Source organism: Macaca nemestrina, chromosome 11 (genome assembly GCF_043159975.1).
Source record: "Macaca nemestrina isolate mMacNem1 chromosome 11, mMacNem.hap1, whole genome shotgun sequence".
Classification (NCBI taxonomy): domain Eukaryota; kingdom Metazoa; phylum Chordata; class Mammalia; order Primates; family Cercopithecidae; genus Macaca; species Macaca nemestrina.
Window position 1 is genome coordinate 55,351,684 of NC_092135.1, and position 144,179 is coordinate 55,495,862.

The 144,179-nt window shown below is 36.9% G+C and overlaps 1 protein-coding gene across 8 annotated transcripts; it reads right to left on the reverse strand.

Annotated features, from left to right (window-relative positions):
• Window positions 1-13,634: 13,634 nt before the first annotated feature.
• LOC105493212 (activin A receptor type 1C) lies at window positions 13,635-108,887 on the reverse strand. 8 transcript variants are annotated; one of them, XM_011760735.3, is made up of 10 exons: window positions 70,122-70,296; window positions 66,999-67,118; window positions 59,936-60,166; window positions 34,763-35,002; window positions 29,178-29,408; window positions 25,805-25,972; window positions 24,075-24,231; window positions 22,482-22,606; window positions 19,989-20,119; window positions 13,635-15,713 (listed from the first exon to the last, which is right to left on the reverse strand). In XM_011760735.3, the coding sequence occupies exons 3-10, from the start codon at window positions 60,087-60,089 to the stop codon at window positions 15,588-15,590; spliced, it is 1,332 nt and encodes a 443-aa protein (XP_011759037.1). In that variant the 5' UTR covers window positions 60,090-60,166; window positions 66,999-67,118; window positions 70,122-70,296; the 3' UTR covers window positions 13,635-15,587. The 8 variants fall into 8 exon arrangements, with proteins under 8 accessions (XP_011759037.1, XP_011759036.1, XP_024652174.1 ...); XM_011760734.3 differs by lacking the exons at window positions 66,999-67,118; window positions 70,122-70,296 and adding an exon at window positions 108,594-108,887; XM_024796406.2 differs by lacking the exons at window positions 66,999-67,118; window positions 70,122-70,296 and adding an exon at window positions 108,389-108,405.
• Between the last annotated feature and the right edge of the window lie 35,292 nt (window positions 108,888-144,179).

Below are 144,179 nucleotides of genomic sequence, written 5' to 3' on the forward strand. Positions count from 1 at the left end.
AAACCATTCAGATTTCTGTGCTTATGACTACCACTACTACCATACATTGCAAGTTATTTAATATCTGTGTCTCAGTTTTCTCACCTGTAAATGAAAAGCTGTTATTGATTTACTTATTCCGTAGTGTGTCAAAAAAGTCACCTTAGGATTATTATTATTATTATTTGAGATGGCGTCTCACTCTGTTGCCCAGGCTGGAGTGCAGTAGCATGATCTCGGCTTACTGCAACCTCCACCTCCCAGGTTCAAGCTATTCTTCTGCCTCAGCCTCCCCAGTAGAGTAGCTGGGACTTAAGGTGTGCACCACCATGCCAGGCTAATTTTTGTATTTTTAGTAGAGACTGGATTTCACCATGTTGGCCAGGCTGGTCTCAAACTCCTGACCTCAAGTGATCCGCCTGCCTCAGCCTCCCAAAGTGCTGGGATTATAGGCGTGAGCCACCATGCCCGGCCACAAGATTTTTAAACTTTACGAAGAATATATGGCATCTCTATTTTTCTGGGGACTAAAACTTTAATGCTTCACTGATTGAACTTAGACTTTGAGCTAAAATAATTCTCAAGCATAAATTCATTACATTAAACATATATTTACCAATTGCTTTGTATGTCTAAGCCACAGTTCTCAGTACTGTGGATAAATGAAAAGTCGTTAAGGTGAAGCCTAAGCCCTGGGGGAACTGATCTAGTAACATCGATTGTGTTTCCAAACATTACCACAGTGGAAAAATTGAAAAAGGAAAATTTTAAAAACACCTTTAACAATATTATCTTAAAAGCAGGCAATACTCAGCGAGAAATTAAGCAAAATAAGTGCAATACAAATAGATGGGGAGAAAATCTTCAAAACATTGCTTAAATAAATTAAAGAAGACATAAACACATGGAGAAATATATAATGTTTATGGATTGGAAGGCTCAATATTTTTTAAGGAAATCATTCTCTCCAGATTGATCTATGACATCAATGCAATCCCAATAAAAAAATCTCTCAGGGTTTTTTTTGTTTGTTTTTTGTTTTTTGTTTTGTTTTGTTTTGTTTTTGGTCAAAAATGACAATCTGGCTCCAAAATTTATATGGAAATTAACAGAATTAGGATAGCACAAAACAATTTCAAAACAGAACAACAAAGTTGGAGGACTTATAACTGCTTCATTTCAAGACTTACTATAAAGTGGCCGGGCGTGGTGGCTCATGCCTGTAATCCCAGCACTTTGGGAGGCCAAGGCGGGTGGATCACGAGGTCAGGAGATCGAGACCATCCTGGCTAACACGGTGAAACCCCATCTCTACTAAAAATATAGAAAATTAGCCGGACGTGGTGGCAGGCGCCTGTGGTCCCAGCTACTCGGGAGGCTGAGGCAGGAGAATGGCATGAACCCAGGAGGCGGAGCTTGCAGTGAGCCGAGGTCGTGCTGCTGCCCTCCAGTCTGGGTGACAGAGCGAGACTCCGTCTCAAAAAAAAAAAAAAAGACTTACTATAAAGTGAGAATAATCCAGTGTACAACTGACACAGCAAAGACATACAGATAAAAGAAACAGATAGGAAATATAGAAACAGATCCACAAATACATGACCAACCGAACTTTGACAAAAGTGCCAATATATTTAAATATGAATTTTTTTCAACAAAAAATACTGGAACAATGAGACATCCATATGGATGTGACCTCTGTCTCACACCTTATACAAAACTTAAATCAAAATGTATCAGGGATAAAAAGTTAAAGCTAAAACTGTAAAACTTCTAGAAAAAAACATGGGCTAAGATTCTTCACATTTTTGAAGTAGGCAAAGATTTTTGGATAGAGCACAAAACAAAACCACAAAGAAAAAAATTAGTAAACTGGTCTTCATCAAATTTTAAATTTTCTCCTGGGGAGTGAGGGATAAAAGACTACGAATTGGGGTTCACTGTATACTGCTTGGGTGATGGATGCACCAAAATCTCACAAATCACCACTAAAGAACTTACTTATGTAGCCAAATACCATCTGCTCTGCAAAATCCTATGGAAATAAAAAAATAATAAAATAAAAATAAATAAAATAACATTTCTACACTTATTAAATGAAAAGACAAGTTACCAACTGCAAGAAAATATTTGCAATGCATACACTTGAGTACATACTGTATAATTCCATTCGTATTAAATTGATTTTTGCATATCAGTCTTATATCTTGTGGCCTCACTAAATTAAAGTATTAATTCTAGTAGCTTTGTGTTAGATTCATTAGGACTTTTTAATATACACCATCATGTCACCTAGCCCCATTTACTTCTTATTTTTCAACCTCTATTTTTTTTTTCTTTTTTAGAAACAGGATCTCACTCTGTTGCCTAGGCTGGAGTGCAGTGATGTGATTATAGCTCACTGTGGCCTTGAATTCGTGGGCTCAAGCGATCCTCTCATCTCAGCCTCCCAAGTAGCTGGGACTACAGGTGCATGCCACCATGCCTGGCTATTTTGTAAAAGCTTTTTGTAGAGACAGGGTCTCACTATGGTGCCCAGGTTGGTCTCTAACTCCTGACCTCAAGTGATCCTCCTGCCTCAACCTCCCAAAGTTCTGGGATTACAGGCGTGAGCCACCACACCCAGCCCCAATCTGTATTTCTTTTCTTCCTTTCTCTTACCTTATTTCACAAACTAGATCTCTAATACAATGTTGCATAGAAGTTGTGAAAATTAATATTAATTTATTTCTGGACTTAGGAGAAAGTATAGTCTTTAACCATTAGGTATAACTGTAGGTTTTTCATAGATTTGCTGTGATTTACAGAAAACAATGTAAGATTCAAATATACACATGCTTATTTATTTATCCCAATTATTCATCTGAATTTAAGGGAAATAATCAAAGTGAAGGTCCTCATTTTGTCTGCACTAGCTTTGCACCTCCCAAGAAAACCATCAACACCTAGACCCTTCCTCGGACTCTCTTTCTAGAAAACTCTGATTAAGACAGGTGCCTCCATCAAGAATGAATGAGTGAGATAATATTCAAAAGAAGATCATGTTTAAACTGAGCCTGATCAGAAATAAAAGTGAATCATGTGAGTTAGACAGAGACAGGGAAATTCCAGAAAGGTGGAAAAATAATTACATGAAATCCTAGAATCATAGATACACATGCAGTGTTTATACCATTGCTAGTAGTTTTAGTTGACAGGTATATTAGAGAAAGAGGTGAGAGATTAGCTGAGGGAGGAGGAAAGGAAGGAAATTGAGTTGCTGTGAAATTCTAATTTTGTCCAGAAATAAACAGTTTCAAATTGAGATTTAAAAATATTTTAAAGAGGAAAATAAGCTGATTATACTTCTAATTTAGAACAATCACTAGTAGTTATCTGAAAGAGAGTAAATTAATAGGAGTGGAAATGGAGACACAATATGAGAAAAGACCATGGCAGACACCAAAGTAACAACTGGTAGGGGCCTGAAGTGAGACAGTGGTATGGTGGTATACAGATGAAGAGGAAGGATAGCTATATTAAGGAAGAAGGGACAATAGGACTGGGTTGTTGGGTTGAACAAGAGGGATCACAGGCAGGGAAACAAGTTTGTCATGAAAAAAAGACTTGATATTTGTCAAATATTTGTATCCAGAATCCATAAAGTCTACTTACAACTCAATAATAAGAAAACAAACAACCAGTAAAAAAAAAAGGGGCAAAATATTTTGATGTACTCCAAATATACAAAGTCAGTATTTATAGGAAAAGAAGCTAAATATTATTAGTGATCACAGAAGTGCAATTTAAAATAACAATGAGATATTACTGCACTTCACCACAAAAGCTACAATGAAAAACTCTGGAGCAACTATTACTCTCATACACTGATAGTGAGTATAAAATGGTACAAACACTTTGCACCCCTCAGTATTTACCTAATTCTACTTGTAAGTATTCACACTCCAGCAATTATAGTGTTAGGTATTTACTCAAGAGAATTGAAAACACATACCCATAAGCACCTTAAACATCAGTGTTCACAGCAGATTTATTCACAACAGCCCCAACCCGGAAACAACCCAAATGTTCAACAAGTGAATGCGTAAACAAATTGTGGTATGTTAATAGAATAGAACCGTACCCAGCAATATAAAAGAACAAGCTGCTGATACATCTAACAACATGACTGAATGTCAAAAACAGTATGCTAAGCAAAAAGTCAGACACAAAAAATTACATTTTGACATTGGAATCAGAAGTGACTATGTTATAACCAAGTGGATACATAAAGAAGAGGCTGGACATTAGGGCCTGGATCTTAGAAGAGAAATCTGGAACAAATATGCAGGTTTGAACATCACCAGCCTTATTAGAGACAAAAGAGTAGATGAGATCACCAAGGAGGAGTGTTTAGGACAGCCAAAGCTAGACATAGGGAAATATTAGCATTGTAGGGACACAAAGAGAAGAAAATACCGTCCAGGCGCGGTGGCTCACACCTGTGATCCCAGGACTTTGGGAGGCCGAGGCAGGCAGGCGGATCGTTTGAGCCCAGGAGTTTGAGACCAGCCTGGGCAACACGGTGAAACCTTGTCTCTACAAATAATAGAAAAATTAGCCAGGTTTACTGGCACACGCCTGGTCCCAGCTACTGGGAAGGCTGAGGTGGGAGGATCACTTGAGCCTGGAAAAGTCGATGCTACAATGTTTGCCAGTTTGGATAACAGAGTGAGACCGTCTAAAAAAAAAAAGAAGAAGAAGAAGAAGTGCAGAATGCAGACAAAAAGAAGAAGTAGGGGGAGGATAATCAAGCAAAGGAAAATAATTGTGGGAGAGGACAGTCTGTTGCAAAGGCCAGAGAGGGACAAAGGAAGAAAAGGGTAAATATCCTTGCACTAGACTGCTACAAAATACTTAGCACAGAGGAGGCCATTTTACAGGAAGAGTCAAAAATTCTATTGTAGTGGGTGGAGGAGTGAATGGGCAGAGAAGATGGGGACAGAGAAAATACCCTACACCTACAAAAGTGTTTTGGAAAGGAAAGAACTACAAAGTCTATGTCTTTGCGAATGTCATATTTCTACCCAATTGTAAATTTTTGGTTATTTCACAAATACCTCACAGTGACTACATTCTCAGTAAGATGTTTACGGTATCACCCATGTATTTCTGATAAAGGAAAAGCTGACATAGAGAAAAGTGCATTTTATGAACTAGTTCATATATTATATAAAAGTAAAGAGCCAGATTGCAGTATAGAATTGAAATGTGTTTTGCAAATTCTTGCTTTTGCTCTATACAGAAATCCTAGGCTGTATTTCCCCTGTTCCGCTTCACTTATATCTTATGTGATTGTCACCTTGTGTTTCTCCATTTAAAAATAAAAGGCAAACTCAGCAGTTCCTTTTTCTTAAACTGCTTCAGTAACCAGCAGTTGCCACATTAAAAGCTTTAGCTGCAGGACTATAAAAATAGTCTAATGCTCCCTAGCAAGTAGCTACATTTCAGCCAGTTCTCTTTTCAGGGATGTAGCAAGGTCAAATCTAATGGCCAGGGAAGGACAGGCTATGAGAGAGAAGGGAAAGCCAGTCGACATTCACAGAGCAAAAGTGCATTGTGCTTGGAATTTTTTGTGTAAGTGTTAAACAGTGCCCACAGTTAACCACCTGCTTGTTGTTTAGAAGGGTTCAAATGAACAATTTCAAGCACAATTGAATAACACTCAAAAGAAAATCAAGTGTAATTTCCTAAGTTGCTGAAGCAAGGATTCTTCTATGAAACACCATTAGTATTTCTAAACCTGATTTGATTATGTTTGAAATTTAATGCACACAGTTTAGTGGCACTTAGAAATTTCTTTGTGCAAAGATGGAATTACAAGGTAGACCTTTATAAATGATTGTTTCTTTCTGTGTATGTATTTTTTTAATTCTTTGTGTCATGATTGTAATAAAACTAAATGATTAAAGATTAAATGTCATTTCTTTTTTGTCTTCCTTATGACAATATTTTGTTTTGCATTTAAGATACATTAAAAAGTAAGGAAAATATACCACATAAAAACACTCACATCACACCGCTTGTATAGCTCGTCTTGAAATTCTTCACCTGCGTACTATCTCTAAATATTTATCGTTAGAAAAGAAAGGGTATGTTGGAATCTTCTGGTTACTTTGATAAATCTCTTAAGAGGGTAATTCTTTTACTGCCTTTATTAAATGCCAACTTCACATATCACTGCTGCTTTAAAACCTTTTTCCCTCAATGACAGGATCAAGTTAATGCTGTAATCTAATCCTTACAGAATCCCTCAATCCCAGCTCTGTAGGTTACTCACTGCCATGAGCATCAGCCCTTGTTTTAGACACGTTTCCAACCAGGGACAACCTCTTCCTTGTATTCTACTTAAACGAATCTTTCCCATCCCACAAGCCTCAACACGTCAATTTTCTTGACTATTTCAACAGAATCAATATCTGATTTCTATGTCTCCATTCACATTTAATATTTGTACCCACACTAGGCCTTAATAATTTTCTTTCTTACAACCTCTCTTATATCACTATCTTCTAACCTTAGATAGCTTTCCATGTGCATCGTCTTCCTAAATAGATTATCTTCTTGAGTGCAAGAACTTAGTGTTTTCTTAACACTTAAATGACTGCTAAGATACTATACACTTAGCAGCAATGTTTGATAAGGATTTGTTAACTAATATTTGAAGGAAAAAAAGAATATTAACCTCTTTTAAATATAAAAGTGATTGTAATTACAATTTTGTTACATACATCATTAAAAAGACAAACAAAAGAACGCACTCTGTGGGAAAGTATTTCTAATAAATAGATTTTAAAGAAACTATTCAAATCAATGTTTTAATAACTCTCTACCAAAATATGTATATTTCTTCTAAAAGTCACAGAGCATTTCTTGAAAATCACTTCCAGAACACCTCATAAAACAGCCTGGATTCAGTAATCCCCTAATCTCCAGGAATTTATCCTGAGGCAAAAAAGTAACTATCCAATTTTATGTTCACACTGTAGGTTAACTATTGCATTGATGTGAACATTCACCAAAGTTTGCACATATGAATGTTTTAAAATTAAGATGCTGAAATTGCAGAATTACAACTGAGGGAAGAAAATGCTATGGCTAATGCCACTGAAACTAAAGCATTCGTTTTATTTCATGCATAGGCTTTACAATCTACATTGATATAAATATTTTGCCTTTCTCTGCAACTCCAAGCAGCAGCTAATAATGAAGCAGTTGAGAACCTGACTTAATTATTGCTAACCAATAGTATTTGGCTGGTGAAGCTGGTTAGCACTGACTTAATGCAAAATATTCAGGACACTTAACAAAACTGCCCCCAAAATGGAAAAAAAATAGATAAGCAAAAGAAGTTAAGAATCTATACCAAAAGTAAAACCAATTCAGTGTTGTGCCTCTCTTCTGCTAAGTCTCAGAAAACATCAACTTTGTAGGGTTCAGAATATAAAGCAAACAGCTAATCTTCTCATAATGTCATTCTGAAACAGCCATCATGAATTAGAAATCAAGCTGAACTATTCTTGATTGGGTAAGAAACCCAATCCGAAGGTTTATTGCAGATATTGGGGTGTGAATAATGAGTTTCATAGAGTATTTTTTTACGTCCCAAACAATACATTACTCTTAATATTTTAAAACTATATCTTCAAACAAAAGTGAAATGACCCCTAATTCCCTAATTCCAGTGCTCAAGGATTTAGTCATTTTGATCATACATACTAGCAGATATATAATTGAATGCCGATTAATGCTAAATGCTGTAAAGAAAAAATTACACAGGGGAAATGGGTAGTGAATGACAAAGTGTGCTTCTTTTGAAAGGGTAGCAAGAAAGGTTAATTTGGTGTGATGGCATTCTTACAGAGACCTTTAACATTCCAGGAAGACCAAAGAGCAGGAGCAAAGCCCTGGGACAGACATGTGTTTGGCAAGTTCAGGGAACAGCATGAAGCCAGGGTCTGGAGAACAGTTGGGGATGAATGTGGGGATACTGGAAATGAAGGTAGAGCAGTTGTTTGGTTCCGTGTCCTGAAAAGGCTTGTAGACCACATGCTTGTGATTTTAAGTGTAATGGGAGCTATTTTAGGTTTGAGAGCAGGTCAACCCAGTAGTCATTTAGTAAATGTTTAAAAAGTGCAAAAAAACAGTTGCTTGGTAGAAAAAAAGAAAGAAAATCTATTGTCCTAAGTGCCATGTAGAGAAATGGCTATTGAAGAAGTATCCCTTCCAGTTCTGAAATTCTGGAATTCTATAACTCCTTGGTTGAAAGGAACGAAGGAAGTAAAATTCCAGTGCCCATTGGAGCCAGCTTTTAAGTCTCCAACACCCTCTGCATACACTGCATACAAATAAAACACAATTTAAAAATAATCGAACATAATTATATAGAAACCAAACTACGACACATCTTCCTTTATTTAAAATAGAGTTCTATATGCTTCACAGAAACAAGTGCAAGTGCTTGATTTATTATCTTTCCCACTTTACAAAACAATACATTTTCAGAAAATGCATACATAAAAATATAACATTTAGGCAGATAATTATTTACATCTGAAGACAGATGAAAGTTACGCGATAATATTAAAAAGCTTTAAAATAAATACTTTTATGACTTGCTGTTGGTAAAGTTAAACATTTTGGTATAAAGGCTATCACTGAGTTTTTAATAAATTCTAAAACACTATTATTTCTAAATAAAATAAGTCTATACATTTACTATAAAATGCATATTTTCACAGACTAGAAATTAATGAAACATCTGAATATCATTCACTTCTCTTTGGAATTTGAAATTCTCTTCACCTTCAACATTTAAATTACAACTACTAAAATCCATCTACATATTTTCGATACAGTTTATTGCCCAATTCTTATTTTAAAACCTAATTTATTTTTTCATATTCCTTCCTTATATACATTCCTTTGGGCCTGTCGGCTGAAAGACAATCTTTTTACATACTTAAGAGTATCAGCTAGCTTACAAAAAGTCTTTACAACGGTGATTCTTTTCACAGTAGTTCAAGAGTTCAAGGCATGTTTTGCAATGTCAAACTGCAATGGTTTTGACATTTGTAATATGTTCTTAGGTATAAGAAGAGTCACGCTACCAAAAGAAAAGTATAATTAGTATTAGTACTTTGAAAGTCAATCCAAAATTCCTTTTTTGAGATCTGAATCTAATTTTCTGTTTTTAGGACATTTAAAAACCTGAAACACAGATCAAGTTTGAATAATCTTCTCCAGTCTAGAATTAGAAGAGTACATGAGCATGACACTAGTCATTGCAGAAATGAACTAGAATTTAATATTTTGGCTCAGATACTCTTATTTTGTATAAAGAGGAAAAAAGGGCTGGGTCTTCAAAAATAGTTGCTATTATTTAGCCTATGGAAGAAATAGAAATATTAGTAAATTTCATTCTATGCTTGCATTTCCTAGACAAAATTTAGGCACACAATCCTCTCTTTACAGGCAAAGTCAGTAATTAGCTCCATGCATAGAATGAAAACTGTGTGTAAGATGTCAAAATTAGGGTCCATGTGCCTTGCTGCAGATTGTCTGGGTTGAAAAATTAAACCAACACGATAAACATACAATTTCTTTTCTCTCAGGAATGCCAGGATGAAAAGATAAAGTATTACTTCTTCTAAGTTCTATGTTCAATTTGCAGACGTCAAGAATTATTTTGGCTTTTTAATTCTCATTTTCTGAAGATGTATAAGCCAGACCATTCTTTAAACATATATAAGCCAATAAGATGCTTTTCTGTAAAATATAAAATTATGTCTGGGAGCCAATTGCAGTTGGATTTTAGCCCCCATCTGCCCCTCAGCTGGGAAGATTTGTATAGAGCACAACAGGCCCAACTGGATGTGATGGCAGTGGGTATAAGGGTAATCCCCTAAAGCACTCAGATTCTCAGTGGCCCTATTAAAATTCAGATTAATGTAACCCACAGTAAACTCTTGCAGTTAAAACTGTTAGGTCTGGAGAGAAAAATTTCTTTTAGGATAACCTGGACCAATGATCAGGAAATACAGTCACATCTGAAAATATTGAAATCTAGGATGAAATAGAGCTCTTCTCTCAAATGTATTCATCTATAACTGAAAGAGAAAAGTATGCTGGCAGTTCTATTATTGTTAGGGGAATTTTAAAATAGAGATTGTTACCTAATTTTGCTGTAGTATTATATTCCAAACTAATAGCATAATGGCTTAGTTTTAAGAGATGTCAAAAGCAAAACAAAGCAATGGTATGGAACAGCAGAAATAAATTTAGCAACCACATTATGGGGCATATATTTCAAATTGTCTTTCCCAGTCACTATTTCTCAAGTGGGATTTAGCATTAAAGCAAAAGTAGACATTCTTTACATGTTAGCTAAAAGTTAGAATACAATTAACAGCTAGTCTTTTTAGGTTTTGGAAAAAAAAAATCATCTCTGCCATTAACAAATACTCTATAGTGCCAAATGAAGGATTACTGGAGAAGTTACGAGGTGAAACCTCTTACACATCAGTGGGGAACTTAAAATCTTGTTAAGAAGTTCATTGTGTAGCAGTTTGGACAGATTAAAAGATAACTAAAGAATTATAGGAATTATAGACTGACTTGGGATTTATGAGATCTGCCAAACATTTTTTAATGCACTAAAAGAAGATGAATGCCAAAGACAAACTAATGAGAAACTGACGGGGGAAAAAAAAAGAGAAAGAGAGAAAAGTCAGATAATATACCACTGGACATAGTCCCAAATTCAGCTATTAAATCACCTTTCACCCCCATTCCAAAGTACAAAGAGAAAGAACAATCCTTACAGAAAGGGTGGGGGATGTCAGGAAGCTTTTCTAATTATTACTGGCACTAAGAAATTCTATACTCTCTCTGTCCCTAAATTTTATCCATTAATTTTATCAGCACCCCAGTGGTTGCCTACTTAGCTTGACAACCATTCTACAACTCTCTCTTTGCCTAGTTTAGTTTTTCTCACTGACCCCACCCTGAGTGAGTAAATTATTTTAGTAGAAACACAAGAAGTGGGATTTTATCATCATCATTGAATGGCACATTACGTTAGTGTGCATTCAAGGTAGGTTTAGATGCATGCAAATTAATTTTTAATCAGTAAAAGTTGGGGATATGGCAAGGAACAGTGCTGGGTGTCACCACCTGGCTTTCATGAGAGTTCTGCTAATAACTAGTAGTCATTTAATCTCTGATCCTTGGTCTCATCATCGAAACAAAACTGGAATCAAGTTATATAATCTCTGAGAGTACTAAGGGATTCTCTTTCATTAGAAGGCTAAATTCCAGATGGTTAAGTTAAATAATAGTTATTTTTTTAATTAGAAACTAATGATAATGTTGAAAGATAGTGAGGGAATATTAAGAAAAAAAGTGAGAAAAATAATGAAATATAAAGCAAGGCTAGATGGAAAAAAGAAAGTCAAATATCTATATATTTTCATTAAAATGTTTTGAAAAATGCCCATATTATAAAAATTCTACTTAATATTAACGTTTTTTAAAAACTTATATTCCAATTGACTTGTTATTTAGAAGCAGCTCTCAAGATAAAACAATTACTGTTTTCACTAAAATAGCAGAAAAACTCCATGTAGGTATTAGCACGCAGAGCTAGAACTAAGCATTGTCAAACAGAAATGGTATGTTTCACAAAAGATGCTTAAAATATCTTCGAAAACCACAATGGTGCCATTTTAAGATACTCATACTAAACATTCCTAAGTAGCTTGTAATGATGTGTTTGTGAATTTATTTAAAGGAATGATTATTGAAGACATCAACTGCCAGCTTTTATTCATTTAGCACTGTTATTTTCTTAATTTTCCAGTGGGAAACAAAATTTCTATATTTTAAATACATTTATTTAGCCAAATACACTCTCATACTTATTTCAATCAAAGACTATGCCCTAACAAGCAATTTTAAGTTGTTTACTCAAACTTTGTATAATGGCGAACATCAACTCCCTGTTTTCAGATGATTTGCTAAGCAGGTTCCTTGGGACTTGTGCGCAGACTCAAAGATAACCCTGAGTTTTCTCTGCCCCAATGAGTCACATGGTGGCAAAATTCCAGGAAAATAGAAGTAGTTTTGTTTTATTTTATTAATAATTCTACAATAGTAGCTGTAATAAAATAATAAATTACTGTGGAACTTCTAACCTAATGAATCTATTGTAGATTTTCGTTTTTAAATAAAAGCTAATTTTAATTTTTTCAGATACTGCAACCAGGTTACTATTTTCATACAATCATGGAAATTTAAAATGCAAAGTTAATTGAAAGTATAAAGATGAAAAGCAAGTGCTATGCCTAAAATAGTGCACGACAGTCATGTTTCACTTAACTCTCAAGTCAGAACATAAATTAAGAATTCTAGATGTGACATGCCAAATATTTTAGACATAGAAGAAAGCATACAACAGAATCTGTACCAATTACAAACTTAAAGGCAAAATTTACAAGGCAACAAGTTCATGCTGAAATACTGACAACAAATAATGTTTCTCTTATTTTCAGAAAGTGATGCTGCATTTAAATCCCATCACCACTTTACACAGTACTAAAAATTCATAATAGCGTTTTCCCAAGTCTTGTATTATACCCCAAAGCCAAAATATCTGTAAGGAGTAAAGAACACTGATACTCTGAACCTAACCTAAGAAGAATTTTTTTTTTTTTGCTTATAACAAAATTTAAAAGAAATAAATATTACACAAAGGGACTCCATTAAAAACAATATAACATTTGACAGCATAAGTATATACAAGAAGCCTGCCTTATGCTCTATACTTCATCATCCTATTTTTGTAAGTGAGCATATTCTATATATAATCCTGTTAAGAGTAAAGGAAATATTATAACTTTTAACATTTTCCTCATCATTTTTGCTGCTCTATTCCCTTTCTTTAAAAATGTGTTTTGTAATTGAAATATAAGACTATTCAGCTAGGAGTCATAGTTAACCAACACAAGAACAAGAAAAATACCTCAAAATGTACTAACATACGGATTTCTTCAGAGTGAAAGTTGAACCAATAAAATATGAAATTATATTTAGACACCCTCAAATAAGCTACAAAACATAATGACAAGAAGAATGGAGATGTTAAAAAATCCTCTCTTAAAAATTCAATAAGCATATTTACCCAACATAAGTAAATAAAACAGGAAATATCATTCTTGTTTATTTGAGGCACGTACAACTATAGTAAATAAATAATTTCATTCTTATATATGCAGAACAACAATCTATGAGAAATTAGTAACAAGCATAAGCAAGATTACCCCTTCACATAGGCTCTTTTTAAAAAATCACTTCACATAGGCACTTTTAAAAACTGATGATATATTTAGATTGTCTGTAATATCCAAATAAAGCTACTTTCTAAATGCATTGCAAATGAAAGCGATTTTCAGACCTATCCTAGAAACCCACTGTCATGCAGAACTCAAGACATCCCACTTCATATTTTATCTGTCAATTTATTTTCTTCCCCCACACACTCACATCCCTATTCACATTCCCAAATTAGACTTTAAAATCCCTGAGGGCAGGACCTATCTATCTTTGTATTCCCTCTGGTACCCGATATTGTGGCAAGCAAGATATGGGTACTCTATGATTATTTAATAAGTGGATGAGAGCATTAACAAGTATGGAAGTACACGCAAATTCCATAGCTGTCAGTGTTTTGCCTTCCTTATTTCAGCTCAGTAAAATGAAGATATATTCAGTAACATATTTTCATAGTGAAATGAAGCATAATCACTAAACTGTATTCTATGAGAAAATACAGAAGTATATCCTTCAGAACACTATTACCCAAGCTGTGCTTTGCTTTATAGAACAGTTAAATATGGGATAGTAAAAAGTTTCTCCTCCTCTTAATAAAAGGGTTCCACCACGATCAGGTAATCTGAGCAATCCAGTTTAAAAAAGAAATTCAAGTAGCATTTCTTTACTGTTATTAGTTTTGGTTTTTTTGTTTGTTTGTTTTTTGTTTTTACTGTTATCAATAGCATTTATTTCACTCTTCAAAATACATTATATGCTAACATGTACTATCACTTTCTAAGCAATATCAAAGAACACTTTGGTCTTGGATCATCTCAGCAGAAGAAAGTTCTATGGAATGGAGTTTGACAAAAGATGTTTTAGGAGAATAAAAGACATCATGTTAAATTTCCTTTACCAAAATAGCATTATAGATTTGAAGGGCATATTTAACGTCCCATTAAATATTCATTACTCTGTGTCCACAGAAAGTAGAATGAAGGCGGAACTATCATGAGCATTCTTCTGTACTCACTCGCTCATTGTGAAAGGGTAGAGGAATATGTATTTGCTGTTTCTCATACCCTCTGTAGGGTTTGGTTGTTACACTTCATTGAAGAGTTTTCTTAATTCTTCTCAATATATTCTCAAAATATTTCCTTCTTTCCTCTTCCTCTTCTGTCTTTTCTTTCTAAGTGTATATGTACAAAGGAAATAGGGACCTCTGAATTGTATCTTAAAGATATTTTCAGACAATGAATATTTATGTTTGATTAATCTTTGGAAGTGTTCAGAAAACATGAATACTCATTAACGAATGGGATAACCATGATATTTCTATGAGAAAAAAATGTCAACAGATATGGTTCTGAGATTTCATGCAGGTCCATCATGATTCTGCAAAATAATATGCCTTCTGCATGACTAAACCACAAATATCATAATAAAAGATTGCATACGGAGAAAAGCACTATTCAAGGAAAAGTAGGAAGCTAGTTGACTCTACAGTGCTCATTATCACAAGATGTGGACCTAGTGCCAGTTCTGCCATTAGCTGTGTGACTTTGGGACATTTCTCAGCGTCTCAGGATATCAGGTATGTCTTTTGCAAAGGAAAGGAACAAGTTTAGTGGTTCAGCGACTGCTGCAGTAGTGGATTATGAAGGAGAACAGCAGAAGGGGAGACCAAGCACGTGGGACACCGATCTCACATCTTCCACTGAGCAGCTCCACTTTCACATGTTTGATATATTAAAATTTAGAGCAATATTTATTTTTAAAAAGTCCTGCTAACTTAAAAATGGGGAAACATAGATTGCATGACCTAAATTTCTATTTAAGATAGCATGGTCTAGTTCGCATGTTTAATTAATATGTTTTCGTCTCAGGAAAAAAAAAAAGTTTTAACATCTTTTCCTGTTCACTCATGTGCTCTTGGTTCAAGTAAAATAAAAACTTAATGACTATATCATTTTTATAGAGCTTATTTTATACTTTTGTAATATATTTCTTTCTTATTAAATAAAAAGATGAGTGGAGGTGTTGCTTTCAAAATAAAATTAAACATAACAGAGAGATTGGATGAAGTCAACTCCTGCCCATGCTTAACTTTAGAGTTATCTTTTCACGCGGCCTTATGGGCACTTAAATACTGTACTGTCTTATCTTTGAGGTAGAACAAAAAAAATGGCAAAAACATTCACATAAAGGGGAAAATGGAAAAGAAAGCTGTGAGAGATTTCTTTTTAACATAATTATCATCATTAGGCTTTGCAGTCTTCTTTGACACAAAGTTGAGATATAGTCTTCTTAATACGAAGAGCAGTTAGGCGGGCCGCTCCGTTGGCATACCAACACTCACGCATTATTCTCCCCATGACTCGGAGTGCCTTTAAGAGAGAAAAAAATATCAAAGACTTTAGCTACTCACATAAAACAGAGCACAAAAGAAGTAAAGCCATAAACCCAGGAATTGATGCCAAGTTTCTTTATTTTTTTTTAAGAGATGGGGTCTTGCTATGTTCCCCAGGCTGGAGTGCAATGGCTATTCATAGGTGCAAGCATAGCACGCTACAGCCTCAAACTCTTGTGCTCAAGCGATACTCCTGCTTAATCTTCCAAGTAGCTGGGACACAGGCATGCACCACTGTATCTTCCATTGATGCTAACTAAGCTTTGATGAAGAAATAGTAAATGTAAAACAATATGAGAAGAAGATTAGGGTCAAACTCCTTCAAAAATTATATCAAAACTCAAATATTAACCTTGTAGAGACTAACTAAAAAATGTTTCAATCCACTGATTTCTGGGAATATGGGACATGAAAAACATCAAGGGATATGGGAAGGCTTGGAAATTCCCTGTATCTTGATGTTGGTGATGAGTACACAAATGTAGACATATGAAAAAAATTCATCAATCTGTATAAGATTTGTGAGTTTTACCAAATGTAAATTATACTATAATAAAAATTATGATGCAAGTATAAATATCAGAAATTCTGGACTTTAAAAATGAACTAGCAAAGAGATAAGATAAACACTAAGAGGGGAAAACAATGAAAATGCATGAAACCAGAGAAATAAAGGAAACTGCTGAAGCAAGTGGCTGCTGTAGGGGTAACTGCTACTCTCATGGTCTAGAACTTCAGAACTGGTGGATCGCGTGTAATAGAGAGTACAGCCCACAGCACACAGAAAGTTTCAGATCAAGATGCCGGCCAGGCAGTGTCTCATGCCTGTAATTCCAGCACTTTGGTAGGCTGAGGTGAGAGAATTGCTTAAGCCCAGGAGTTCAAGACCAACCTGGGTAACACAGGGAGATCCTCTCTCTACAAAAAAATTTAAAAACTTAGCCAGGTGTGGTGGTCCCAGCTATGCAGGAGGCTGAGGTGAGAGGATTGCTTGGGCCCGGAAATTCAAGGCTGCAGTGCGCCATGATCACACCACTGCACTCTAGCCTGGGTGACAGTGCAAGACTCTGTCTCAAAAAAAAAAAGATGCTTAGAAAGCCCTCAATTTAAGGATGACTACTTCCCTGAAACCCTCTAAGGGAAGTTGCCTAAGTCTTGGCTCTTGGTGAAGAAAAAAACAATCAAGCCCATGCCTTTAAACATTGCAGTAAACCTCAGCTCATAATGAAAATTCACAAATACATAAGGAAAAAAGGTACCATAAGCAAGAGTCCGTTGTAAATAGTAGTTTTGGCCCATAAAAACATTAGATGCTAGAACTAAATGATATAAGTATATAAAATATGTTTTTAAAAGGAAAGAGAAATACAAAATATGAGTAAAAAATGACAATATTTTAAAATGTGAAAAAGTACCAATAAAACATCTTGATATCAAAAATATAACAATTGGCCAGGTGTGGTGGCTCACGCCTGTAATCCCAACACTTTGAGAGGCTGAGGCGGGTGGATCACCTGAAGTCATGAGTTCGAGACCAGTCTGGCCAATGTGGTGGCACGTGCCTGTAATGCCAGCTACTCCAGAGGCTGAGGGAGGAGAATCATTTGAACTCAGGAGGCGGAGGTAGCAGTAAGCTGAGATCATGCCACTGTACTCCAGCCTGGGCGACAGAGCAAGATTCTGTCTCAAAAAAATAAATAAATAAAGTAGAAAACTCAATGGATGAGTTAAATAGCAAATTAGACATATCTGAAGGCAGAATGAAAGAACTGAAAAATAAATCTTGAGAGATACATACCATAATGACACAAATACAGAAAATATGAGTTAATTTAAAAAGCAAATTATAATGAAGGGTCTAACATGCATCTAATGAGTTCTCCAAAACTGAGTAATAGAAACAATCAGAGAAAAAACTATTTGAAGAAATATGACTCCGAATTTTCCAGAACTGAGGAAAGTCACAAACCACTAGAATAAGATAGTCCAAATATTCCAAGCAAGATTAACCAAGAGATATCTATACTGAAGACATCATAGAGAAACTGCAGAATGCTGAAGACAGAGAAGTTCTTTAAAGTAGTCATAAAGAAAAGCTAAATTAACTAAAAATTTATTGATTGATTATTGCTGACTTCTCAGTAGCAAACTGGAAAGTAGGTAATAGTGAGATAATAACTTTAAGGTGTTTAGAGAAAATAACTGTCAACCTAAATTTCTATGGTTAGACAAACTATTTGTTCAAGACTGAGGACAAAATAAAGACATTTTGGATACGGCCAAACTGAAAAATCTTACAACCACTAGGCCTTCTCTAAAAAAACAAAATAAAATACTTTTAAAGGATTCATGTCAGGAAGTCAGAAAATGATTTGAGAGGTAAGAAGAAATGCTAAGCAAAGAAAATGGTAAACATGTGAATAAGTCTAAATAATGATGGCATAAAAAGAGGCCAATATCTATTATATGAGATTGACATAAAACAACACAGAAACAAAGTACTGGACAAAAATTGCATATATCAGGAATGTACAAAATTGATCACACTAAAATGACTATGTTGGGTCTATTCCAAGAATGTATATTTGGTTTAACACTGGAAAATCCATAAATGTAAGTCATTGCATTAAAAAACTAAAGCAGAATGCTATATCATCACCTCACAGATATAGCATATGCTTCCATTATATGGAATACTACACAGCAATGAAAATGGACAGATTATAGCTACACATATATAATGGAGAGTGAAAACATTTTGAAAATAATATCTACAGTAAGTTTCAATCACATAAGTTTCACAAATATGCAAAAGTAAACAACATATTGTTATTCTGGATGTATGTATATATTCTGAAAAAATATACATATAGTAAAATTCTAAAGCAAAGCAAGAAAATAGTAAAGAAATAATTGATTATAATACTAACCTCTCAGAGGGGTAAGGAATCTTCAAAGGTATTGAAAATGTTCTATTTTTCAAACCTGGTAGTGGATTCACTAGTTTTCATTCTATTATACTTTAAACATATATGTTTATATTGTTTCATGTACATAATTATTAGAAAATTTTAAATTTAATTTCAATTGAATTATAAATGCTTCAAAATTTGCTTCTCAAGTATGTAGGTAAGATATCTACACAAAATATAAAAATAACAAAACACAAATCTTGTGTTTTAAATTAGAAATTAGAAAAAGGGTTGAGAAACATGATTAAATTAGAAAAGGGTTGAGAAACATGAAGGAACAGAAAAATGAGACAAAAAGGCAACTATAGAAAATGTTCCCTAAAACAAAACCAGACTAAAAGACATCACCTAAAAAAGACCTCATTCATTACATTAAAATATGGCAAAAAATAGACAGCAATAACTGAAATGAGAGACATTAAAGTATCAGAATGGTTCTGAAACTAGTTAGATGGTTTAGACTCTTTTTCCCACCTTCTACTCTTTTTCCTTGTAAGAGCTAGAAAAAAATCTCTATCTTCACATAAGGCATAACAAGTATTGCAATAACCATTTACTGTTTGTCTAGTACATTACGGTTAAGTACTGGTTTGCTGGAGATGATGAGATAAATAACAATGGTCTCTGATGTGAGGGAGCTTTTCTAATGAGAGAATAAGTTCAAACTTCAGCAGGTTAGAGATGAGGTATAACTTATTGAATATAAAGATGATTGGATTGTAATATTCTGTGTGGCAGAGACATTAACTGCCCACTGAGTCTACCTGTGTTCCCTGCAGTTCCTAGCACCACTGCAGTTTGGGGGGACCATGTGACAAATTCTGGTAGGAGCCATGAGTGGAAGAGATGTGTGTCACCTGATGCCAAAGCATTAAAGAGCCAGTGTGTGATCCTCTAGCTCCTCTCTTCACCTGACCTAGAGATCTGGAAACTACGTGTCCAAGGATCAAAATCAGAGTGATTACTGAGTCACTGCAGTGAGAACAGGTGCCATGGGGAGTTGTCTAACCTGCAGAGCAGTTTCTGTAAGCAAGAAATAAAGTGAAAAGTCACTGAGATTTCAAGATTTGTTACTATCACATAACCTGGCATTATGCATGCATAGCACTAAAGGGAAAAAAAAACTCTTCTGAAGACTTATAAAAAGACATATGTCTACATATATGGAATGAATTGGATGCTTACATTAAAAAGGAAAAACTATACGGTCTCTGAAAATTCTCCCTGGTACTCACCTCAAAAATATAATAAGAAAAATATAGATAAAAACATAGCCTTACTTCACAACTTTGCCACTGGTTTGGGATACTTGGTCGAAACTTCTGGTCACAAACAACCTTTCTCATTTCCTCTATCGAGGGATCTGAAGGCACCATGTCATAATAAGGCAATTGGTACTCCTCAACAATTCCTGTAAGAAATTTGCGTAATAAATTTCCATGTGCAAATAACAAACAAAGATGTCTATTTCAAATAATACCAATTAAGTTTTCTAGGCACAAGTGACACCCCAGGGCACTGGAAAGCCAAGTTTATAAAATAATGTGTCACTATAAAATCAAGGATATAAATTTAAATCACCCAGTTGAATAAAGTTATAAAATGTTATAAATTTTTTCATAACTGTAAAATGTATACAAGATTATATAAAATTATAATATATAAAACATAATTTTATAATTATATAATATGTAAAATTTCTATTTTATAATTATATAAAATAAATTTTATATTTTTCTATTAAAATTATGTAAATTTTTATTCAATTAAAATGCCATTATACAATTTAAAAGTAATGCCTTTCTTTTGATTATGAAATTTGTAGCACAGCTTCATTGCTTTGTGAATGAAGTGCATATATTTTCTCATCAGATAACTTTTCCAAAACAAAACAGCTTTCTCTCTTTGAAAACTTTTAGGCAATCTTTTTAACGTTGGGTTTCTTACATTTAGACTTCAGAACTACTGAACCTGAGAACGTTCTGGAGAAGAAGCCAAAGGTAGTTGAAGATAGACCGTTCAACATGAAGGTTAATATTTAAAGAGTCTCAAAGACAAAGACAAAGATGACCTTAATTATTAGAATACTACTTAAATTCCAAGAAATCCCTTATAAAATCTTTTAAATTAACTGCAGTGCTTTTAAGTTAAAATATGTGAGACATGCTATAATACTAGACAACTAACTATAATTCACGTCTGCTAAATTACTATTTTTACAGTTGAAGAAAAGTTAAGGACAAAATCTAAAAGCAACTCTAGACTAATATCAATATGAAATTTTTACAAAAAATTATTAACATGTTTGAAATCTTGCTATTTGCCATGAATTGCCCTAATGCCTTTACAGGTTTTAACTAATCAGTCCTCAAAACTACTGACTAAACAAGGTACAGTATTATTTGTTTTATAGACGAGGAAACTGAGGCACAGAATGTTATGAATTTGTTCAGAGACATAGAGCTACTAAGTGGCAAATCTGTAATTCAAACACTAGTGTCCACTAGGGTTTTATAATGTTTTATAATACCATCTATGAATAAAAGAGAAAAAGTATATATGTTTGCTCATTCAGACATAGTTTTAACCTTAGAAGCTTTTCATAAAATCTGCAAGGTTTTTTAAAAAATGAGATTAATGTAATGCAAAATGACATCAATACAAAGTGCAAAAATATGACAATAGTTTAATAATGACAGCTCTTTAATCGAATGTTTACTGTGAACAGGCTCTGTACTAAAAGCTTCACATGAATTAATTCATTAAATCCTTAAAGCCCAAGGGATCAGTTTTTGTATTATCTTCATTTTACAGATGAGGAAATTACTACTAAGTAACTTGCCTGAAGTCGGACATTCAAGGAATTGCTAAACCATTGCTTAGTCCTAAGTCTGTCTCACTTGAAAGTGGAAACTCTAAACCATTTTCTACCAGCATTTAACTTTTTCTCTATTGATGCAACAATTTCATCAGACGTATTTACAGGGCTTCCCCCTCCCTAATTCTTTCTCTCATTATTAAGCACCTTTTTTTTTTTTTTTTTTTTTTTTTTTTTTTTTTTTTTTTGAGATAGAGTTTTGCTCTTGTTGCCCAGGCTGGAGTGCAATGGCGCGATCTCAGCTCATGAGCCCCCACGCCTGGCTAATTTTGTATTTTCAGTAGAGACGGGGTTTCTCCACGTTGATCAGGTTGGTCTCAAACTCCTGACCTCAGTGATCCACCCGCCTTGGCCTCCCAAAGTGTTGGGATTACAGGCATGAGTCACCATGCCCAGGTGCATTATTAAGTTCTAAACTGCTGGGAGCAAGAAAGGTAGGAAGTTTGTCTTTGTCCGCCTCTTCCCACACCTTTATCCAACCCCACAACATTTATCCTATCACAGGGAAGAAAAAAAAAACAAGAAAAGCTTAAGAAACTGAACCCTTCAAGTCCTGTTGCCTCTGCAAATCATTTAACTTCTTTGGGATATAAGTTAGGAATACCAGCTTATGGCTTACAAACTCAAATAATTTTCAAGTACTTCATAAAGTGTCATATGGAAATAAAAATTATCAGGAGAACTGTCACCCCACTAAGCAGCAATCACAATATAAAATCTCCATTACATGCAAGATATCCCACTTTTGCCACTGGAAATATATCACCAAAAGGTATTCTCTTAAATACTAAAAAACTGATTCAATATAGTGCTTGGGGAAAAAAGATAGAATATCACATCTTGTATTCAGAGTATCAAGGAAAGGCAAACACAAAGGATATTTCCAAAATTTTACCTCCGACCGAACACCTCCGGGCTATTTCCCAGTAAACCAGACCAACAGAATAGATGTCAGCTCGTTTGAAGGACTCAAAGATATTCACATTCATTGTATCATCAAGCATTTCAGGAGCCATATACCTTCAAAAACATGCACACTTCAGATTCTGTGTATGACTTTATAGCACTCCAGTAAAACAATCTTAATAAATTAGGATAGCTTATGCCATTTTAAAAGGCAGATTTGAGGCATGAATAAAATTAAAAGAATACATTATTGACTCAACCATCAAGTGTGCTCAGCAGCACTCCACCCATACTTTCTCTCAGTGAACAATTTTATTATACAAAAAATATAGCCATGTTTGAACAAGAGTCAGTGTAAGAAAGCTACAGTCCATGGACCTGACCGAGCCTCACTGTACTAGGGAGATTTTGGAGATTTCCCAGAATACTGAAGTGAGGATGCAACACCCTCCCAAGTTCTTGCAAGGGTGTTAGATCCTCTGAAGGAATCCAGCATCCAAGGCTTCCCTGAAGGTTCCTGATGTGGGGATAATCAGACGGGTGAGCTAAGGCTTTTCTTGCACAGGGAAAAGAAGTCCCTTAGGGCTACCCAGTGTGAATAAACTGCCCGGAAGTGCTCCTGGGGTTTCATTAAAGTCTCCCAGTGAATCATGAGAGGCATTCACAGGCACTGTCCTAGGAATCTCAAATATGGCTTGAAGGCCAGCTATAGCAGCTTAGAATTTCTGTACTCTCAAGGGCCTTTAACAACTCCAAAAAAATATTTTGGTTGTTTCTAATTTCAAGGTCAAGAACTCTGGAATTTTGCCAAAGTAATATAGAGCCTGAAATTCAAGTAAAAAGAATTGGAAGTAGGCTGGCCATATGGCCAAAGGCTGGCTATAACAAGAAAAACACCAGAAATCCCATTCCTAATGGGCCTGACCTGACACATGTGTGGTATATGTTGTTACTTCACACTCATTCTTAATCTTCAGATTCTGTTCCTTGAAAATGGGAACTGTATCCAAACTCATATTATCTTAATACATATCAATTTGGGAGACTTAATGATAAGTAAAAGTATAGGTAATACATAAATTGTGATTTAAAGAATAAGGCAATATAGTAGCACATAAGTATATTCAGCATATAGAGTCCCTACCTATCTATTTCAACATATTGATTCTGTGTCTGTTGTGTAGAACCTGAATAGGTAGAACTAGTCCTGAGTTTCAGTTCATTTATGGGATATAAAGGCTTTGGAGGAGCTACATACTGCTGACGTTTTTTTTCTTATCTGTAGGAAAATGCATTCTCAGAAGATGGCACACTAAAAATAATACATCACTATCTCTTCCGCCGTTTCTCTCCACTGGACTCTGTAGCTAAATGGCTGCAATCCATGTGGCCCAAAATGCCAGCTCTCCTTGCTTTATAACCATTATGCCCACTAACTTCTCAGTGATCCAGAGAAGACTTCCGGATTTCTTGGGCCCAGTGGTTTCCCATTTGGACCTGAGCCTCCTCCACACACATGAGGGCATTCATGCTTATTGGGCACTCTCACATCTTACTATGCTACCCAAGTCAGTCATCTTACCTCTTCGTTCCCACTTTAGGATTCTGAGGTATGTCGATAGTGTTCAGTATTGAATCATGCTTCACAGCCAACCCTAAGTCCGCTATGGCACAAGTTTCACATTTTTTCACTAAGATATTCTTTGATTTTATGTCTCGATGAGCAATAGCAGGTTTACCTATGAAGCATAAGAAGAACATATTCATTTTTTCTTTACCGAAGACTGTTCAAGAGAAATCATCCTGAAGACTTAGCTCTAAATGAGCTAATTCAAAAAGAGTGTTCTTCAAAGCTCCTGTCACTATCTAAATTATCTTGTTTATTTATGTACCTGCTGAATCATCTGTCTCTCCCAAGTAAACTGTAAACTGAATAAGGACAGTTACTATTTTGTTCAACAACATTCCTCTATTGCTTAGAGCACTAGATGACTAGATCAATAATAAACATTTTTTAATAGATGAAGAAAGAATTAGTACTGCTATGTTCTCATAAGAGCATAGCAAATATTGTTTTACAAAATAAGTCTGAAAACTTCTATTACCCCACACCAGCAGTTCTCAGTTGTGGCCAAAAGATCCCCAAGGTCCTTGCAACTCTTTTCTAACTATGCATCTGTGTGACACCACCTTTTCTTCACATATTTCAACTAAAACAACATATGAGAACAGACGGAATGAAGAACAGGTATGAAAATCCAGACATTAAAACAGACATTAAAGGGATTTGCAACAATGTAAAACAAAACCAATATTTTCACTTGATCAGTTTTTGTATTAGAAAAAAATGTTGTTATATTTAAAATGTTATTTATGTTAACATTTAATTGGTTATTATTTTAAGCAAATTAATAAGTACTTTTAAATTCCTCAATTTTAATTTCTAATATTGTAAACAGTAACAGATACAAGTTACATACACAAAAACCTTTGTAGTCCTCAATAATTTTAAGAGTGTAAAGAGATCATGAGTTCAAATGTGAGAACCACTGCCCTGTCTAGACTAATTGACTCTCTAGAGTCAACCTCTTAATAAATAGAAATGGCAGTAGGTACTATTTGGCTTCAAGTACATGATCTACAAATTTTTTTTTTCAAAATCACGTTATACTTTCCAATTACTTTTTTAATTATCAAAAGTAAACATTTACATTATTTGTATTCTGTGAATATAGGACATTTGCCACTAAAGCAAGATCTCTGGGTACATATGCTAAATGGCAAAGATAGAACCACTAGGAATAATTTTTTTAAAATATTATTATGGATAAGATACAAAATAGTGAGTATATTGATGAGAGTTGGCTATATCATGACAACACCTTTAGCTTTAAAAATTACCTTTACTGTTTCTTTACTTTTTTTTTTTTTTTTTTTTTTTTGAGATAGGGTTTCGCTCTGTCACCCAAACCAGAGTGCAGTGGTGCAATCGTAACTCACTGCAGCCTGGAGGTGATCCTCCCACCTCAGCCTCCCAAGTGGCTGGAACTAAAGGCACATGCCACCACAACCGAACTTTTTTTTTTTTTTTTTGGTAGAGATGGAGATCTCACTATGTTGCCCAGGCTGGTCTCAAATTCCTGGCCTCAAGTGATCCTCTCACGTAGACTACCAAAATGCTGGGATTATGGGTGTAAGCCACCGTGCCCAGCCTAAAGAAATAATAATTAATTATTTCTAATAAATTAAAATATAACTAAGTACTTCTATCCTCATATTCAAAGTGGAAAAAAATGAAAAGGAAATACATACCTTGTGTCCCAACAATCTCCATATGAAGGTGTGCCAGACCACTAGCAATTGAGAGCGCCAGCTTGATCATTCCAGCCACCGTCACTATATTTCTATTCAAATAGTCATATAAGGAGCCCTGTTCATGATATTCAGATACCAGCCAAAGTTGAGTCCAGGTTCCATTATCTAACATGAAAATATAATTTTGTTGTTGTAAATACATATTGAGAAAGAAGCCAAAAGCTTTTGACAAATATCAGTGTTTAATCAGTGTTTAATCTGTATTGTTAACAAAGCAAAGTTAATTGCTTCAGTGGTAATGCTTACAGTCCAAGTTAGTAAAGAAAAAATTCTCAATGAATTCCTGAAGATACTGATATGTTGGAACCATAAAAATAGAAAGTTGTGAGGTTGTGATTGATTCTAACAACTGAATAACTCCTTTCTCATTTCCTCTCTATCAATACCTGCTAGCAATAGTAACCACATTATAGGAGAAATCACTGAGAGATGCATTTAGGCTCAGTGTTGTGTTATAAATTACTCTGAGCTTTTAAGAAAAATTGTACCAATAAAGATCAGAAATATAACAAATGTATGCAAAGTATTATTTCTATCATAAAAGCTCTAACATTCTAAAAATGTTGATGTTATTCACCTTTCAAAATATAAAGTTGATGATTTTCCCCAAAAGCTTATAGTAAGAGCCAAACACAATTACTAGACATTTTCAAATAATTTACCTCATTTAGCCAACACCTAATCCAGCTTATAAAAGACGTTTAGAAAAGCAATCACCCTAAAACTTTTCTACATATTAGTAGAGTGAGCTTTAGTTTTTGAAATAAAATGTCTACAGTAACCCTGGGTGGTCCTGACCAGTTCTAACACTCAGGGAAAGGATCTATAATGAACATTTGCTAAGGACCTATCTGGCCAAATGCTTTATGTATAACAGCTCTTTGTTATCCAAGTATTTAATTTCCAAATCTGGGTAGTGATAAAAATTTCCTACGAATTTAAAAGTCAACATAACATGGTAAAGCTCATTAACATACAACATATAAAAATAATCCTTACTCACACCTCTCTCCCTGATTGACACCAGTGGCTATCTTGCCCTCTAACATCAATGCTTTTGTCAGACAGTTGACTAAAGAGTGAAACTGTAAATGTTGCAAAAGGTAAAGGAATTAAAAAATCAAAGTGAAGTTAGAGATCATTTGGAATCATGCAAAAAGCCACTGACAAGTTAGGAGATGATAGAGGTAGACCAGTTAAACTCAAGAAGAGAAAACCAAGGATAATATCTCTAGTGCATATTATTATTTTATTTTTATGTATTCATTTTTTGAGACAGAATGTCACTCTGTCGCTCAGCTGGAGTGCAGTGGTGCAATCTCGGCTCACTGCAACCTCTGCCTCCTGGGTTCAAGCAATTCTCCTGCCCCGGCCTCCTGAGTAGCTGGGATTACAGGCATCTGCCACCAAGCCCATCTAATTTTTTTTTTTTTTTTTTTTTTTGGTATTTTTAGTAGAAACAGGATTTCACCATGTTGGCCAGGCTAATCTTGAACTCCTGACCTCAGGTGATCCGCCCCCCTTGGCCTCCCAAAGTGATGGGATTACAGGTGTGAGCCACCATGCCTGGCCAATGCATATTATTTTATAATCCAATAAACATCATGATTAAACTAGCCCATAAAGATGATCCATGTACAGCCATAACTGCTTTGACAGCGTTGCTGCTTAATCCAACCAGCAGGCAGTTCAGCTCAAGATTAGGAGGGAAAAGAAAACATTCTTAACAGCTAAATGAGAAATGTTTCCTCAATGATCTGGATACAGTTTCAAAGTATATGTAGTTACAAATCTGGAAAGAACTTTTTTTGTTAGCCGTCTTGCCTTTACCCCATTTCTCCTTAGCAAATCAGAAATGGCAAATCATCAACAAACATAATTATGGCCAAAATGTATGCTAAATGCTAAGCCTCTCTTTTTCCATCCAAGTAATAATGAATACTTTTATGATTAAGTTTATATTACATAAAATTGACTATAGGTTCTGAATTTTCACAGGCAATGGTGGATCCTTGACATTCATAGATAATTTGTCTTAACCCTTTTTTAGACTGGGGTTACAACCTCGACTCTACCAAAGTTCTTCCTGAGTATTACTAACCAGAGTTAAGGTTTAAAAGCCGACTGAATCAAGTTTTCCTCACTTTTGTTACCTATTGGGGCACTAATGAACAGTTAAATAACAATTGCGTAAAAAAGAAGAGTAAAAGCATAGATAATCAATGAATTTTATATCCAATCTGTGATTATACAAGCGTAGGTATTTTAAATATCAGAAAGCTGATGCTCTGACTTGCTCCATGAAACTCAAAAAATAACAAACACTACATGGCACCGTTAATGGTGGTCTCAAGACACAAATTGTGCACAAAGTAATGTTCACAGAAAAGTTCACTAAAAGTGTCTTGCTTGCCACCATTCCAATACAATCAAAAGAGAATATTTTCAGAAATTTTGAGTCTTGAAGATGAAGGCTGTTATACGGATGAAAAATACAGCCCTAACAAAGTTGAGCATTCAGCTAGTATTAATTGGTATGTCTGTATTGGTTATTAAAATATTGAAATATTTCTGTCCTGGTTGGTAAACAGCTGCTATTCAAAACTCCTGGGCTGGGCGCAGTGGCTCAAGCCTGCAAATCCAGCACTTTGGGAGGCCGAGGAGAGCGGATAACGAGGTCAGGAGTTCAAGACCAGACTGGCCAACATAGTGAAAACCCTGTCTCCACTAAAAATACAAAAATTAGCCAGGTGTGGTGGCAGGTGCCTGTAGTTCCAGCTACTTGGGACTACTTGGGAGGCTGAGGCAGGAGAATCGCTTGAACCCAGGAGGCGGAGGTTCCAGTGAGGTGAGATCGTGCCACTGCACTCCAGCCTGGGCAACATAGCGAGACTCTGTCTCAAAAAAACAAACAAAAACTCCCAATGATACTCCTTTGCCCTAGACATCCAGATGCCTCCATATCTCTTCATGACCAAGCAGCATCTAATGGGATAAAACCTAGCACGGCAGAGTTCTCCAGGATTCTGCTCCAGTTGAGGCTTCTGTTCTGATTAGTTGGTTCCTGCACCAAACAAGTCAGCAAACATTTTAAGCACCACCCTGGCTATCTGGACATCATGATTTCCTATCACTCATTTGCTCTGCTTCATTGTATGGTTATGTACATTTATCTGTGGGAAAGAGGAAAGGATTTTATACAAATTAGACTTTCATATAGACTTTATTAAAACAAAGAGATGAATTTAATTTCTTATCTGATACTAGACAACATTTTTTCACTTGTTGAACACAATTAGATTGGAAATACCTTTGTTGTCAGCAGCAATGAAACCAAGGATGTTTTCATGTCGCAGCATGACCGTCTGGTAAATTTCTGCCTCACGAAACCAAGATCTTTCATCTCTGGAGGAGAATATTTTCACAGCCACATCTTCCCCACACCATCTTCCATGCCACACCTCACCAAATCTACCTTTTCCTACTATTTCCTGAAGCACAATCGTCCTTGCAATTGTCCTTTGAACCAACAGAGGTAGACCTAACAAAAGAAAAGATGGAATTGATGATTAAACACAAATGCCAGAAAAGAACTCTCATAATAATCGCTGTTTTCAGATTTTAAAAAAGCAAATATTTAAGTGCTTTAATAATTTTGTCTATTTTGAAGGAATAAGTACCATTGTAGCAAACTTATTTAATGTCAAAGCATGCTGAAAAAAATACTTCAAATTATGAATATGAATTTGTCTTCTCGTATTCAAAGTAAAAATTTTTTGAACATAGCCTGCTGCTGCAGATATCTGATTTCCAAGAATTGCTGGAAATCTCCTTCATTTGCCCATCAAAGCCAGTCAGGTTACTAAGTACACAAGAGTAAAAGCAAAAAAAAAAAAAGAAAAAAATGTGTTAGCCTCTAAAATAAAATGTATGGTTCCTGGTACAACTGGAAGTACAAAATAATTATTTGTGAGTTTTTTCAAAACCAAGCTGAAATTGGAAAGTGAAGAATCAAATGCAATGATGATGTGAGACAATTATATTACACTAAAAGCAAGATACAGTCAAATAAGATATCAAATAAATATTTTCTGCGGAACAAAAAAAAATTTCAAAGAAAATATATCCTGAATGCATGTATGATGCTTCTATTCTTTGAACTACTAACTCCACCTCTAGAATTCTGTCGCAAATACCTAATGCAAAATGTAGAAAAATTTATGTCAAGATGTTTAATATCTTATTATTATTTACAGGAAAAAAATAAGTAAAAGTGTCAGGTAATGGAATAATTGTGAAATAAAGTGCAGAGATTCAGAGCACAGGTGGGTTCAAATTTCAGCTCTGCCACCTGATAATCACGCACAAGTTATTTCACCTGTCTGTGCTTCAGCTTCTTCATCTGAAAAACTGGGGATAATCAACATTACCCATCCCATAGAGATGATTTGAGAATTAATAAGCATGTTCAGCACCTAGCACAGTATCTGGCCTATTACATGCTCAATAATGGTTAACATTATGTTAATCTTAGGATGGCTTACTCAGAGCCAATAATAATGATGATGCTTATGAAGAGATATTTAATAACATAAAAAAATTTGCTATAATATTAAATAAAAACAGCATAGTACATTTTATTCTTATAAATATAAGTGTACCTAGCTATTCAAAATATGCACAGAAAATAAGACTCAAGAGGAAATATGCTAAATGTTAGGATGGTTATTTCTCTTGGTGAAACTGGGGTGAGTTATGATAGTCTTCTTTGTAATTTTCCACATTTTCTTTATTTCCACAATAGATATTTATTACTTTAAAATCAAAGGAAAAAATAGTTAAAGAGGTTACAGTCTACATGTATTCTGAAAAGTCACATTCAGTTACTGTTTTTGTACTCAGCTAGGGAGCCCTCATAGCAATGACCCTGTCTTGCGAGGGCTTTGGTCCCTGCACCTAAAACGGGTCACTGTTCGTTCACATGTTCTCATATGAACATATAAGCACAGGCTAAATAAGCACAGACTACAAATCTGTTGTTACAGATCTCAACAATTAGTCACAAAACCCTACAGGCAGAAAGTTTTTTTGAAATCATCTGGTTCAACCCTATCATTTTAGAGATGGCAAAACTGAGGTCCCTCGATAATCAAAGTCTTTCCCAGGATTATGCTGCTAGTGAAAGGCAGACCTAGAATTCAAACAGGGATCTTCAGTGCAAACTCTTCCTCTCTAGAAGCAAACTATAAGGACTGTTTTTGTTTGTTTTTGTTTTTTGAGATGCAGTCTTGCTCTGTCAGGCTGGAGTGCAGCAGCATGATCTCAGCTCACTACTATCTCCACCTCCCAGGTTCAAGCAATTCTCCCACATCAGCCTCCTGAGTAGCTGGGATTACAGGTGTGCACCACTATGCCTGGCTAATTTTTGTATTTTTAGTACAGAAGAAGTTTCATCATATTGGCCAGGCTGGTCTCAAACTCCTGACCTCAAGTGATCCACCTACCTCGGCCTCCCAAAGTGTGGGGATTACAGGCGTGAGCCACCGCGCCCGGCCTGGACTGTTTTTGCAGGCAACAATCAATTGTACTACTTGACCACACACTAAGAGTTGTACTAACAATTATTATGTCAAATCTCAGTCTCTCCCTTCCTCCTGCTACCCTATAGTCTTATCTGCATACACACACACATTCACAGAAACATCACTACCAACAACCAGCACTACCCAAAACACAACAAATGGATAGAGAGCTAGATAAGCTTATGCTTTCAAACAGAAAATTAATCAAGTACATAATCAGTGGTGCAGATCAGGAACAAAGTAAGACAACAACATATAAAGTACTCAAGACAGCAATTAAATTGAGACATTAAAACTCAATAAAACTTGCTTTGGTATCTTTCAAAGCAATCACCAAAATGAATCTAATTCTTCTGGTATGCACCTAGACATTTGATTTGAAGATACATGGATTTTTGCTTCTCCCTGTAGGTTCATTTCAATCTTTTAAGCAGGGGTTGTAGGTTAGCTTTCAATAATGTCACCATCAGTCAGAATTGTTACACTACAAGGGAAAAGCAGCAGCCTACCCAGTTTCTTGGAAGCCATCTGAGACACCATCCATCCTCATCAGTCCATTTTCCCCTCTTGCAGGCATTATATATGTCTTTGAAATTTGTCCCTGACCAGGTCAAGAATAAGCTTCCCAGTTTTTGTTCCTCAGCATCCGACAAAATGTCTCACATGTAAAGTTATTGGCCAATTAAGAAAAGCAGAGGGAAGCAGACTCCCCCTTCCTCCAATCCCCTCCCTACAGGTGAGTTTTTAGGACTGAGGTCTCACTGCGGATACACCCATTCTCTGATCATGATAGGCAGGGAGGCCTTCTGTTACTTTCAGCTGCTGGTCACTGCCAAACACATGCAACTGGCTTTGGGGGAAAAAATGCCTAACGCTCTTTCAGATCGGTATTTAAAGAAATCATCCATGCTTGGGTACATTTACTACTTTTTATTTTTTTTAAACGAGAGATCTTAGAATAATCTGAAAAGGAGAGAGTCCAGAATCAGTAATTCCAGATTTAGGTTTAAACATGCAAAAAACACCAGAAAATGTAATATTAATTTTTGATTTATGCCCAAGTCCATTACTACTTTCTCAAACTAAATCCCAATCTCTAGTATTAAAATCTGAATTACTTTCATTTGAAAGGAAAATCTTTGGTTATCTTAAATGTATTTAAGGAATAGCTCCAAAATACCTAACATCTTCAGATAAATTAAAATGTTTTTGGGGATGGGGATTAAGCAGAGAGTTATGTAACCTCTTGAACCTTATAAAGAAATCATATAAGGTTTCAAGAAACTTGCCATAAATCAGAGGTCTTTGTGCCTAGAATGTTGTCAATATTCAAGAAATCAAGGCACAGTGGGCCTCAAAGTGTCAGAGTCAAATAAGGAAAGAGTATTGAATATCAAGTTTTAATTTTAAAGAAAAATCTGTCTGATGCATTGGCTCACACCTGTAATCCCAGCACTTTGGGTGACCGAGGCAGGCAGATCACTTGAGTTCAGGAATTTGAGATGAGCCTGGACAACATGGTGAAACCCCATCTCTACTAAAAATGCAAAAATTAGCCAGGTGTAGTGGGGCACACCTATAATCCTAGCTACTTGGGAGGCTGAGGTAAGAGAATCACTGGAACCCAGGAGGGAGACGTAGCAGTGAGCCAAGATAGCACCACTGCACTCCAGCCTGGGTAACAGGGTGAGAATCTGGAAAAGAAAAGAGGAGAGGAGAGGGGAGGAGAGGAGAGGAGAGGAGAGGGGAGGAGAGGGGAGGGGAGGGGAGGGGAGAGGAGAGGAGAGGGAAGGAAGGAAGGAAGGAAGGAAGGAAGGAAGGAAGGAAGGAAGGAAGGAAGGAAGGAAGGGAGGGAGGGAGGGAGGGAGGGAGGGAGGGAGGGAGGGAAGAAAGAGGGGAGAGAGAGAGAGAGAGAAGGAAGGAAGGGAGGGAGGGAGGGAAGAAGGAAGGAAAGAAAGAGGGGAGAGAGAGAGAGAGAAGGGAGGGAGGGAGGGAGGGAGGGAGGGAGGAAGGAAGGAAGGAAGGAACATGCCAGTCTTCTAGCCAATAATTTAATTTAATTTAATTTCCGGTTTTTAAAACTTTGCAGTTTGGGAGTTTTCTTACCAGTATTCTTCCCTTGAAAGATGCTACCTAATGTGTACAGTGATGGTGTAAACATTTAGACTTTGTCAGTGGGGAGCCAGGTGATTTTGCCCCAGAAGGAGCAAACTCTCTGGGTTCGATTATGCTTTTCTTTTCTGATGAATACAAAGCTGCTTCACGCTAAATATGGATGCACATAGAGATGTTATCACCCCTCTGTCCCCTACCTCTGTTAATTGTGTCTGCGTGGATTTTCCTGAAAGCCATTGGCAAGGGAGTTCTTCAAAATGTTGGGCTACAATCTTAATGATCCTTCCAAAACAAGAAGAGATGCAGGGGCCTCTGAAGTGGTTCACCTAGGGTTACTCTTGTTCCTATCTCTGTAAACCATGAGCTAGCAGGATTTCTGGATATATATATATAGAATCCCCTACCATTTTATGGAGTTTGTTACTCTGGAGAAATTGTCTTCCCACTAACCCCAACCTCCTGGAAAAAAAAAAAAATTCAAATGCTTTGTGTTGTGAGAGAGGCTCATTTAGGCTATAATACAGCCTGGTACTTTGAATGCTTTACCTGGGGTTCTGGAGTTCCATTAAAGAGGAAGAGAGTTATTAATATAAAACTGTAGCCAGCAAAAGCCAGCACAGGAATGCTGCACTGCTGTCTTTAATCTTCTGTTTCTTTGCTTTAAGAACATATTCTTGATTTAATTTCAGGTATGTTCCCTGTTAGCTTCACACATATCCCAGGGGGTGTCTATAGATTCTGAAAATCCTCATAACCACAAGCAAAAGTGCTCAAAGAACACTACTTTGTATAACCAACATCGTTCCCTCAGAACTCAACACCTTAAATACTACAACCCTAACTCTTTTGTGTCCATAAAACATTACCAAGAAAGCAACAGTGATTGTTAGTAACCATAATAGGGGGAGGTAGGGAGGAGAGAAAGGAAACTGCTTTCTTGCTTCAGAAATAAATTCTGAAGGAAAGTGAACATAAGAATCTGGACACCTAAAGTTATAAAAAGCAACTGAGAAGACTTAATTCTATAGGCCACAATGGTTTTTCTCTACCTCAGGTACCAAAAGGAGTTCCTATACCAGAGCTCACCATGTATCCTTTCAAGATGGAATTCATAGTATTTGGGCCCTTTTGTTAAAAAGTTTTTATTTACTTTTAAATAAAGAGTTTGCTTATGAAAAAATGGACCATGGTAACATACCAGAGCCAGATCCAGAGGCAGTTACATCATAAATCAGATCTTTCAGGGTTTTTCCAGCATTTACCAGATTGCACTCAGAGAGTGGTTCCTCCACATTCGGTCTCTTTTTCTTCCTGTAGGAGCACTGTCGACCCTGGCATGCCCATATTGTCAGCATCGCAGCTATGGACAGGAGGCAAACAGGCACAGTAATAATGATGGCCAGCTCCATGGGTCCAAGTTTTGGGGCATTTGGTGATGCTAAAGTTTAAAGAAGAAAGAACATGACCATAAATCAACCCATTTTAAGTATTTTTGGAATTGGAATTGCAATCACCAAAATTTCACATCCAGAATATGCAGCTACACAGTATGCACTTATGTTCATTGGTAAAGGCTCTCTGTGGTATAAGAAAAGATGGAGAAAAAGAAATGAGATTAGGCTGCAGCTAGGAATGGTTATGGCAGGTGACAATAAGAAATATGATTAGGATACTGGAAACTAGCACATGGGATCTGTTTTACGATCTCTGAAGCATTTCACTCTTTTCTATCTACTATTTTTCCTCCATTATTCAGCAGTACACTTTTTTTTTTTTTCACTCTATCACCCAGGCTGGAGTGCAGGGGTGCAATCTGGGCTCACTGCAACCTCCACCTCCCAGGTTCAAGCCATTCTCCTGCCTCAGCCTCCTGAGTAGCTGAGACTACAGGCGCCCACCACCACACCCGGCTAATTTTTGTATTTTTATTAGAGACAGAGTTTCACCATGTTGGCCAGGCTGGTCTCAAACTCCTGACCTCAGGTGATCCACCCACCTCAGCCTCCCAAAGTGCTGAGATTACAGGCGTGAGCCACCATGCCTGGCCACAGTAGTCCACTTTTAAAGTATGTACATTCATTCTTTCATGCCGAAATAATTACTGGGCTCTTGCAATGTGTTGCTGCTATTCCAGGTGCTGGATATACAATGGTGAGCAAAGAGCCCAAATTCCTGTTCTTGAGTCATATATGTTCTCACTCATCTACTAAACAGATGTTTAACACAAAAGCAAGAAAGAATGGTGCTACAAAAAAAAAAAAAAATGAAGCAGGGAAGAGACAGGGAATGATAGTGGGATGAAAAGGATTAAGAAAAGGACTGTGAATTTTATTCTAAAAAGTTGTTTCAGGGTTTTGGTAGGTGAGAAGCATGATCTAACTTTTATTCTGAGTGGCCGCTGTGTGAATAGACACTAGAGAAGCAAGAATAAACGTGAATAGGCCAATTAGAAACCTAATGCAAGAAGCCAGTTGGGAGACCGTGGTGTTGGCTGACAACCTTACCTAAAATAGCACTTTGTTCCCATTCCCTGTACACTCTCAAGACCCTTGTCCTGCTTGATTTTAAATCCTAGCTCTGATCACCACCTAACACATCACATACTCATTTATTGATTACCCAGTTCCCTCCAGAAGACATAAGCTTTGGGAGAGGAAGAAGTCTGCCTGCTTTGTTCCCAGCCATATGTCCAGTGTTTACAATGATGCCTGACACATAGTAGATGATCAGTAAATAGTTCTTCAATGACAGAATCACTAAAAGTTCTACTAGTGGTATTCCTATAAGAGACAAGACTTTTCATTTTAGAAAAATAAATGTGATCATTGAAACCAAGTAACATAAGGATATAATTAAATTTGTGATTCTAATTTTAAAAACACATGAAGCCAATTTTTTTTTTTGCTTAAACTTCATCTTGCATTTAAGAAATCTTTTTTTAACTTAGAAAAAAAAGTGATACATGAAAAATCTATGATGACAGATAATTTCCTGTGTTTTTCAAAGAAGTTATTTTGACACTTGAAACTGACACATTGTTCATTTCCTTTTCATTGACTAAAGATAGCCTCTGCATCAATCCCATTTCATCCCTTTGTCCTACCACTGTGGTGTTGATTTTTGTTTTTAATAAATCTTACAGCATATTTGATAGACTATGGGAACAGAATTGAAGAGACTTAGGTTCTCAAACATCAAGGAGAAGGAGAGGAATCCAGGTTTTAGAGACAGAGACACCAGCTCCACCTGTGGGCTGCCATCTTCTTGCTGTGAACCTTTGGCAAACTGCCTCCCCAGCTGATTCCTCACAGACCAAAGAATGGGAGACTATGCTTGGAAATCAATAGCCTGACACCAGCACCAGGGCATCTAAACAAATGGCAATGATAATGGGCCTTGATAGTTTCGCCATTCCCCAGATGTCCTCCTTTGCACTGACAATGCTAAAGAGCTTAATATCTTAGATGTTCTTACACTTTACCTACAATGTGTCAAAAAATACATGACTATCACTGAAAACAAATATTATTTAATTCTGAAGGAAAAAGAATCAAATTCCTCACAAATGTGTTCATAGAAATTTCACTATAATGCCAAAGATAGTAGTTTATCTACTATCAGTAAGTAAAATATTTAAAATTGTTAAGTGAACTTCAGAAACGATCATAATCCGTGCTGTTCTACTACTTTGCCTAGTGAATTTTAACTGATTACCAACTTTTCTTCCCTGAGTGTTTCAGAATTCCTCTGAAATCATTAGTAGTTATACAGGTGCATATGAGGAGAAATTGGCCTACAGTGTTCTTAGAATAGGTACTAAAAGAATTCTCTGACTTGACTTTGTTTTAGTAATCATTAGCCACGGTACTTCCAACTTCTGAAGTTTGCTGTTCTAAAATTGTGTATTTCACAATGATCTTTCAAACTGTCTCTATATTTTTATGTCTGCACAAAGGTATTCCAGTTTTTCTAAAAAAGCCACAGAATGCATTTAATCTCCTGCATCTTACATAAACATCTACTTAAACGTGTTTTTAAATACACAATTCCACTATTGAATACAATTACATGACTAAATTTTATTTTGATATGTGTTATTAGGAACCATCAATAAAACATTAGCATTAACAAGCTTATTGATCGTCATCATTTTTGTAAAGCTCTATTAAGCAGAGCTCAGATCATCACTATAGCAACTAATAAAAAAGCAAAAGGTCAGCAACCCTAAAAATAGAATAATCTCCATAAAAGTACACCACTCTAGCAATGGCTATGGCTCTCAGAGATGTTTATTATAGATGAACAATGTTTCTACTTTTGTGAACAAATTTACCAATATGAGTCAGTAAAGAAAAAAGATTACTCAGCTAGAAAAAGTCTAGCAACACCACTCTGGAAGAACTCCTTAAACACTGAGGAATTTTAAAAGCAAACATTTGTAAAACTATGCTTTAAACGTAATGCTGATGATAATCACTAGAGGAGATAAATGAAAAAAAAAACTGTAGTCTACATCCAGCGAATCATGGTACAAGAAAACAATCATGCAGCTGAGAATAGGTTTCAATAATAGCTAACTTTAATGAACATATTAATTTTTCTTATATTCTTGATCACAGGAAAACTCTTATTATTTATATGCTTTGCAATTTAGGGGATTTTCTGTGCCAAGTGAGATGCATTCTCCATGGAATTAGCAGCTCCATGGAGGGACATGTTAAATCCCAAAAGTGAGGTGGGAGGAGGGCTGCATTGTTAATTCAAGTCATTTCACTCCTTAGAAAATTAGATTGAAGAGGATGGGGAAAATGAGAAAAAAGCACTAACCCAGAAAGGGTGAGGGCCTAGCTGACAAATATTTCCCCAAAATAAGCCCTACAATATGTTAAACTGAGAAAATGCAAGGGAAGGAAGTATTAACAAGATAGCAGGAAGAGAAGGGGGAAGGGAGAGAAGGAGAGAGGGAAGGAAGGAAAGAGGAAGGAAGGAAGAAAGGAAGGAAAGGGGAAGGAAGGAAGGAGAGAGGGAAGCAAGAAGACAGGGAGGGAAGGAAGAAAAGAAGGACGGAGGGAGGGGAGGAGAGAGGGAGAGAGGGAAGGAAGGAAGGAAGGAAGGAAGGAAGGAAGGAAGGAAGGAAGGAAGGAAGGAAGGAAGGAAGGAAGGAAGGAAGGAAGGAAGGAGGGAAAGAAGCAAGAAGGCAGGGAGGGAAGGAAGAAAAGAAGGAGGGAGGGAGGGAGGGAAGGAGAGAGGGAGGGAGGGAAGGAAGGAAGAAGGAAGGAAGGAAATTTTTAATTTATCTTTGTGACTTTTGCAACTCTCCCTGGAGACTTGCGTGGAACTGGTGGTTGTGAAAGTCACCGCTGGTTGCCACTGTCCAAGTGAAGACTTAGTTTAGATGCAGCAGCTTCTCCCAGAACAGTTTACTATTCCCATTACCTCCTCACTACTTCCTATTTCTTGCTTTAAGGAACGCCTCAAGATGAAAAGAAAAAGATAAGACAATGTAGACATCATCCCCACATTTCCTTCCCTGCTCCTTCTTTATTGAAAGTATGAGAAAATATTGATGTTTATGAGATTTACATGACCTTCAACTTAATTAATTTACATTTCCTTAGCATATGCTATAAGCAGGAGATGGCTATGTGAACCTGAAAAAGTCAGTCCCTCAAGATGAATCCTGAGTGGCAAACAGGACCTAAATTTAAAATAGAACCGAGTGGCCATTTGCTGACTAGAGGTTACACACATACTGTGAGTTCCCAGAAAAGCCATACATCTGCTTAACTTTGAAACTTTCATAATTAACTGTTCTTGCCCATGTTACCTGAATCAACCAACAGACTGTGGCCTGCATCAACCAATCAGAACTAAGCAACTTCTAATCTTTCATTTTCATAGGAGGACCTGACTGAAAACCTAAATGGGAACTTTCTCTATAAAAGCCAAACAAACCCTGCCTTTGTTCTCTGGAATGCACCTTCAGTTTATGCTGAGGGCTATTTCTACCCAGTTTGCAAACTGTTTACTAGAATAAAATCTCTTTCCTCTAAATTCCTTCTCAGAACTTTTGCTCACACTTAGAAGTGGAGGTGTGTACTTGATCAATTGCTTCAAATAATCATATGGACTACTGGCATGGAAATCTTCTAGTATAATAGCTACATTTCAAATTACAGACACATTTCCCCACTATATTAAAATGGCAATCAGCTGACTGAAAACCAAAGCATTACAATGGAGTGACATATTAGAAACCCTCTGAGAATAGAGGGAGTGAAGAGATATGTCCTGCTGGAAAATTGTTTAGAAACAAACAAACAAACAAACCAGAGACCTTCATCCAAATAAAGTCCATTCTTGTAAAACCTTTCAAGGTTAGTGCTTCCATCCCAAAAGTCACTGTCATTTTGCATTAAAACCACTCTCCCTGCCGGGCGCGGTGGCTCAAGCCTGTAATCCCAACACTTTGGGAGGCCGAGACGGGCGGATCACGAGGTTGGGAGTTCGAGACCATCCTGGCTAACACGGTGAAACCCCGTCTCTACTAAAAAATACAAAAAACTAGCCAGGCGCGGTGGCGGGCGCCTGTAGTCCCAGCTACTCGGGAGGCTGAGGCAGGAGAATGGCGTGAACCCGGAAGGCGGAGCTTGCAGTGAGCTGAGATCGCGCCACTGCACTCCAGCCTGGGTGACAGAGCGAGACTCCGTCTCAAAAAAAAAAAAAAACCAAAAAAACACTCTCCCTCCTATTATTAATAGTTTTTCCCAAGTAAAAAGATAACATTTTGCAAGGTCCAATTCATGAAGGTATAACTATTAATATCAAGTCTTCAACTGCTTTCTCACTCCCCTTCACCCATAAAAAATAAAGTATTTCCTTCTCCAGCTTGTGACTTCGAAATGTTCTCAGGTAACACACGAACCAAAAGGGAATATTGCTGGAGATGCTTTGTCTCAAAAAAAAAAAAAAAAAAAAAAAAGTGTGTGTGTATATATATATACACACATACATTTTAAAAAGTGTATATATATATATGTGTATATATATACACACAAACACATACATACATACATGGAGAAAACTTTAAGATTGGGGGAGGAGGCCCAAGACTAAACCAGGAAGTTGAATCCCTGAATAGACCAATAACAAGTTGTGAAATTGAGTCAGTAATAAAGCCTACCAACCAAAAAAAAAAAAAAAAAAAAAAAAAAGCCCAGGACCAGACGTACAGACAGGAGTTGGTACCATTCCTTCTGAAACTATTCCAAACAATTGAAAAAGAGGGACTCCTCCCTAACTCACTTTATGATGCCAGCGTCATCCTGATACCAAAACCTGGCAGAGATACAACAAAAAAAGAAAACTTCAGGCCAATATCCCTGATGAACATCAATGCAAAAATCCTCAATAAAATACTGGCTAAGCAAACGGCAGCACATCAAAAAGTTTAACTATTACGATCAAGTCAGCTTCATCCCTGGGATGCAAGGTTAGTTCAACATATGCAAATCAATAAATGTAATCCATCATGTAAACAAAACCAATGACAAAAGCACATGATTATCTCAATAGATGCAGAAAAGGCCTTCTATAAAATCCAACATCCCTTGATGTTAAAAACCCTCAATAAAGTAGGTATACAGGGAAGATATGTTAAAATAATAAGAGCTATTTACGACAACCCCATGGCCAATGTCATACTGAATGGGCAAAGGCTGAAAGCATTCCCTTTGAAAACCAGCACAAAACAAGAATGCTCTCTCTCACCAGTCTTACTGAACATAGTATTGGAAGTTCTGGCCAGGGCAATCACAAGAGAAAGAAATAAAGCTACTCGAATAGGAAGAGAGGAAGTCAAACTGTCTGTCTGCAGATGACATAATTCTATACTTAGAAAACTCCATCATTTCAGCCCAAAAAACTTCTTAAGCTAATAAACAACCTCAGCAAAGTCTCAGGATACAAAATCAATGTGGAAAAATCACAAGCATTCCTACACACCAACAACAGACAAGCCGAGAGCCAAATTAAGAATACACTCCCATTCACAATTGCTACAAAGAGAATAAAATACCTAGGAATACAGCTAACAAGGAATGTGAAGGACCTTGAAGGAGAACTACAAACCACTGCTCAAGTAAATAAGAGAGGACACAAACAAATGTAAAAACATTCCATGCTCATGGATAGGAAGAATCAATATCATGAAAATGGCCATGCTGCCTAAATTAATCTATAGATTCAATGCTATTCCCATCAAACTACCATTGACATTCTTCACAGAATTAGAAAAAAACTACTTTAAATTTCATATGGAACCAAAAAATAGCCTGTATGGCCAAGACAATCCAAAGCAAAAAGAACAAAGCTGGAGGCATCATGCTACCTGACTACAAACCATACTGCAAGGCTACAGTAACCAAAACAGCATGGTACTGGTACCAAAACAGACATATAGACCAATAGAACAGAACAGAGATATCAGAAATAACACTACATATCTACAACCATCTGATCTTTGACAAACCTGACAAAAACAAGCAATGGGGAAAAGAGTCCCTATTTAACAATTGTGCTGGGAGAATTGGCTGGCCACATGCAGAAAACTAAAACTGGACCCCTTCCTTACACATTATACAAAAATTAACTCAAGATGGATTAAAGACTTAAATGTAAAACTGAAAACCATAAAAACCCTAGAGGAAAACCTGGGCAATACCATTCAGGACATAGGCATGGGCAAAGATTTCATGATGAAAATGCCAACAGTAATTGCAACAAAAGCCAAAATTGACAAATAAGATCTAATTAAACTAAGAGCTTCTGCACAGCAAAAGAAACTATCATCAGAGTGAACAGGCAACCTACAGAATGGGAGGAAATTTTTGCAATCCACCCATTGGACAAAGGTCCAGTATCCGGAATCTACAAGGAACCTAAACAAGTTTACAAGAAAAAACCAAACAATCCCATCAGAAAGTAGGCAAAGGATATGAACAGACACTTCTCAGAAGAAGACCTTCATGCGGGTAATAAGCATATGAAAAAAGGCTCAACATCATTAATCATTAGAGAAATGTAAATCAAAATCACAATGAGATACCATCTCATGCCAGTCAGAATGGTGATTATGAAGTCAAGAAACAACAGATGCTGGCAAGGCTATGGAGAAATAGGAATGCTTTTACACTGTTGGTGGGAATGTAAATTAGTTCAACCACTGTGGAAGACAGTGTGGCAATTCCTCAAGGATCTAGAACCTGGAATACCATTTGACCCAGCAATCCCCTTACTGGGTATATATCCAAAGGAATATAAACCATTCTACTATAAAGACACATGCACACATTATGTTTAATACAGCACTATTTACAATAGCAAAGACATGGCACCAACCCAAATGCCCATCAATGATAGAACAGATAAAGAAAATGTGGTACATATATACCATGGAACACTATGCAGCCATAAGAAGGAATGAGATCATGTCATTTGCAGGGAAATGGATGAAGCTGAAGGCCATCATCCTCAGCAAACTAATACAGGAACAGAAAATCAAACACCACATATTCTCACTTATTAAGTGGGAACTGAACAATGAGAACACATGGACACTGGGAGGGGAACACACACACCAGGACCTGTCAGAGGGTGGGGGGTAATGGGAGGGAGAGCATTAGGACAAATAGCCAATGCATGTGGGGCTTAAAACCTAGATAATGGGTTGATAGGTACAGCAAAGCACCATGGCTCACATATACCTATGTAACAAACCTGCCTGTTCTGCACATGTATCCCAGAATTAAAGTAAAATTCTTTTAAAAATAAAAAAAGAGTGGGGGAGGAGGGAAATAAGAAAAAGATTATGAGATATTTCATTCATGATGAATGGAACATTCATAAAAGAATATGTAACTGCACTTTGATAGGCATTTAAAGTTGAATGGGCTAAGAAACTAAGTCACAAACATCAATTTTTTTGTCTACTCCTCTCGTGTAAATCTGTACTTACTGGTTGCAGGCAGATACCCCCTTCACTCTCCCATCGTTGACTTCCTTCCCTTACAATGGTCACTTCTTCACAGTGACCGTTTTAAGTTTCATCAAGAATCATCCAATTACAAGTTAATTCGCTTAGATTCCTCCAACATGCTATGCTCCATTTGCCATGCAGCAAATGGCCTCCCTTTTGCAAACAGCAAACATGATTATGTCAGAGGGGTTATTTGGGATCAATATGAACCTTACATACTGAATAAGGGCAGAAGATTTTCTAATCCAGAGATCAAATCAAGCCATGACAGAGGCAGAAATAACATGATAATTATTTCTCCCTTTTAACTGAATCAAAAGAACTATTGATGGGCCATTCCATTGTTTGGTGCTCAGTCTATAAATGGCTATTTGCATAAACTATCTTCTTCTGGCTAGGTTTCATAATGGAATGCCACACATAAAAATATTTCCTGTATGTGTTCTCCTTGTGCTGCTGGTTTTCTGGGAGTAGATGACAAACATCAAGAGGCCGCAAATCTTCTTTCATCCATTAGCACTGGAATTTAAGAAGAATAATATTTTTATGCTTTAAAGAAACAATCTTGGATTAAATAATATAATCGTTGTCATAAAAAGTATGAAGAACTTTCACTCAAGCAGAGGTAAGCTTAATAAAATGTAAACAGAATATAAATAGGTTCCATAATCAGTGTTCTTAATTTCAGGACACATACCCAGCAGAAATGATAGTCTCTTAATCTTTGTTATCAAAACACATATTCTCAAATAATGCATGTCTGTAAAGAACTTAGATAGTAATTATTCAAGAAATGTTTTAGGGTTCCTTTTTTCTTAAATCAACCCTTTACATAAAAAAAATTAAAGTCTTTGGAGCAGCATCCATATCTCAATCTCTCTGTTTCCCCAGCACATAATACAGAGTGTTATTCACAGAAGACACTTAAAATATTGATGACGGAAAGTTATACTTCTCTGTCCTAAAGTCTGCGCTAGCATAACTTCTCCCACAGCTAATATATTCACACAAAGCAGCTTGTTCACTTCGAAAAAACTGATGTGAGATAATTACATTTTGGCCTAGCTCACATATAGCTTACATATAGCTCAATGTCCTATACGTAATAATCACCTCAAAAATATTTGAGTAAAAAACATCACACACACGGGGCCTATCATGGGGAGGGGGGAGGGGGGAGGGATTGCATTGGGAGTTATACCTGATGTAAATGACGAGTTGATGGGTGCTGACGAGTTGATGGGTGCAGCACACCAACATGGCACAAGTATACATATGTAACAAACCTGCACGTTATGCACATGTACCCTAGAACTTAAAGTATAATAATAATAATAATAATAATAATAATAATAATAAAGTAATGGTATTTAAATAACTGAGAGAGTAAAGCCTTATATAATGTAAAATCCTCAATTTAGAATTAGCTATAAACTTTGCTTTCAATTTCCTATTACATCTCTATGAACAAAATTTCATAATGTAAATCAGTGTACTTGTTTCTGGAGACAAGAAATGCCTCCTATATTAAACTTTAAAACACAAGTCTGACTTTTAGATGCTTATATTTCAGAGCACTTTCCAAACAATAAAAATCATAGCACCTTTCATTTTAGGGGGGAAAAAAGCCAGAGTCCCCAGAGAGTGAGCTATAAATGGATTTGTTCGTGTGATGGCAGAACAATTCCACAATGGGTCCCGTGAGTATTTCTCAGCATGCACATGTCACCTTTGCCTGACTAGAGCAATGAATTTATGTATCAAATATAAAACCAGAAGAAAGTTAAGAAACAACGAGTCTTCTAAGAGGAATGAAAATAACAAGACTTTTAAACTCCCAAAAGAATAACACTCACTTTCTGAGTCTGCAATTCTTATAATTACAGCTTGCTTTACAATTATTAGTTTTTTATAAATTTGATTTTAATGTTTTGGCAGCTTATCTTCTTTCAAATGCAAACTTTGGTTTGGTTTAAAAAGTCTAATTTAGACATGTGCCTAATCAATATGTATTATATACCTACCACAATTGATATAAATTATCAATTTTCCTTTTCCTCTTTATGCAATTGAGAACAGAACAGGAAGGCAGAAATTGTACTGAAGTTAATAAAGCACCCACATTTTAACGTTTTGTCATATTTTCTTTATTAAAGTAATTATTTGAATTAGTGAAAAATATAATGGCATTATTAAAGTAGTATATTGAAATCTGGAGGGAAAAATCAGAAATTATTACAACACTTACCCTTTTAAGCACTGTATGTTTTGGTAGCAAAATGGGAACAAAGATAACTGGAATTTGAAGGGGTTTTTTTGTTGAATAGTCTATTTCCATATGAAGGGCTGTAATTAGTGCAAGCATGAACTAAGTAGCAATTCTTATCAAAATTAACCCTAAAAAGTGCCAGCTTCTCTAGCCCAGTCTTCCTGATCTTATTCTGGATGAATTTTCACAGACAATTTTAAGGTGCTCTTGGTGCTATTTGACATCCTACAGAAATCAGTTCTGTCACAAACCAAAATACAACCCAGCCATAGAGGAACCAAGCAACAAAATGGGATTCCTTCACATAGGAAAAAAATACTTGTCTAATATTAAGGAAGTAACATACAAAATTGTATTAAACAGAACAACTCAACTATGCTAAAATATAACTAAACTATTGATAGTGGGAACTCTAGGCCAGTGGATATAAGCACAATACATCATGAATGAATGAATGAAATAAGAAAAGCCCATGCCCCACACAGAAGAGTCAGTCACTATTCAGCTTCGGCCAACTGATAGCATGAGACTTCAAGGATGTCGTATCTTCTGAATTTTCAAGACCAGCCAGGAATCTGGATTTTTATATTAAAACTTTATCTTCATCCATTCTGCAAAATAGCATACACTGGGTAACTTATAAAGAACAGAAATTTATTTATCATAGTTCTGGAGGCGGGAAGTCTGAGATCAACATGCCAGCAAGTTCCATGTTTGGTGAAGGGCTGCTTTCTGGTTCATAGATGGCACCTTCTCCCTGTGTCCTCTTATGGTGGAGGGAGCAAAGGAGCTCCCTTGGACCCATTTTATGAGGGTGCTAGTCTCATTCATGAGAGCTCCACCCTCCTGACCTAATCAAGTCAAAAGACTGCTACTTTCTAGTACTATCACCTTAGAGGTTAGAATTTCAACATACGAACTTACGGGGAACATATTCAGACCATAGCAGACTCTTAATGTTTAACATTATAAACAAATTCAATTTTCTTTCCCAGAAACTGTGTAGATCAAATAAAACCTGTCTACGAGCCTATCTCATAGACAGGTTTTATTTGATCTACAAACAAAAATTCTACCTTCTATGGGCAGGTAGGCTTGCTTTACTGCCTCTCTGGATGACTTGCTTTGCTGCTTTTATGTTAGTTAGAATTGAATTTAACTACAAATAACAGAGGAAACCAAATACATCAATTGTTTTTCTCCCTCATGGGAAAGAGATCTGAAGATGGGTAGCCCAATAGTAGCAGGATGGTTTTATAAAGTTTTCAGTCAGGCCCCTGTCAGTTCCCTTGTTGTGGTCCTACAGTGAAACCATCATCCTCATGATCCAAGGCAGCTGCTATAACTGCCATAACTCCAACCTTTGCATCCAGGCAGCATGATGATGGTGGTATACTCATATGCCAATTCTGTTTTTTTTTTTAATTTAATTTTTTAAGAGACAGGGTCTTGCTCTATCACCCAGTCTAGAGTGTATTGGTGCAATCATAGCTCACTGCAGCCTTGGTCTTCTGGGCTTGAAGGATCCTCCTGCCTCAGCCTCCCAAGTAGTTGGGACTACAGGTGTGCACCACCATGCCCAGCTAGTTTTTTTTTTTTTTTTTTTTTTTTAAGGAGTTTTGCCCTTGTCACCTAGGCTGGATAGCTGTGGTGTGATCTCGCCTTACTGCAACCTCCGCCTTCCGGGTTCAAGCGATTCTCCTGTCTCAGCCTCCTTAGTGAGTAGCTGGGATTATAGGCATGTGCCACCATGCCCAGCAAATTTTTGTATTTTTAGTAGAGACAGGGTTTCACTGTGTTGGCCAGGCTGGTCTCAAACTCCTGACCTCAGGTGATCCACCCACCTTGACCTCCCAAAATGCTGGGATTACAGGCTTGAGCCACTGCACCCAGCCTAATTTCCTTTATTTTTTGTAGAGATGCAATTTCACCATCTGGCCAAGGCTGGTCTTGAACTCCTAGGCTAAACAGATCCTCCTGCCTGGGCTTCCCAAAGTGCTAGGATTACAGGTGTGAAACATTATGCCTGGCCACCAGTGCTGTTTTAATGAGTCTTCTCCAAAGTCCTCCCAAACACTGCCATTTATCTAATTAGCCAGAGCTTAGTTACATTACCACATTTAGCTGCAAGAGTAGCTGAAAATATTATCTGTTAGGGAGACAGCCACATAACCAGCTAAAAAGTCTAAGTTCTCCTGTGAAATGGGTATGGAAGAAAACCAGATGTCTTGGATACACTTATTTATAGTCATATTAACTTTTGACTCATGAGGCTTTTTTATTAGAAAAAGAATATATGTGCAACAAAACAAGCCAGACACTATACAAATTGACAAGGGAAGAGTTAAAGAACATCCTTCGCCTGTCAGCTGTCTCCAATACCTACTCTGGATATTAACAGAATGTGTAACCTTCCATAGATTTACCTATACTCACACATTACTTTGAAACTTGATGTTTTATTCTTCTTTTGTTGTGAAATATAATGAATATACAGAAAATTATGTACAATATATAGGTAGAATATAACAAATAATTATAAATGTCCATGTAAATCCCCTCTCTGCTCAACACTGGCACCCCCATTCTGAGAAACTCCCACATGATTACAACCTTATCCCTTCCCCCAGGACAACCATTATGTTGGCTTGAGGAATAATCATTTCCTTTTTTTTTTTTTTTTTTTTTTTGAGACGGAGTCTCACTCTGTGGCCAGGTTGGAGTGCAATGGCTCAATCTTGGCTCACTGCAACCTCCACCTCCCGGGTTCAAGCAATTCTCCTGCCTCAGCCTCCTAAGTAGCTGGGAATACAGGCATGCACCACCATGCCCTGCTAATTTTTGTATTTTTAGTAGAGACGGGATTTCACCATGTTGGCCAGTCTGGTCTCCATCTTTTGACCTTGGATTCCACCCGCCTCAGCCTCCCAAAGTGCTGGGATTACAGGCATGAGCCACCATGCCCGGCCTGGAATAATCATTTCTTTGCCTTAAAAAAATAGGTCTATCATTGTGCTTGATCATTTTCTTGTTAACTCGGGTAAACTTGAACTATGGCTCCCAGAGTCTCATTTCCTATATGGTTCCAGGTCAAAGTTAGGATGCTTGCATACACATTCATGAATGAGAATGGCTTGTACTTTTCCTTTTCTATACTTCGTTTGGTTTTGATATCAAATTTATGCATAAAATGAGATTCCTCCTTGTCTTTGCTTTGGAAGAGTTTGTGTAAGAATTACCTGTTCCTTGAAGTTTAGCACAACTTTCTGGTAGAGCCTTCTGGGCTTTGAAATTTTCTTAATGAAAATACATATATTACTGCCCATTTTATAAATGATTCAAGTTCTTTAACGTCACAGGACTGTTCAGGTTCAGTAAATTATAATTTTTGAAAAAGTAGGTTGTTCATAAATCATATTGTTTCAACTCTGTATATTCTCCTAATTTAAAAAAAATCTACTGTAATATCAATTACCAAGACAGTGGTTATGTTGAAATCTCCCTCTGAGATTGTGGACTTTTCTATTTATCCTTATAGATCTGTAAATATTTTCTTTATTTTTGAGACTTCATTCTTAAGTACATAGAAATTTAGCTTTCTTTAAAAATCCCTGGTAAACTGAAACTTCAGCTGTGAAAAAGTGACATTTTTAAACTCGTAATTTTTTTGCATTACATTCTGTTTTGTCTTCTATTAATTTAAGTAAACTAACACTTTTGTTTGTTTAATATATGTACAGTATATATTTACCATCACAATAATTTCAACATTTCTGTAAACTTTCATTTTAGATGCGTATTTTAAACATTTAATTGAATTTGTTTTCCACACTTTGATAATCATTGTTTTTTAACTGGAATGCTGAGTCTATTTACATTAAACTATTTACATTTAATTATTACTGACATATTTGGGTGCTCTCTCTTTGTCACATCTTCTGTGTGCTTCCTTTTCTCTTTTCTTGACTTGTTTTGGTTTTTCTGTCAGTTTGTTTTGTTTTGTTTTTGTTTTTGTTTTGGAGACAGGATCTCATGCTCCTGCCCAGGCTGCAGTGCAGCGGCACCCAGGTTGGAGTGCAATGGTGGGAGCATGGCTTACTGCATCCTTGACCTCCGGGCTCAAGTAAGCTTCCTGCCTCAGCTTCTCAAGTAGCTGGGACCGCAGGCACACGCCACCACGCCTGACTACTTTTTAAAAAAATTTTTGTAGAAACAGGGTCTTGCCACGTTGCCCAGGCTGATCTCAAACTCTTGAGCTCAAGCAATACTCCCACCTCGGCCTCTCAAAGCATTGGGATTACAGGCGTGAGCCACCGTGCCCAGACCTCTTGACATTTTTTGGATTGTTTTTATTATTCCATTTTTCCCTACCAAAGATTAGAAAGAATATACTCACGTTCTATTCTTTTAAAAGTAACATAGAAATGACAACAGGCACATTTTAAAGCATTAATGCTTAAAAATATCTTTTACCCTTCTTCTAGACGAATAAGGTCTTTAGAACATTTTAACTCCATTGGCCCCTCTCCTGACACATCCAGTATGCCATTATTACACTGAATGGTTTATATTAATATTTTTAAAGCCCTATCTGATTATTGCTGTTATTGTCAATAATATTCTTGAGAATTAGTCACATATTCTCACTTTCTTTGCTTTGCGTTCCTCCTTGCGTGTCAGAACTTTGGTGTTACTTTCTTTCTGCCTGAAGTACATCCTTCAGAATTTCCTTTATCAAGGTGTCACTAATAGCAAACTCACTCTATTTCTGTTACTTTACAAGGGCCTCTTCCTTACCCTCCTTCTTTAAAGATATTTTTGCTGGACATAGAATTCTGTTACTAGCTATTTTCTTTCAAAACATTGCATATATAATTGCACTGTTTCTCTTTTCACTTCTTGCTATTGAGAAGACAATGTTAATTCTACCTGGGTTAACATGTAATAAATGTTCATTGATTAACATTTAATCAAATTAATTGAATTTAATTAAGACAATTCAAAGGAGCTGAATTTAATGTTAATCTATTTACTCGAATTTAATGTTAAATTGAGTTTGAATTTAATGTTAAATTCAATGTTAAATTGAACTTAATATTATATTCAATTAAACTGATGAACATTAAATTAAATTCTGCTCTAATTAACTTTTTTCCTCTGTCAACTTTTAGGACTTCCCTTTGTCTTTGGCGTTCTGTAGTTTTACTATAATGTGTTAAGCTTTGGAAGTCTTTTTATTTGTCCTATTGATATTCATTGACTTTCTTGGGGTTGGGGACCAGTGTTCTCCATGCTGGAAATGTGTGAGCTGTTATCTTTGCAGGTACCGCTTTTGCCCCATTTTCTCTCCCCTCTCTTTTGGACTCCTATGTGAAAGCATGTGTTAGCTCTTCTTTCACTTTCCTTTGTTTGTCATCCCCTCTTCCATACATCCCATTTCTATTCTCCGTGTACTGCATACAAAATTATTTCTTCTGACCTGTATTTAAGACCCCTATTTCTCTCCTCAATCATTCTTATGCTAACTGTTCTTAAACCCATCCCTAAGTTTGGTAAATGAGTTATTGTATTTTTCATTTTTAAGAGTTTTCTTCTGTGCTTCTTTAAATCTGCCAGTTCACTTTTTAATGGCTTCCTATTCTCTAAAAATATTTTCAAGTTTGCCTTTTGTTTCTTTACATTTGGAAAACAGACATAATTTTTGTCTGTTAATTCCAATATATGACGCCATCGTCGGTTTCTGGTATACGCTCTTTTCTGCTGTCCTTATTCATACTGCCTTGCATCCTTGTATGCTTGGTTGTCGGAAGTACTGAAATATGGAAGTAGGCTGGTGACATTGTCAAGCCTCTTTATTAACAAACAATAGACCCTGACTACTTCCAGATTTCTTGCCATGTGAGCCACTGAATTTCCTTATTAAGATATTATTATCTAAGTTTTGGATACTTTTATTTAAAAATGTTCTGGCTGATACAACATTTTTTTAACTTTTGCCCATCTAATAGGTGGGAAAAATGGAATCCCAGCTAATAGTGAGGTTAAACATCTTTTCGGTATTTGACCACTTAGATTTTCTCCTCTGTAAAATTTGTTTATGCCCTCTCATTTTTTGTTCATTTAGCATTTTCCCTTCCTCAGTCTCTCTCATGTACCCTCTCTCTTTCCCCAACCCATCTTGCAATTAACACATACACAGACACACACACACACATACACACACACGCCCTCTTTATCTTTTAAATAGTTATCTTTTTCCAGTCATATATACTACAAATATTTCTACATTTCCACCCAATATTTAAATTGTTTTCTGGTTTTATTTATGTTATCTTTTGTCATTCATTTTTATTTTAGTTTTCATCAAGTCAATTATATCTTTCTTCTCCTTTTATAGCAGCTGGGTTTCCTGTCTTATTTAAGAACAGCTTCCATACTATAAAGTCATAAAAAATCTTTTTTTCTAAATTTTTCTCTGACATTTAAATTGTTTTATATTTCACAATTAGATATTTAATCAAGCTGTAATTTATTTTTGTATATGGTATGACACTGTGGTACAGTCTTGTTTTCTTCCAGATGGATAGATAATTATGCCAGCATCATTTCAAAAATAAACTATCTTAGAATTTCCATTTTTGCCAAGTTACACTTTAGATGTCCACAGAAACCCTTCTTGCTACAGTACACATAAAAATGCTGAATAAAATATCAATAATTTTTTTCTATTTTATGATAAAGCTGGTGCAAAAATAAATGAATTGCTCGACAGCCAAGAATAAAGTACAAATCCAGAAAGGGGATTGAGCACTGTGGCTGCCTTGACCCTGGAGGCATCTGCCAGCTCTTGGTGGTGAAGTGCTTAGTTTACCACACTGTATCATGAGGCTGGGAAATAAAGCATGGTTCCTGAAACAGTAAAAGGTCAGATCAGCGATTCTTGCATAAATCAGACAACTAAGAATGGCACTGCCATGAAAACAAAACAAAACAACAAAACAAAAAGTTCTACAGAGAGAGATAGGGTATATGCTTGTGTGTCTCAAGTCTGACTTTGGGTAAAGCAGAAAAAAGACAAAAGAAAAAAAATCTGAGATTTCCTCACTACCAGTGCGTATCCCTTACAGGGAGGCTTAGAGTCAGAATTCACTCCATTACATTGCCCCAAAAAACCTAATCAAAACACTGAATGGTTTTGGGTTGGTAACACCCCCCGAAGCAGCTGGCAGAAGCTAATATAAATCTTCTTTGGAGGAACAAATTTTAAATACAGGCTTCAAAACTTTCCTCCAGATAAGGTTTCCCAAGACCATGAGCTCACAATAAAATAAATCATTAAAAAACACAAGGAAAGAAGTCACCAAAACAGCAGAACCAAAAACAGCAGAACCAAAAACAGCAGAACCAAACCCACAGAGACTATAGATACTGAAATCATCAAAGATTCAAAAATTAGAAAATATGAAAAAACGGTTTAAGAGACATGTTGAATAGAGACAGGAGGCCGAAATTACACGAAATCAGGAAGGAATTGTAAGAACTGAGGGGGATGGATTAGGGGCCTCACAGACAGAAACCACTGTAAGGATACACACCTACTAGGGCAAGAGGGGAGGGGAGTCATGAGCTCTAGTCAGGAGAAAAATTTTGTCACACACACAAAAAAATAAAGCAAAGTCCCCACCATAACAAATAGGATCTAAGTACAGAAGAGAGGACCAGCTGAAGCATGAGACTGAGTTACTGCACTTACATCAAGTCAGCTACCCTTAGAAATGACCCCACCATCTGGGGTGACTGATGAAAGAGTCAGAGAGGCAAGAATCCACTTGGCTTTCGGGTGAAACTGTAAAGGGAAGTCCGAGATTTTGTCCAACCTCTTCTGGTCACCTCCTGACCTTTCTTCTACTGCACATGGACATGATGCAGACTATCAAGTACTGTAGAAATATCACACTGTCTACTTTTCAGAGTACATTTCTGTATTTCCTGTTTTGTGATCACTTCGAAATTGACAAACCCCTACAGGCAGAGGGGGAGATGTCAATCACACTCACTGATGACACAGAAATGGTGGAGTTGTTGGCACTAGCTTCATCATCCAGTACTCAGCCTGAAAGTCCCCAACTTTTTCAAATAAAAAGGTTTGCATCTGGCCAGGTACAGTGGCTCATACCTCTAATCCCAGCACTTTGGGAAGCTGTAGCAGCAGATTGCTTAAGGCCATGAGTTTAAGATAAGCCTGGGCAACACTGTAGGACCACATCTCAAAAAATTTTTTTTGTTTTGAAATGAGCCAGGTGTGGTGGCATGTACCTGTAGTCCCACCTACTCAAGAGGCTAAGGTAGAAAGATCACTTGAGCCCAGGAGTTCAAGGCTGCAGTGAGTCATGGAGCAAGACACTGTCTTAAAAATTTTTTTAATTAAAAAGAAGCTTAAATTCAATTAAATGTTACATAGCATTTCTTGTGGACATTAATTAGTGGCCAGACAACACATATCTTCCCTATTATAGATAACATTTGAAAACCAATTAATGTGGCCGGGCGCGGTGGCTCAAGCCTGTAATCCCAGCACTTTGGGAGGCCGAGACGGGCGGATCACGAGGTCGGGAGATCGAGACCATCCTGGCTAACACGGTGAAACCCTGTCTCTACTAAAAAAATACAAAAAAACTAGCGGGGCGAGGTGGTGGGCGCCTGTAGTCCCAGCTACTCGGGAGGCTGAGGCAGGAGAATGGCGTGAACCCGGGAGGCGGAGCTTGCAGTGAGCTGAGATCCGGCCACTGTACTCCAGTCTGGGCGACAGAGCGAGACTCCGTCTCAAAAAAAAAAAAAAAAAAAAAAGAAAACCAATTAATGCAATCCATCATACGAACAGACTAAAGAAGAAAAATCACATGATAATCTCAATAAACTCATGAAGCTACTTTTTAAAAATGTAATATCCGGCCGGGCGCGGTGGCTCAAGCCTGTAATCCCAGCACTTTGGGAGGCCGAGACGGGCGGATCACGAGGTCGGGAGATCGAGACCATCCTGGCTAACATGGTGAAACCCCGTCTCTACTAAAAAATACAAAAAACTAGCCGGGCGAGGTGGCGGGCGCCTGTAGTCCCAGCTACTGGGGAGGCTGAGGCAGGAGAATGGCGTAAACCCGGGAGGCGGAGCTTGCAGTGAGCTGAGATCCGGCCACTGCACTCCAGCCTGGGCGGCAGAGCGAGACTCCGTCTCAAAAAAATAAATAAATAAAATAAAAAAATAAAAAATAAATAAAAATGTAATATCCATTCATGATTTTAAAGAGAAACTTTCACCAAACTAGGAATACAAGTAAATTCCCTCAATTGATAATAGGAATCTACAAAAAGCCCACAGTTAACAACATACTTAAGGGTAAAAGAATGAATGCTCTCCTCCTAGAATCAGGAAAAAGGCAAGGATCTTCACTCTCACCACTCCTATTCATCAGTATATTGGCAGTCCCATTCAGTTCAAAAACTCAAGGAAAACAAATAAAATTCTGTATCTTCTATATATCAGAACGGAAGACATAAAATGGTCTATATTCATTGATAAGATGATTATGTATGCAGAAAATGCCAAAGAATCTAGAAAAAAAAAAAGCTACTAGAACTAATATAAGTTCTTTTCCTTCCTTTCTTTTTCTTTTTCTTTCTTTCTTTCTTTTCTTTCTTTCCTTCTCTCTCTCTCTCTCTCTCTCTCTCTCTCTCTCTCTCTTTCTTTCCTTCCTTATTTTTTTTTTTACCAGTGTCTCACTCTGTCACCCAGACTGGAGTGCAGTGTGGCACGACCTCGGCTCACTGCAACCTCTGCCTCCTGGGTTCCAGCGATTCTCCCGCCTCAGCCTCCCCAGTAGCTGGGACTACAGGCATGTTCCACCACGCCTGGCTAATTTTTAATAGAGATAGAGTTTCGCCATGTTGGCCAGGCTGGTCTCACACTTCCAACCTCAAGTGATCTGCCCGCCTCAGCCTCCCAAAGTGCTGGGACTACAGGTGTGAGCCACCGCACCAAGTCTATAAGTTATTTTCACAAGCTTTCAGGAAATCATAAATAAGATAAAAGGAAAATTAATTTTATTATCATATACTAGCAGTTAACATTTAGAAATTGAGATATTTAAAATACCATTCACAATAGCATCAAAACATGCACTAGAGATAAAGTCAACAAAATATTTATAAGACCTGTTCTCTGATAACTACAAAGCCCTGCTAAGAGTAACCAGAGAACTAAATAGGTGAAGAAAAAAAAATACTAGGTTCATGGATTAAAAGTTCAATATTGTGAACATGATTATTTTCTGCAAATTAATCTATATATTCAACTCAGTTTAATCAAAATCTCAGCAGGTATTCTTGTAGAAATTGTCAAGTGGATTCTAAAATTTAGATAAAAATGCAAAGGATAATAGGCAAATTAATCTGGAAAAACAAAGTTGGAGAATTCACAAAACCTGATTTCAATACTTACTATAAAACTACAATAATCAAAACAGTTTGGTGATAGTATAAGGCATATAGAACAATTGAACAGAAGAAAGAGGCCAGAAATATACCCACATATATAAAGTAACTTTATTTTCAACCAAAGTGCAACCATTACTCAATGAGTAAAGCATAGACTTTCAATAAGTGATGCTAGAACAACTTCAAATCCATATGGAAAAAATAAAATTCCACCTTAATCTCACATAATAACACAAATTAAGTTGAAACTGAATGTAAAAATTGAAACTAATTGTAAAAACTGAAATATTAAAACTTCTGGAAGAAAACATAAAAATATATATGAATTTTGGGTAGACAAAAACTCAGGACATGAAACTAGTAAACTATCATAATTATTTAAAAAAAATAAATCAGACTTCAACAAAATTTCAGCCTTGTGCTCTGTAAAAAATAGCTTCAAGAAAACAAAATGGCAAACCACAGAATGGAAGAAAATAGTCACAATTTATCTATGTGATAAAGGACTTGTATTCAGAATATATAAAGAACTCTTCCAATTCAACCAGAAAAAGATTAAAAAAAAAAAAACCCGCCTCCCAGGTTCATGGCATTCTCCTGCCTCAGCCTTCCGAGTAGCTGGGACTACAGGCGCCCGCCACCACACCCAGCTAATTTTTTTTTTTTTTTTTTTTTTTTTTTGTATTTTTAGTAGAGACGGGGTTTCACTGTGTTAGCCAGGATGGTCTTGATCTCCTGACGTTGTGATCTGCCCGCCTTGGCCTCCCAAAGTGCTGGGATTACAGGCATGAGCCACCACACCTGGCCAAAAAAACTCAATTTTTAATAAACACTCAAATACACACTACACAGAGGAAGATACATAAATGATGACTAATATGCACATGAAAAAATAATTTAACATTATTAATTATTGGGAAATGCAAATTAAAACCACAATAAAATACCAACACAAAACCCTTGAATAACTAAAATTAAAGACTGATTATATCAAGTGTTGGCAACAATACGTACTAACTGAAACTATCACACATTTCTGTTAGAGATATAAAATATTATAAGCGGTCTGAAAACTATTTGGGAGACTATAAAGTTAAACATATACTTATCATGTGACCCTGCAGTTCCACCCGTAGGTATTTTCAAAGAGAAATAAAAGCACATATCCAAAGACTTGTACGTGAATGCTCATAACAGCTTTGCGAATAATAGCCTCCACATGGAAACAACCTGAATGCACATCAATGGACGAATGGATTTTTTAAAATTGTAATATATATGTAGAGTGGGACATTATTCAGCAATAAAAGGAGTAAACTACTGATAAACTCAGCAACATGAATGAATCTCAAAAACATTATTCTGACTGAAGAAAGCCAATTCCTCCCCCCTCAAAAAAAAGTTTCATAATGACTCCTTTCATGGGAAACTCTAGGAAAAATAAATCCAATCTACAATGATAGAAAATAGATCAGTGGTCTAGCCCTGGTGGAAGTGGGACTGAGAACATTTTGAGGTAATGGAGATGTGGTGGTGGTTACAAGGGCATATGTATGTGTCTAAACTCATCAAACTATATAGTTAAAATCTGTGCATTTTAAATGATAAAGGTTTGAGATGATGAATATACTAATTACCCAGATCTAATCACCCACTGTCCTCCCACTGTTCATCACACACATTCTCGATAAAGAAACTATTTTTTGTAAATAAATAAATAATAAAACATGGGCATTTTATTATGCCTAAATTAGGCCTTAATAAAGTTGATTTTTGAAAAATAAAGACTGGTTACTGATTAACTTAAGGGCAGAACATATAGACCTGTCAGTACTTTGGCAGAGCTTACAGTTAGGTTGGAAAGGACCTACATTCTAGCTGCATTGAGTACGTTTGATTTGCCCAATTGCATATGAGACATCTTGCCCTCTAATACCTTTTGTTGTAGTTAAAGAATATAGTCTTGAGGATCATTCACTATTGGCAAGACACATTACAAGTCACTGCCACAGCTAATGAGGAGACTCTTTTTTACCCCTAAAATCCTTTGTATTTGGCTATGGAGAAGACCATCAAACATAAGGAACCTTCACTTTAGGGTGTCTCTGGTGCACAGATAAAAACTGGGAGATAAAACGTAAGGAAACAAGTGCCCATAATAGATCCCAGATCACTACCAAAGCAAGGAAGTCTATGGAATCTGAGATAGAAAGAATAAATATGGTCTAAAATCCATGACTGCAAGTAGCATTCAGGGATGAAATATGCCAAGTATAACTTTTGAGGTTGCAATATACATGATAATGCCTTACAACAGTGTTTCCAAGGATTGGGATAAGTACTAGTGGTGGTACGTGGAATTACTTTAAGAGTTTTTCTGAGATGAACTGGGATGGCAAACAAACATGATATTAAATAACACTGAGTCATACTATGATTCCTTCTCTTATTCTCTTAGTTTTTTTGGATTTTGTAACAAAAAGTCTCATTTCCTGCTAATATGTCTTATTCTTCTGTCTTCTCTCTTTTAAAAAGGAGAAAATGCAAATACCTAACTGAAATGCAAGAGCATTTTTTGTTTGTTTACATAGTTATCTTCTATTTAGGGCAAGTTTTTACATTTGTGATAGTGATACTATATTTTATACAATAAATGTTTTTCAATTAAAAGGTGGTTAGCTTATTTTAAAAATAGGTAAAAAGTACGTGAGTGGTATACTGATATGATGACATATGAACACCTGAGCTTGGATAACATTGCCTTAAAATGTTAATTTGTAAGGAAGTATATGTATCTCTGTATAGATACATCTATATTGATAATCATTAAATTATTGTTATATTAAAAATATTAAAGAAGTTCAATAGCAGGATTATTTTCACATCGTAAACTAGTTTTAAAGTCAGAATTACATGCCCCTTAATGTCTCCCAAAGTTTCAGATCCCAGTTACTGATAAAGGGCCAGATCAAGATTTTTAGCATCTTATAAATTGGGGTAAAGCACTGTATAATTGGACGAAAGGCAGAAAAATATCTGAACAATGATGAAGGGTCAAATTCCACTCTGCCTCTATCTCTCTGAGGTGTGCTCTCACTTGAATGTGGGTAGATGGAGAAGATATGCAGAGGATGCCCCTGAAAAAAAGATTCTGTCCCCAGAAAAGTTGGCAATCTGCTATTTTTAGTTATGCTCTTTTTCTTCTCAGTATATTTCTCAATGTCTTTTACACGTGATCTCAGCCAAAAGGCCGAGAAGCGATCTCAATTTCTTTTTTAAAAATCCAAAAAAAATTTACATTTGACTTTAGGTCCATTAATCATTTCAAAAATACATCACGTGGACAAATTTCTTCAAAATTGTTACGTTGTTGTCAATGTTTTGACAATGATGTGCAATTTTTTAAAAACTCAACCTCAGTAGACTCTAGAGAATTTTACCAGCCAAAATCAAAAACAGAACTGTAAAACAGATTTTCTTATTTAAAGAAACATAAGACAGTTTGATTCCTACCATTTCTTATAGTTTTCCAAGAGTAAAATTAAATTTGGAATGAAGAAAGATAAACCCCTTACCTGTTGGAAGGTGCAGTGTTATGTTGTTGCAAAAATCTGTGAAGCAGCATTCGGTTTTGGTAACATTGTTGGAACTATGACAGAACACTTGAGCATTCAGTTCTGGAAGGGAGACACAGGATTTGATCACCTGTTCTTTTCCATTGGTTAGCATGACTGATGCCCAACATGCTCCTTCTGTTTGGCAGGTAAAGTTTGAAGAATCACACAAAAGACATACACACTTCAGTCCTGGAAAGAGTAAGGCAAAAAGATTTAAAATACAAAAGACATCATGCTACTTTACTTGATAATACCTCAGAATATAAATTCAATCTTAATGAAAATGGAAAAGGGGTTTAAATAAAAACACTTGCTAAACACATGCTAAGCTCTTACTCCCGCTCCATCATGTATTTCACTAAACATCCTGTCCAATTATCATTTACTATTGCTAATATTTTTGTGATTTATTCAGTTGCTACTATATTTAAAGCATTTTTCCCATCCATGCTCTAAATACCCCCTTATTAAGTTCAATCAGCTCATTCCTAAATCAATAGCTCCTAGGAAATGCTAGGAAACAGTATCACAGCAACCAAGAGGAGCTGTCCAGCAACACTCACAGAACATTAAAGTGGGGTTATGGCAGCTGTGTAACCAAACAATTCAGTGTGTTCTGTTCATTTGCCCTCCTTCCTTTAAACTTTTAAGCAAATGTGCTAAACGCAAAGCTAACCATAGACATTTATGTCTCTAAAAAATAGTTGTGACACTTTATATTTATTTTCTGTGATACTTTAACACAATTGTTATTGTCATAGTTCCTTTAAGACATTGGTGAGCCACTATATTTCCCCTCTTCACTAAAGAACATATATTAGAATGAATCATTTGAACAGACACCATGACCTTCAGGTAATTTTCTTTAATTCACACATCCAGTCCATAAAGTAAGGCACACCAATAATAGAATTTAGAATATCGATACCAATACAACTGTGAAAAATTACACTTTGTTAAACTAATCTGTTCACTATTTACACCTCTCCAACATTCTCCACTTATTACACACACACACACACACACACACACACAGTCACCACTAAGTCACATGTCCAAAGCAGTGCCTATTTATGTTTTGATGTAAAATATTCATCAGCATGAAGCATCTAGTGGTTGTGAGTTATTTATTCAAATTTTATTTAAATATATTGTTTCTAAATAGCATAATACTAAATAAGCTTTGTATTACTGTTTTAAAATTCTTTAAATTTCAATAGCTTTAGGAGTACAAGTTGTTTTGGGTTACATGGGTGAACTGTATAATAATGAAGTCTCAGCTTTCAGTGTACCCATCACCTGAATAGTGTACATTGTACTCAATAGATAATTTTTCATTCCTAACCTCCCTCCCACCCTCTCCCACCTCCTGAGTCTCCAATATCCTTTACATCTCCCTGTTTGCCTTTGCATACTCATAGCTTAGCTCCCTCTTATTAGTGAGGACATACAGTATTTTGTTTTCTGCTTTTGAGTTACTTCACTTAGGATAATGGCCTCCATTTCCATCAAAAGTCGCTGCAAAAGACATTATTTCATTCTTTTTTATGGCTGAGTTGTAGTCTATGGTATATACACACACACACACAAACATACACACCATATATATACGTGTGTATATATATACGTGTGTGTATATATACGTGTGTGCATATATATATACATGTGTGCATATATATATATGCACATACACATACACACATGTTTTTATTCATTTATCGGTTGATGGGCACTTATGTTGATGCTGTATCTTTGCAATGTGAACTGTGCTGACATAAACATACATGTGCAGGTATCTTTTTGATAACCCAATAGTGGGATTGCTAGATCAAATGGCAGTTCCATTTTTAGTTCTTTGAGAACTCTCCATACTGTTTTCCATAGACATTGTAATAATTTAAATTCCCATCAGCAGGGTATAAGCATTTGCTTTTCACCATATCCACACCAACATCTATTGTTTTTTGACTTTTTAATGGTGACCATTCTGGCTGGGGTAAGCTGATATCTCACTGTTATTTTAATTTGCATTTCCCTGGTGATTAGCGGTGTTGAACATTTTTTCATATATTTGTTAGCCATTTGTATGTCTTCTTTTGAGAAGTGTTTGTTCATGTCATTTGCCCACTTTTTAATGGGATTATTTGCTTTTTTCTTGCTGATTCTCTTGAGTTCCTTGTAGATTCTGGATACATCCTTTTTTGGATGTATACTTTGCAAATATTTTCTGCCATTCTATAGGTTATCTGTTTATTCTATTATTTCTTTGTGCAGAGATATAGATGACACAAACATATGGAAAAACATCCATGCTCATAGATTGGAAGAATCAATATTGTGAAAATGACCATGCTGCCCAAAGCATTCTACAGATTCAGTGCAATTCCTATCAAAATACATCATTTTTCACAGAATTAGAAAAAAAATCCTAAAATTTTTATGGAATCAAAAAAGAGCCTGAATAGCCAAAGTAATCCTAAGCAAAAAGCACAAATCTGGAAGCATCACATTACCCAACTTCCAATTATTCTATAAATACAGGGCTACAGTAACCAAAATGGCATGGTACTGGTATAAAAGTAGACACATAGACCAATGAAACAGATTAGAGAATCCAGAAATAAAGCTACATACTTACAACCAACTGATCTCCGACAAAGCACACAAAAACACACACTGGGGTAAGGATACTCTATTCAATAAATGGTGCTTGGAAAAGTGGATAGTTATGCGTAGAAGAAACTGGATCCTCCTCTCACATTATACAAAAATTAACTCAAGATGAATTAAAGACTTAACTCTAAGCCCTAAAACAAGAAAAATTCTAGAAGAAAACCTACAAAGACAAACTATTCTCAACATTCCCTAGGTAAAACATTTATGACTAAGACCCCAAAAGCAAATGCAACAAAAACAAAAATAAATAAATATATTATTAATGTTACGAACTTTTCGTTAAATCACAACTGTCCTCCCATAATTATCTAAATGTGCAAATTTTTACCATATAATCATTGTCAGTAAAACTAAAGTTTTAAATTGCTAATCGTTCAAATGGAAGTTGATTTTACACTTGTAAAATATTTGATACATAAATGACAACTTTTACTTAACTTCAAATACAGATATGGGAGCAAAAATGGGTACTATTCCTATATAACTGAATATTTAACAAAGAACAAATTCTATATCAATCATATAGAAATTATTCTCTTCTATCAATAATTTTTCTTAACTGATGAAGCATCATTTCTAAAAACATTTTTAATACTGGTATCCTAAGGGAAATACAATCTTAAAATAAAATACTGTTTTGTTATCAACACTGAACCAAGCATAACAGCTCACTTTCCTATTTATTCCAGTGGTGATCAACATTAATAAATATACTTTGTCATCAATATCTATGTGATACAGAAGAGCCATATATTCTAACTTGATGGGGATTCTATAGAGCTATATAGATAAAATCTAGTGCTTTAGAACATGTTTCAAGGCACTTTCCTTGCAAAAAGAGAACTCATGGGCAACCATTCATCTAGGTTTCTACTGACAATGAAATCTTTCTAGCATTCTCCAGTTCCAATCTTAGAAATTTGATTATACTGGCTTTGCAATCTTAGGCATTACTTTGTCTCCTGTACCTCCATTTTCTTATATGAAAGGCAGGACTAATAATAATATATCTCCTCATAACGTTGTTGTGGAGCATAAATTAGTTAACCTGTGTAAAGCCCTTAGACAAATCTCTGGCACATAGGAAATACTATATAAAGACTTAGGGACTCTCTCTCCTACTACTGAAGGAGGTAAAGCCAGTTGCCTTATGCAAACAAGCAAAACAATCAAAATACATTTGTAACCCATAAAGGAATAGCCAAATGAACTAGGGTGCAGAGACCATTTAAAAGCCATAATAAAGAAATGCATCTCTCTCTGCTCTGTCAAGAGTGATTTGACTGCTCTCCTTCTTTTAATGAGCCAGACTAGATTCTAGATGGTCACACAGCAGGTAGTATCTGGTGACGGTCCAGCCAAAGAATTCAGGAAAAGACAAAAGTTCCAGCCCTCACTCTGTCACTAACTTGCTGATTGACTTTGGAGAAGACATTTAACCTTACAGAGTCTCAATGTTGTTCTCTGAAAATAGAAAATGAATAGCATAGGGAAAGTGGGTCTAAAAATCTTAAACTCTTATATAACACCAATATTTTATGACCGTACTTATTTACACCTTATGGAAATCTACAATTACAAAATAGGAAAACTCATTTAATGTTAACTCAATTGCTGAACTATGGTTATTCTTCACTTTCATATTTTAAGGGGCTAAAGGTAGGAAAAAGAGTAACTCTTCCAACACACAATCTCAAACCATTTGTCACTAGACATTTCATCAGAATCTCCTTGGACACTCTATTTCCAAGAGAAGCTTAGCAACTGACACAACCAACTAAAGAACATGAATCTGCTGAGTGAAGACAAACATAAAGCACTCAACAATTAAATATATGTTAGTTTCACATGCATTCATCATCTCATATAATCCCACTGCAACTGTGGGAGTTAGTTGTCACTATCTCCATTTCATATATAACAAAATGAGGCTGAAAAAGATAAAGTGACTGACTTATGTAACAGTCTCTGGACTAGTCAAGCAAAGGTACCATTTTTAATGGCACCTTACTCATGAAAGGTGCCATAAAAAAAAATGGGTATGTGAACAATTCTCCCACCCCACAAATTTCTAGCAATTGTGAAAAAAATAGAATTCTAATACAGCAGAAAGAAGCTGTTAATGAATTAATAACTGAAAACTAGGATTCTGATCGGTATTATCCTAATAGCCTTTAAAACACAGTTGGTGTTTTTGAAACGAATTCTACCTACCTATTTTCTGAGGGGACATGCAGTCAAATAAAATTCAGTATCATGTGCCTTGCATCTAAAATAAATAATCTCACCTTACAGCTTTATCTAAATTCTGTATTAAGTAAGGCTCTGAGTACATAATCTGATACTTTCTTTTTGAAGCACTACTGGCTCCTTATAAAAATGATTACATAATAGTTCTTAGCAAGGAATTATGCAGATATTCACTAAATGTTTAACAAGCTATAAAAATTTACTTTGGTTAAAAGTAAAAGGTACAAATCATAATAATAATATATACCTAGGTGATATAGTTAAGACACAAAGTGACACCTTACTTCAAATCTTGCATGATGAAAAACACTGGCAAAATTGAGGATTTGTTAATGATAATGGCTTCAAACATCTGCTAAATGTTCCCATTTATTCCAGTTCAGCTGGCAGTACGATAGGACTGACAGCGAACAAACAGCAAACTAAATAGGACCTAAGATGAGATGAATAAGTAACATACAACATACTCAGACTCTCATATTTCATTTCGCACCAGTCCACTATATCACTGCATTTGACATATAATTCAACTATATTTATATTAACCATCCTCAACATAGAACCTTTGTGCTGCCAATTACAATATAAGTTGCCATTAGTGATTAGACATGATTTCATATTTTGTCTTTTTCAAAAAAAACTGATGTTCATTGAGTTAATTATACTACAATATTCTGTGACAGAACAAATCTGGTTGTTAGCAGGCAGTAGTCTTGTCTCATGTTTATTTTATACTTTCCCATTACAATGTACTTGAGTCCTATGGAAAGGGGCAGCAAATGAGGTTGAAGAAGGAAAACAATTACCCATAATAAGGAGGTTTATTAGATTTTTCACCACAAGGAAGATTGTACTTTGCTTTTGTCTCCTCCTACCCCTTTAATTATCCCCTTTTATCCACTCTGCCAATTCGTCTCTAAAAGGCAAGACATCTGTTACCCACAAGACATCTGTTACCCACATCAACTAAAGGATGTGCACATTCCTAACCAACCAGAAAATAAATATTCATCCATATTTACATGTGATGGCTAGCACACCCTGGTGTCCAGAAATATAAAAACCATCTGACTACAAAAAAGAACCAAATTCGTTGATCTGCATTTATGTGCTATTCTTATTAGAAAGCCAAATATTTATTTGGCAAATATTAGGTGCTTTGAATTAGACAGTATTTTCAACATGTTGGTTACATATTACTATGTTCCCTATGTTTGGGGTCTATATGCTAAAATTAACCAGTGCTTAACATAAACATCTGACATAAACTCTTTCTTCTTTTCCAGACATCAGTTTATTCAGTTTCTCTAGTTTTAGACCAGGCTATGAAACGCAAAATATTTTTTTTTAATTCAGAAAACCGTCTCGGATTTGACCTGCTGAATATGTAATCTTTTCATCATTTGCAGGCTTCTGAGTTAACAAAGGGAACAATTCAAGCTTTTCAGTGTGCTGAATATGAAAAGTACAGCAGCAGGAAAGAAGCCAGGAAAACTAGCACTAGTAAATCTGAAGGAAAGCCAGACAGGGTCAAAGAAAATCAGGCAAAGATCTAGCTTCCTTTTCTATTCCTTGTCAAAATTTTATTTTCTTGCCATGTGGTCATTTCAAAGCATTCGCCTTTCTTAATGGTAAGGAAAAATAGAACAAAGAATGAAAATAGCATTAATAAAATATGGTCAATATAAATGTAAACTTTTAGGTCAAATGAGCTTTCAATAAAGATTCAGCTGGTAGAAATACTCCTTCTCAGGCTGCAACCAAAAATTTCAGAACTCCACAAATAAGGGAAGACACCCATCACAAAGAAAAACTTTGCACAAAGTAGCAATTACGTTCCCCATTAAAGAAGGTTCAGAGCTGAGAAGGAATGAAACCAGCAGGGATTCTGTCCAGGAGAACTGCTTAAACTTTCAGCTGTACTGCTCAATTTAGTTAGAGTTCAGCACATTGTAAATTATTCGTACTAACCATTTGGAATTTTCTCAGTCCAAAGGCAACATTGATTGAAACTCGAGGTTTTAGCTCACCTGACCACCAGCCACCTGAGACTTTAGACAAGTTCCCCAATCTCTCCAGATCTTATCTTCCTCACCTGTAAAATGAGGAGGTCAAGAAGCAGGCTAGAAGACTTCTAAAGACCCCTCCAGTTCTCTAGTCCTCTGCTACTCTGAACTTGTGTCACAGTTCTCAATATAAGTGACTTAAGGATTACCTATGATAGATGAAAAGAGAGAGCTGGGGTTAGGGATGTGAACAGGATTGGTCTGTGCCCCCAAATTCACACGCTGCTGTTTCAGAGGGTGAGAGAATTCTACTGGTTTCTAAATCAGCAAAACTTCTCCAATTAATGTTAAAGATTGTTTATCTTGTACTATATGTACTACACGAGAATTGAATGTTCTTTCCAATATCAGCATGAAATTTGGGGGCGATGGGGGGAATGTGATGGAGGCCTGAAAATGTTCATAGCCTCTCTGAGTTATGTGAGACATCTAGAGACTGTTGCTGAGTCCCTCAATCTTAGTATCCACAGGATCACAGAAACGGTATGCAAGACCAAAAGCAACTCAAAAGAGCACCACACTTCAGCAATCTGAATACTCTACATTCTACTAAGTAGATATGAAAACGTTTCCCAAAAATATTTCAATGGCTGACAGCAATTAGAGCTTAAAACTGACTAGAATGATGTTATTTATTTACTTATTGCCTCAAAACTTTGAATACATATGGAAAGGACACGTATGATGGCACAATGTCACAAAGCTTTTACTGCAATTTTAAAACTTAACGGGAAAATTTCTATTTAGCATTTTTGCTTATCAGCTTGGTGATTAACTGAAAGTTTCACCTTTCAAAGAAGGCTTTTTCCAGAAATACCATTAATAACCTTTGCTGCTAAGCTCCTCCAGTGTGGGACAATTAGTAATCAACCATAAAGGGATACAATATAATCAAAATGGTTCGTGACAAAATTATTTGTGTGGATTCTCTTAAAACATCCCTTTGAAGGGATGAAAATGCAGGATTCTTAGATAGGAAGATGGCAGCCTTCTCCTTCCTGCCTTTGAAAGTCAAGGCATGAGTGCGCAACAGGCTAGCAGGGGTGGCAGTTGGTGATAACTGCTCTTGGGTATATAGCAGTGTTTCCACGGCTTAATCTTTGTTTCCTTAAGGAGGATACAGCCTATCTGGAGTCCTCTGGCCCAGTTTAGACTTTGCAGCCATGTAGGGGAAAAAACAGACCCTATTTGAAGGGTCAAAGAAAAGAGTATTCCCAATCACAGGACACGTTTCCTCTGCCACTCCTCACATACAATTCTTGCTTGGTTTGAAAGGTTATTTTCTTACCCTGGCAGCCTAAATGGTTCCTCATCAAACTGTTCCCCAGTAGTTGGGGTTTCTTAATCTACTGTCTTCTGCTTTGGAGAATATTGGTGTTTAATGGATTCCAATTACATTTAGAATAAAGCAAAATCCACAATCATTATCATGACCTGATAGGCTAATAGTCTGGGTTCATCCCACTCATCCAACCTCATCTCTCATAACTCAGCCTTCCGGAGCACTTGTCTCCTTTTCGCAGCTGTGATATAACAAGTTTCCCACCTCATGGCCTTTACTCATCTTGTTCCCTTTACCTGTAGTGCTCTCCCCTTTTCTTCTCATTCTCCAGGTCTTAGCTCAAATGTCACCACCTCAGAGAAATCTTCAGTGACTACCCTTGCTCAAGGATCTGCTCCCCATCCTTCCTGCTACGTATCACAATCTATAATTCGCTTTTTTAAATTGTATTAGCCCCACTAGAATGAAAATTTCATGAGGGCAGGGCCTTTCTCCTGTTTTATCTACTATCACTTCCCCAACATTTAGAATAGGGTCTGGCAGTGTGGTAAAATTCAATAAAGATGTATTGAATTACAAATTGTAGAAAACTGCAAAGTACAGAAGAAATTTTTGTCCATGCTATTTATCTCTTGGATGAATTTTAAAGTTCATTCTCAGTTTGAAAGAGGTTTTTATAAAGATAGAATAGAATAGAATAGAATAGAAATATAGAATAGATATAGAAATCCTTTGTCATATGTGTTACATATAGCTTTTCCCACTTTCATATTTATTTGCTTTTTCCCTAACACATTACCTTCATTATTTGGGGGGTAGGGGGCGGAAAGATACTTACCCCTTGTCAAAAAGAAGTCAGGTAATACACATAAAGAAGGAAGTAAAATAAAATACATCACCCTTAATCCCAAATCCCCCAAACCACTACTGTATACAACCTCTCCAAATATTACTTTGTGGAGTTTCACACTAGATATGCATAGTGATGTTCTCATTAAAATCCTAATAACATGATAGACATAAACTGTGTCTATCAATATTTTACTCTGCAATTTATTTTGCTTTAAAGCTTAGAAAATCTCCCATCCAGATATTTTCTAGTCAATATTTTCTTCCAGTTTCTGATCTGTTTCTTAGACACTTAAATATATATGCAATTTTGACATGGATCATCCAAATCATAGATAATATACAAATCTCCTTGACAGTAGTAAGTGAATTACTTTATGGCAAGTCTTTAGATAAATTTTTAAAATCATTTTTTAAAGAGTACTTTACTATATGCCAAACTCTTTGGCAAAGAGTCAAGGCAGGGAGGGAGGGAGAGAGGAGAGAGAAAAGGTATGTACTAAAGCAACTTGACCGTGTAGGTTAAAGGATGTTAGGACAGTGTGGTAAACTGAGCCAGGGACACATGTAGGAGCTGTGAGCTGCGTTGGGACACAGAAGTGAAGCACTACTGAATCCGGCTGGTGCTGAGGGTAAGAGATGGGGGCAGGGGCGGGAAGGTTTCTTGGAGGTGAATCTTGAGAAGCATACCTGTTCACCCTTCCTGCCGTTTGGAGGACGAGTCCCAGCCCATCCTCTCAGTAGTCCTCCAAGACGGTCCAGAGAGCACCCACCAGCCTGAGGAAACCGCGGCAGTCCTCCCCCACCAGGCAGTGTGGAAATACCTCCTGCTGCGAGGCGGCACCGCATGGACACTAACTGCCCCCACTTTGTCAACGGGTTTGGTAACACTCACTGCCCCAATGGAACTCCATTCCCGGTCCCCAGGCCGCTCCCCACCCCAACAATGACCTTGGCACCCCGACCCACCCCCGTGGAGCTCCCCTTGCCTGGACCTGCAGGTTGGAGCTCGGAGCCCTACCCCAGAGCAGCGGTCAGCGGCTTCCGCCTCCCCTTCGTCTGATGAATTTGCGAACGGGCACCCTGGGGTCGCCGGGACGCCCTAGCTGTCCGCTGGACCTTGGTGCAGTGAATTCGGCCCCAACGACAGCTCCCGCGGGGCTCAGCCACCTGCCCGAGGGCAGCGCAACGTCCTCCGACGGCTTCCCGGCGCACCAGGGTACCATCTAGTGGCAGCAGAGGCAGGACGCAGGCTATTTTTTACAGAATGACCTCCACTCAGGATTAGCATTTCTCAAGCATTTTTAAAACCTGTGTGTCTTTAAAATAACCATAAAATGTCACACTCTCAATTTTGTTATTTGAAATTTTAAAATAAAATGCCTTGTCTAGAAGCAAATCAATGCGGTGATGATTTGATGACGCTTTTTCATTTGGAAATAGTGGCCCTCCACTCTCCAGCACCCTTGATGATCACCATTTTAGCCTGGGAGGACTTGCTAGACCAATATTTATTGAGAGAAATCTCTTGTTTGAACCAAAAGATTCCACCTATCCAAATACTGCCAGTGAAGTCTTTCCAAATTGTAAGAAGAAATGAGAAACTGATAAGCCCTTAATGTGTATTATAATTTGCATATTCTTGGGAGGCCGAGACGGGCGGATCACGAGGTCAGGGGATCGAGACCATCCTGGCTAACACGGTGAAACACTGTCTAAAAATACAAACCCTACTAAAAATACAAAAAATTAGCCGGGCATGGCGGCGGGCGCCTGTAGTCCCAGCTACTCGGGAGGCTGAGGCAGGAGAATGGCGTGAACCCGGTAGGCGGAGCTTGCAGTGAGCCGAGATTGCGCCACTGAACTTCAGCCTGGGCGACAGAGCGAGACTCTGTCTCAAAATAATAATAATAATTATTATTATTATTTTATAATTATTTGCATATTCACGTAAGTCCTGTTGGTCTTATAGCTGTTATATTTACGCTCACATAAAATCATACCTGATAATGGTGGTTACCAGATTTGGAAATTACACTGACCAGTAAAATTTCAAAAATAATTTGGGGACCCAACCAAGGGTTACATCAAATTTTTGTGTTGTCAAGGAAGAACATTGAAAAAAAAAAATCGGTGGCTCATGCCTGTAATCCCAGCACTTTGGGAGGCCGAAGCGGGCAGATCATGAGGTCAGGAGATCCAGACCATCCTGGCTAACATGGTGAAACCCCATCTCTACTAAAAATACAAAAAATTAGCCGGGCATGGTGGCGGGCGCCTGTAGTCCCAGCTACTCGGGAGGCTGAGGCAGGAGAATGGCGTGAACCCAAGAGGCAGAGCTTGCAGTGAGCCAATACTGCACCACTGCACTCCAGCCTGGGCAACAGAGCGAGACTCCATCTAAAAAAAAAAAAAAAAGCATCCTCTATTACCATCATTTCAAAAAAGAAGTCAATTCACATGATTTAATCATTTCACACTGTATACATATCAAAACATTATACCTCACAAATATATACAATTATGATTTGTTAATTAAAATATTTATTAAAAGAAAACAATAAAATAGCTCACATTAAAAAAAGAAAAAAGAGCATTATAATACCAATTAAGAAAGTAAAGACATAAATCCCAGAATTAAGGTCTGACTTTACCAAACTCAAGGATATCTTTTTAAAAATTTCAAATGTGGATAAATATAATTGCATTTTATAATGTTACATTTCTTTTATTTCTTTTAATGGTCTTTTTCTTTTTTTTTTTTTTTTTTTTTTTTTTTTTTTTTTTTTTAATGAAGTCTCACTCTGTCGCCCATACTGGAGTACAGTGGCACAACCTCGCCTCACTGCAACCTCCACCTCCTGGTTTCAAGTGATTCTCCTGCCTCAGCCTTCCGAGTAGCTGGGATTACAGGCGCTCACCACCAAGCTCGGCTAATTTTGTATTTTTAGTAGAGGTAGGGTTTCCACCATGTTGGCCAGGTCTCGAACTCCTGACCTCAAATGATCCATCAATCTCGGCCTCCCAAAGTGCTGGGACTGCAGGCGTGAGTCACCCGCCCAGCTTTAACAGCCTTTTTCTAATAAAAATTATTAATCTAGGGGTTGACTGCATCAGAAAGTGGAGCTGAGTGTCCAACCTGTTATTATTCCAACCTATTGTGTTCACAATGAATGGCCATACTCCACATGGAAATGCTGTCTCAAGTGGAAGGGGCAATTTTCCGTAGTGCTAATTTTACTCAATATGGAATATTCTGGAAACTGAAAAAAGCTGAATAGTCCGGGCACAGTGGCTCACGCCTGTAATCCCAGCACTTTGGGAGGCCAAGGCAGGCGGATCATGAGATCAGGAGACTGAGACCATCCTGGCTAACACAGTGAAACCCGGTCTCTACTAAAAATACAAAAAATTAGCTGGGCGTGGTGGTGGGCGCCTGTAGTTCCGGCTACTCGGGAGGCTAAGGCAGGAGAAGGGCGTGAACCCGAGAGGCGAAGCTTGCAGTGAGCCGAGATGGCGCCAATGCACTCCAGCCTGAGTTCAAAAACAAACACAAAAAAGCTGAATAATAATAGCCACCCACTCCAAGCAACAGAGAAAGCTAATAATGGCCGACCAGGTGTCTAGCTAACAAGGCACATCTCTGCCCAGGGAACAGAGCTGCTGAGCTTTCCTGGCTCAACAAACTCACTCTAGATAGATGTTCACCTACCAGAAATTCACTTGGCAATGCCTCCATCAGTACTGGAGCACAAATCTTAACAGTGTTTTTGATCAGCCTGCACACGTTGGTCTATTTTACAGAACTTGGAAGATAGTATGCATTTTCTAAATTAGTACAGTCTTGTGTTCAATATATTGCTTGTCAAGTCTATGATTTACTTGATGATTAACTCCTGATCAAGAATACACCATACACTTTTAACACTGTTTCTACAGGAAATGATTACCAATTATAATCAACTCCTGAAGGATACTATTTCCAGCAATATCTTGCAGTGGTAAGCAGGGATTGCTACTCTGTAGCATGGAGAAGTGAACCTGTGTAAAGAAAAAACACCACAGGATCCCTAATCCAGTCCAGGGCATTTAGGGAACAAGTTAGGAGACTTGGGGTTCTAATCCTAGTTCTAGTAATATGGCCTCTGGGTCTTATGTGTTCAACTGATCTGTTTAAGAAAGAATTCAATTAAATGATCTCTAATGTGCCTTTCAGTTGTAACATTCTATAACCCTAAAAGCAGAAGGCATCAATGGCCACCATCCAGTATCAGAAAGAGCAACAGGAGTGACAGCATACCCAGAAAACCAAGTTGTTGCCCTAGAATCACAGTTAGGGAAGAAAACTGTTCAGAAGAATAATGTATTCTGATAAAGACTGACATGAATAATCAGAGTTCATATTTTGAAGGTCTGTTCAGTCAGTGAGATCTAGTTTTGTGTTTTCAAACTCTATTAAAGTAGAGAACATAGAAACCAAATGAGAGAAGAGCAGAGTTCAGTGATGAAAGGAGTATATGGCATAATAAATCTATTTGGGAAATATGCCATGAAATGCAAAAAAACAATTAACCACAAAAAATATTAAGTTCCAAACTAAAAGCTAAGAAAGCTCTGACTTGTTAAGCAGAGGCAATTAAAAGTAACTAGTAAGTAATCAACAATTACTAGTCATATATGCAGTTACAGGATTGAAGAGATACAAAAACAGAACTGTCTGTCTCAAGTTTAGAATGAAAGTAGCAAAGAAAATTGAAAAGGTAAAGTCCTCAAGGGTTCTCAGGGGCTCACTCGTCAGAAATTTTTACCACAATCCACAGCTGCATATTTATATATGATCAGATATGGTAAAGAATAGATAGTTCTCAATCTAGAAATAAAAGGAAACTATCCTAAGAAGCTGATCTAGCTAAAAAATAGAGTGGCAAGCTCAGAGTTGAAAAGGGAAGAGGAGGACAAGTGATTTGGAAGGATCTTTTTGTTTCATTAAGGCTGATCCTAGCTGAGCATCTTTCCAACATTGACCATGAGGCTCAAAAGTTTAGCCTGGATAATATGAAGAACTCATATACTGTGCAAACATAAAAAGGGCAGCATCACCTACCACTCCCTTCAAAGAAGATGGGTGGGAAAGGGAGCTGATGAATGGGGAGCACATTTTAAAAATCCACAATGCTTTTTTAAAATATAATTCTTGGCCGGGCGCGGTGGCTCAAGCCTGTAATCCCAGCACTTTGGGAGGCCGAGGCGGGCGGATCACAAGGTCAGGAGATCAAGACCACAGTGAAACCCCGTCTCTACTAAAAAAATACAAACAATTAGCCGGGCGCGGTGGCGGGCGCCTGTAGTCCCAGCTACTCAGGAGGCTGAGGCAGGAGAATGGCGGGAACCCGGGAGGCGGAGCTTGCAGTGAGCCGAGATCGCGCCACTGCACTCCAGCCTGGGCAACAGCGTGAGACTCCGTCTCAAAAAAAAAAAAAAAAAAAATATATATATATATATATAATTCTTAGACTTCTAGGAATTATCATAACTATTTCAGAAGGTACGTTACTGGCCAGGCGCAGTGGCTTGCACCTGTAATTCCAGCACTTTGGGAGGCTGAGGTGGGTGGATCACTTGAGGTCAGGAGTTTGAGACCAGCCTAGCCAACATGGTGAAACCCCATCTCTACTAAAAATATAAAATTAGCCAGGCATGGTGGCAGGCTTCTGTAATCCCAGTTACTCAGGAGGCTGAGGCACGAGAATCACTTGAACCTGGGAGGCAGAGGTTGCAGTGAGCCGAGATTGCACCACTGCACTCCAGCCTGGGTGAGAAAAAAAGGCAGTCTCAAAAAATAAAAATAAAAATAAACTAAAAAAAGAAGGTAGGTTACCTGGCTTCTCCTGGTTCCTTTTATCTATCAAGATACTGTTAAGTAACGTAATTGCCTGTTTCTTTTTTGCAGCTGCCCAAATATATTTCAAGACATAAAAGTATAAAAGTAAGGAAACATAAGAAAGAAGTTATAGGACCTCCAAAAAGTCTCAAAGAATTCATATTAGCCAGAAGAAAAGGAAAGTCTAAGGTAGGTCATCTAAGTCTTATTGCTTCTTTAATAGTGAAATAAAACAAAACAAAACAAAACAAAAATATAGTAAAGAAACAAACGAAAACCTTGTTTTTAGCTGTGTCTGAGTTTAACATTGTTGGAATTCAGCAAGGTGCAGTAAAAAAGATCCTGCACTTTGGAAGATGCCTATCTGTAGTTCTAATCCTGAGTCACCCCTAACCCTGCTGTGCAGCCTGAGAGGTTACCACACCTCTCTAAATCTGTCCATGCACTGATGAAGTAGGGATAATAATTCCTATCTCACAGGATTATTATGAAAATTTTAAAAACAGATATTCTAGATAACACATTTAACACACAACAGATGTTTAAAAAAAAAAAAAAGGAAAAAAAAGAACACCCAAAAATTAAGCTCCTGCTATTACAAGTTATGGGCTATTCAGAGCTCAACATTTAAGGCACAAACCACACTCCTTAAAAATAGCTTTCAGTGTTTCTCACAACTTTCTGGTTCTGATTAACGTTTTCTTTGGTAGTGACACTGCCACACTAAGGTGATAAAATCAGCAGCTCCAAATCAAGATAGATATTTTTGTTAAAATAAAAAAATGGTATCCATACATGAACGGGTAGATGTATCTGGAACATTAACTCCCATATTGGTTACTACACTAATTTTTCCTTTTCAATCAATTATTTCTTGGGCCTGATAATTTCAACAGAAAAATGAACAAAGTAGATGAACAGAGAAAGAAAAGTTGTCAATAAACATGAAAAGTTTAAATCTCACTAATAATCAAAACAGAAAATTAATGCAAAGACATAACTTTCACTTGCCAAATTAGAAATGATGTTGTAAGTTATAACACCCAGAAATGGTTGGGGGGTTGGTCAATGAAATTTCATCTTCATACACAGTTGGTGGAGTATCAGTTGGTACAAACTCTTAGATGTACAATCTGAAATATTTATCTCAAGTCGTAAAAATATTTATGATATTTGTGGTTGTATTTCTACTTCTACATGAAATAAACACAAAAGTTTCTTTAAAACTTCCATTACAGAGTTATTATTCACTAAAGTAAAAAACAGAAATAGACTAAACACCCCCAAATCAAGTAATATCCTCCTTTTTAGTAATATTTAGATTGGAACTTGCTCACTATAAATATGAAAAGTAAAATAATTAAACATACAGGATATGTGCTCAATTTTTATACATGCATTGAAATAAATAGGATGAAACACATTCAAATATTAATAGTGGTTATCTCTGAGGTATGGGAATAAAGATGATTTTTACATTTTTCAACACCTTTTCCTAATTTCCAATAAAGACTATGTTAATATTCTGTAATCAGGGATATTATTTATGAATATTATTTTGTTAAAGTTCACTTCTTGTTCTGTCAAAGTATTTAGTTCACAGGGAGTAGCTAAACATATCATAGAGACAGCTTCAGTCAGTTTTTCAGCAAAGGCCTCTAACATAATCCTGATGGTGGGATCTGGGTAAACACCCCCAGGTTCGACTGCCATACTATACACCATAGCTAAAGCAAATCTGTTTTCAAGTCCAAAAATTGGAATTTGTGGTCTGAAACAGGCGAGCATACTTGAAAGCAGGGCTGTCCCTGGAAATTCAAATACATCGTCATCATAAAATGACTCCTACTCTACATGGAAACTTACCTGATCTCTGGGACATAAATAAGACTAGCCTAGTTTGATGATCTTTCCATAACTTTTCCTCTTACCTTTTAATTGTTGAGAGAGGGTTACAACAGACACAGTGACTTTCCCTGACTGAAGAAGATAATCAAGAAAATGCTGACTGCCCACTATGTGCATGGCACTGTACTCAACAAGGGGTACCTCTAATCTGACTCAGCAAAGTAGGTTTGTTAACACATTAATGAGCCTCTGTAGAAACTGCAGATGCAAGCAAAATTCTCCATAAGCAAGCTTAATTCTATAGTAAAGAGAGAAAAGGAGCCCAAGTAGCCCATAAGTGTTCTCCTGTAGGTGATAAATGACCTTTCAAGTCTAACCAAATGCTTTCACCTAAAAGAACAGGTGAGCAAATGTTGCATTTACAATGAGCTTTATCTGTGTATGGACAATGTCCCTGACTGCAATTTCCTTTGCTAAGAGAAGAAATCACTATTCCATGTTAACAAATTAAACATAACCTAATTTATCCTAACTTGATTTCATTTCTATCTACTTAATACCATTTTGCAGAATGAAGATTATACAGACAAAAAACATTTTAATATGTACAGAAATTCCTTACTTTCAAAGAAGTTATAAAACATGGGTAAATTTTAATTATTTATAATTTTAAAATATTTCTATTTAATTAATGTTATAAGTGCACATGGCAAAAAAAAATAGTATAGGAAGAATTTAAAAGAAAAGCATCCATCTAGTGACCCACATCTCCCCACTCTCACTTCCCAGAGGTACCCACTTTTAACTATTGTTGTTATTATTTAGGACATTATGTTAGGACATTAATTCTAAAAATATATCTGATTAACCAATTTGAAACATAATCTGTTGACTTCCTGATCTGTATGACTTCTTACTTTATCTATAGGCTCTCCAATTTGGGGAGGAGAGCCGGGTTTATTGAACTGTAATTTACATATAGCAATTATTACAGTAACTATTTTAATGTAGTTGTATGAGTTTTGACAACTACAATTCCATAATCCCTCCTGCCAAACTTATACTACTTTTCAGACAATTTCTCTCTCTGTCCCAACTGCTGGCAAGCACTGATATTTTCTGTTCCTATACTTTTGCCTTCTTCAGAATGTCAAACAAAGGCAGTCTTCTGAGTCTGGCTTTTTGCATTTGGTTTAAGGCATTTGAGATTTATTCACCATGTTGCATACATCAGTAGCTTTTTTGAATGCATATACAACCGTTTGTTTATCCATTCATCAGTTAAAGGACATTTGGATTTTTCCCGTTTTTCTGGATTAGAAATAAATCTGTAATAAGCATTAATATACTGTTTTTATGTAAAGTAAGTTTTATTTCTCTTTGCTAAATATCTAGGAGTGGGATTACTATTTTGTATAGAAGGTGTATATTTAACTTTACATAGAATTGCCAAAGTGTTTTCCAAAGGGCTTGTATCATTTTACATTTCCACCAGTAATGTATGAGAGTTCCAGTTACTTACATATTTCATCCACTTCTTACTGAGTTGTTTCCTTATTATCGAGTTCTGAGTATTCTTTATATTTTTTGGAGACAAGTGCTTTATAAGATATGTGCTTTGAAAACATTATCTCCTGGCCTGCATCTTGTCTTCTCATTCTCTTAATGGCATCTTTCAAGGAACAGAAGTTTGTAATTTTGATGAAGTCTAATTTATTCAGTATTTTTCTTTTACAGATCATGCTTTTAGAACCCTCATCTAAGAAATGTTGCCTAACCTAAGATCAAAATGTTTTCTATGTTTTCTTTTAGAAGTTTTCATAGTTTTAGATTTTATTCTTAGGTCCATTTTAGTTAATACTTGTAAACATGCAAGGGATTTTGATTTTTTTAAATTTATTTATTTATTTATTTATTTATTTATTTTTGCTTATGAATGTATCCAGTGTAATTTGTTGAAAAGGCTATTCTTTCTCCATTAAATTGCCTTTATAATTTTGTCAAAAAAATCAATTGACATATATATGTATGTAGGTCTATTTCTGGTTTCTCTATTCTATTCTGTTGATCAATGTGCCTCTCCTTTTGTCAATACCACACTGTCTTAATTATTGTAGATTTATAATGAATCTTGAAATAGGTACTACGAGGATTCCAACTTTGTTCTTATTTTACAAAATTGACTTGGGTATTCTCATTCCTTTGCCTTTCCCTATAAATTTTAGAATCACCTTGGTGAATTCTACATAAACTCCTGCTGAGATTTTGACTGAAACTTTGCAATCTATAGACCAATTTAGAGAAAATTAATAAATTGACAACACTGAGCAATTGATTCTGTGAATATAGTACAATACGCCCTCAATATCTGCAGGGAATTTGTTCCATGTCTCCTGAGGATATTGAAATCCATGGATGTTCAAGTCTCTTATATAAAATGGCATAACATTTGCTTATAACCTATGGACATCCTCCCCTACACTTCATTTTACTTTTATTTAAATATTTATTGATACATAATGTCTTATAAGGCACATATCAGCGTTGGTTACACAAACAGAATGTATAATAGTCAAGTCGGGGTATCTACTACCTTGAGATTTATCATTTCTACGTGTTGGTAACATTTCAAGTCCCCTCTTCTAGTTACTTTGAAATATACAATATATTGTTGGAAAGTACAGTACCCCTAATCTGCTATCAAACATTAGAACTTATTTCTTCTAAATAATTATATGTTTGCACCCATTAACAAACCCCTCTTCAGCACCCCCTCCCACTTTCCCTCCTTCCCAGCTTTTGAATGAGAACATATGGTATTTGTCTTTCCGTACCTGGCTTATTTCACTTGACAAAATGACCTCCAGTTCCATCATGTTGTTGCAAATAACATGGTTACATTCTGTTTTATGGCTGAACATATTCCATCATGTATGTATATCACATTTTCTTTATCCATTCATCCACTGATGGACACTTACGCTGATTCCACAATGTAGGTTTTGAGTAGTGCTGTGATAAACATGTGAGTGCAGGTATCCCTTTGATATAGTGATTCATTTCCTTTGGATAAATACCCAGTAGTGGGATTGCTGGATTGAAGAGTAGTTCTAATTTTAGTTTTTTAAGGAAACTCCATGCTGTTTTCCATAGTGATTGTACTTGTTTACATTCCCACCCACAGTGTATAAGAGTTCACTTTTCTCTAGATACTTCGCCAATATCTGTTGTTTTTTGTCTTTTTACTAATAGCCATTCTAACTGGGATGAGATGATATTTCATGGTGGTTTTGATTTGCATTTCTCTGATGATTAGTGATGCTGAGTGTTTTTTTCATATACCTGTTGGCCATTTGTACGTCTTCTTTTGAGAAATGTCTATTCATAATCTTTCCCCGTTTTTAATAGGATTATTTGTTTGTTTGTTTTTACTGTTGAGTTTGGGTTCATTTTATATTCTGGATATTAGTCTCCTGTCAAATAAGAAATTACTAATATTTTCTTTCATTCAACAGGTTGTCTCTTCACTCTGTTGATTGCTTCTTTTGCTATACAGAAGCTTTTTTTAGTTTAATATAGTCCCATTTGTCTATTTTTCTTTTTGTTGCTTTTTCTTTCACAGTCTTAGCCATAAAATCCTTGCCAAGACCAATGTCATAAAGTGTTTCCCCTGTGTTTTCTTCTAGTAGTTTTATAGTTTCTGGCTTTACACTTAAATCTGTAATCCATCTTGAGTTGATTTTGTATGTAGTGAGGACTAGGGGTCCAGTTTCATTCTTCTGCATATAATTATCCACTTTTCCCAGCATCATTCATTAAAAAGGGTGTCTTTTCCCCCAATGTGTATTCACGGCAGCTTTTTTGAAGATCAGTTGCTGTAAATACTTGGATTTATTTCTGAGTTCTCTCTTCTGTTTCATTGGTTTATGCATCTATTTTTATACCAATACCATGCTGCTTGGTCACTATAGCCTTCCAATATGTTTTGAAGTCAGTTAGGATGATGTCTCCAGCTTTGCTCTTTTTTGCTTAGAATTGTTTTGGTTATCTGGGCTCTTTTTTGGTTCCATATGAATTTTAGGATTCTTTTTTTATATTTCTGTGAAAAATGACATTTGGTCACTATAGCCTTCCAATATGTTTTGAAGTCAGTCAGGATAATGTCTCCAGCTTTGCTCTTTTTGCTTAGAATTGTTTTGGTTATCTAGGCTCTTTTTTGATTCCATATGAATTTTAGGGTTTTTTTTCTGTGAAAAATGATATTAGTATTTTGATAGAAATTGCATTGAATCTATAGATACCTTTAGGTAGTACGGTCATTTTAACAATACTAACTCTTCAGATCTATGAGCATGGAATGTCTTTTCATTTGTTCATGTCCTTTTCAATTTTTTTCATCATTGTTTTCTGGTTTTTCTTGTATAGATGTGTCACATTCTTAGTTAAGTTTGTGTATGTATTTTTGTAGCTATTTTAAATGAGATTGCTTTCCTGATTTTTGCTTAGCTAATTCATTACTGAAGTATATAAATGCTACATATTTTTGAATGTCAGTTTTGTATCTTGCACCTTTACTGAATTGAACAGTTCTAGGAGTTTTTTTGGTGGAGGCTTTTGATTTTTCTAAATATAAGATCATGTCCCCTGCAAAGAGGGATGATTTTATTTCCTCATTTCCAATTTAAATGCCTTTTACTTCTTTCTCTGGTCTGACTGCTCTGGCTGGGTCTTCCAGTGCTATGTTGAAAAGGAGTGGTGAGAGTCAGCATTCTTGTCTTGTTCCAGTTCTTAGAGGAAAGGCTTTCAATTTTTCCCCATTTAGTATGATATTAGCTGTCGGTTTGTCACATATTACTTTTATTATTTTGAGGTATATGCCTTCTATGCCTAGATTATTGAGAGTTTTTTTATCAAAATGAGTTGCTAAATTTTATCAAATACTTTTTCTGCATCTATTGAAATAATCATATGATCTTTGTTCTTCATTCTGTTGATGTGAAGTATAACATTTATCAATTTGTGTATGTTGAACCATACTTGCATCCTTGACATAAATCCCACCTGATCATTATATGTTATCTTTTTGATGTGCTGTTAGATTCAGTTTGTTAGTATTTTGTGAAGGATTTTTGCATCTTTGTCCATCAGAGATATTGGCGTGTAGATTTCTTTTTTGGTTGTGTCATTGTCTAGGACTATCAGGGTATTGCTGGCCTTAAAAAATGAGTTTAGGAGAATTTCCTGCTCTTCAATTTTTTCTAATAGTTTTAGGATAATTGGTATTAGATCTTCTTTATATGTTTGGTAGAATTCCACAGTGAATACATCTAGTCCTGAGCTTTTTCTCGCTAGAAGACTTGTCATTACGACTCAGTCTCACTACTAGTTATTGGTCTGTTCAGGTTTTCTATTTCTTTCTGATTCAATCTTGGTAGGCTGTATGTTTCCAGGAATTTATCCGTTTCCTCTATGTTTTTCAATTTGTTACTTTATAGTTGTTCATAACAGTCTCTGATGGTCTTTTGTATTTTTGTGGTATCAATTATAGTATCTCCTTTTTCACTTCTGATTTTATTTGTGTCTTCTCTCTTTTTTTTTAGTCTAGTTAACAGTTTATCACTTTTGTTTATCTTTTCAAAGAGCCAATTTTTCATCTCATTGATTCTTTGAATTTTTTGTTGTTGTTATTTAGTTCATTTAGTTCTGCTGTGATCTTTATTATTTCTTTTCTTCTGGTAATCTGGGGTATGGTTTGTTTTTGAGGTTCATTGAGGTGCCTTGTTAAGTTATTTGAAATCGGGTGTGGTTTTTTTAGTGTGGGCATTTATTGCTATTTAGTGTGGGTATATAGTGCTAACTTCTCTATTAGCACTGCTTTTGCTATATCCCACAGGTTTTGATATGCTGTGTTTCCATTTTCATTGGTTTCAAAACTTTTTTAAAAATTTCCATCTTTATTTCTTCCTTGACTCAATGGTTGTTTAGGGGCATGTTGTTTAATTCCCATGAATTTGTATAGTTTCCAAATTTCCTCTTGGTATTGATTTCTAGTTTTATTCCACTGTGATCTGAGAAGATATTTGATATAATTTTAATTTTATAAAATTTGTTGAGACTTGTTTTGCAACCACATGATCTCTCCTGAAGAATGTTCCATATGTTGATGCAGAGGATGAATATTCTGCAGTTGTTGGATAGAATGCTCTGTATATGTTTGTTAGGTCCATTTGGCCTAAGGTCCAGTTTAAATCCAATGTTGCTTTGTTCATTTTCTGTCTAGATAAACTGTCTAATGCTGAAAGTGGGATGTTGAAGTCTCTCACTATTATTGCATTGCGGTCTCATTCTTTCTCTAGAACTAGTAATACCTGCTTCATGAATCAAGGTACATACGTACTTAGAATTGTTATCTCTGCTTGCTATATAACAACATTCTTTGTCTTCCTTTTTACTGTTCTTGATTTAAGGTCTCTATTATCTGATACAAGTATAATGACTCCTGTTCACTTTTGGTTTCTATTTGTGTGAAATATCTTTTTTCATCCCTTTACTTTCAGTGTATGTGTCTTTACCGGTAAAGTGCATTTCTTGTAGGCAGTGTATAGTTGGATAATTTTTTGTATCTATTCAGCCAGTCTATATGTTTCAAGTAGAGAATTTAATCCATTTCTATTCAAGGTCATTATTGATATGTGAGGTTTTGTTCCTGTCATATCGTTAATTGTTTTCTAGTTGTTTATAAATTCTTTGTTCCTTCCTTTTTCTCTTAATATTTGTCCTTGTGGTTTAGTGGTTCTGTAGTGGTCCTATTTGAGTTATTTCTCTTCCAAATATGTGTGTGTTTGTCATGTCAGTGAGTTTTATACTTTCATGTGTTTTCATGATGGTAATCTTTTTCATGATGGTTGTCTTTTTGCTTCCAGGTTTAGGACTCCCTTGAGCACTTCTTATAGTGGCGATCAATTCCCTCAGCATTTGCTTGTCTAAGAAACACGTTATTTCTCCTTCATTTATGAAGGATATTCTCACTGGATATAGTTTTCTTGTGTATCAGTTTTCTTCTTTCAGCATTTTAAATATATCATTCCATTCTCTTATGGCCTATAAGGTTTTTGTTGAGAATTCAGCCTTTAAAAAGATGGGAGTTCCTTTATAGGTTATGACATACTTTTGCTGTTTCTAGAATTCTCTTTTCTCTTTGACTTTAGACAGCTTGATTATAATGTACCATGAAGAAGACGTTTTTGAATTGTATCTGTTTGGGGATCATTGGGCCCTGTATTTGAATGTCTAAATCTGCAGGGGCCTTTGAAAACAGTATGCTGAAAATAGATAGGGCTCAAGGACAGTATCTCCAACTGAACTTTTAATGAACTCCCGTAGGCGCCAAGAAGGCGGGTAGATAAGAAAGAATATAGAAACAAGGTACTGAGTAGAAGGTTACATGTGGGAAAAGAAAGTTTGTTTTGCATTGCATTCTTTCTGCTGACGTGAGGTTTATGGAGTATAAATAAAGTGAGGCAGAGGCTCTGAGTGCGGCCGCCATGTTCTCTGTGTGTCTTTGTCTTTGTGTGTGTTCTTTCATTCTCCACCACCCCTGGTGCGGCCCCCAACATAAATCTCTTGCTAGAGTTGGGAAAGTTTTCATCTATTACTTCACTACATAGGTTTTTAAACCCTTTTGGTGTCTCTTTGCCTTCTGGGATACTAACAATTTGTATATTTGGTCCCTTTATTGTGTCCCATATATTATGAAGATTTCGTTCATTCTTTTTTATTATTTTATATTTGTTTCTTTCTGACCATTTTTGAAAGACCTGTATTCAAGTTCTGAGATTATTTTTTCTGCTTGATCTAGTCTTTTGCTGAAGCTTTCAAATGTATGTTGTACTTCATTCAGTAAATTCTTCAGTTCCAGGATTTATTATTATATCTTTGGTAAATTTCTCATTCATATCCTGAATTGTTTTACTGATTTCTTTGCACTATTTTTCAAAGTTCTGTTGTATCTCACTGAGATTCTTTAAACTCAACAATTTGATTTCTTTATCTGGGATCTGTAGAATTCCTTTTAGATTGGGATATATTGCTAGATAATTATTATGTTCCCTTGAAGGCGTCATATGTCCTTGCCTTTTAATGTTTCTTGTGTTCTTACATTGATATCTGCACATCTGATTTAACAGTTACTTCTTCCAATTTTTCAAATTTCCTTTTGTAGGAGAGGACTTTTTCCTAAAGATGTATCTATGGCATTGGTTGGGTAGGGCCCTTCCTCTTTGATTTTGGGTGCATGCCGTAGTGTAGTCTCTGTATGACTTTTTTGTGGTAAATAGCATCAGTGGTATCTATGATTTCCTCAGTGAGTTACAGTATGGTTATGAGTGGAGGCTGTGGTGAAGTTGTGCTGATGACAGGAATTCCAGGTGGGCCAGTCTTTAGGCACGAGTGGTGGCAGCAGTGGGCTGAGCGTGCCTGTTGTTAGACTCCAGGGTGGCATATGTTGACTGTGATGTGAGTGGGTCCAGATGGGTCCATTCCTGGGCCTCCGGTAGCTGCTTGGGATGCTAGCAGGTGGGTGGGTGGGTTCTTGGGCCCCTGGGCAATAGGCTTGTTGTGGGCAATGGCAATAGCAGTTGTGGGACAACTTTCTGGATCCTGAGCAGTGTGTGCTGGTGTTGGCAGTATCTGTGATGGGCTAGGTAGGCCAGTCCCCAGGCTCCTAGGTGGCATGTGTGGGTGTATTTTGTCAGGGGTGTTGACAGCAAGCTGGGTGGGCCAGCTCTTCAACTTCCTGAGGGAAGTGCACACATGCCAGAGGTGGTGAAATGGGCAGGGTGATCTCCAGGTTCTCAGGCAGAATGCTTGGGCTCTGTGGATGCAGTGCCAGGGTAGACAGGTCTGACCTTGGTCCCCTGGTGATATGCAGGGCATGGGCTGTAGTAGACAAGGTGAGGTAATCTGTGGTGAAGAGTGTGGAGAACACAACTCCAGGACTCATTCTAGAGCACAGCATTCACGCTATTGGGATACATGGAGCTGCTTTTAGCAGTCCCCTGTGGTTAGCTCTCGGGGTCTGAGAAGTGCACACTTTGTCTCTGGCAATAGCAGTGGCCAGAGAAATGTGTGGGGAGCCTGTATTCAGGCCACACACTGGAGTGCAGAGGCTGTGCTCCTGGTGTGGGCAGAGTTGGTGACCACAATCCCAAACACGGAGCTCTTAGGTTCTAGGTAGCACTTACTTCAGCTCCTGGCTGCAGGAGTGACTGCAATGTTTTGGGGGTTAGTGGGAGGGATCCTGCCCTCCTTGCATGGGCCCCAAAACAGAGGCTACATTGAGAGTGGGGGCTCAGTCACCACTCACAGCCCCAGATAGGCAGCTCCAGACAGGCAGCCCACTCCAGCCTCTGGCAGCACAAGGGCAGCTGTGGTGCAGTGGTATGAGTGAGGGACAGGATCCCACTTTTCTATGTGCTAGCCTGAGCACAAGGGCTACACTGCCAGCGGGAACAGGGTTGCTACTCCCAGTCCATCAGCGCTCAGGCTCACCCACCTCAGGTCCCGGTGGCAGCAACTGCTGCAGAAGTGTGTGGAGTTGGGAACGGGTCCCACTCTCTGATTGCAAGCCCAACAACAGAGTCCATGCCACTGCTGGGGACAGTGTTACTTCTCACTGCCCCAGACAGGGAACTTTCAGGCTCTGGAAAGTATACACTCCGGTTTCCTTTGTCCCAAGAGCCACCTCCTTGGTGTGCTGCACAGTTCCTTCCCCAGAGAGTAGTACTCCATGTGGACTAGAGTACTAAGGACCACACAACACCTTTGGGTCCAGCCAGCACTGTGCCACTGTAGCCCTCTAGCTAGACACTGGGGAATGTCAGTGGAGGCTTCCAGAATGTAGAACTATAGGGCCTATGGTTACCAGGGCAGGATGAATCCAACTGACAGCAGAAATCTCACAATTATGCTGTTTTGCAGCTGCTTAGGTCTCAGGGAGGTGCGTGACCCAGTACAAGTTCCCTGTCTAGTGTAATGTCCCCGCAGAGTCTCTAGATCATTGTCCATGTTAGTCTAAGGGTTCATACAGGTAGAGGAGCTCTCCCATGGCAACAGTCTAGTGGGAATGTGGACTGCTAAGGGTCTCTCACTTACCCATTCCCTGCAATAGGAAGCCCCTCTGGGGTCCCAGCCAATCTCAGCCACTGGCTGCTCACTTCCTTTTTCTTCCTTGTCTCGGTTGTTTCCTATGACTTTTCTGTTGATCTCTAGTGATCTCTCCTAGATGTTCTATTCAAGATGTGATTATCTCTTTGCAATTTTGGTTCTTCTTTCTGGGGAGGGTGAGTGTCTAATGTCCCTAGTCAGCCATCTTAACACCTCTATACTTTAAATAATCTCTAGATTACTTGTAATACCTAATGCTACATAAATAGTTTTAATACTGTATTGGGTTTTTACTTGCATTATTTTTATTGCTGTATTGTTAATTTTTGTTGGTTTTTTTCCCCAAATATTTTCAATCTGCAGTTGATTGAATCTGCAGATTTGAAACCCACAGATATGGAGGGCCAACTGTATAGGATTTCATTCATTTAGGTTTACTTTAAATTATTTCAACTGTGTTTTATAGTTGAGTGTTGTCATCTTGTTTTAAATGCATCTGCTGATATTGTCATATGGTTTTTCTTTAGTCTGCTGAAATGGTAAATGGAAATATCAGATTTTTGAATATTGAACTAGCCTTGCATTCCTAGGACAAACTCCACAAGAAAATAATGTATTATCCTGTTGTTATATTTTTGTTCAATTTGATAACATTTTGTTGAGGATTTTTGCATCTCTATGAGAGATACTGGTCTGTAGTTTTCTTTCATTGTGATGTCTTTACCTAGTTTAGCTTTCAGTGTATACTGGTTCCATAAAATGAACTGAAAGATGTTCCCTCCACTTGCACATTCTGGAAGTTTATGTAGAATAGACATTATTTCTTCCTAAAAATTTTGATATAATTCACCAGTGAAGTCATGTGAGATGAGAGACTTTTTTGTTGGAAGTTTTCAAGCTTTGCTGCAAAATGAACATCTTTAATCTCTTTAGGACTATTCAGGTTATCTATTATTTCTTGATTAGTCTTTGGAAGTTTATATCTTTCAAGGAATTTGCTCATTTTACCTAAATATTTTAATTGTGAATAAAATGCAATATTCTTTTATTTTTAGTTTTATGTCTGTAGGGTGGAGAGCAATGTCCTTCTTTCATTTATAACATCAGTAATTTGTGTATTCTCTCTATTTTCTTTGTAAATCTAGCTAAGGTGAACCACTTTGACCTATGAGTATTTAGAAGTTTGTTGCTTAATAAGTTCATGTTGTTGATTTCTAGTTTGTTTCCATTATATTCAGAGAACATATTCTGCATACTTTAATTTTTTAAAAATTTATTAGGTTTGTTCTATGCACCCACAATATGGTCTATCTTGGCTAATATTCTACATGCACTTTAAAATATGTGTATTCTGCTGTTAGTTGGAATGTTACGTAAATGTCAATTAGACCAAGTTAGTTAAAATTATTTTTTAGATTTTGTATATCCTTACTAAAGTTTGGTTTACTTATTCTATCAGATATGAGAGAGGAGTTTGAAGACTCAAAATATAATTAAAGATGTGTCTATTTCCCTTTCAGTTCTATCTGTTGTTGTTTCATGCATTTTGAAGCTCTTTGGCTAGAAGCATACACAACATTATGATATCTTGTCAGTGAAGTGATATCTCTATCACTATGGAATATCCCTGGCAGCATCTTATCTTTTGATGTCTATTTTGTTTGTTATTAATATAGCCACCCCAGCTTTCTTATAATTAGTGTTTGTATAATTTTTTCCATAGTTTTACTTTCAATCTATTTGTCTCTTTATATTTAAAGTGCATTTCATATATTAAAGTGGATTTCTTATGATAGCATATAGATCTTGCTTTTTTACCCAGTCTGACAATCTCAGTCTTCTCATCAATATACTTAAACCATTTACATTTAATGCAACTATTGGTATAACTGAATTGAAATCTACCATATTGTTCATTGTTTTCTCTTCATTGTTTTTGATCCCTTGGATATTTTATCCTCATGCTTTTGGATTAATTGAATGTTTTTATTCCATTTTATTTACATTATTAGCTTATTATTTTTACCATTTTAAAAATATTTTTGAGAGATGTCCTTGCAGCTGGGCACAGTGGTTCATACCTATAATACTTTAGGAGGCGAAGGCAGGAGGATCACTTGAGGCCAGGAGTTTAAGACCAGCCTGAGCACTGTAGTGACACCCTGTCTCTACAAGTAACAATCACATGAAAAAAAATACACAAAAAAGTAGCCAGGCGAGGTGCATGCTTCTGAGTTTTTGTGGGTTTTGTCTGTTTGTTTTGAGACAGGATTTCACTTTGTCAGCCAGGTTGGAGTGCAGTGACATGATCATAGCTCACTGCAGCCTTGACCTCCAGAGCTTAAGCAATCCCTCCCACCTCAGCCTCCCCAGTATCTGCGACTACAGGTGTCTACAACCATACGTGGCTAATGTTTTTCATTTTTTGTAAAGACGGGGTCTTGCTATGTTGCCTAGGTTGGTCTCAAACTCCTAGGCACAAGTAATCCTTCCACCTTGGTCTCCTAAAGTGCTGGGATTACATAAGTTCTTATTTATTGGAAAATGCATATTTCTCTTTCAGTAAAAAAACAAAAAAAAACTTCATGTAGTATGGAATATTGGGTTGGCAATTTTTTACTCACTGCATTTAAAGTTGTCACTTTATTGCATTATGGCTGTTCTTGTAAAAATACTAAAAATTTAAAAAATAAAATCACTTCATTGGTTTGTGTTTTGCAGTTTCTGCTAAGAAGTCTGCTGCAATTCTTAACTTTGTTCCTCTTTATGTAAGAGGTATTTTTTAATGCAAGCTGCCTTCAAGATTTTCTATTCATCTTTGAATGTCATCAGTTAGAATGTGATGGATGTTGTCTATTGATGTAAGGTTTGGAAGTAGAGCAATTTGTCTGGATTGGGCTCTCCAAGTTTCTGTCCTTGGTGGTTTGATGTCTTTCATTATATCTGGAAATTATTAACCAACATCTCTTCGACTATTTCTTTTGTCCCATTCTCCCTTTTTTTCCTTCTAGCATTCCATTTACACATATGTTAATATATTACTTGATATTACCATATACCTCTTGGATGCTCTATTGAGTCTTTTTGCTCCTCCCTCTTTATTACCTTTGGACACTTCCCTCTTTTGTGTAATGGCTTTAAACAAGTATAAGTACACCATTAAAAGGTAATTTCTAGTGATCCATTTTCAAATTTATGATTCTTTCTTTGGCTGTCTCAGGTCAATTGATGAGCACACCAAAGGCATTCTTCATTTGTTTTTCATATTTAGCCTTTCCTTTTGACATTTTCTTACACTCTCTACCCTTCTAATGAAATGCTACATCTGTTCAGGCATATTTTCCACCTTTTCCACTACAGCTTTTAGTCATAGTTATTTTAAATTTCTTGCCTAATAGTTCTAAAATCTGCATCATATCTAAATCAGGTTCTATTGAGTGCTCTGTCACTTGTGAGTAGGGTTTTTTCTTAAGTATCTCCTCATTATTATTGGTTGATATAAATATAATTATACTATTGGTAAATTTAATCATACTATCATAAGGTCTTTACACTAAACCTGGAGGTGTCAGGGTAAAGAGAGAAGCATGAAGTAAGAAGATTGAAGTGTCAGATATGAAGAGTAATGAATGAAATGACACAGTATTGATTCAAAAGGAACATTAAGAAAGAATACAGTTAAACATAGAGCAACCACTTATAAATAATAATTAGGAGAGAGAGTTAAGAAAGTCAAAGTAAAATGAAATATTCAAAAAATTACTAGTCAAACAGAGGGCAAAAAAAGAGGAACAGCAGAATGATAAAAAGAAAAATAAATAGGCTTCAAATTACTATACTAATTGTTAATGAACTAAACACCTTAATAACTGTCCAAGTGTTAAAAGGTAAAAGTTAAGAACTAACTATATGCTGTGTACAAAGGCTGCACTTTTGTTATAAAGAAGCTGATAGAAAGTAAAGGAAAGGGAAAAAATACACGCAAATACTAAACATAAGAAAACTGGCAAGGTTATTTTACTATTAGAGAAGATTTCAAGACAAACAGTATTACTGAGATAAAGAGGGACATCTTTTATTAATGAAATAGTCATTGCATCAGGAAGGCATGGAAATTGTAAATGTGTACGTGCCTAAGTGTTTCAAAATATATAAAATAGAAACTAATGAAACTAAAGGGAGAAACAAATACATGAGTATAGCTGCACACTTATCTCAGTAAGAAATACAGATGATGAGAACAACACTATCAACAAACCTCATCTAACTGGCATCTACAAAACAATACACCCAAGAGCCAAAACTAATCTATGGTGGAATAAAGAACAGCAGATGCCTTTGGGTGTACCGCATTGAGATACGACTAGGTAGACATGAGGGAGCTCACTGTGATGATGCTTATCTTTAATATCTTGAAAAAGATTAGGTGAATGTATTTCTCAAAATTTCATGAGTACACACAAAAGACTTGTGAATGTCATTATATATAAATATTTTATCCAAAGAGAAAAGTGTTGAACTCTGTGTAATAATAGGCATGCTGAAGTATTTCAAATGAAGTATACTGCTATCTGTAATTTACTTGGAGTTGCATCAGAAAATAACATATATTAATGGACAGAAGGATAGATAAATGGATACATATGTGATAAGGCAAATATGATAAAATAATGATGGTATAATACAATTGGTCAGTATATGGGTGATAACTAAAATTCTTTTAATTCTGGTGTATATTTGAAGTTTAAAAATAAAACTTGGGAGGAAAAGTAAAGCAAAATCAAACTTTCCCCAAACAAAAATGAATTAGAATGTGTTGCTATCAGAACTGAACTACAAAAATTGAAGGAAGATCTTCAGGCTGAAAGAAAATGACAACAGATATAAACTTGGATTTATACCAAGTAATGAAGAGTACTAAAAGTGATAAATAGGTGGGTAAATGTAAAATAATACATTCATTTTTAAAACTTCTTTAAAGGTAACTAAATACTTAAAGCCAAAATAATAACTCTAAGTTTCAAGGTTTATAAAATATTTAGAAGTAAAACATGAGATTAATAGCACAAAAGACAAAGAGAGGGAAATGGAGGCATGTGATGGTAAGGTTCTTAAATAAACTATGGTAATCAAAGGTATTATAAATTTTGGAACAATCACCAAAAATAAAGAGGCATAGCTTAGAAACTAATAGTGAAAATAATATATAAAGCTAATATTTGGTCAATTTAACCAAATGAAGGCAAAAGGAGGAAATGAAAGAGGATATATAAAAATAAGATGACAGATTTATTACATACAACCATATTGGTAAATACATTAAGTGTATATGTTGTAAATGCTCCAGTTAAAAGACAAGTATGCAAGACAGGATTAAAAAAAGCAGGACCCAAACATATGCTCTCTATATAAGAAACACAATTTAAATATAAAGATATATATGAGTTAAGCATAAGAGAATGGAAAATTTATAACATAGACATTCAGCACAAGAAAACTGGAATAACAGAGTAACTATATCAATAGTTTAAAAAAGTAGATATATAAATATTAACCATAAGAAAGGTGGGATAGTTATATTAATATCAACAGAGTGGACCTCAAGGCAAAGCATATTGCCAGTAATAAAGATAAGCATGTCATAAAAACAAATATTACCAAGGATAAAGTAGGAGTTTTCCCAATCATAAGTATGAATCAAGAGGACATAATAATTCTAATTGTGTATGTACCTAAAAACAAAATTTTCAAATATAGGAAGCAACAATTAGAAAAAAACAAAAAAAAAGGAAATACATAAATCCACAAGTAAATTAGAGATGTCAACAATCCTTTCTCAATAGCTGGTGAAACAAGAAGACAGAATTAGTAAAGATAGAAGACTTCAATAACACTGTCTAGCAACTTGACCTAAATGACACTTACAGAACACTCCACTCATCCAAAGGGAATACATAGTATTTTCAAGTACATATGGAGTATTCACAAGGTCAGACATATGCCAGGCTATAAAACAAACACAAATGAATTCAAAATAAATGAAATCATACAGATTACGTTATTTCATCCCAAATGGATTTAAAGTAGAATTCTATACGAAAAAAAACTCTGAAAAGTACTAAAATATTTGGCAGTTAAATAACAGACATCCAAATAACACACAAAAATTACAAAGGAAACTAGGAAGTACTTTTAATTCAGTATGAATAAAAACACAATATCACAATTTCTGGATGAGCTGAAGCAGTTGCTGAGAAGGAAACTTAGAAGTTAAATACTTATATTAGAAAAGAAGAGCGGTCTTAAATTAATAATTTAATATGGGTCAGCAAACTGTGGCCCACTGACTATAAATAAGGTTTTATTGAAATGCAGCAACACCTATCTGTTTATATATTGTCCATGGCTGCTTTCATACTACAAAGGCAGGGTTAAGTGGATGCAACAGTGACTATTCGTTTTACAAGCCTAAAATAGGATAAACTTTGACCCTTTGAGAAAATGTTGCCAACACTTGGTATAATGTACCCGCTAAAGAACTTGGAATAAAAAGCAATAAATTAAACCTAAAGAAAGTAGAGGAAGAAAATAATGAAGAGAAGAAAATAACTGAAAACAAATAGAGAAAATAAATAAAACTAAAAGCTATTTATTTGCAAGAAATCAATAAAATTGATAAACCTCCAGCTAGACTCATCACGGTAAAAGGAGAGAAAATTCAAATTCCCTATGTCAGAAATATTAAAGGGGCCATCACTACAAATCTTATAAATATTAAAAGGATAATAAGGAAATATGGCAAAAAAAAAAAAAACTTCATGGTAATGGCAATATCCAAAACATAGTTGAGTAAAAGCCATTCTGGGGAACATCATCTTGATTTGGCACAATAACTCTCTATACTTCTAAAGGAGTCCAGTTGTTTTAATGAAGTCAATTTTCTTCTCTCTACAAAAGGGAATGCCTTTTAATATAACATAGCTAAAGAGTAGCTGCAGGAAATAAATATTTTCAAAAAGAGTTTCATTCAGTTACACATTTATTATTCTATAAGGAATCTTCTGCTAATTATATAATTATTCTGTATTCAACCTGTCAAGTTTTGTGTAATGTCTATTTTCTGGAAATACAAATGACAGATTGCAAGTAGAATTTAAGTGAGAATACAATCTCACCATGACTATCAGAGCAGGCAAATGTCCACAGAGTAGAATTTTTACTCTTGGAGAATGAAAATGGGGATGATAGAGAAAAAAAATACACTTCCAGGGGAGTAGGCCAGGAAAATGTCATCAGATAAAGTTGTGAGACGTGATTAGTTAATACTGTTAAATATATTTTGGCTGTGTTGTAAAACAATCTTGTTTTTTTAAAGCTGAATTAATCTGGATTACCAGTTTCTGAATTAACATCGCTTGGATATGTATGCATTTTAAAAAACTAAATATTTGTTGTTTTTAATTATTATTTTTAATTGACACATAATTGTATATATTTATGGGATACAATGTGATGTTTTGATACATGTATACAATGTCCAATGATCACATCAGGAGAATTAGCATATCCACCACCTCAAACATTTATCATTTCTTTATGTTGAGAACATTCAAAATCTGGTCTTCTAGCTATTTGAACACATCCACATCCTGAAGAGTTAGATTTTTTTCTAGTCCTGTTTTTGATCATAGAGTCTTTATTTCAGTCAATTATGGAGTTGCACAAAAAAAGGTATAAGGTGCTTAATCAACATGCAGAGATGTAGCATCCATCCCTGTCTTTTTACTAACCATGAGATAAGAAAGACAAAATAGATTAGGAGAAAAATGTGTGTTTCACTTTCAAAATGGGAGCATCCTAATGATTTTCTTGAAGTGAAAAGTTTAATGAAAAAGTGGATTGATCTAATTTGGGATGTTTAAGTCATTGGCAAATTTAAATTGTTTTAAAAAAATAATAATAAGCCAAGCTCTTGAGTCATACTGAGTGATTCACCCATGAATTCTTGAGATTAATTTAAAACAGCTCCAAAGAAACAGTATCTTTGCATGCCTACTCTCTAAAAGACAGAAGAGAACAACAGAAAGGAGAAGTTATTCCAGAGGAAAAAAAGTGAAGAATCAGGACAGAGCAGGGCCGTGTTAGCCTGGCTGGCCAATCAGAGTAGTGAATTCAAGGGACACAGGATGAGGCAACGGTAGGCCCTGAGAAGTAGCCAAGTGCTGGCTTCTATGGAAATAAGGTCTTCCTTATCTGTTTCATACTCCCACTCACCTCCTCCATCCTTTTACTTTCTACTGGATCCCTAAGTAGGAGGAGTAGTGATTTGTATTGTTCGGGTTTCAGGGAACCAAGTGGCCCACATGCTTTAGGGATCCAACTTTCAAATAACAAGAAAAACACAGGGCTCATGGTCATGGCCATGTCTCCCATCTTTTCCACAGCAAGTGTGGGAAACGTACAACCCGCTTCCTTGGTAGAAGAGATCCCGCCACCTCTTTCTAGACTTTCTACTTTTTCCCTCACTTAACAGTTGCCCCTGAAATTATTGCCTGGAACTCCTGCTCGAGTTTCCATGAGAGCTGAACTAATGTGAGGTATTGTAAATAGAGGTCCCTTTCTCCACAACCTCTATGGCTTCATTTTGCCAGGACTGAATAGCCTTTCAGTGGCTTCCTGGAGTTAGGATCCAGGGTTCGGGTTTATCACAGCTCCCCTGCCTTTATGCTTGGGCTCTTTAGTTGTTGAAAAGAAGAGTGTATTCAAGTTTGCCATGCTACTGGGTGCAAAAGCTCCAGGTAATAAGAAAAAGTTACTTTGCCTTGTTTCACCTCCTTTTTCTAGATGTCACCTCTTAAATGAAGATGAGACTCAGAAGATAGTGTTTGGGTATTCCTAGGTCCCATTAGCAAAAGAGTCATTTCTGTATCATTTATGAACATACCGCAATTTCTTAAACATACTACCCCAATTTCTTAAACAATGTAAGGATAAATCTTGAGATTTTGACTATTGACTGTGAAAAATGTATGACCTAGAAGACCAAAGCAATGGAAAACCAAGAAGAAACCTCACAGATACAAATGATAAGGTGTAACTAATGACATTCTTCACAGAAATAGGAAAAAAAATCCTAAAATATATATGGAACCACAAGAGGCCCAGCATAGCCAAAGCTATCCTAAGGAAAAAGGACAAAACTGGAAGAATCACATTATCTGACTTCAAATTATACTAGAGAGCTACAGTAACCAAAACAGCATGATACTGACATAAAAACAGACACATAGACCAATGGAACAGAATAGAGAACCCGGAAACAAATCCACCTACCTATAGTGAACTCATCTTTGACACAGGTGCCAAGAACATACACTGGGGAAAGGATAGTCTCTTCAATAAATGGTCCTGGGAAAACTGGATGTCCATATGCAGAAGAATGTAACTAGACCCCTATCTCTTACAATATACAAAAAAAATCAAATCAAAATGAATTAAAGACCTCAAACTATGAAACTACTACAAGAAAACATTGGGGAAAATCTCCAGGACATTGGTTTGTGCAAAAATTTCCTGAGTAATATCCCACAAGCACAGACACCCAAAGGAAACATGGACAAATGGGATCATATCAACTTAAAAAGCTTCTGCACAGTAAAGGATACAATCAACAAAGTGAAAAGACAATCCACAGAATGGGAGAAAATATTTGCAAACTACCTCTCTCATAAGGAATTAATATCCAGAATATATAAGGAGTTAAAACAACTCTGTAGGGAAAAAAATCTAATAATCCAATTTTTAAAAAGGGCAAAAGATTTCAGTAGTCATTTCTCAAAAGATGACATACAAATGGCAAACAGCACATGAAAAGGTGCTCAACATCAATGATCATCAAAGAAATGCAAATAAAACCTACAAAGATATCATCTCGCCCCAGTTAAAATGGCTTACATTCCAAAGACAGGCAATAATGAATGCTGGCAAGGATGTGGAGAAAAGGGAACACTTGGGGGGCGGAGCAAGATGGCCGAATAGGAACAGCTCCAGTCTCCAACTCCCAGCGCGAGCGACACAGAAGACCGGTGATTTCTGCATTTTCAACTGAGGTACTGGGTTCATCTCACTGGGGAGTGCCGGACGATCGGTGCTGGTCAGCTGCTGCAGCCCGACCAGCGAGAGCTGAAGCAGGGCGAGGCATTGCCTCACCTGGGAAGCGCAAGGGGGAAGGGAATCCCTTTTCCTAGCCAGGGGAACTGAGACACACAACACCTGGAAAATCGAGTAACTCCCACCCCAATACTGCGCTTTAAGCAAACAGGCACACCAGGAGATCATATCCCACACCTGGCCGGGAGGGTCCCACACCCACGGAGCCTCCCTCATTGCTAGCACAGCAGTCTGTGATCTACCGGCAAGGCAGCAGCGAGGCTGGGGGAGGGGCGCCCGCCATTGCTGAGGCTTACGTAGGTAAACAAAGCTGCTGGGAAGCTCGAACTGGGTGGAGCTCACAGCAGCTCAAGGAAACCTGCCTGTCTCTGTAGACTCCACCTCTGGAGACAGGGCAGTAACAAACACAGCCGAAACCTCTGCAGACGCAAACGACTCTGTCTGACAGCTTTGAAGAGAGCAATGGATCTCCCAACACGGAGGCTGAGATCTGAGAAGGGACAGACTCCCTGCTCAAGTGGGTCCCTGACCCCTGAGTAGCCTAACTGGGAGACATCCCCCACTAGGGGCAGTCTGACACCCCATACCTCACAGGGTGGAGTACACCCCTGAGAGGAAGCTTCCAAAGCAAGAATCAGACAGGTACACTCGCTGTTCAGAAATATTCTATCTTCTGCAGCCTCTGCTGCCGATACCCAGGCAAACAGGGTCTGGAGTGGACCTCAAGCAATCTCCAACAGACCTACAGCTGAGGGTCCTGACTGTTAGAAGGAAAACTATCAAACAGGAAGGACACCTACACCAAAACCCCATCAGTACATCACCATCATCAAAGACCAGAGGCAGATAAAACCACAAAGATGGGGAAAAAGCAGGGCAGAAAAGCTGGAAATTCAAAAAATAAGAGCGCATCTCCCCCGGCAAAGGAACGCAGCTCATCGCCAGCAACGGATCAAAGCTGGACGGAGAATGACTTTGACGAGATGAGAGAAGAAGGCTTCAGTCCATCAAATTTCTCAGAGCTAAAGGAGGAATTATGTACCCAGCGCAAAGAAACTAAAAATCTTGAAAAAAAAGTGGAAGAATTGATGGCTAGAGTAATTAATGCAGAGAAGGTCATAAACGAAATGAAAGAGATGAAAACCATGACACGAGAAATACGTGACAAATGCACAAGCTTCAGCAACCGACTCGATCAACTGGAAGAAAGAGTATCTGCGATTGAGGATCAAATGAATGAAATGAAGCGAGAAGAGAAACCAAAAGAAAAAAGAAGAAAAAGAAATGAACAAAGCCTGCAAGAAGTATGGGATTATGTAAAAAGACCAAATCTACGTCTGATTGGGGTGCCTGAAAGTGAGGGGGAAAATGGAACCAAGTTGGAAAACACTCTTCAGGATATCATCCAGGAGAACTTCCCCAACCTAGTAGGGCAGGCCAACATTCAAATCCAGGAAATACAGAGAACGCCACAAAGATATTCCTCGAGAAGAGCAACTCCAAGACACATAATTGCCAGATTCACCAAAGTTGAAATGAAGGAAAAAATCTTAAGGGCAGCCAGAGAGAAAGGTCGGGTTACCCACAAAGGGAAGCCCATCAGACTAACAGCAGATCTCTTGGCAGAAACTCTCCAAGCCAGAAGAGAGTGGGGGCCAATATTCAACATTCTTAAAGAAAAGAATTTTAAACCCAGAATTTCATATCCAGCCAAACTAAGTTTCATAAGTGAAGGAGAAATAAAATCCTTTACAGATAAGCAAATGCTTAGAGATTTTGTCACCACTAGGCCTGCCTTACAAGAGAACCTGAAGGAAGCACTCAACATGGAAAGGAACAACTGGTACCAGCCATTGCAAAAACATGCCAAAATGTAAAGACCATCGAGGCTAGGAAGAAACTGCATCAACTAACGAGCAAAATAACCAGTTAATATCATAATGGCAGGATCAAGTTCACACATAACAATCTTAACCTTAAATGTAAATGGACTAAATGCTCCAATTAAAAGACACAGACTGGCAAACTGGATAAAGAGTCAAGACCCATCAGTCTGCTGTATTCAGGAGACCCATCTCACACGCAGAGACATACATAGGCTCAAAATAAAGGGATGGAGGAAGATTTACCAAGCAAATGGAGAACAAAAAAAAGCAGGGATTGCAATACTAGTCTCTGATAAAACAGACTTTAAACCATCAAAGATCAAAAGAGACAAAGAAGGCCATTACATAATGGTAAAGGGATCAATTCAACAGGAAGAGCTAACTATCCTAAATATATATGCACCCAATACAGGAGCACCCAGATTCATAAAGCAAGTCCTTAGAGACTTACAAAGAGACTTAGACTCCCATACAATAATAATGGGAGACTTCAACACTCCACTGTCAACATTAGACAGATCAACGAGACAGAAAGTTAACAAGGATATCCAGGAATTGAACTCATCTCTGCAGCAAGCAGACCTAATAGACATCTATAGAACTCTCCACCCCAAGTCAACAGAATATACATTCTTCTCAGCATCACATCGTACTTACTCCAAAATCGACCACGTAATTGGAAGTAAAGCACTCCTCAGCAAATGTACAAGAACAGAAATTATAACAAACTGTCTCTCAGACCACAGTGCAATCAAACTAGAACTCAGGACTAAGAAACTCAATCAAAACCGCTCAACTACATGGAAACTGAACAACCTGCTCCTGAATGACTATTGGGTACATAACGAAATGAAGGCAGAAATAAAGATGTTCTTTGAAACCAATGAGAACAAAGATACAACCTACCAGAATCTCTGGGACACATTTAAAGCAGTGTGTAGAGGGAAATTTATAGCACTAAATGCCCACAAGAGAAAGCAGGAAAGATCTAAAATTGACACTCTAACATCGCAATTAAAAGAACTAGAGAAGCAAGAGCAAACACATTCGAAAGCTAGCAGAAGGCAAGAAATAACTAAGATCAGAGCAGAACTGAAGGAGATAGAGACACAAAAAACTCTCCAAAAAATCAATGAATCCAGGAGTTGGTTTTTTGAAAAGATCAACAAAATTGACAGACCACTAGCAAGACTAATAAAGAAGAAAAGAGAGAAGAATCAAATCGACGCAATTAAAAATGATAAAGGGGATATCACCACCGACCCCACAGAAATACAAACTACCATCAGAGAATACTATAAACACCTCTACGCAAATAAACTGGAGAATCTAGAAGAAATGGATAATTTCCTGGACACTTACACTCTTCCAAGACTAAACCAGGAAGAAGTTGAATCCCTGAATAGACCAATAGCAGGCTCCGAAATTGAGTCAATAATTAATAGCCTACCAACCAAAAAAAGTCCAGGACCAGATGGATTCACAGCTGAATTCTACCAGAGGTACAAGGAGGAGTTGGTACCATTCCTTCTGAAACTATTCCAATCAATAGAAAAAGAGGGAATCCTCCCTAACTCATTTTATGAGGCCAACATCATCCTGATACCAAAGCCTGGCAGAGACACAACAAAAAAAGAGAATTTTAGACCAATATCCCTGATGAACATCGATGCAAAAATCCTCAATAAAATACTGGCAAACCGGATTCAGCAACACATCAAAAAGCTTATCCACCATGATCAAGTGGGCTTCATCCCTGGGATGCAAGGCTGGTTCAACATTCGCAAATCAATAAACATAATCCAGCATATAAACAGAACCAAAGACAAGAACCACATGATTATCTCAATAGATGCAGAAAAGGCTTTTGACAAAATTCAACAGCCCTTCATGCTAAAAACGCTCAATAAATTCGGTATTGATGGAACGTACCTCAAAATAATAAGAGCTATTTATGACAAACCCACAGCCAATATCATACTGAATGGGCAAAAACTGGAAAAATTCCCTTTGAAAACTGGCACAAGACAGGGATGCCCTCTCTCACCACTCCTATTCAACATAGTGTTGGAAGTTCTGGCTAGGGCAATTAGGCAAGAGAAAGAAATCAAGGGTATTCAGTTAGGAAAAGAAGAAGTCAAATTGTCCCTGTTTGCAGATGACATGATTGTATATTTAGAAAACCCCATTGTCTCAGCCCAAAATCTCCTTAAGCTGATAAGCAACTTCAGCAAAGTCTCAGGATACAAAATTAATGTGCAAAAATCACAAGCATTCTTATACACCAGTAACAGACAAACAGAGAGCCAAATCAGGAATGAACTTCCATTCACAACTGCTTCAAAGAGAATAAAATACCTAGGAATCCAACTTACAAGGGATGTAAAGGACCTCTTCAAGGAGAACTACAAACCACTGCTCAGTGAAATAAAAGAGGACACAAACAAATGGAAGAACATACCATGCTCATGGATAGGAAGAATCAATATCGTGAAAATGGCCATACTGCCCAAGGTTATTTATAGATTCAATGCCATCCCCATCAAGCTACCAATGAGTTTCTTCACAGAATTGGAAAAAACTGCTTTAAAGTTCATATGGAACCAAAAAAGAGCCCGCATCTCCAAGACAATCCTAAGTCAAAAGAACAAAGCTGGAGGCATCACGCTACCTGACTTCAAACTATACTACAAGGCTACAGTAACCAAAACAGCATGGTACTGGTACCAAAACAGAGATATAGACCAATGGAACAGAACAGAGTCCTCAGAAATAATACCACACATCTACAGCCATCTGATCTTTGACAAACCTGAGAGAAACAAGAAATGGGGAAAGGATTCCCTATTTAATAAATGGTGCTGGGAAAATTGGCTAGCCATAAGTAGAAAGCTGAAACTGGATCCTTTCCTTACTCCTTATACGAAAATTAATTCAAGATGGATTAGAGACTTAAATGTTAGACCTAATACCATAAAAATCCTAGAGGAAAACCTAGGTAGTACCATTCAGGACACAGGCATGGGCAAAGACTTCATGTCTAAAACACCAAAAGCAACGGCAGCAAAAGCCAAAATTGACAAATGGGATCTCATTAAACTAAAGAGCTTCTGCACAGCAAAAGAAACTACCATCAGAGTGAACAGGCAACCTACAGAATGGGAGAAAATTTTTGCAATCTACTCATCTGACAAAGGGCTAATATCCAGAACCTACAAAGAACTCAAACAAGTTTACAAGAAAAAAACAAACAACCCCATCAAAAAGTGGGCAAAGGATATGAACAGACATTTCTCAAAAGAAGACATTCATACAGCCAACAGACACATGAAAAAATGCTCATCATCACTGGCCATCAGAGAAATGCAAATCAAAACCACAATGAGATACCATCTCACACCAGTTAGAATGGCAATCATTAAAAAGTCAGGAAACAACAGGTGCTGGAGAGGATGTGGAGAAATAGGAACACTTTTACACTGTTGGTGGGATTGTAAACTAGTTCAACCATTATGGAAAACAGTATGGCGATTCCTCAAGGATGTAGAACTAGATGTACCATATGACCCAGCCATCCCATTACTGGGTATATACCCAAAGGATTATAAATTATGCTGCTATAAAGACACATGCACTCGTATGTTTATTGCAGCACTATTCACAATAGCAAAGACTTGGAATCAACCCAAATGTCCATCAGTGACAGATTGGATTAAGAAAATGTGGCACATATACACCATGGAATACTATGCAGCCATCAAAAAGGATGAGTTTGTGTCCTTTGTAGGGACATGGATGCAGCTGGAAACCATCATTCTTAGCAAACTATCACAAGAACAGAAAACCAAACACCGCATGTTCTCACTCATAGGTGGGAACTGAACAATGAGATCACTTGGACTCAGGAAGGGGAACATCACACACCGGGGCCTATCATGGGGAGGGGGGCGGGGGGAGGGATTGCACTGGGAGTTATACCTGATGTAAATGATGAGTTGATGGGTGCAGCACACCAACATGGCACAAGTATACATATGTAACAAACCTGCACGTTATGCACATGTACCCTACAACTTAAAGTATAATAATAATAATAAATAAATAAATAAATAAATAAATAAAAAGGGAACACTTGTACACTGTTGGCAGGATTGTAAATTAGTACAAACACTAAGAAGAACCCTTTGGAGGTTCCTCAGAAAATTAAAACTTGAGCTACCATATGATCCAGCAATCCCACTGATGGATATAACCCAAAAGAAAGAAAATCAGTATATGGAAGAGATCTGCACTTCCATGTTTGTTGCAGCACTGTTTACAATAGCCAAGATTTGGAAGCAACCTGAGTGTCCATCAACAGATGAATGCATAATGAAAATGTGGTACATATACACAATGGAGAACTATTCAGCCATAAAAAGAATGAGATCCAGTCATTTGCAACAACATGGATGGAAGTGGAGATCATTATGTTAACTGAAATAAGCCAAGAACAGAACGATAAGCATCACCTGTTCTCACTTACTTGTGGGATCTTAAAATCAAGAAAATTAGACTCATGGTCAGAGAGAGTAGAAGAACTGTTATCAGAGGCTGGGAAGGGTAGCAGGGGGTTGGCATGGAGGTGGGGACAGTTAATGGTACAAAAATAAAGAAAAAATGAATAGGACCTGCTACTTGATAGCACAATACGGTGGCTATAGTCAGTAATAACTTAATTGCATATTTTAAAATAAAGCATGTAATTGGATTGTTTGTAAGTCAAAGGATAAAATGTTTGAGGGGATGGATACCCTATTTTCCATGACGTGCTTATTTCACACTGCATGCCTGTATCAAAATATGTCATGTACCCCATACATATATGTATCTACGATGTACCCACAAAATTTTTTAAAATAATTTAAAATTGTTTAATGATAAGGTATAATACATAGTACACTCCTTATGCTTAGAATTTTTCCTTTGTTTTGTTCTGTTTACGAATTATACTTGAAAATTCTCTTGTTCTATTATTTATTAAAATAAACTCTTCATATACATGTTGACATAATCTGTTTGAGCTTTGTAATGATCCACGCCTGCAGTTGTCCATTTAGAGGACACTACAGATCTCAAATTGAAGATAACATTAATCATTTGGTAGCCACATTTACAGGTCAAGACTAAGCTAGAGCAGGAACTAAACAGCTTCAGGATGATATTTATGTATCCAAGCCCCTTCCCCCAAAAACATGTCATTGCTCTCTTAGAAACATGCTCTAAAACTTCAAACTACATTGGAGTAACAGGTCCCATAGGGCTCAGCAGCCTCCCTATTCCTGCCTCTATCCAATCTCCTCTCCTCTTAACCTTATTTATGGCAAGAGATGCAAGTACTGCCAAGAAAAGTACAACAAAGTGGGTCTTGGCCATTGCCTGAAAGCATTTCCCCTAAAAGAGAAACATGAAAGTTTATTCAAAAGGAAACTACTCCAAAACTGCATCTGAAAATAACCAGTTTCAAAATACAGCAAACTTGGGAAAAACCAACTGCTTTCATGCAACAATCAAGGGAATCAAGAGTTATTCTTGTTTTTTTCACCCATATTTTCATGTCTAGATACTCATGTAGGATTAGGAAAAGCTAGGCAGCCTTTCAGGTTCACACAGAAGAGACATATCCTGTGCAAAGAGTTGGGAGTGACACATCCAGAGACGCATATGAAGACAGTAACAGAGCTAGAACAGGAGAGGTTTTTAGAGATGAGGGCTAGAAAATAGGTCTTCACTTCTCTTTTTAATAAAAGAGCCAGAAATATATGCATCAGCAACAGTTTATCTCACAACAGGATTTCATTTATGTTGGTTTGCAGGATAAAAGTACAGAACACCCAGTTAAATTGGAATTAAACAGCAATTAATTTTTAATATATTTGTGTTCCATGTCATACTTGTGACACACTTACACTAAAGAGGTATTCATTGTTTATCTCAAATTCAATCTAACAAGGTATTCTCTGCCTTATTTGCTAAGTCTGTGGCTCTATTTAATGCGTCTTTGAAAAGTTATCGGTAAATGCCCTTGGCTCTCAATTTTTTATCATCAGTCCAGATTTATCCCCTGAACTTCAGACCCAGAAAACCAGCTGCTTACTTGACATCTCCATTTCAGCATCTTAGAGGTATTTTAAACTCAACATATCCAAAACAGAGCTCCTGTATCTGTCACCACCAACCCTTCTCTCCCCACACCAGCTTTTCCTGCAGTCTGTCCCACCCCAATTAAGGGTCCATTCTTCCATTGCTTGGGTAAGTCATCCTTAGCTACTCACTTTCACAGCTCAAAGTCCTTTATTTTTTGTATGAGTTTACCAATTCAGAGGAAATCTCTAATCATAGCTTCTCCTGGGCCAGAGATGTCTTCCTTGGAACCAGGGAGCCTCTTGCCACACCTGTGTCAATCAACCAATAAATGACTATGCTTAAAGAAGGACAAAGGTGGCAACATCTTTTGCATTTATAAACTCAGTCAGCCCTGAGCTTTCACTTTCACTTCCAGCAACACTGTGGAAAACTCTTAGTGGAAACTGCTAACTATTGTTTGCGGTGGTGGTGCAGGGGTGCAGGGGGATGGGGGGATGAATTTCATTACTTGAAACCTTCACTCTCACCCTGGTTATTAAGGAGATACTTATTCCATTTTTAGAGTAACAACATACAGCTTTCTGGACTATAATGCTTTCTGGACCAGAGGACAAAGGAGTTTCAAGAAATTAGAAGAGAATGCACAATATGTAAATCCATGAAACATCTAAATCATAGCTTCAAAGTAGAGAACTCCAGGACATTTTCTGCCACTTCTTTTTTGGGTACACATGATGAATGTTGTGAAGCCATGTCAGGTCTCTCTTATCAGACATCAAGGCATCCAGTACCTACATAATCACAGCAACTCAGAGCAGCCTGATTTTTTCGTTTCTTTTGTTTTTAGAGATGGTGCCTCACTGTCACCCAGGCTGGAGTGTAGTGGTGCGATCATGGCTCACTGCAATCTTGAACTCCTCATCTCAAGCAATCCTCCTGTCTCAGCCTCCCAAGCAGCTAGGACCACAGGTGTGTGCCACCAGACCTGGCTAGTTGTTCTTAAATTTTTTGTAGAGACGGCGTCTCACTGTGTTGCCTAAGCTGGTCTTGAACTTGCTGGCCTCAAGCAATCCTCATGCCTTGGCCTCCCAAAGTACTGGGATTAGAGGCGTGAGCTACTGCACCTGGCTAGCCTGATTTTTTTTAATTCCAGTCTAGACCAATAAATAGTTTTTCTAAGTCTCCACCAGCTGTTATCTTCTGAGATTCTCAAAAAGGAGCAATGGACATCCCTAAGGTGACAACAATGTGGGGAATGAGCAACCAAAGTAAAAAAGGTTTCCTGGTTTATCATGTGTTCAGATATTTAAAGTTCTAGGCCTGCTCTGCAGAGTCAAATGAAAGGTGGTGCCTTCTGTCACACCGTTTCACTAACTATGTCATTACATCAAGAACGACTTCTCATGTAACATTCCAACAATGGCAAGTACATGTCATAAATGGCCAATATGATTAACAGTGTAATTTGTAAAAGTGACCAGGTAAAAATACAGTTGGCTAAGCATGTGATAAAACAAATTGAAAAAATGAAAAGCAAAACAAAACTACCTTGAATCTTTCTACCAATAGCCAGAGATTTTTATAAAGTTAAGAATAAATACTGTAAGTAGCAATATACATTGTTAATGTGGGACACAGAGGGGTAAAAATTTCTTAAGAAGATTTGAAAATGATTGCACCTGACATAGAAAAGGTTTTTGTAAAAGTTCAACTTCAATAAATACGTCTCTACTATATTATTCCATATCATGCATTTTCCTTAGACTTCAAATTTTAAGTGAGCGACTTTGAATGGATTATCTTTTTTTATTTTTTGCATATTTCAATGTCAAAAGTTTCCACGCCTTTTCAAGAACATGAGGCATGTTGCTATGCTCAAGGTCTCTGAAATTTTCTAAAGATTCTGGATATACAACAAAATATACCCTTGAAGCTACATTAAAAAAAAATTGAATCTGTTTTTAAAATGTGTGCAGCCAAGTTATCAGCTCCTCCAAATAAAAAGAGTTGTACAGACAGCCTGCAGAGGCAGTTTCACCCCATCAAAACTGTGATATCTTAAAGACTTTTCTATGTAAATTCTATTAAATTGTCAAGAGCACTTTCAGTATCCCAAGTTAGCAGAGTTTTCACCCATTTTTTAAAGACTTTCCCATAGTTGGTTTTCTCCCACTTATAAATTTATTAACTCTAAACGCAAATATTTCACTTTATCCCATTATCTTTCTGACAGTCTTGGGCTGTTTTCCTAAAAGATAACTGAAATGCTTTAATCCTCAGATTTTGTCAATAATCAAATTTGTATTTGAATATTGTATTTAGTGATTCTCTCAGGCCATCTGAAACACTGAAATCTGTACATGACAGCAATCACATCATTCAAATCATTCTGTTGCACATGTCACTAAGAGGAAAACGACCCACCATGAATATAGCTATTAATGTCAAACAGATTGTCATCTGGGAAAACAAAATGCATCAAAATCAGCTTCGGACAAAACACAGCTCTATGGGAAAACACCGTATTTTTATGTGCAAATGACTTCAATGTCTGATAGAAATTTTAAAAGAATGAGTTAGCAAAGAATCTGTTCCTCCTCTGCATAATCCAGGACAATGTAATGCAAACAGTTTTCTAGGTAAAGGGCTTTTAGTCACAGCATATTATGATTTTATCAAAGATGCATTTGCCCCACTTTCTAGTAAACATTATAAAGAAACGTCTGGCTTCTAGATTGGGTAGAGGGCTCTATTTAGCCTATCAAGGCACAGACCTGTTATAAACTCTGGGGCGCTTGCCAGAATTTTTTTCCCCAGGAACTCTGAGTAAAGATCGTACCTCGAAAGCAATGTGCGTTGCAAACCACACAGATTCAAGCTCCCACTCTCGCCTCCATAGCTTGGCATCTGCGGCTTTTGGGGTATTCCCCGCCTCCTAAAACTCAGACTAAATCACCACCTCCCACCACCACCATGCCACCATCCTTCAGCAGCTCTCAGGGGCTTAGCACAGAGCGCGTCCGACGCACACCTGCAGCCCTCCCGGTCCCTGCAGGGTGAACCCAGCTCCCAGCCATGCGCGCACCCACAAACGCTCTCCTATTTTCTCCGCTGCAACTGCCCACAAATTAGTCACCCACCTCACTCCTACTACTTATTCCCCCACGTCCCTGCCGCCTTTTCCCTCTTCCGGTGGCTTCGTCCCCAACACACCTGTCTACCCCTACGGCTGCCAGACGTCAGGTGCCCACGCTGCACCCTATCCCGCGCCCCCTCAATCCGACTGGCTCTTCCCGGTCCGCCCCGAAGGTCAGTTTGCTCGGAGTACCCGCTGTCCCCCTCCCCCCCCCGTGCCCACTCGCAGACCTCCCCCCAGCTCCCACCGTCGCGGACGCCGGGAGAGAAACCAGCAACGTACCTGCCGAGAGCTCGGCGGCCGCGGCGAGCAGCAGGAGAGCCTGGCGGAGCGCTGAGCGGAGCGCCCGGGTCATCGCCACCAGGCGGCCGCGCCGGGGCTGCGAGGCCCCAGAGCAGAGCGAGGCAGCCGGGGCAGCACGGCCCGCTTTGAAGTTCCCGGGCCGCGGGAGGGGAGCGCGGCACCGACACCCTTTTGAAGTGCGCGGTTGGCTCTAGTCAGTGTGGGCGCCCCCCTCCCCGGCCGCCCCCATCCCACGCCCCCCGCGGCTGGCGGTGCGCGGCGCTCCTGCCACTGGCCCCGCAGCCGGGCGGGGAGGGGGTGGTGGGGCGAGCGGCAGAGCCCGCCCCTGCCGCGCCTCCGCCCCCTGCGCCCTCTCGCAGCCGCCCGGGCCTGCTGCTGCAGGGCAGGCGGGCAAAGGCGGCCCTGTACCCAGCGGTGAGAGCCCAGAGCTGGGGCGAAGAAAGAGGGGAGGTGGGGAAGCGTCGCGGAACCTCCGGGACTAGATACTCCGGAAGGGGGCTCCGCACAAGAGGGAAAGCCCCACTGAGACTTTAGGGAAACTTCAACTACGCGGCGATTGCACCCTGGTGATCCGCTCTATAGCCTCCCGCAGAAGAGCCAGCCCCCTAGCTCTCCTGACGTTTATTGTCCAGGGTCCTTAAGTCCAACCAGGCTGCGCTGTGAGAGCCCCGCGGGCTTTCTACTCGCTTGTCCCACCACTACGTCCTAGCCGTTTACGCCTCTGGGGAAGGGCGCCCTCTCTGTTCATCCCTGGAAATGACCAGTTGTCCGACTGCCTTCTGGACCTATAAGCTTTGGTTTAACAAACTTCATCTCTTCTCGGGTGCCTTTTGGGAACTCTCCCCTCTATGAATGGCGACCAAACTTGGACCACCTGCGCCAGGTGATGTGGCCATCTACAATGCGTGACCCAGGTCTGGTAGTAAAAGACCTCACTTATGGAAGATATTTCGGCAGCTACAATTTCAGCAATTGAAGAACTAGGGGAACATACACACATACACACACACACACACACACACACACACACACACACACACACACACACGGATTAAGGGAAAGGGAAGAATTGTTTAAAGTAATATATGAGAAATTTGTTTGAGTATTGTTTAATCCCCAGAGGCTGTCAAATAGGTATGTTTCCCATGTGGATTGTGCCTAAGGACAACGGCAACATTACCAATTAACAGAAATTAACCTAAATTCAATTCACCTATGGAGTCAGAACATTAGAGTGAATGGGATTATTTCAACCTGAACAACGCGAAAAAGCAAGAATACAGTACTGGTATTATTACTACTGTTGGGGGTTCCTTGAGAAGTGATAGCATCATAAAAATTGCTTTAGAGTAAAACATTGCTTGCTTCTTCATCTAGCTCAGCACTAAATTATATGCTAGGTGTTCTTTCTAAGTTCTATGAAAGACTTATGGTGAAATGTTGTATATAATTGACTTTATTATCAAAGGATCACAATATTGGAAGTGAGATGGTCATTGGACTTTGAGATGTGGGTGGCATCCTGAGGATCCCTTCTGCCACCACCTTGGATAAGTCAAAATATTCCTAAGCACAAAAAAACTTTGTTCTCATTTTATCCTGGATCCAAACAAACAAAAAACTGGAGATGTGGGACAAATCTGAGCCCTTTCAGACACCCACAAAACAGATGCTTTTTTAAAAAGGCAAGAAAATGCTAGGACACATTATATTTTGTCTGGTTTGGCTTGCTCATTATTTGATAACTGCACCTTAAATTGTGATCTGCCAATAGATCATGATACCAGGAGCCTAAGAGCATAATGTAGTGAACTTTCTGGGTCTGCTTCCTCAAAAGTAAATGGAACTTAATTCCTCCCTATTTCCCAGAATTTTGACCAGGATCAAAAAGGGAAGTGTATGAGAGAGCATTGTTAAACCATACACATTACAACAATGGCAGGGATTTACTCCCCACATACTTATTTTGTCTCAAATTTAGTAAGCAACATCCTCTGCAAGTTGTAAAGCTCTCATTTGCAAAAAAAAATAAAAAATAAAAATAAAAAAGCTTCTTATTCCAAGAAGTCGAATTTTGAATAATTTCAATATTCTACACAAACTCAATGCTTAGTCTAATGGTGCATTATCAGCACGGTAGCCACTAGCCACATGTGGGTGGATATTGAGCCCTTGAAATGTTGTCTAGACTGAATTGACATATGCTGTAAATAAAAAATACATGCTAGGTCCAAAGATTTAGTACAAAAATAAGAATGTATCAAATACATTACTAATAATTTTATGTTGCTTAAATGTTGCAATGATAGTATTTTGGACATATTGAGTTGAATAAAATATGTTATTAAATCAATATTACCTATTTCTTTTTACTTTTTAGTGTGACTACTAGAAAATTTTAAATTACACACGTGGCCCACATTACATCTCTACTGGACAGTACTGGTCTAAAGAATCCTCATCAGATGGCAAGGATCCTTACCTTGTCTTAAGAACAGTATGTGTGTGTGTGTGTGTGTGTGTGTGTGTGTGTGTGTGTGTGTGTGTATATATATATATATATATATATGTAGTTACGTATCTTGTCAGTCAGCATATGGTCAGCCAATAAAGGAATCAGGATCTTTTAAATTCTTGGTTGAAAGTTCTGTAAAACATCAAGAAAGGTTAGTACATCAAAAACCTAAGTACTTTATTTGTAGGAATATTTTAAACTAGGTCTTTAAATACCATTTTCCCCATCCGCTTGTGCATGTTCCAATGTCAGTACTATGAAAGCTTTGCAGTAAGGTGTTAACTACTCTCAGTGTATTGAATCCTAATAGCTAGCAAACTATACTCTTAGGAAATTATAAATATTCCTTATATGCTTGAGTTCTTAATGCCACATTCATGGCAACAAAGAAAATATCTTAATCCTTATGATGTGTCCCAATTATACTTTATTTACACACACACACACACACCCCGTGGAAATTAATCCAGTCTTAATCCAGTATCTTTTAAAATGAACCATTAATAAAAAATACTCTTTGGATCATATTTAGTTGTTCATGTTATTTAATATAAACAATATAAATGCATTATTCAAGATGTGATATAACACATCTTTCTTTCATATTTTTGCACATAACAGAAAAAGATTTACATGCAAGATTCTTTTATTTCACTGGAAAGAATTTACATGCAAATGTGTTTTTCAAGATTTAACACCCCCCCCGCCACCTTAATCATCTATTTGTACATATTCATTGCCATAGCAACATTACATCATGACTCCTGTATTCTCGTAAACCAAAAGAAAACAACAACAAATAATTGAGGGGTTCATAGCCCATCAGTAAAACAGATTTTGTCTGAGTAAATCTTATATAAGCAAGGAATCCAGGTATAGGAAATGTAAATTGTAAAGATTTGATACATTGCAGAATAACACCCCAAGTTAATAAGGCAGAGAAATGTGTGTAATAATTGAACTTTGAAAAAGACTATCTGTTGGGTGTGGTTTTTTGTTTGGGATTTTTTTTATCATGCAGGTTCCTTTTATTATTACGCTTTCCAGAATCTCCAAACCCATGCATCTTAATTTCTCATTTCATCTTGGAACATGAATTTATCATGGAATGAGCATATGGTGAGGAGGCATGCTACAATAATTTGCTATGCACTATCAAGGCCTAATCTTTTCTCATTTTACTGCATTTTTCCTTCCCCAAACTCATATTACCCCTAAAGAAGTGCATGGCACACTCAGCTCCACTCATCTCATCTCATCTCTTAATCCCAGAAATCTTTGCTTTGGGAAATCTTGGTTTCACTTCTATTCTTTTTTTCTTTTCTTTTCCTTTTTTTTTTTCAATTCTTAATTTCCATTCCATGAAAATACTCATGTGTTTCAGGACCTTTATTGAACATTTGTAATATGTGTCCTCAATGCATCTACCTCATGAGGCAGCTCTGGTTTCATAAAGAAGAAAAATATGGAGCCCTCTGTGGACATGGTTAACGAGGAGATATCAAACTGTTTCTTAGCTCAACTGATGCTGCTAAATCTTAAAGTCTATTTTCAGTACTTACATTATCTGTTTTCACCACCTTCCAAAGTGGTTACACTCCTTCACTAATTTTCTTTTCTTTATTTTTAAATTATTTTTATAGATTCAAGGGATGTAAGTGCAGTTTCGTTACATGCATATAATACATAGTGGTCAAGTCTGTGGTTTTAGTGTATCCAGCACCTGAACAGTGAATACTGTACCCAATGGTACTTTTTCAACCCTTACCACCTGGCTCCTTCATCTGCCCCTCTTTTGGAGTCTCCAGTGTCTATTTTTCCTATCTTCATGTCCATGTGTACCCTTTGTTTAGTTCCTACTTACATGTGAAGACACGCAGTATTAGATTATCTGTTTCTGAGTTATTTCACTTAAGATAATGACCTCCAGCTCCATCCATGTTGCTGCAAAGGATATAATTTCATCCTTTTTATGGCTGATTAGTATTCCCTGATGTACATATACCACATTTTCTTTATCCAACCATCTGTTGATGGACACTTAGACTGAATCCATGACTTTGCTATTGTTAATAGTGCTGTGATAAATATACAAGTTCAGGTATCTTTTTGTAATAATGATTTGTCCTCCTTTGGGTACATACCCAGTAGTGAGATTGCTGGGTTGAATGGTAGTTCTATTTTTAGTTCTTTCAGAAACCTTCATATTGCTTTCCATATAAATTTACATTCCCACCAACAGTGTATAAGTGTTCCCCTTTCTCCACATCTTTACCAACATCTGTTGATTTTGACTTTTTAATAATGGCCATTCTGACTGGTATAAAATGGTATCTCATTGCTTACTGATTTTCATAGCCTTTTAATACTATTGACAGGGTATTTTCCCATAACTCAAATTTTGTCTGTTTTTTCTTTCACTGATCAATGTCAGTATGCTGGGATGATAAGCTATATTCTATACAGGCCCTATAAAAGGCAGGTCAGAGATTCAGTTCCAAGTAAGCAAGTCACACCACTTGGATGATTTTCTTAGAATGGTCCCATAATTACACCCTACCCGAATGAGGTCACAAGGATGTAAGAGAATTAGATGGCAGAGTATAAGTCTATTACTTCCTGGGAAGACTCAAAGAAGATAGTTATTAAAAACCCCAGACAAAAACGTGAGGGTTCTGATGATCTTGACTGAAGTAAATGAGTAGTTTAAAGCTGCTGTGTCAAAGGTGGCAGCCACTAGCCACTTGTGGCTATTGAGTACTTGAATGTCACTTGTCTAATTTGATGTATACTGTGAGTATGAAATACAAACTAGATTTCAAAGACTTAATACCAACAAAAAGAAACTTAAGTTATCTCAATAATGTTTATATTAATTACATGTTGAAATGATATTTTTGATATATTGGGTCAAATAGAATATATTATTATTAAAATTAATTTTACTTTTTTACTTTTTAATACAGCTATTAGATCATATGTGTTGCTTTCATTATATTATATTTCTACTGGATAATGCTCATCTAATGAATCCTTATTCAATATTAAGGATTATTTTTCCTGTACTTGAAATGTACCAGCAGCAAGACCATATGAGTCCATTCTCACATTGTTGTAAAGAAAATTACCCAAGACTGGGTAATTTATAAAGAAAAGAGGTTTAATTGACTCACAGCTCTGCATGGCTAGGGAGGCCTCAGGAAACTTATAATCATAGCAAGGCCAGGCGCAGTGGCTCACGCCTGTAATCCCAGGACTTCGGGAGGCCAAAGTGGGCGGATCACGAGGTCAGTAGATCAAGACCAGCCTGGCCAACACAGTGAAACCCTGTCTCTGCTAAAAATACAAAAAATTAGCTGGGCATGGTGGCAGGCGCCTGTAATCCCAGCTACTCTGGAGGCTGAGGCAGGAGGATCACTTAAACCCAGGAGTCAGAGGTTGCAATGAGCCGAGATCACGCCATTGCCAGGGTGGCAGTGCAAAACTCTGTCTCAAAAAAAAAAAAAAAAAAAATTCATGGCAGAAGGCACCTCTTCACAGGGTGGCAGGAGAGAGAATGAGTGCCAGCAGGGGAAATGCCAGACACTTATAAAACCATCAGATCTTGTGAGACTCACTCACTATCAAGAAAACAACATGGGAGAAACTGCCCCCATGATTCAATTATCTCCCACCAAGTCCCTCCCGCAATGTATGAGGATTATGGGATTACAATTCAAGATGAGATTTCAGTGGGGACATGATGCCAAGCCATATCAAAGGTCTTTCTTCCAATCACATTGCTCCAAATGCAGTTATCTGTTACTCTTTTCATTTCTTCAATAGTAATTCATATTCTGTCAATAATCAAGTCACATTTATTTTTGTTTTATGTTGTCTATTATCACGTTAGCTGTTACTACCATAGTTGGAGCCAGAATAATTTCATACCTGAATTGTCGTAATTACCAACTAAATCAACTCTGTATCTTCATGTTATCCCAATCTTAATGTATCCTCGAGGTTGCCATGAGGACAACTTTCTATTAGCATGACTCTTACTATGTTATTCCTTGCTCTCCAGTCTTTGATGATCACCCTTGCCTATGGAATCAAGGCAAAATTTTCTAGCACAAAGGTTCTCAAATTTTGTATATCATTATCCCTTTTCACACTTCAGAAATTTTAAGGATCCCAAAGAGTTTATGTTTAAGTGGGCTACATCTGTCAATATTTGCTATATTAGAAACTAAAACTGAGAAATTTTTAAAACACAGGAATATATGCAAAGACATATTTCATTGACCTTCAGAGCAATGACATGATTATACATCATGCAGCCTCTGAAAAATTTCAGTGTATACTTGTGTGAGACCAAGAGAGGAAAAGGCAAATAACATCTCGGTATTACTTACAGAAGTAGTTTTCACTTTGTGGACCCCAAAAAGGTCTTGAGCACCCTCAGGTGTATCTGGGCCACATCTTGTGAACCACTGCCCTAGCTCATTTCCATACATTCTTCCTAGATGATATCCTCCACTCCCACAACTACAGCTTTGATTTCTGTTATGTGCTTAAGACACCCAAATCTCTGTCTCTAGCCTCGATCTTTCTTCTCAGCTGCAAATCTGTATATCCTATCATCTTTACCTAAATAGCCCAAAAGTAGTCAAACCGAACATGTGTCAAGCAGAACCCTGATCCCCAAACCTGCTCCTCCTCCTGTCTCTTTTATTTCAGTAATTGTCACTACTGAAGCCAATTACCTTATTTTTCTCCTTATCACTTTCCTCTCCCTCATCCCTCATATCCAGTTAATCAGCAGTTTCTATGGATTCTAGTCTCTATAAAAGTCTCTCCAGTTTTTTCACTTCTCTCCACCTCACGGCCACCAGCCTAGTTCCATAAAGGAGCCTTGCTCTATTACCCAGGCTGGAGTGCAGTGGCACTATCCAGCCTAGTTCCATGAAACAGTCTTGCTCTATTGCCCAGGCTGGAGTGCAGTGGCACCCTCAGGGCTCACTGCCTTGACCTCCCGGGCTCAAGCGATGCCCCTGCCTCAGCCTCCCAATTAGCTGGGATCAGAGGCATGCAACACCACACCCAGCTAATTCTCCCTTTCCTGAGGCTCACTCCCTTCTGACCAATTCCAGAGCCATAAGCCAGAGAGATCTTCTTTTAGCACAAATGTGAGCATATCACTAAAAACCATCTAAAATATAATGTCTGATCTAACACTGGCATTATTTATTATTTAACCTCTCTAAACTCTAGTTTCCTTATCTGTCAAATGAAGGTAATATTTGTAGCTGCTTCCTCTGCTTGACGTTAAGATTAAATGGCATAGCATGGAGATGCCAAGGAGCATCTGGCACATGATGAGCATCAATCCACTTTAGCATGTTGAGTTATGAGGGTGGTGTTCATGATCCTGAGGCCACTAAAGATCAACTTAAAAAAAAAAACCCTTGTACCCCTAACTCCCAACTTGATCATTACATATTCTACACATGTAACAAACACTCATACGCAACCCATAAATAAGTAAAATATCATGTCTCAATAAAATAAAAACAATAACAAAAACATAAAACCTTCCATGGCTTCAGGTAAAATTGCAAACCTCCTTTTCTGGCTTAAAGGTACTTTAACATCCAGCAAAATGGGAAAAATCATATTTTTCCACACAAAAAACATTTGATAATGAGGTGAGATTATGGGGAATCCTTTTTGAATTAAAAAAAATTTGGACAAATACAAGAAACAGGTTCTTAATTACTTACGTGAGAAAAAAGAGTAGAATACTAAATATAATTAAAATTTACAAGTATTTACTTAGGGGGTTGATAAATGTCTTTGAAAAATACTAGAATCTCTGTTTTCCTTTTCTGATGATAAGAGTTTATGTACAGATATTGGTTTCCACAAATGACCCATTTCCAAATGAAAGGGACCACAATAATTATGTTTGTTCTCTTCTATTTGCCTGTTTCTGTTTTGTCCAGCAGAAACTTGGTTCCCCATGTTTTTCAAAACAAAATGTAAAAACTGAAACACATTATACATATGAAACCTAGTAGGAAAAGAAACTGAAAAAAAAAAACCCAACAATGATAGAAAACACTACCACCTGAGGTTCCAGTGGTGCAAATTTGAGAATGAGGAGGAAGATGCTAAAAGATCTCAATACAAATTCAAATCTAATAGTACGCTGTTGGATTATCATGTGACCCAATAGCTTTTCCCATTCTACTGCCAAAAAGGATACCTTTCTTCTAATGAGAGCTCCAAAATGTGTCTCTGCTCTTAGGAATTAACAAGTTTATAATAAGTCATTATCAAACCACCCATTTTTATTTAGATGAGTCCTACATTAAAACGATGAACTACTATAGACAGCACACTCTGACATTTTGGAAGATGAGTATGTTATTTACTTGCTCCCCTGTCTTTATCTATTGTGTAGAGATGTAAAATAACTCTGATACCTATCGGCATTAATTCTCTGAGAATCAAGTTTTTCTTAAGAAACTCTGCTGTGTTTGGGAGAAAACATCACCCAATACTTGATCCATCACTCAAAGCCAAGTTAGCTCAAAGTTTATCATCCCCTATACCTCAGCTACACAGGGCCAAAGGACTTGGGGCAAATCTAGTTAAAAGAAAATATGCCTCACCCTATGCAAAAAAGTTAAGTAACCCTAGCCCATCTTTGATTCTTTCCAGCCTTTCTTATTTCGTATTTTTTTACTCCTTCCTCCCACACAATGGCCTCCTAATCTCTCACACATTCCTCCCATTCGAACAAGAAATGTTCAGAAATCATATATTTGTTGACTATTTATATTTCACAGTAAACAAGATTCTGTCAGACTATTACTATAGCCAGCTATTTGTACATTGTGTCTATAAGCTTGTTTTGAAGAAGGAAAATTTATTCTTAAAAGACTTTCAGGAAATAGCAATCCCATTAGAGAGAAATCTGAGGTCTATGGAGAAACTTGAAATCTCACTGTCAAGAAGACTCCAAAGGCATTCCTATAAGAAGACCAGAATCTGCCTTAATCGAGTATAATATCTTCTGAGGTTTCAATGCAGAGAATATTGTCCTGTGGGGGAGAGGTAGATAAATAGACTTCTCTATAATTCATTCTGCCACCAGTACATGAGCCCAGAGTGGGGACGTGAGAGACCACAAGTAGAAGAAAATGTTCACCCTCTAATACTCCAGCTCCAATGTGGTACAAAATTGTTTTCTAAATTCCTAGTATTAGAGTTAACACGGGGCTGGAACATGTCAATAAACTCCGTTTAAAGCTCACAGATAATAAAGAGGGAAACAAAACCAGATAGGAACACATAACCAGGAAATATAGTTCATAAAATATAATTTTCTCATGTTTTATCTTGTGTTCTCCTAGACAGGCATCTCCTCCCCTGCTCCAGGCTCATTCTCCTGTGGCCCAGGCAGCAGAGGCGGCCTCTAACATGAATTGGAGGCAAATTCCTGAGAGCAACAGGCATTCCCTCTTGCCTCCTTAAAGCCCACCTTCTAAATGCTCATCCTTTTCCAAGAATCTACCTCTTCACCACATGATTGGGCCCAAAAATATCCAACTCTCTCAAGTAAGACCCCTCACTCTCCATCACCCAACGTGTGTGGCCTTACCACTTCATAGAAGAACCATATCAGAATAAAAGAAAAGAGCACAAAAAGAGGCTCAGGCATACATACTCCCCGGCCCCCACTACGACACTCCCCATCCCCACTGTAGCAAAGAACTCAATCCATTGCAGCACTAGATTTATGTCTTTGTTGATGACTGACAGTCAAGTTTGCATGCAAAAGCACCAGAGATGAGTTGCCCCTTAAGAAGGTGGCCTGTTCCATCACCCTGCTGCAGCTGTCCCTTAAGAGTCCAAAGCTAGAAAACAAGGTAGGAGCTGAGAATTGGACAAACGGCTGTCATCTGCTTCTTCAAAGTCCTGGAACATATGCTATAGCAATGATACACCTGTCAAACTCTTATGTCTTTAGGAAAAATGAAACGGAGAAAGAGGATTTTCCATATTCTTTTATAAACTTCAGAAGTCAAGTTATTTGACAAGCCATATTTGACCTCATGTCAAATTATTTGACAGAGGCAGAGAGAAAAATTATGGTTTTCTGTATTGATTTGATTAAGATTATTTCCATAAAGTCTCAAAGTCTTACATAAGTTTTCAGGGTCTTTATACATCTTTAGAGTATATTGAAACTGTATTGCTAATATCTTTCTTTTCTTCATTAATTCCATAAATGAAGAAATATTACTGTGTGAAGAGAATGGTTTCTTGACACACACATCAAACAGATTTAGGTCGTAGTGTCCCCTTTTGTTAACAAAATTTTTAAAAATTGACATAATTTTTCAGACATAGTTCTTGAATGTCTTCCACATGGAATGTGTTATCATAGCCCTGTCATCTACAAGGAGAAATGTCTGGTCCTGTTTCAAGGGAGTGGGCTTATTTTTCTTAATATATTGAATTATTGCCATCTCTACCATGTGATAACTGTGTAACTATGGTCAGTTTACTCCTTGGGTCTTTTTACTTTCCCATGAATTTACAGTGAATAATTATAAGAATTACATTAGAATTAGTATTCCTTGAATTACTTAAAGGCCTTGTAAATTGCAAGCTCTCAATAAATATAAATGCTCATCCTCTTACTTCTTGGTTTTTACTAAAATTTGAGCTTAGAATTAATTTTCCTATAATTAAATAATAGGTAAAAGTTAACTTTTAATAATTTCCACAAGATAAAATCATATAACTATTTAGAGTGAGATTTTCTAACTAATTCAAATGGGTCATCTTTTATTACCTAATTTGTTTATTAATTTTTTCAACACCTACTATGTGAAATGCAATATGTCAGGCACTGGGTATATAGAGTGAAAAAGAGATGCCATTCACTGTTCATGGAATTTAGGTCAAACAAAAAAGAAATATCTTAAACAAGTAGTTACATGATTTATTAAATTACAATAAGTATTACCAAGAGCAAATACAGGGTACTATAAAAACCATAATGGACTGAATCTGTCAGAGATGGCGTGAAAGATTTTTCTTAGGAAGTGAGTCAAATATATCTTGACAGTAGAACAGACATTAGTTAGGCATCAGGAGTGTGTGTGTGTGTGTGTGTGTGTGTGTGTGTGTGTAAATGAGTCAAGGAAAGAAGGCAGTTGGTTCTAGAGGAAGCTAAATAAGGCCAATGTGGCAAGATATGAAAAGTGCTAGAGATGACTCCAAAAAAGTATTCAGATCAGGCAGGCAGCTTTTAGGCCATGTTAAGGATTTGAGTCTTAATTTTTAAAGTAATGGGAAGTCATTGAAGAATTTCAAGCAAGGAAATGATATAATTAGATGGAAATGTTAAAAATGTCACTCTAGCTTCTGTATGGAGAGTGGGCTGTGGCTAGGCAAGAGTGAAATCTAGGCCACTAGCTGGGAGGATTATGCAGTCATCTGGGGAAAAAAAGATGTTAACAGAAACCAGTATGAGCAGGGGTGATGGAGAAAATAGAATTATGTTAAGGGAGGAGGAGGAGGTAGGAATAGAGTAGAATGATTCAAGGTATCCCCCAGGATTCTAATGTCTGCACTAGGTGGACAAAGATGCCATTCACTCAAGAGGGAACACTGAGACGGGTCAGGTTGGATGCGTACAAATTCCTTTTCCAACCTTAAGTTTGAAAGGACTGTAGATGCCAAGTAGAGTTAAGTCAGTAGGTAGCTATATAGATCTAGGGCTTAGAGGATTGGTTGTGGCTGGAAGTAAAACTTTGAGAGTCCTCTTATACAGAAGGTAATTAAAGCCAAGATTATGGGTAAGATTTTTTCTGGATACATGTTTTTAGACTAGATATTCAATGAAACTGTCTTGAAGTGCTCCCTGATTTTTCAGTCTTCTAGCAAAGCTCACAATTGGTTCAACCTGACTTAAAACATTACCAAGATTCTTGCTATGGCACCAAGGTTTAGACTCTTAACCAATTACTTATGGTAACTGCATAAGACAATTTAAAACTCTTTCCTAAGAAAAATATTGACTGTATGTGTAGATACCACTGTATTGGCCAACACCTGTGCCAGCGTGTTGATTTTTTCACTAAGAGAGACTTCAATTTCATGTACTCAAGGGTACATAACTGAAAGAGAACTCTGTCCCTTTAATGCTGGAGTTTAAACCTTATTACTTTCATTCTATTCACAACACAAAATAGCTACAATACAGCTACTTCCTAGAAAATCCAATCATGAAAGAAATAAATCTATTTTTGCTTGAGAATAGTATTTGTCTGGGAGGAGGGAAGCAAGATACATTCCTCTATTAGTTAAATAATCAGCAAGAAAAGTGGCGGTGATTGAAGATATTATTTTAGTCTATTATGTTGCCCTAACTGGGGATTGTTTCCTTGCATCATTGAAGGTTAAGTTATTAAAGAACAAACTTCTGCAAATTTCAAAAGCTCTGCCTCTTTTGAAGCATGGCATGGTAGAAGAGAAAGAGGAAGAAAAAGTTAAAATTTTAATTTGTATTTCTATTTGTTCCACAAAGAATTTGAGATGCTTTATAAGAATACATGGAATAAAATATATGTATGTATATTCAGAACAAAAGAAAATACAAATTGGAGTAGATGACTATGACTGAGGGGGAAGTGAAAATGCAACACGTAGGCCAAAGACTCCTACATAGGTACTAAAGTTGGATTGCAGATTTGAGTCTGAAATTTTGGCCTTTGAGTAAAGAGAAACACCATTGTATTCTTTATTATGTATAAGGATTTTTTTTCTTCTAAACACAATTTATTACTTGGAATTTTGTTTTGAAGACACTGAAAGATACGATAAGAAACATACTCAAAAACTTCCTAAAGTAAATACAGTAGTAGATTTTGTATACCTTTTTCTGGTAGAGTTTCTTAATTCCAGACTCAAACTTGATTCCAAAACAACTTAATAATAACAATTCTGTGAGGTGAGAGGAGTAGAAAGAAGAGGCTCAGTGTGACCCAATGATGTGACTCTGTAATAGACTAACTTAATTCTGAGCTAAACCCCAGAAGAGCTAGATGACTGATTCTTTGTTGTTTTAGATGAGATCTTCTAAGGAATCTGATGAAAGCTGTGGACCCCCAGAAACACACTCATATACACATATAGAACATAGCATATAAATGCAGATGATTCACAAATCCCTTAGAGCCCAGGTTGAAACATGTGATGTCAAGTGTCTATAAAAAGTAATTTAGAAGTAGTATAAGGGAGTACTTAAGAGTATATGCTAGGCATCCAACAGATCTCAGTCTGATTTTGGGTTTTGCCATTTGCTAACTGTAGAGCTTTAAGCAAGCTATTGAACTTCCCTAAGCCTCAGTTTTCTCATCCTTAAAATGAGGGTCAGTAATATTGTTTATTTCATTGGGTAGAAGTGAGTATTAAATGAGATAATGCCTATGAAGTGCTTTGCATAATGTCTTTAACATAGTAAGGACTTAATAGTAGCTATTAGTTATTGTTAGCTTTATGCATTCATAATTAATTGAAGCTATTGTTACTGGCTATTAGTTACGCTGTCTCCATTTCCCTACATGACCAAGAACATTAGAGAAGGGGTTATCAATTCACAAAACACTGTGCATATACATATATGTAAATGTAAACTACTTCTCTAGGAAGAATATGTATAATCTCTTTCTGATTTTCAATGAGGCCCATGATTAAAAAATGTAATGACACAATGGAAAGAGGCAAACGTAAGTTGGCTGTGTTCTTCATGAAGGTACTGACTCATAGCCACTGTTCCCCACTCTCAATTTAGAGAGAACATTCATGTGCTCAGGGCACCCATTTATCTTCTATGTTGTTCCCCTAAGAAATAATAGTGGCCTCATTGGTTGTTAATGGCCCTAAGCGTTTATTGTTCTGATTCCATTTCTGGACACTCCGTTGTTGACTTTAATGCTCCTGACTCACCCCTTAAGTCCTTGGTTGAGTCAAAGATATGTTAATATTAGAAATGATAGAAAATCTCCCAGGTAAGTTACTGAGCTATGCAAAATTACTTTAAAATCCCTCCCAAAATGCCAGTAGTCACCAATGCTTCCTCTGTTTTTGTCTGCTATCTCTCTTCTCCTATTCCCTGAGTTATTTTTTCCCCACACCTTTATTGACCTTATTTTGGCCTAACCTCAACTCCCCATTTTTGTCCTTTTTAAAGCTGGCATTTGCAATAAGAATATTCCTTTTTGTTGTAGTTCACCAGACAACCAATCAGAGTAAATCTTCAAATCTTTACTCTTCTTTACAGTGTTCATTGCATCATAAAGATTCTATTTGGTTTGTTATTGAACATACAGCATGGATTCTTTTACTCTTTTCCCAATTCAGAACCATTTTGGACACCTATATGAGTCTCCCTGCACAGAGCCAAGAAGGTACTCTTTTGACATAAACATCATAAAGCTTTAGGAATTGAAAACTTTTCAAAAGCCTTACAAAACTAGGGTTAGAATCAAGATGAGAACTGAGGATCTAGAGGTCAGTGAGCTTTATTTACTGGAGCTTTGCTTTGCTAATGTGTTTACATATTACGTGGCTCCAATAAAAGCCATCTCAGGATAACACCATTGCTATTTTTTTCTTTGTTTCAGTGTCATAATTTCTGTTTTTGACATTTAATGTAAATATAGCCATGAATTTTTCAGCTCAAGTAATTTAATTAAAATAATCAAATAATGTAATTAAAATAAACCAAATAATTTAATTAAATATAAATTTAATATTTGGACAATATCCTCACAGCAAATAAATCAAACCCCTTATGAGTGCCTATGGTAAAGAATAAATATAGCACACACCATATGCTAGCGGCACTCTATGATGCTGTCATACATTATCTCATTTTACCTCAATCACATTCTCCTGAGGATAGTTATCCTTCCCGTCTTGCAGGTGATATAAACTAAGGGCCAGAGGATTTGGGTGACTTGCCCTTGCTCAGTGAGTGCAAAGTTTTAATTTTTAACTCAAGTTTGTCTGACTATAAAGCCCTTGCTTCTCTGACTAATCAAGAAGGAGCCAATTAATTTCATCAGAAACAATGAAGGAACTTTACAAAATTATGTATTCTGAGCTCTTCAAGCTTCTAGTTCAGTAGATCTGGGTGAAACCTGGACCTGGAATACTTGTAAGAGCTCAATTAATAGTATCTATTGTTAGTTATTAGTTATGCTGCTTTAGTTTTTCTAATAGGACAAAGAACATTAGAGAAGAAGTTATTAATATTCAAAGCATGTTGTAAATATGCAAATGTGCATCTCTCTGGGAAGCATTCCATAACCTTGTTCAAATTCTTAGTGAGGCTTTTAAACCCAGAAGGTTAAAAACCACTGGATAGAGGTAAACACAAGTTGGTTTGCTCTATTTTTTAATGAAGGTTTCTACTTAAATCTGACCACACCTCATTCACCATTTGAGAACAGCAATGTGCTTAGGGCAGGCATGTTTATTTTATATATTGTACTCTAAGCTGTATAGGTCACTAAATGTCTCTTAGCTTTTTTACTCTTCAAATTACAAATACCTTGGGCCATTCTATTTTTCACATTTGTGCTATTCATCCATCCGTAGCCCCTTGGAATTTCTAAAGCCCATGTGACTCAGAGTCATAGCCAAGTTTGAGAAGAACTAGAATTTATTTAATATCTTGGTATAATAATAATCCTACTTATTAACTAAAATCTCTTTATTAACTGGCACCAGTTAATGGCCTGAAATAATGGAAATTTTTCAAAATACATCCCATTTGTGCACAGATACTAGAGCCGTCTTTAAATAGAATATGTCTTAACACCACAACTGAATTCATAGTAGTTATCACTCCTGTGCATCTTCTATGCTCCAAGTTGTTTATGAACATGAATCTCTAATCTTTAGAAATGCCATCTTTGGTGTGAGATGGCACTCAACATCCTAGCACTAGGACCTGTTCTTTGAATTGATTTCTAGATATGATGTAGCACACACTATTGGTTATTTCCTCAACACTCACTACCCTCTCCTTTCTGATGTGTTGGTTACAATGCATTCAGCTCCATGGAATAAACTGCCATTGGTCCAATTCATTCCCTTTTGCCAATGGTTAGGCTTACGACACAGTTTTGTCCAATGATATATAAAGGGAGGGCAGCTAAGGCTTCAGGGTTAGTCTTAGGTCCCTGATATGAGACTAATGCTCAGGGAGAAAGGTTATCTTTGCCCCCACTCTCTGCCTTCCCGCCAGGGACATTCTCAGGAGGAAGTAATATTTAGAGCAAGGCAGCCATTCTGAGACCATAAGAAGAGGCAATGCTGACCCACTGAGCATGGCAGAAGAAAAAGAAAAGAAAAAGCTTCGTTCTTTATGACAGTGTTGATCTACCAAACCAACACTGAGAGTGCCCACTTCTAGTTTTCTGCAATAAATAATACGTAACTATATAGGTTAATCTGCTTGCTTTCAATCAAAAGCATCTTAATTGATGCAAATAATGACAAACTATTTTGAAATATGCACATAGCTATTCACAGACATGCCACTTCTCCCCAAAATTGTGACCAACAAGACAGGCTGAATGAGGAATGTAGAATAGCCAGTGGACATATTGGAATAAAAAGGTCTTCTTAGAAATGGGATTGACAGCCCAGGAAAGAAAGTATTTTTCTTCCTAGCCCAATGCTTTAATTAGACCAACACCTACTAGATGAAAATTTACATTATTCAAGTCTCAAAACCTTTCCAGAAATCCAAGTTTAGAAACCTAGAAGTAATGGTTCAGAGTCCTGATTCCAAACATCCTTTTTTCATGTGTGCTCTCTCTTTCTCTTTCTCTTTCTACCTTCTCTCTCTCTCTCTCTCTACCTTCTCTCTCTCTCTCTCTCTCTCTCTCTCTCTCTCTCTCACACACACACACACACACACACACACACACACACACCCCACACAAACTTCTTAGGGAAGACGGTGGGACCATATCTTGGTGGGACCCAAATATTATTTGAGCATAGATCCTACGCTATGGGTCATGATCAGAACAGAAACTGCACATGTGTCACCTCTATCCACTTGCCTGTGCCCAAGATAGACATTACTAAAAGATCACCAACTGCTTTTTCCCCTCCAGCTGGGGAACAGTCTGACACTCCTCCTCCAATCAGTGTTCCAGGCAACCACCATTAAAGGATGGGAATTTGCCTTTCGGATAGATCGCACCTACCATCCCAATAATAGCTGATTGAAAGCTAGCCAGAAGCTATGGTTGAGTTCTGTACACAGACATTGGGGAAGCTTGTTAAAAATACTGTTTTGAATTTAGTACATTTGAGTGGGGCCTGAGATTCTATATTTTTAATAACATTTATAGGTTGCAAAATGGTGCCCACCATTGGTTTTCACATACGTTTTATAGGATTGACTAAGTTATTTTTATATTTTATATTTACACTATCCAATATCTAAAAATTGAGGGGAAATTATATAAAATCAAAAAATTTTTAATGTGCCGCTCTTTAAAAATTAGAAAATCTACAACACTGGGCTCTGTTCCAACATGATAACAACCAACTGGAGCGAAACAGAGCTGACTTCTTCGGTTGGGGCATGCACTTACCGTTTTGTCTTAGTCCTCTTCCTTCCCTGATGCCTCCCTGACACTGCAGATGAATATCACTGAGGTTTACCATCGTGTTTGCTCTGTTGTTTCCTTATACAAATAGTTGTTAAAAACAGGAAAACAAATGACAGACCCAAAGGGTCAGTCTAAAAGACAGAAAATGTAGTGATATTAGGGCATCAATCTCTTTCTCATGAAATTTCAAGAAGGAAGATCAACAAGGTCCTAGAGCAAGGGCTTTGCCAAACAACTGTAAGTCCGTTTCACAATTTCAGTGACAGCAGGGAAACTTTATCTGCCACTGTTTTTCTTACGTGTTAAAGAGCAAAAGCTCTGTAGGATTACAGCAGAGAAAGTCCATTCCAGACTATGGCACTACTTGCTGCATAGCAGAATTTAGTATGATGGGGTCGGGTGCAGTTTATCAGCAAAAATCACCTCATTATAACTTATGTCCCACTATAATGAGGAGCTAGGCATTATCTTAAAACGTGCTGCAGCAAAGCCAGCACCTATATTTGGTGGTTTGTGAACAATCCTGTTATATGCCCTGAATATTTGTAATTTCACAATTGATTCTCCAATTGTATTCTGAAAATATAAATTATCCTCAGCTAAATTTTAGAAGCAATCACTCCATTACACATCACAGCAAACAGTATTATGTAAGGTTAACCACGGTATCTTTTTTCCAGTTTATTTACGGAAGCACACATGAATACACTCTAGTTATAAACGTTTTTAACAACAAAGAGGTACAGAGAATAAAAAGTGAAAATCTCTCATATTCTTTTACCTCCCCACTGCCCTGCCCTCCTCGCTCCTCTACTCTCCTTATTAGAAGCATTCTAAATTAACACTTAGTTGTGTGTTTTTCCAGACATTTTTCTATGTTTATATATATATGACATGTACTTTTATCTGGAGGATTTCTCATCACTTATGACACTGTTACACTATACATTTCTCATCACATACATTTTGTTTTGTGACTTGCTTTTTTAAATAATAATATGCTTGGGAAATCTTGCCATATCAGAATTTACCACATGCTTTTTAACCATTATATAGCATTCCAAATCAACCATTCTTCTCTGGATGAATATTTAGATTGTTTCTTCTTCTTTATGAAGTTGCAATTAATTCCCTCAATCATATATCTTACTGTAAACACAGGAGTATATAGAAGAGGTATCTAGGAGTAACATCTGTCTGTTCAAAGTATACATATATTATTAACTTTTTACCTACTCCCAAATTGTATTCTACCTGCAATGTATGAATACCTAATTCCCCATGCTCTTGGTTATTGTAAATATTTAAAATATTTGCCTATCTGAAGGCCAAAAATATATCTCTGTTTTAATTTGCATTTAAACATTTTCACATTATTTATTAGCCATTTGTAATTCTTTGAATTTCTATTAGGCTGTCTTTTTCTTCTTAATTTGCATGAAATCCTTAGATATTAAGGTTGTTATCTTTTTATGTATATATGTTGCAAAATTTTTTACCAGGTTGACAATTGTCTTTTAACTCTGTTCTTTGACATGAATTGCACAGAAATATTCTGAATTTTTAAATATTAAAATCTGTTGAGGCTTTCTTTTATAACTTCAGAATTTTTTAATTCCCAGGAAGGTTTTACCTACTTCTTGGTTATAAATATATTCTCCTTTATTTTCTATACCTGTTACCCACCAGGCCTGCTGGCCTGGATTTGGATCTCACAATTAGATGAATGTGAGTCTGCAGGCTTCTTGAAAAGCTTGGTGGACACTGGGCATAAGCAGGACCCTTCAAAGTCAAATGATAATGTGCAATGCACAATTAGCGAACAAGTCCTAACCAGCTCTAAAATTTTGTGGCTTTTGTAGTATGGCATGACTAGAGACAACACCTTAGACAATAACATTCCCACTAAGTGCACCGTTTTTTGTTCGTTTGTTTTGTTTTGTTTTGTTTTTTAAGATAGCATTTTGCCATATTGTCCAGGCTGGTCTTGAACTCCTGGGCTCAAGAGATCCAGCCCCCGAGGAGGCGACCTCCCAACGTGCTAAGATTACAGGTGTGAACCACAATGCCTTGGCACTAACTGCACCTTTGACATCACTGAAATCCTCTCCAGATCAGCAGAGAAAGCTATCTTATTGAGACTCTGCTGGCAATTAATAACAACACGGTATTATCAATTATTATCAAAAACAACATTAATAATAATGGTGATGAAGATAACAGCTAATATTACCACGTACTTACTATATACCAGGCATTTAGCATGTATCATCTCACTTAATCCTCACAGCAACCTTACAATAGCAACATTACCACTACTATGGCCATTAGCTTCTACTGAGATTTCCTGAAGGTGCCTCAGCTAGTAAACAGAGTTATAATTGAAATCAAAGTCTATCTGACTTCAGAAGTCACAATTATAACCAAGGAATTATTCTCTCTCATACTAGACAGTTTGTGAAATAACCCTTTGGGAGTATCAAAAAAAACAACCAAGGGAGACTAATCGAATGGCTGATATAATCGAATCTGGTAAATAGGAGTTTGTGTAATGTAAGTTGATCATTAAATCAGTATAAGTAGATTTAAAACTTGGTATGTAAAAATAAACCAAATAGTTTTCAGATGCATGTGAGAATTAACAGAGAAAAAAATTAGCTATAGAAGTACTAAAAAGATTGATTTTAAAAAACAATTTGGAAGAGGAAATAAACTTTCAATATCAAATAAAACTCAGAAAGCACTAAAAATAGATGATAAATTCTACTAGGTAAAAGTGAAAACTTTTTTCATTGCAAAATAATTACAAAGCCAAATGATAAATGATACATTTTGCTTGAAGGGGGTGGGGTAGGTGAATTTGCAATTAATATCACCAATAAAAGGTTATATGTGAAGAGTTTACATGACTCTTCAATGTCCAAGAAATGTCCAAGAATCAAATTTGGAAGAAAAGGAAAAAAATATATGTATATATAGAAAAGATAATACAAATAGTTCTTAAACACATGAATTATTTTTCAGCCTCACTGATAATTTTAAAATATAGAAAACAAAATCATAATGAGGTATCATTTTTTAATCTATCAATTTGGACATGATAAAAAGAGAGGGGGAGAGAGAAAGAGAAAAATTGTGCTGGACAATAGTAGGGAAAATGCTTTTATATATTCCTAGTGCAAGAGTATACTGTTACAACTTCTCCATACAAAAGGTTTAAAATCTGAAATTTTCCAAAACAAAATTGCATATAGGTTTTGATCCGCCAATTCCACATACATTGATGCTACAGACATATGTTCATCTGTGAAAATGGCATATGTATAAGGTAATAGAGAAGATGGAAAACAAATTACTAAGGAGCTATTTAATATTTAATGGGTTAAATAAATTACACTATATCCATATAATAGAATACTTCATAATAGAAAGAAAAAAGGGATAGGCAGTTTAAACCAATTGATCTGTTATTAAGTAAAAGAGCAAGGCACATAGGAGTGTATAAATTATGGTAGCCTATGTGCAGAGACATTTTGCATACATATATATACACACTAAATAATCCCCAGAAGAACCCTTTAAAAGCTGAGTGGTTAGGAAATAGGAGTAGGAGGGAGATTCATTTCTTAACATATATGTGCATATCTTGAATTTTGAGTCAAGTATGGATTTCATCAAGTATAAAAATCAGTATTAACGTTATTGGGAGATCTACAGGAATCTTTTCACCAGGAATCATTTTATAGAAAATAATTTAGAAGATGATTTCAATATCTATAAACAAGGAAATTATTTTTTAAAAGATGATAGATGGAATAATATTTAGCTGTTAAAAATTTAATTTAATCTTTATATGTGGCTAAATTTAAGATTTAAAAAAACAGGTTACCATACAGAAAGTATAATCTGATCTCAATGTTTATAAAACAAAATTTAAAATGTGTCTGTAGATGCATATACACAGATAAGTTTGTGAAAGAGAGCATGGAATTTTCTACACTATGGATATGTAAGAAATAGGGAGTGGAGGTGGGCAATCACTTTTTTTTATTCACTTCTGTGTTGTTTGATTTTTACAAAGTAATGTGTTACATTCATGGTTAAAAATGTATGTTATTCATAATTTAAGTCATGGAGACACTATTTGTATTCAGAGGATGGATAAGTTAGGGATCCAGTGATTATATAATATTATTATTTTTGTCTGAGTTTCCATGGTATTTTCTACTTGATATACTCAATATACTCAAACATTAGGAAATACATATCAAATAACTGAAAAATATTTACTTGCTTACCATATGTTAAAGTTTATATGCTGAAATCAACCTATAGTCAACATTTAGACCTCAATGAAAAAGAGCTTAAAATAAAAGACACTTGATTTGGTCTCAAAACAACAACTGGGATTTCAAATTAAGTTAAGAAAACAGCCTCAATTCTAACTCTGAATTTTTTAGTATGTATTTATTCTTTTGAAGCTCTATGTCAGGCCAATTTACAGATGGTCTGGTGAGCCACAGGAAAATAACCCTGTTTAGCTCATGAATCATAAAGAGTTACTCTAAATAGTTATTAATGCAACTTCTCAAGGCATCTGCCTTAACGCAAGGGAATATTTTGCCCATAAGTTTAAATCTTGCTCAAAAGCAAATAGGTAGATTGATGCTCTGCTTATAAGTGAAACTGTCTCATAATGAAGCCCTTTGGGTACTCCATAATCTAAATTCCTCACCACAAAGAAGGATTAAAATTAGTTCATTAAAACCAGATTCTGTTCTGTAATTAATAGAACTTATAAGAAGAAACATGTTCTTTAGTTTTCACAATTGAATACTATTGAGTACCCTAAAATACTAGGAGACCTTCCCTTCCATATTTTTTAGAATGTCAGCTATTAAGATGAAGAAAGCTTATTTTCCACATATTCTTTAGTGTACTTGAATCTTTTTTTTTTTTTTTTTTTTTTTTTTGAGAAAGAGTCTCTTCTGTCGCCGGGCTGGAGTGCAGTGGTGCAATCTTGGCTCACTGCAATCTCTGCCTCCCGGGTTCAAGTGATTCTCCTGCCTCAGCCTGCCGAGTAACTGGGATTACAGGTGCACGCCACCACACTCAGCTAATTTTTATTATTATTATTATTTTTAGTAGAGACGGGGTTTCACCATGTTGGCGAGGATGGTCTTGATCTCCTGACCTTGTGATCCGCCTGCCTCGGCCTCCCAAAGTGCTGGGATTACAGGAGTGAGCCACCACGCCCAGCCTACTTGAATCTTTAGTTGTATTCAACACATATTAACCAATAGCAATCTTTCAGTTTTCAAAACAAGCAACTTATTTGTCTTGTATATACCTAAGGAACTAATCATGAACTGGAATGGAATGGTGCAAGGATTGAAAAAGGCAAGCCAAGTCTCATTCAAAGTTACTCAAGCACTGTTCAACTTTGTTCTAGGGCTGTGAATATTTAAATTTATTGTTATTACATACTAGAAAGGTACACTATGATTTCGTGATATAACTCAATATTACTCAGTTATGAATGATATGAAGACAATAGGTATAAAAATACTGGACTACAACCCTTCAGAATTAAGGATGCTGGAGACAAAATGGCTTCCCTAAAAGGCTAAAAACGAATCATTATTCTACGCCATTTATGAAATATCTTGGTTAACAGGGCCTCACAGGTAGTAATGAATATAAAAATAGCCCTAGAATCCAATTTCATCAATAGACTGAGTCTCCACTCCTACCAAACATTATATTTGTGAAAGAGTGTAAAGCTTTGGTTTCTACCTATTTTCCCTTATGAAGTGGACATTCTGGTGGAGATTAGAATACCTAGACAATAGGGGATAAAGTATAATATTAGATCACTGGACTAAAAGTCAAAAAATGTGAATTCTAATCAAAATTCTATCAAGAATTGGTTGACTGTCAAAGGAAAGCCAGTTCTTTTCAATGGGCCTCAGTTTGCTCATTTTGCAAAATGAAGGACTAAAATTAAAATTGCCTAACGTCTCACCAGGTCAAAGGCAATACAGAATAATGTTTAAGAGACTGTCCTCAGTTATATATACTAGGTATAGACATTTTGGTAAATTGTCAAACTTTTTGCCTCAGTTTCATAAAAATAATCAGGATAATAATATTATCTACCTCACTGACTTATTGAAAACCACCAATGAGTTGATATGTGTTAAGTTGTTGACACGTGCTCAATAATAATAATGGTGTCTTTGTCTGTCTTGCGCTGCTATAACAGAATATCTAAGGCTGGGTAATTTAAAATGAACAGAAATTTATTGGCTTACAGTTCTAGAGGCTAGAAAGTCCAGTTTCAAGGTGGTGGCATTTGGCAAGGGCCTTCTTGCTGCATTATAACACGGCAGAAGACAAGAAAGTAAGAGAGAGCAAGAGGGTCAAAATTAATTATTTTATAACGGCATGAACCTCACCTATGGGGTGGAGCCCTCATGGCCTAATGTCTTCTTAGAGGTCCCACTTCTTAATACAATTACAATGGCAATTAAGTTTCAACGTGAGTTTTGGAGGGGACAAATATTCAAACTATAGCAGATGATAATGATGGAGAAGGTGATGATGGTTGTGATGAAGATAATTTTATGTACTCAATGTTATAATGGAAGACTGTAAGGTAAAGAAAATATTTGGATAATTTACAAACTACGTAACATTCTATAAAAGTACAAAATGTGATTAAACATGGTGGTCAAGAAAGAAAGTGAGTAAATAAACTTTGTTTTATATATCTAATGTATGTTTATCATTTTTAAGGCAACTTTTGCCTGAAGCGCTTAATCATTGGGTAAATAAATCTCCAATTCTATGAATTTCTTTAAATATAAAATTACATCAAATTTAAACATTTGACTGCATGTATAAGCATTGACCAACAGACAAGCTTTTTATTAGAAATAGAGATTTGAGAGTGAAACCAAATATATTATCTGTGATGACTAATACTGAGTGTCAACTTGATTGGATTGAAGGATGCAAAGTATTGATCCTGGGTGTGTCTGTGAGGGTGTTGCCAGAAAAGATTAACATTTGAGTCAGTGGGCTGGTGAGGGCAGACCCACCCTTAATCTGGTTGGGCACCATCTAATCAGCTGCCAGCGCAGCTAGAATATAACGCCGGCAGAAAAATGTGAAAAGACAAAACTGGCCTAGCCTCCCAGCCTGCATCTTTCTCCCATGCTGGATGCTTCCTGCCTTGGAACATCGGACTCCAAGTCCTTCAGTTTTGGGACTCAGACTGGCTCTCCTTGCCCTCAGCTTGCAGACAGCCTACTGCAGGACCTTGTGATCGTGTGAGTTAATACTTAGGAAACTCCCCTTTACATATATATTAGTATATATTAATTATTATATAGTTCTATTAGTTCTGTCCCTCTAGAGAACCGTGACTAATACATTATCCCTTGTCTTGTTCTTATCCAGTGGTATTCCTCATACCATGCTTCACTCACCGTCTTAACCCAGAGACGGATATTTCTCAGTAATTTGGTCATAAAATGTTAATCTTTGAAGAGTGAGCCACTCATCCAAATGGATTACAAAAGCATGAGACGAGCGCATACAAACATGTAAATGCAAGTCAAGCAATCTGCATTGTATTTGCAGCTCTCCCCATTTTGTTACTTGCTCTGCTACTCTTGGTCAAATTCTCAGTTGCTCTGTGTCCAAATATGGGATTCTTAAAAGTGACTAAAGCACTATACATCCCTTTCCTATATCACTAAAAAAGATCAGAAATTTATAATTGATATCTCATCTTTAGCATCTTTAAATTCAAATATATACTTTTCCTTAGGTAACTAACATATTATAATTGTTTAAAATGTGAAAATGAAGCCCTTCTTTTTTACTGCCTCTTTTGTCCCCTCATAAACAGAAATACCATTGGATCATACTTTATAAATCCACTCTCAGAAATATTCCTAAAATATTCCTGCAATAAATATTCCCACATATTCCTACAATTAAAAAAACCCTTCACAAGTCAATGAAGTAACAATGTACCACCTGCAAAAGGAAGTATTTAATCCATAATTTCTCTGCCCAGGTGACCAGTAGCAGTTTCACCCCAGAGTTGAGTGTGCCCACTGGTTCCCCTATTGATTCACAGAGCCTCTTTCTCGTCACTCTTGCTGTTCTCTGGAGAAGCCTCCTCTAGCCACTGACATGATGCAACTTAGGCAGGCCCCAGGAAGTACTCCTTTGCCAAAAAAATGGTGTAACTCCAATTTGAGATTTTCCATTTGAAGTCCAGATCCTTCTTAAAGAATGGGGTATAAGACTAAAAGCCACTCTCTTTTAGTTTGTGGGAACTCTGTAGTTGGTACTTGACTGGACCTGTTATCAATGCACTAGAACCATTGTTAGTTGCACACACCAATGGAAAATGAGAGGGGATGAAACAAAGGGTAAGGGATGCAGTTGTTTTCAATAAAAGGTATGGTGGCTTTGAAAACAGATTTAAGCTCAATCACACCCTTCATAAGAAAGTCAAATCAAAATTGTCTGTTTTATGCTTCTTGTATTTCTAAAAATGCATTTTCAATACTATCTCCCAATTCAAGTGAACAGAACCAGCCCTCAACAAAATTATTAGTATTTTGGAGGGAAATCTAATCTCTTCTTTTGACTAATGCCCAAGGAAAAGTAGGTTTCTTTTTAAATTTGCTGTGAGCTACAAGCAGATACCCAAACACATTAAAATTTTGTGTGAGATAGGAGTAAATTGGTTAAAACAAAGGCCTGAATTATTTTTCTGCAAATAAAGCACATGAGCTTTAGTTGATAGACCCAGTGACTTCTATTTTAGATGCTCAGAGGCTCATTTTTACTTACTGGATTGCTGTTATTTTTCAAAATTTGAGATTCTTGAATTAATGAGCTGTTGCACCTAATGAGCACATTTGTCATCACCCATACAGTTGTTCAGTCATCTCCGTCAGTCTATTACGTCTGCCATGAAGTATAAAGATGCAGAAAGCACGGGCTCTGCCTCAGCTCTTTCACACAAGTCCTGTGTGGCATAGGCCATGTGGCACTTCTACTACCAAGTAAAAGCAACAAAAGAGATTGAAAAAACAATTTGAGTTTGGAATAAAAAATGAAATCCGTATCTTCCTGTTTGGCATAGAGTCCATGAGGCCCAAAACAGTGATGCATTTACCTTTGTATCCCCAACAAGGAATGCAGTGTTGGCATATTACACATTCATTGCCTTAGTCATTACTTGCTGAAAATAAATAAATAAATAAAGCCTTTAAACCCACTTATGAAACAATGCAGCATGGTGGAGTGACGGGAACAGCTTCCCTCTGTGAGTCTAGTTTCTTCATCCACAATTTGAGTGGAATAATGCCTATCCTACAAGGTAATGGTAAGGAGTTACTGAAATAACCTGTGCTGACACAGGACTTGGCCCATAGAAGGTACTCTGGAGCTATTTGTGGAAATAGAATCATAGATACTTTTAAGTGAGTTAATAGACAAGGAAGGAGCATGAGTTTCACCCATTCACAGAGTTTATTTGGATCAGAACAGCTCGCTACAGAAGGAGGAGGTAAACTTCCCTCCATATGGAGAACATTTATAGATAGCCCCATTCCCTAGATATGTAGACTGCATTTATAACAGTGAAGGATTTTGACAAGAGCAACATGAAACAATCCAGAATCTTAAATCTGTATAATTGTCCCATTCACCCTGTGCTCCATCAAGTCATTCAAGGGTAGTAAGGAATACCACTAAAATTTAGAATTGCAAATCTCCTTGGGTCAGCGTCTCCAGCCCTTCCCAGCTGAGAGACTACTTCAATGACCATAACCAGCTTCATATTTCAAGGGCCTGAATACCCACTTTGGAACATTGAAGTCTCTTTTGTTTCTTTTAGACACAATTTTTATTTTAATTGATTCATTTGAAACTGCTTCAGAGATATGGTAAAGTGAAATAAAGAAAATTTTCAAAACCAATCAAAGGTATTATTTATTAGCTATAGAAATGGTTTTAGTAAGGGCAGAAAAAGGTGACATCAAAACCATGGTTTTTAATCCATTGCCATCTCCTGTTACAGTTATAAATTGAGAGTGCATAGGACTATTATCCTCAGGTTCCAAATGATACAAAGTGTACTTTTACGTAAATTAATATGGTAATACATTTAGAGCATGTTTTCCTCTTTAATAAAGGAATCTGAGCCCAAGGTTAGTGAAATAAAAGACTTGAGCAAAACAACAGCAACAAAAACAGGCAAACAAAACCAACTTCTGTGTCTTCCTCACTGCAACAAAATGTTTTAGGGATGGAGCTAATGATGAGATTTATTAAATTTCCTAGGTGGACACACTGGGTCTGCCCATTTGCAAAAGAGTACTCTGTGTCCTTGACTTTAGGTTTTATTTTGTATTATTTTGGAAGGGTAAACAAATCTCCTCCTCTAAAGGGGAACATCATGTGCTGCTGGAAACGCTCTCTGCCTTCCCACGTAACTAACTTACAGAATATTTCACAGCCCTTGCTGGTAATCACATGGAAGTTTTGTTTGATGGCAAACACTATCACACTGTTCCACTGCTCAACATGATTCTTACAGGGTTCCAGGAACTGTCCCCAGTGTAATGTCTCAAGAATAATAAAAAATAGCCTTCTTTTGCATGACTTTTTAAAAAAAAGTTAGAGCCACCAAAACAGATTATGAATAGCAAATGACAGCTTTTTAGAAATTCAACCAAGCCTCTCTTCCTCAAAGCTCAGAAACAGTGAAGTGGACAGAGAGTGGGGGTATTTTTGTCGTTGCAATAAAATGGAGCACTGTGGTGTATAATAAAACAGCAACAACTTCTGACTAGCATCACTAATGCTCCACAGCCACTTCTGGGCTCAAAAAAGAAAAAAACATGCTCAGGGTTGGCCTCCTTGGCAAAGTACATGGCTGCTTAATGGTGTGAGTTGAGGCATACTTAGAGTCCTTCCATCCTCCAAAATATTCACTTTGCCAATTTCCATAATCCTAAGATTCCATCACCAAGGCTTTATTTCTTGTGGTTAAGACATATAGCCTGTTAACGCAGTGATACTCCTGAAGCCCATTAATGTTAGGCCACCATCCAAACTATTTGCACATCCTAGAGGCAATACATTATCAAGAGTGAGTTCTATTGGGGGCCCTCCTCAGTCTCCAAAGATACTTAGATCAATGTTTCTCCAACATCGACATGCATATGAATCACCCGAAGATCTTATTAAAATACAGATTCTAACTTATTATGTTTGGGGATGGACCTAAGATTTCTGTATTCAAAGGAGACTCCTTCAGTCTGATGCTGCTGGTCCACAGACCACACTTGGAGTAGCAAACTCCTAGACTCTTCCCAAGATCTCCTAGATAAGGACTCAAGACCAGGGGTCAGCAAACTTTTATTGTAAGGGGTCAGATAGTAAATATTTTGGTTTTGTAGGCCACAGGGTCTTTGTTGCAACCACTCAGCTCTGCCATTATAGCAAGAGTGTATCCATAGACAGTATGTAAATGAACTGATATGCCTGTGTTCCAATAAACTTTATTTACAAAAATAGGCTGCAGGCCAGATTTTGTCCACAGGTCATGGTTTGCTAACCCCTGCTCTACCTATGCCTAATAAAGGTAAAGAAAAATACATTAGGAAGCCAAGAAGGCAATCAGAAATCAAGCTGGGTTTGAGTATCTTTATAGGAAATTTGGAATCCCCTTCAAAAGCCAAAATTTGGTGCTCTAGACAGACAAGACATGAAAGGTGGAGGTGCAAGAGTATCAGTCACTTACCCTACTTCACAATTTTACATAGAACTTGACTGTGCTCATCTTGGGCTTTCCCTAGGGACCCTAGGAAAGGGAAAGGAATAAAGCAAGTTTATATTCTGTGAGTTTATATGCCAACAACTCGCCTTTTGTTAATACAGACAAAATCACACAATGCTTTTTTTCAGTAGCCAGGAGAAAAGGTATGCCTGAAGGGCAAGGTCTGTGTACAAGTAACACAGATGGCCCACCCCTTTGTCTCACTGTTAAACACCCTGTACCTATCCACTCCACTACTGAGGTCTTACATGTGTTGATAATCTACTAGGCATTCTCATATGTCCAGATTTATTCATTTACTCATTAAATATTTCCTAAGCATCTATTTGATAACTGAGAGAGCAGTAATTCCTGAGGAAAACATGGAAAAGACATCCCTGATCTTTGCCCTCAGAGTCTATGGTATAGTGATGGCCTCAGACAAATATATGCACAGTTAAGCTTCAATGTGGAAAGAACCATGAGGGTAGAAATACTAGTGTCTGAGTGATGGTAGAACAGACATATAACAGAACTGTGCCATGACCTGAATAATGACTTGCCATTAGGTAGCTTTGAAAGAAGATAAAAAATGACCCAGCAGGAGAGAAGAATATGGGCAATAGACTGGAAGCCAAAAAAAGGAGTATGTGTCAGGCATTTATGAGGCCAAAAACATATGAAAAAACATTTGTCATCGCTGATTATTAGAGAAATGCAAATCAAAATCACAATGAGATACCATTTCACACCAGTTAGAATGTTAATTATTAGAAAGTCAGGGAATGGCCGGGCGCGGTGGCTCATGCCTCTAATTCCAGCACTTTGGGAGGCTGAGGTGGGCAGATCACGAGGTCGGGAGATTGAGACCATCCTGGCTAACGCAGTCTCTATTAAACCCCATCTCTTCTAAAAATACATTAAAAATTAGCTGGGTGTGGTGGGGGGCGCCTGTAGTCCCAGTTACTCAGGAGGCTGAGGCAGGAGAATGGCATGAACCTGGGAGGTGGAGCTTACAGTGAGCCAAGATCGTACCACTGCACTCCAGCCTTGGCAACAGAGTGAGACTGCATCTCAAAATAATAGTAATAATAATAATAATAATAATAAAGTTAGGAAACAACAGATGCTGGCGAGGCTGTGGAGAAATAGGAACAATTTTACACTGTTGGTGGGAGTGTAAATTAGTTCAACCCTTGTGAAAGACAGTGTGGCGATTCCTCAAGGATCTAGAACTAGAAATACCATTTGATCCAACAGTCCCATTACTGGGTATATACCCAAAGGATTATAAATCATTCCATTATAAAGACACATGCACACGTATGTTTATTGCAGCACTATTTACAATAGGAAAGACTTGGAACCAATGCAAATGCCCATCAATGATAGACTGGATAAAGACAATGTAGCACATACACACCATGGAATACTATGCAGCCATAAAAAAGAATGAGATCATATCGTTTACAGGGACATGGATGATGCTGGAAGCCATCATTCTCAGCAAACTAACACAGGAACAGAAAACCAGACACCATATGTTCTCACTCATAAGTGGGAGTTGAACAATGAGAACACATGGACACAGGGAGGGGAATATCACACACCAGGGCCTGTTGTGGGGAAGGGGGCAAGGGTAGGGAGAGCATTAGAACAAATACCTAATGCATGTGAGGCTTAAAACCTAAATGACAGGTTAATGGGTGCAGCAAAGCACCATGGCACACGTATAACTATGTAACGAACCTACACGTTCTGCACATGTATCCCAGGACTTAAAGTAAAACTAAAAAAAAGAGTGTGTGTCAGAAGAACTGAAAGGCATTTGGTGATACTGGAGCAGAGTTCAGTTAGGGAATGGTGAGAGATAGGCCAAAAAGGTACGTAAAACCCAGATGATAAAAGGCCTTATAAGTAGGGTAAGCATATAATCTATTGACCAGTCCCGGACACTTGTGAGACCTGTTAATAATTGTGCTGAAATAACAGGCATAAATTGAAAACCATATAAAGGAGATAGGTCTATGTGCAAAGGGCAATGGGAAGCTGTTGAGTATTCAGAGTGAGCGGTGACATGACGAGATGTGTGCCTCAAAATGATCATTGTGTCTGCAGTTGTAGCAAAGCTGGAGGGAGGAGATCACTAGGCAACTACTGCAATATCCAAGTGCTAGAGGATGGTTGCCTCAAATAGGGTAGTGACAACAAAGATGAAAGAAGTAGATAGAGTCGAGAGCTGCTTCAGGCTTAGATCAGCAGAACTCAGTATCATTAGGCTGGCTGACTGGGTGAGGTGGCAAGGGGAAAGAGGAAAGGAGGAGTAAGGATGAATTCTAGGTCTCCACCTTGAGCAAATGGATTCATAGTGGTGCCTTTCAATAAGATTAGGAAGCACGATGGTTGTTGTAGATAAGATGGAATAATTATGAATACAGTTTTATACATACTAAGTTTGAGAGGTCATGGAATATCCAGGTGGAAATACTCACAGGCAATTAGCTACATATCTGGATCTGAAGCACGTGAGAAAAGGTCAGGCTGTAGAAACGATTGGATTGTCATTGGCTTGTAGATGGTAATCACCTTTGTAACCACAAATTGCCCATGGAGAATGTGCAGTATGAGAAGAGAAAGTACCTTAAGACTGAGCAGATATGAATTTCACAAGCCCCAGACAAAGGCATGCAAAAATGTTAACTTTCTTTATTTTTGGAGGCATTGTATTACATTTTCACTGCCTCTCAGATGAATGTCCTTGGTAGAGTGAATTCCTTTATTAAAGTTATCATTAAGTGTATATTCTACAGCAGGTGTTTATGTAGACTGGCACATAGTAGGCTTTTTATTGTATCTCTTATGCCAACAAATATCCAGACCACGTATTATTTACAGCAGTGGACCCAGTCATGATCAAATCAAAACTGCTAACTGAGGCAGATTCCTCCCTATAAATCTCCTCAACAGGGCCCACCACAGCAGTACTCAGGCCAGGAAGACTGTTACCGTGTAGTTTCTCATTTCTGAGTTAGATGCTGTGTTTGTCTTTAGCAAATCTGCTAACCTTTGGGACCCTATATTTCTGCAATGGGGAGACACTAATAAATAATTTTGTGATGCTAGTTATCTACTTAGATCCCTCTTACCCTCTTTTACTTTCTGTTTCACTTCTAGTCCCCCCTTCTCTTGTTCCTTTCTTGTGAAGATTTGACAGAATCAGTGCTACATTTCACCAACACTGGGCAATTTGTCATTATTGTCCAAACCAATAAAACATGAGTGTTGTGTATAATGACTCATATTTTAAAACATAATCCACGCTAATACCATTTATTAGGTGCTTAGTTTGCACCGGGTATTGACATGATGTAGCACAGAGTAGGCCTACGTTACCATTTGATGAGCTTCACACAAAACTCTCCCGGCCATTCTTACCAACCTAAAAGAGAGTTTTATCTTCAGTTCACAACCAGGGAAATTAAGGCATTGAAAGGTTATTTAACTTGTCAAAGTCACAAGTTGGAAATGGCAGAAACATGCCTGTGAGTCCCTGCTTAGGGCGTCTGATACACCAAGTAAGTAGTTTTGTTGTTTGAGGTGTTTCCTTCTCAGTAACACTTACAGGAAACACTTAAAGGAACACTTAAGTAACACAGTAACACTTAAAGGAAACACTGAGAGTAACACTCTCAGAGGTAGTAAGTCCTTGTCTTCTAATAGTTTTTTTTTTTTTCTGTTCAATTGAAAGTTTTTGGAGCTCTTGATACCAGGTGCTATGACTAAAACAGGAGATTGGCACACCATGAATCCAAAGGCTCCTCTGATCTAGCAAAGTCATTACTTTATAATGGCAACAAGGACAAGGTTAATCAAAGCATATCAGGTAGAACAGCAGAGAGAAAACGTTATACACAACTCACTTTTTAACAATCCATCCTTTATTAATTCAACAAATACTTAAGGAGTCTATTACCTACCAAGCACTATGCTTGGCACTGAGGTGCAACCGTGAACAAGAAACAGTCCCTGCCGTCAATGGGCTTCCAGCTCATTGAGGAAGATGGCAAGGAAACAGAGGACACAGCACAGAGTGTCAAGTTCTGTGACGGAATTAAATTTGTGTTGCTTTGGGAACATTTAAGAGGGGATACCCAGTCCAGTCTACAGGGAAGGAGAATAGTTCCTGATCTTGTCCCAGTAGTCTCAGAGACCACGTCCTTTGCCTCATTTCTGTAAGATCATTTGTTTTAGATCACTGCCTCAGTTAGCAGAAGTTTTAATCTGATCATGGCTGGGTCCACTGCTGGGAATAATACATGGTGCATATGTCCACTGCTATGTTCTCATAGAGGAAATCCAAATCCTTTTTATCTATTGGGCAATCGAGGGCACTGTGATACAGTTCTGAGTAAAAAGACTTTTTTTTAAGACTTCAAGTTTTGTGGATTTAACCTTTTTATAAAGATCATTTATAATACTGTTTTAAAATGTGAGGCAATAAAAATTACTTTATGTTGGATCTGAGGAGCCTTTGGTAAAACAGTTTCATATAAAAGAAAGTGGTAATCCTCTTCTAAAATAGCAGTAACTGAAAATGAAAGTGTTAATTTTACCTAGTTTAAGTTATCAGGGAACTGAGTAAGTAATATCAAAGCATTTTATAAATGATATCAAAGAAGAGTCAACAATGATCCAGTAATTTTATGTTGTAATATTGAGGGATAATTTTATTTTGTAACATTAAGGGTTATTAAACAGAATCATTCAGGAGACTTTACAAACCTTTCTTATCTGGAAATAATGTCATTTATAAAGGGACATTTTTATGTTTTTCCCTTTTTTATGTTGGTTAATATAACACAAAGAGATGTTTAGGAAAATGCTTACTGATGAGGTTTATTCTGTCTGTTTTGAAAGCACAGAGGTTGCATTCTAGATAACCTTGTTTATTAGCATGGCATATTTTAATCATTATTTGAGACTATACTGGGCCTGATTATTTTAGCTAAGTTCTTGGAGATTGTGTGGGACAGGAAAGCATGCATCGAAAAATTTCTAACCATGGTTGTTTAAGCATGATCTGAAAACATCTAACGCAAAGGTAAGTTGCTATTTTCATCACAGTTGCCTATGCCCAGGGAATAAGCTGTATTCTTTATAATTGAATTGGTTTTTCCCGCTTCTAACTGGAAACAAAACAGAAGGGGTACCATAAATTTGAATAAGCAGAACATACTGTTCTCAACATACTGCAATCAAAAGGAGGAATTTCAGTGTGTCTCTGTGTGTGTATGAGAGAGAGGCTGTGTTTCATGTGTTTCAAGGTCAGAACAGGTTTTTTTTCAACTTGGTCAGTAGAAAATGGACATCAAGTTTGAACAGATAAAGCACGGACAGCCTTTTGTTATTGAAATGCTTGTAGATTTTGTGCCAATTTTCCACCACTGTTTACTTGGTTGCTATTTAAAACTGTATCAGCTCTAATGGAAGAATAA

Coding starts and splice junctions, on each gene's coding strand:
- LOC105493212 (XM_011760734.3), bottom strand. CDS start 108,666: ATGACCCGGGCGCTCCGCTCAGCGCTCCGCCAGGCTCTCCTGCTGCTC. Junction 29,409..34,762: donor TGCCTCTGGATCTGGCTCTG/GTATGTTACCAT, acceptor TTCTTTTGTTAG/GTCTACCTCTGTTGGTTCAA. Junction 20,120..22,481: donor CCGGAGGTGTTCGGTCGGAG/GTAAAATTTTGG, acceptor AATTTCTTACAG/GAATTGTTGAGGAGTACCAA.